The sequence below is a fragment of the Camarhynchus parvulus genome, chromosome 2, assembly GCF_901933205.1.
Source record: "Camarhynchus parvulus chromosome 2, STF_HiC, whole genome shotgun sequence".
Classification (NCBI taxonomy): domain Eukaryota; kingdom Metazoa; phylum Chordata; class Aves; order Passeriformes; family Thraupidae; genus Camarhynchus; species Camarhynchus parvulus.
In genome coordinates, this window is record NC_044572.1 from 15,975,141 (window position 1) to 16,097,036 (window position 121,896).

The 121,896-nt window shown below is 42.2% G+C and overlaps 3 protein-coding genes across 6 annotated transcripts; 1 reads left to right on the forward strand and 2 right to left on the reverse strand.

Annotated features, from left to right (window-relative positions):
• Positions 1-22,028: 22,028 nt before the first annotated feature.
• BAMBI (BMP and activin membrane bound inhibitor) lies at positions 22,029-26,841 on the reverse strand. The gene is made up of 3 exons (XM_030943749.1): positions 26,512-26,841; positions 23,286-23,576; positions 22,029-22,834 (listed from the first exon to the last, which is right to left on the reverse strand). Exons 1-3 carry the CDS (start codon positions 26,585-26,587, stop codon positions 22,416-22,418), a joined length of 786 nt encoding a protein of 261 aa, XP_030799609.1. The 5' UTR covers positions 26,588-26,841; the 3' UTR covers positions 22,029-22,415.
• Positions 26,842-55,284: 28,443 nt separating this feature from the next.
• WAC (WW domain containing adaptor with coiled-coil) lies at positions 55,285-111,673 on the reverse strand. 2 transcript variants are annotated; one of them, XM_030971135.1, is made up of 14 exons: positions 111,128-111,673; positions 110,966-111,002; positions 109,379-109,574; positions 91,379-91,485; positions 90,516-90,631; positions 89,836-89,948; positions 88,094-88,402; positions 73,064-73,309; positions 71,011-71,133; positions 69,915-70,063; positions 66,407-66,525; positions 62,027-62,210; positions 58,815-58,942; positions 55,285-56,517 (listed from the first exon to the last, which is right to left on the reverse strand). In XM_030971135.1, the coding sequence occupies exons 1-14, from the start codon at positions 111,166-111,168 to the stop codon at positions 56,448-56,450; spliced, it is 1,938 nt and encodes a 645-aa protein (XP_030826995.1). In that variant the 5' UTR covers positions 111,169-111,673; the 3' UTR covers positions 55,285-56,447. The 2 variants fall into 2 exon arrangements, with proteins under 2 accessions (XP_030826995.1, XP_030826994.1); XM_030971134.1 differs by having other exon boundaries at positions 62,027-62,213.
• LOC115917291 (Sjoegren syndrome nuclear autoantigen 1 homolog) lies at positions 111,369-119,790 on the forward strand. 3 transcript variants are annotated; one of them, XM_030971144.1, is made up of 2 exons: positions 111,369-111,816; positions 112,882-119,790. In XM_030971144.1, the coding sequence occupies exon 2, from the start codon at positions 112,923-112,925 to the stop codon at positions 113,265-113,267; it is 345 nt and encodes a 114-aa protein (XP_030827004.1). In that variant the 5' UTR covers positions 111,369-111,816; positions 112,882-112,922; the 3' UTR covers positions 113,268-119,790. The 3 variants fall into 3 exon arrangements, with proteins under 3 accessions (XP_030827004.1, XP_030827003.1, XP_030827002.1); XM_030971143.1 differs by having other exon boundaries at positions 111,373-111,942; XM_030971142.1 differs by having other exon boundaries at positions 111,376-111,946.
• The last annotated feature ends 2,106 nt before the right edge of the window (positions 119,791-121,896 follow it).

The window sequence follows — 121,896 nt, forward strand, 5'->3', positions numbered from 1 at the left end:
CCTAATTAACTATAATCTTGTTCAGACGGCATTTTCCTTCAAGATTCAAAGACTAGCAGGGGGCTGGGGCTAGGCAGAAAAGGAGATTATTAAAACTTTAATAACATGAGCCTTTGAACCTTTCAAATTCTTTACAATTTTCTCACATCTCTAACCCAGATGTCTGCATTTAAAAACTGTGCCAACAAACATGAACTTTTTGTTTATGCTTTTATATCTTTCAATGAACAGCCTCTATTAAAACGATAGGAAACATCATGCCTGCAGTTCACAAAGCTGGATGACAGGGCTGAAGATTAAAAAAAAAAAAAAAAAAAAAGAGAAAGAGGATTCCACAGGCACACAGGCACTGTTTCCAGTAGGTGAAGTTGTTCCAGGAGGCATAGGCAATGCCTCCACAGAGCTCCAGGCAGAGTTGGAACTGGGTTAGAAATGGTTTTCCTGTTCAGTAAACAATTCTAAGAGATCAAAAATGTTCTCATGGAGCATCAGAGCGTAGCTGAGAACTTGGGAATTTTTTTTAAGGGAAAAAACCAAACAAAAAAAAAACCACAACAACAACAACCCAGAAACCTGACTTCTACACATGCCTGTAAAAAAGATGCTCATAGAAATTGGCCCAGTGCTATGAGGACTGTGGTGATTGGGATATTTCTCCAGAGTCATGATAAGCTCTGAGATGTGATATGAGCAAGTTTCCTTTTCTGGAAGACTTCTATTGCATACCAAGGGAAGAAGAGCCTCAATAGCAGAGCCATGGAAAGGCACCTCCAGCAGCCCTGGCAAGAAGGACCAGGGCTGCAGTCCCCTGCCACCAGGAATCCATCAGAGCCATCCCATCAGCAGCATTTCTGCAGCATCACTTTAGGCATCCAAAAGTCTCTGATAAAAGGAATGAAAAGGCTCTTCTATCCAATATCCCCTTGACAGGCAAATGCTCCATTTGCAGGTCAAGGGAAGGACCAAAACCTCACCAGCTCTAAGGTCTTAAACCTGACTTAGCCCTGCAAGACCTCACCAAACCTTATAACAGGAGAATAAAAATGGCAGCTATCCTGACACACACTGCACTGCCAGCTTTTCCAGAAGCATAAGAGGGAAAAAATCCCTTTCCTTTCTACAATGATTGCCCTGGGATCCACTAGTCAACAGTTTCAAATCATCACAATTGCTCCAGCTTTGAAAACAAGTTGTTGTTCAAACACCGGTATTTGGTATGACTTGCTTCCTGGTCCCACAGTAAGAGCAAGGGAAGGAGCTGTTCACCAGCCAAAAGCTCCACTAAGCCTCTTAACCCTGCCAGAGCACTGCTGGTCTGGCTCCAGTGCCAGGGCCTGCAGAGGGCTTTGCTGAAAATGCAGCCAACAACCTCAGACCCAGAAACTGCCCTTTCTTTGGGCCAGGGATGGGAAATTCAAGCGAGAATCCTGAATCAGCCTCTTAGGACACATCAGGCCAGATGTAAATCCTTCCTGCTTTGCCAGGCCTGCAGCGGGAGGAGCACAGACAAGTGCCCTCCAAACTCCCTGCTGGTCACCATGCTGCTTCTGTCAGAAACATTTATTGCTTCACACTGGACTTCTGTTTCTTGTTGTTTAAGGAATAACGTTTTTGAAATTCAAATGGTCCCTAATAAAAGGGCTCCTTGGCAGAGCACATGTCCTGCAGTCACAGGGCACTTTGGAAACTGCCAGGGAGAGCTGGAAATGGCAAAACTCACCAATGTTGCCAAGAAAAAAATCTTCAAATAGGCTTCAAAAAGACCATGCCCACATCCAAACAAACTGTTTATGTGCCTCCAGTTTGATGGTATTTAATATTTCCTCCCTAATGATGATTTTCTAGTTGTCTCAAAGTTTAAAAAAAAACCATGAAAATTATTTATTTCTTTCAGAATATGATTGGTAAAATACATCAGCCAGTTATGTGAAAAAATACTCTTTTGTGGTTTCTGTGCAAATAAACCAAACATGCTCAGGTGAACCAATGAACATAAGCAGACTGAAATGAGAGGTAGAAGCTGAGGTGTGTGTTCTTTCAGATTTCCCTAAGCAAGTGCTCTTAAAGTGCACACATAGCAGCACCCAACACTTCAGCAAGGTTTGGAAAAAATATGTTGTGACATATCTCTGTGTTTGGAGTGTTCTGAGTCCAAATCCCAACGTGCAATGCAGTAACTCACAGGTGCTCCCTCCCTTTCCTTTTCACTCACTCTGCAGCTCCACTGAAGCCAAAGGAAGGAGAAAATTCTTTGCCTGGATCAGGGACTCCTGGTCCTGATGTCAACAAGAGAGGTGATGGGCTGGGAAAGTCACAGCAAGAGGATGTGACTGAGAGCAGGAGCAGAGTGATGCAGCAGCTCCTTGTGAAACCATCATAGCTGACCCAGCAGCCCAGGAACAGGGGAGCACCCTCCAGACCCTCATCCCACATGGCAGGAAAGACAGAACTGGGCAAAACCCTGCAGAGGAGTGAGAGCTTCTCATGCACCCATTCAGACTGCAGAAGCACTGAAAGGCCTTAAAGTATGTGGATTTTATTCTGGATTTACTGAAGACAAGCAACTGCCCAGAAAGCATTGATCAAAACATGTCACTTGGCTCCTCAGCCAGGTTCTTCAGACACAGGGTGGTCAAATGCTGGAACAGGCTTCCCAGGGAAGTGGTCACAGCAGCAAGCCTGACAGCATTCAAGAAGTCTTTGGATAGTGCTCTCAGGCACATGGGGTGACTCTTAGGGCTGTCCTGTGCCAGGCCACGAGCTGGGCTTGGTGGTCCTTGTGGGTCCTTTCCAACTCAGGATATTCATGGCTGATGGAGAAAGAAAAGTTGGGGTGTTTGGAGGTTTTTTGGGTTTTTTTAATATATCGCTATTGGATATTACATGTCTTGGTCTCGAACTCCTTACCTCGGGCTTTCACTCTCAGTGGCTCTTTCAGGCAACCTCCCAAAAAAAGGAAAGCTCATATCTCAGATAACATGCATGACACACTCACACCAGCCTACCCCATTTCATGCCATAACCCCCTTAGGGCAAGACATTAAGGCAGGGACAGGCAATCCAGTCAGAGATTTATTCTGCTCTAATCACCTCAGGCTTTGAGAATCTCCTGGTGGATTTGAGCCTGTGTTCAGTAGCTTTGACTGCTGTTTTAATACTGAAGCCTTTCCAACCCAGCTGCAGTAATTACCCCCACAGAGAATGAGGAATCTCAGTTATAAACTAGCTGGCAATCTTGCAAGAATATGTCTCCTAGAGGACTTCGGGATATTTCTCTCTGAAGTTAACCCTGTTAAATCATTCCTAAGCTGTCTTAAAGTAAAGAATGAACCCTCAGAATAACCCTTGCTTTGGTTTTAAATACTCTCTTTTCCCTTTGCAAGTCAGCTGATCTTCAGAGCCTTCAAATCTATCGAAGCTCTTTCAGTTAAATAATGCCTGTTTCTCCCGAAATGGTGCAAACATTCAACAGGAAAGCTTAGGAGAGACATTAAGAGCTGGTAGAGTCTAAGTCAAAGCTTAACACAGCTTGTGCAGAGAATGTGTCCAGTTATACTCAGCCAGACAGGATACTTTCACTCAGTTTATATCAGAGGAGTTTTTTGCAGAGCAAAGATTACATCAAAGCCTTGGCCAGCAGATCCAAATTCAGCTCTTGGCATTCATGTTCAGCTAAACTTTGTGCAGGTCTGAGTAGAAATGGCACTGAGCTGTGCTCAGTGGATTTATGCTTCACCTGCATAAATCCAGTCTGGCTCAGAAGTGGCTGTGACCCATTAGATGACAACCTCAAAGTAGCTATGGAGAAGTGTGATGCCTAAAGAACAAGCACCCCAGGGACTAAAGCCATGATAATGCTAAAACTAATACCCTTCTTGTCCCTCAGAGGGGAGGAGAGATGGGTGAGGAACACAAACCTGTGAGAAGCCAAGTGCTGCAGTCCTGGAGGCAGCTCTGTTCAGGTGAGCACTGCAACCTCCCTGGCTAGCAAGAGGTGATGCCACCCAAACCCCTGTTGTGGTTCCTCTGCAGAAGCAGAGCTCTTGGAGGCAGACACTGCTCAGAAATGTTCACCTGGCCAACTTGCTGAGGAGATGCAGGTCATAAAAGACATCTAATGCAGGCTTTCCTTCTGCAGTGATACATACTAATGACCTTACAAAGCCCTTTTTGCTTTGAACAAGTGACTGAAAGTTAAACAGTGTGTCACCTCATCCCCTTGCTGGGTCCTTGCATCTATAAACTTGACTAGGCTGGGAAAGAGCCCTGAGCACTCTGGGCAGCCTTCACCTGGAGACAATGGGGGCTCCAGAGATACCCAAGGACAGGGAGGCTGCACAGCAGAGGGTTTCACCACTACAGATCCCCATTAAGAAAGAGCTGGAGATAAAATGACTTCTTACTACTCAGGCTGCCTTTAAATCCAGTCATGGTGAGTTTGAACATTGATGTTTTCAGATTACCATACAAAGAAACAGAAGCAATTTTAAATTGCTCTTTTTGTATTTCTCTGAGTGAAAAAAAAAAAAGATCTTTCAAAACATATCATTTAGTCACTGCTAGGGTGAATTCTCTAATATTTAGGCCAAGTAATTTAACTGTGTAATGGGGAGGTAATGTTATTGTCTTTCCCAATACACTTCCTCAAGCTCAGTCCCACAGCAACCTACACAGCCTCCCTCTCTGAATTTGGGCACTCTTGTATAAACTTGTTTGTTTTTCCCACTGATGGACTCCATAGGGAGCCAAGGATGAGCAAGCAACTGGGGCATTAGCAGCACTTGTGGGGCAGCTGGGGGATGAGGGGCCTCAGGGCCACCCATGCTTCTCATAGACCCAATTCAGACCTGTCAGGAAGTCTGAAGACTTTTCCAAGGCAACAGAACTTATCAAACTGCAGAGAAGTGGTTGATAGAAAAACTTCCTGAAAGACAATTAAACTCTTGCTTTGTGGGGTGTCCAGCAGCAGTTATCAAAGCTCTGTAGCAGGCAGTGCTGCTGGGACTGAACTGGGGAGATAAGTCACCAAATCAGCCTCTGTTAATTATCTTGGCCCTGCAGTCATTCTTTGCTAAAGTCAGGAAGGTTTAATTCAACATGCCAAAAACCCCTTTCTATGTCAAACAGCATATATCCTGACCTGAAGGGATGGTGGGAAGGGAAAGAAATTTTTCAATTAAAAATAATAATAAAAAAGATTCATATACACAAAGCAAAACACCTTCTGTATGAATTTGAGCAGTTCCTAAGAGACATCTTGGAGCAGCAAAGGAGTTGGGCAAACTTTAATAAGGGAATTCTTCAGAGACTAGAGCTTTGCTTTAGTTGCTGGCTGCCTCCTGGGCAGAGAAAACACTACAGAAATGAAATATGACTTTGCATCCTTGTGGCAGAGCATTTCCCATGCCATGTGAGTAACCCTTCCTTGCGTAAGGATTGTATTTAATGGTTACCTGCACAGCAGTGCTTCACCAGAGGTGACATTGCTGCATTCTCTTACCTGGCACACACCACCTGGAAGCTCTAACCAAACTATTTATTTTTCCCCTAAGATTTGAAGGATGTAACTAACTTACAGCACTTGCTTATGGCATTAGAAATTTCCTGTAAGTCAGAGTTTTGAGACAAGGCTCTGCCCCCTGTCCCTGCTCACACGAGTGCTTTGCAGCCCCTCCTGCACAGCCTGTCCTCCCAGAGCCAGTATGCCTCTGGAGAAGGGTGTCACCCCAGCCAGCCCATGCCCGTGCAGAGTCCCCCATCAATGCAGCCTGTTCCTGCCTGTCCCCTGCCAGGGCAGAACTGGGACAAAGTACCCAGCCCCAAGGAACAGCTCAGTGTAGACAGAAATCCCCATCAGCCCATCTCCCCCAGCCTTCCTCTTGATAGAGTAACTTCCAGCAATCTGGCTTTTCTTTTTTTTTTTTTTTTTTTACGTATTTAATCATCTTGACTAAAATAATTAAAGGGGAAAAGCATTCCCCAAATAAAAATATCAACATCTGAGCTTCCCCACTTTAATCTGTGCTCCTCTGACAGCTGAAACCCTCCTATTAGCACCATGCCAGTGATTTCGTTCCCTGAGTAGAGTAGAGTAATTACAACCTTCCCTGGGCTGATGATTTTTTCTGTTTGTTTCGATTTCAACTTCCACAAATGGTGGGAAGTCCCTTTTGTGTTCCTGCCTTACTCTGCTGTGGTCTGTGTTTTCCCAATCCCGGATTCTTCCCCCGGTGAAGGGAGGGCTGGAAAACACTTCAGTGTAATTCCTGCCCCCATCACGTGTAATTTGGTACTGAATGAGTAAATGAGTGAGTAAATGTTCCTGTAATTTCAGAGAGCAGCTGTCTCCCGTCTGGATGGCGGCACCGTGGTGATACCGTTACCTGTTTGTGTCCTGGAGGGAGAAGCAGGGCTGGCAAGCCCCTGCCCATCGCTGTTTATGTGCAGGGAGTTAATACCCCAGCATTACAGTGCCCCTTGGTGAAACTGTAATTAGGCAACGGTTTTATTTTACTGCCTGTGAACACTCCCTGACAGCACAGCCACTGGGTGCTTTCCAAACTGCTGCAGTTTCAGGTCCCAACCTGAAATTCTCATTTAGAGGAGGACTTTTACTGCAGCTAATCCCTCAAGTACCTCACCAAGGCCCTAAATAGCACAGGGGTGCTGGGGCGTGGGGCTGGACTGGGCAGGGCTGGCAAAGGGCAGGGTGAGCCCCTGCTCTGTGCTGTGTGATGGCAGGGCAGAGCATGGAGGGACACAGTGATGCTGCTGGGCTGCAGGCAGGGCAGGGGCTGCAGTGCCCAGCAGCAGAGGTCTGGGCAGGCTGCTGGCCCTGGGAGCCAGAAGGCTGCTGAGTGCTGATATGGGCTGAGCAGGCTGCTGGCCCTGGGAGCCAGAAGGCTGCTGGTCAGTGTTGGATATGGGCTGAGCAGGCTGCTGGCCCTGGGAGCCAGAAGGCTGCTGAGTGCTGATATGGGCTGAGCAGGCTGCTGGCCCTCGGAGCAGAAGGCTGCTGGTCAGTGTTGGATATGGGCTGAGCAGGCTGCTGGCCCTGGGAGCCAGAAGGCTGCTGAGTGCTGATATGGGCTGAGCAGGCTGCTGGCCCTGGGAGCCAGAGGGCTGCTGGTCATTGCTGATATGGGCTGAGCAGGCTGCTGGCCCTGGGAGCCAGAGGGCTGCTGGTCAGTGTTGGATATGGGCTGAGCAGGCTGCTGGCCCTGGGAGCAGAAGGCTGCTGGTCAGTGTTGGATATGGGCTGAGCAGGCTGCTGGCCCTGGGAGCCAGAGGGCTGTTGGTCAGTGTTGGATATGGGCACGGCAGCTCCCCATCCAGCAGCACTGGTGCCCATGGGAGGAGAGAAGGAGCAGCTGAAGAGCAATGCTCTTTTTGTCAGGGGAGCTATTTTAAACCATCTGCTTTGTGGGTAGCCCTTTTGGCTCCCAGGTCTGTCTGAGGCAGAGGTGTAGAACATGTTGGAAGGCAGAACATCAGAGCAGCACTACAGGGGCACAAAGACAGTCTGTCTGCTGAGGCACAGGCTTGCACAGGACTGAGAGGCACACACACACTTGCTCATCTGGGACTAAGGGAACAAACATACCCAAGGCTTCTGCAGTTACCTGAGAGCTACTGTTATTAAGGCACTTATTTGGAGTTTTTCTTCTCCTTCCAACACCAAATACCCATCTTGTTCCACAATCTCCATGTAAACCATGGAAACATGCATGGCCCAGGAGGACATCATCTCACAAGGACCTAATAAAACAAAAACTTCTTCGAACCATTGCTTTTAGGACTACTCAGATGACAGGGAAAGGAGCAGAGTATAAGCAACTAGGGCAAAGATTTATTGGCAAGAAGAGTCACTAAATCTTTTGTCTACAGTGATAGGGAAGAGGAAAGCCAAGCACAAGGCAGGGACAGACCCTGGAATTGCAGGCAGCCCTGTGGTCACAAGGGTTGCCTAACCTTGTTGAAGCACTTCTGCCTCCTTAGTGGGACTCATGTCACCAGCTGGGCACCTATCAGCCCCTGGCCAGGGCCTGGAAGTCTCTCATGGCAGGGAACAAAGGGCTGGGAAGTTTGAGGGGAAAGGCAGAACTGAGTCCTTTGAGCGCTGGATGGCTGCCATGCCACAGAACTGCCCGAGGAGCCCAGGACCCCTGTCCCACGGGATGCCCACACTGTGGGACATATTTCTTTCCTTTGTGGGACATCTTTGCTTTCTCCTGGCACACTTGGCACTGCAAGCCCTGGCACACATGGCAGCGGGGCTGGAACTAGAAGATCCTTTAAGTCCCTTCCCAAACCATTCTACAGTTCTGCAGCCCAGCGGCAGCCCAGCTTCAGACACATTAAGCACTTAGAAAGTGTCCAAAGGAGGGCAACAAGGATGGTGAGGGGCCTTGAGGGGAGTTCCTGAGGAGTGCCTGAGGTCACTTGGTTTGTTCAGATTGGAGAAGACTGAGCAGGGACCTCATTGCAGTTACAATTTCTTTGCGAGGGGAAGAGGAGGGACAGGCTCTGATCTCTGGTGACCAGCAACAGGACATGAGGGAATGGCCTGAAGCTGTGTCAGGGAACGTTTAGGTTGGATATCTGGAAAATGTTCTTCACTCAGAGGGTGGCTGGGCACTGAAACAGGCTTTCCAGGGAAGTGGTCACAAGACCAAACCTGATAGAGTTTAAGAAGCTTTTGGACAATGTTCTCAGGCACAAAGTGTGACTCTTGGGGCTGTCCTATGCAGGGCCAGGAATTGGACTCAGTCATTGTGGGTCCCTTATAACTCAGCTTATTCTGTGATTCTGCGATTCTGCGACCTCCTGGCAAGCCAATTCCCAGCTTTCAAAAGCCTGTCAGATTGTATTTCCTTCACACATTCACTCAGCAGTGACTTACATTTCTGACATATGGACAGCATGCTTGGCTGTCCCAGTGAAGCCTTCCCATCTTCCGCAGAAACTGCAGGCATTTCCAGTGCACGGCAGAGCTGCAGCAACTTCTGCCTAAACTAACATTTCATTTCCTTGCTACAGCTCACTTCTATTGTCATCACTTTCATGCCTCGAATTAACTTGCATCTGTTTCGTGTTTGAAGTTTGTAACACTTGCCCACTTTGGCTACAGTAGTTTATAACCCAACACTAAACATATGTTTATGTTTACTGCACACTAGCTCTGAATCCTTTGACCTAGCATTGTATCAGTTCATTATACCACTAATGGAGAACCCTGAGACAGGGCTGAAGCTTCAGTGGCAATAAATTGGGGAATCATTTGGAGGTGGTTGAAGAGAGGTGGCCAGTGAAGACACGCCTGGCCTGACATCCAGAAATGCTGAGCTCTTGCCACCCACCCTGTAACCACTGGGATTTTTAGCACCTCCAAACATGAAACCACAACAGCTTTCAGCAAAACTGTCATCGATCTTAAAGAAAAGACTAAAATTTTTTCCATCTTTGTTCCAGAGGCCTTCGGTACATCCCACCTACCTGTAATCTAAGCCTCCATTGTCTGTGCAATAGGGCTAATGAGATCTTCAAAAGGCTTTCAGAAGGCCAGGAGGGAAAGGGGGCTGTATAATGTACTATATTACACATATAATGTACAGCATATTGCTAAGTGGTACTTAACACCTGCCCTAGCTGTTAGGTGACAGGTTGGTGTTCTGGCACCAAATGAGGTGAATTTTAAGGTCCAGTTGGCCATCCAGACCAGTTTTACACCCATTAGCATCAGTGAAGCTTTTTCTGTTTTCCACCAGACATGGTAATGACGCCAACATCTGGGTGAAGTAAGCACACTGCCTCCTCACAGCCAGAGCCATTAAGGTGGTGCCTAGACAAATGTGTTTATTTTTCATACAGATAACAGGATGCTCCTTAGAGTTATTAAGTATTTACTTTTTCTTGCATTGCTATTATCTCCCTCATTGAGAAGTGTAATTAACATCATCGATCATTTGTGTAGCTTGCCTTCTAATCTTTTTTTTTTTGTGCTATGGGGGACTGAAACTGCAATGTGCATTTGTGCATTATGTCAATACAGGAAAAATCATGTTTGATCTCTGCCTTTACACTGGCCTGATCTGCCTGGGAGCTGCACTGTTCCTGTGACACACCACAGTGTTTTACATGGTACCTCCAATTTAAAAGGGACGACCATATATTTTCCATCCAACAAAAGTATCCTTGCTCATAACACTATCACCAAACACTTGAATTAGTTGCTTCCACTTTGCTCATCGCTTCTTGATGGGGATAGACAGCCAGACTCTGAGATTCCTCTTGGAGCAAGTTTCTATTGCCAAACCATAGGGCACACGGCATGCAAATACTGCTGGAGACCCAGAGGTGAAAGGACCTTCCCCTCACCCTCTCTGCACAGGCACCATTCTCAACAGGTTGCTTCAGACAGGACAATTTCTGCAAGAATGTGATCCCCATCTGACAATCGAAAATGTCAAAAGTCTTCCTGTTGTTGCTTGCATACAGTGAGGATTAAATAAAGCCATGGGATGACAAGGACATGCTCTCTCATATAGCCTGAGATGCAGAAATTGATTCTGTCTTGATGGTCAATGCCACAAAGCTGGTTTGCAGCAGCAGATATCTGCCCAAGCATCTCCAGGGTTGCCGTTCTTCCTGTTCAGGAGAAAGTATCAGTTAACAGCCATCTATGGTCATTTGTTTTATTCAGAAGCAAGAGCTACACAAATAATAGATTAACAATAATAAAATTTGTGCAGTAAATTGGCCAGGAAAGCATAATCTTCTGCACAGCTTTTATATTTTTTTTCTGACTTCCAAATACTCACCTGTGAGCACACACTGAGAGGCACACTGTGAAGAACGTGTGCTTTCCAAAGAGCCTCTGATGAGAAAACCCATTCCAGTCATGAGAGCCATTGCAGGACCCCAATATCCTGGAATTGTGGCTGGAAGGGGTGTCAGCTCCCTCAACATCCCCCTGCAGACAGGGCCATCAGGAGAGTCCAGCCAAGGCAGTCACAGCATCTCCTAATGAAGGACAATCTGTCCCAAAGCCAGTAAGCTCTGCTTCCCCTCTGTGCCTGGCTGTATGTGCCTCACATGTGGACTGCTGGAAGAGAGTCACCCCAGTTTCTGTTACATCTACCTGCATTGCTTCCTAACCTATCAGAAATCTGGAATGGGAAAAACTCCTTATTTCTTTTGGTTTGCTTTTCTCTCATCTTGTTGGCTGAGTAATGCCCAGACTCTTCTCCAATTTGGCATAAATTCAAGGCACCTATTCTCAAACCTTCAGAACAGAGAAGAATCCATTAAGCTCATTTCCATTTGTTCTAGCAACAAATCAGTATATGGAGACATGAAGAAAATAATTTTGAACTACTTTTTCCATTATCTAGTTCTCACTTCCTGCCATTTCCCATTTGCCTAGCCTGGCTTCTTTATTCTCCTTGTGTCTAGCCCATAGCAATTATCTCAATATCTAGGAAAAAGCATTAGGTTTTAAGATCTCAGGCTCCCTTTTGACAAAGGCTTTGCAATCCGGAGACACTAAGAGGAGAGGATTAAACTTCCATCTGTTTGCCTTGAGGGGGCAAAGCAGAGAAATCAGAGAGAGGTTTTAAGAGATGCTTGTGTGATAACATTGCACACTCACTAGGCAGGGAAGTCTCAGGTAAGATGTGTTTGCTTGGGAGTCATCCCAGTCACCAACTGGAACAGATTCTTAAAAATTCACTTTATGCACAGCAGACTAGAAAGATTCCTTCAGGTCCCTTCCTCCAGAGTGCTGATTGCCTCTCCAGACCCGTGCCATCTGCAGCTGCAATTTTTCAGACAGCAGGGAGGAGGAAGTGGCTCGATCCTGCACTCTGCTGAAGCTGGAACAGAAACACCAGTGTGGCTGCACCGAGAGGGAGCAGAGAAATCCCACAGAGGAGCAATCCTGTCCCTTTGTAGGGCTGATCGTGCCTGGCACAGACAGAGCAGTGGGTGGTGGGACCAACACCTGCCCCTGCAGCACCGCAGTCCTGGGGTCACTGCCCAAGGACAGGGGATGCAGGAGCCATTGCAGTCTGGCTCCTCCACCCTGGGCTGGCTCTGGCCTTTCTGGGGACAAAGCTGAATGTGGCTGTGACTCAGCAGCCTCCTCTCCCTCACCAGTGGCTGGTGACTAATTGTATTTAGTCCCTTTCTTCATTCTTGTTTTGGGGAGAACAAGCATAAACAGACTCAGCAGTAATTGTTGCTATGTCTCTACTGTTTCCTCCTCTGGCCGAGTAGGGGCTTTCCCACACACTCATAATTTTAGAGCAGCATTTTAAGTACTTTTTCTTATTTTTAAGAAATAGTGTGAACATTTCTTGACTGGTTAGAAAAGAAGGAAGGAAACTTCAAAAAATAATTTCTGATTTTGTGCAGTCTCTGGGGGAAAAGTTTCTAACTTGTCTGCAGAAGAGGGCTGGTCTGCTGTGGGCAGAGCGTTTTGCCACAACACAAAGCAGATTGCTTACCAGCACCCTGGAGAAGTCCACATCAGTCCTGGAAAGATCAGTTCTAAGGATGACTTCTCCAAGGACATGGCCCAGAAACGTGGTGCCCCTGGAAACAGGTCTCCTGTTTGATGACCCCTCCTGAGAAGATCTCCATTGATCATCTCAAAGGCTGATCTGGAGAACAGTGGCTGCTGCCACCCATCCTGGCCTGGGAAGTACATACCTACAGACCTGGGGCTTCTCACACATGCTTGTGCACATACAGGTATCACTGCATATAGTCATCCTATATTTGGGATCCCATTCCCACACCCCATATTAGGTGGGAATCTGCAGCTCATATCTGGAATGGACCTGCAAAGTTCTTAGGAGTTTCTTCTTCCTAGCTGGAGAACATATAGATTGGGCAGAGAAAGCAGGGAGAAGAGCAAAGAATGAGTGTGTGCTCAGTTGGACAGGGCACTCCACTCAGGTTCTATTGGATATACTGCTAATTATACAAAAATATTTAACAATTATAAAATAATTTATTTACTACCAATATAAGAATTAATTACATAATCCTCATCCTCAGCCAGAAGACTATTTTATTTATAAATTTTATAAACATATATTTTTCTGTACTTTAGAATTTGTTAACCCAAAGACTCACCAAATCAGACATTTTCCTGAGAGACAGGAGACCTTTGGTCCAGCTTTCACTTATGCAATGCCCAGAGGACTGTTTAGTGGCAGCAATGACAGTGACAGTGCCCCTGCAAGGCAATGTGACCCAGGCTGGCCCCATGCACAGACTGCCCGCCTTTGCAGCCTGTAGTCAGGTGCTAAATTCAAGGTGTGGGGCTGTCTGTGCTCTCTCTGCAGGCTGGCCTGCTGAAGGAGCAGATCTCTTGCTCCAGGCACCTGCCTGTGCTGTGCACCCAGCAGCTCCCACCGCTGCTGGCTCTGGGGAGGATTTGGCCCCCTCTGGGAGTTGTGAGCTTTGGGAGTGGTGCCTGGTGCAGTGCCCATGAAACACAGCATCACGAGACCCAAACTCACCTGGAGCACATGCTGTGTAATACAGCATCAGCAAAGAGCTGTGTGCAATTGAGTCCAACCCCATACGCTTCCTCATGCTGGCTGCAGCCATCCCATCAAATCTTTGTCCAGTGCAGCCATCCACAGGCTGCAGCAAAAGCCTCCACATGCCATAGGAGCACTGAAAGCTAAAAGCCAGCTCATCCATGTTGTATTACAGTGCTGGGATAAGTTCATGTGTTGCTATTCTAATTTTGTATAGCACACATGGATATTTTCAGGGGAGAAAATAGATTTTTGCATGCTCTGATCTTCCCTTTGTGCCAAATTCTTCCACCTTGGTCCAGGCAAAAACTACCAGTGACTTTTGCTGTCTGTACTCCACTGTCCTGTTCTGAAACCCCATATTTCACTGTTGTTCAACTGTATCAGTCTTCTAGAAAGCTGTTTGCAAAACAGTAGCAAAAATCAAGGAAAAATGGATTTAGTATCTATGAATCCAGGTGGGCAACTGAGGAAAATGTCTGGCTGTGGAAGAAACCAGTGAGATACTCAAGTGAAGACTGGAAATTACCCCTGTATATTGTATTTCTGATTCATTTTCACTTAATAATACATGTAGCAGACCCCTGTAATCTTGCTGCTGGATGTTTTTATGCACTGTGACAAAAAACCACTGACAGCATCCCCAACTGTGACCAAGCAGATACCTGTCCATCTGTCCTGCAGCAGCACTTTCCTCAGGAAGACACAACTCACAAACCCCAATACTGGCAACTACATACTTACAAATTTCTCCTATGTAACGAAATACTCTGGAAACTATTTGTGAGCAAACAGTTCCCAGGATATTTCATTACTCATTACAAATTTGCAAATTGATCATATTGATCATATTGAATGATCAAATATTAATGAGTAGCTAGGGTGCAGCCCCAGAAGGGATGCACCGCTTTGATGAGGATTGGCCGTGCTCAGCAGGCACCGCTGCTGCTGCACTCGGGACTCCTGCAGACTCACCCATTGCCACTGTGAAACAGGGAATGTCACTGAATGCTGTGTATTGGAGATGGCTGGGGCACTATAACCTGCTTGCTCAGACACTCCTAGGGAAAGCGGAGCGCTCTCCACGTGTGCAGAGCTCTGTACAAAGGGCTGCTGGAGCCCTCGGGGCAGCGCTGCGCTGGCTCCAGCACGTGTGCAGCCCCGAGGTGGAGCAGACTGTTTTTCTGATACCATGTACATAACACTCCACCCAAGCCTCCCTGTGTAAATAAAAAATAAAGTCAAATCATGTCAGTAAAGAGTGGATTACACTGGTCACTGGGAGTGCTTGTGTATGTTCAGCCATAATCTATGATAAGGTGCTTGCCATAAAATTGCTCCTGGAGCCCGCAGCTCTGCTGGGAGCTGCAAGATGCCAGCAGAACCACCAGGGTTTTGTGTCACACAGTGGGAGCACCAAGGGGGGCACTGAAGAATGGCTCAGAGACCCAGAAGGCTGCACAAGTCCCTGGGGCCATGGGGGTTCCTCTCCCTTGCAGGAGAAAGGCAGGAGCGCCAATTGCCACCAGCAGATACAGGGAGACAAAGTTCAGTTCAAAGAGGTAAAGGGTGACAACCTTTCTACAGACAAAATTATCCTGCAGTCAGTAAAGCACAGCAGCAATCAGGACAGATAACAGAGCGAGTAATGAAGGCAGAGATTACAAAACTCCACAACCAGTCCATCCCATAGCAAAAAGCTGCAGTAAAGCAATTTGAACCCAGCCTATAAACACAATTAGAAACATTATGCTTTGGTACAAGATGTTTTTTAAAACAAAAACATATGGCAAGTTTCTTTTGCATTATGATAAATGAATGTCTGAGCAGGTCCTGAATTTGGTGCATTTTTTACAAACAACAACAAAAAAAATTATTTCTGTGTTTCCAGCTTCTGATAGAAATGCTTCACAAAAAAATCACAAGAGAATGTTTTGTAATTTTTATTTCTGAAGAGAAAGACCCCCAGGTTTGTGCCTGTCCCATCCTGAGAGCAGACTGCTGGTCAGTGGGGGCTGGCAGAGCCTGCCTCTGCCCACCCACCTGGGAATCCATCATGAGGGAGCCGCTCTGCTTCTCTGCTCTCCCACTACCAAACAGCCAGGTGGAATTGGGCTGGAAGAAACATAATTGTGGCTGTCCCCTAGAGTCCCCCAGGGAAAAAAAAAATCAAATAAGGGAAAGGTTATTGTGGACTGATAACAGCTAGGGAGGCTGGGAACTGAACCTGTTGCCAGGGAGAGTTTGCTCCAGCACAGGCAGGGCGCCCTGCACTCCAGCCCTGTCTGTGAACACAGCAGAGAAAGGCATCCAGGGGAGGGAGAGCCAGAGCAAGGACGTGAGATGAAGAGCTGCAGAGAGATTGCAGCCAGCCAGACAGGGACCCAGATGGTTGGGGGGGAGATTCAATAAGGAGGTTTTGTGAAAAAACCATTGCATGCAGCATTCATGTAATTAAAACCCTGACCATGACACACTGTGTGGGACAGAGGGTGGATGATGGCTGAGAGCACAGCTCTGGGCATTGGGTAGACTTAGAGAGTTGGTCTGCTGCAGGCTCAGTACTCGTGATTTCTTGTGTGCAAAAGCATAAAAGGTTTTGGGGGATGGAAACCTCCCTACACCACCTGCAGAAAGGGGCAGCTGCAGCCTAGGACAAGGCTCCAGAGCCAGGTGAGATGCTGCCCTGACAAACACACATCCACACTAATTTGGCCCCTGAATTGTGTCCAGCATGGGCTTTTGCTCCCCCATCACCAGCCACAGCCAGGCCAGCCGGGTCACGTCCACCAAACTCTGACTGAACGCTGGCATTAACACTCCATGTGGCTGTGACTGAACGCTGGCATTAACGCTCAATTCCCCTCCATGCTTTAGCCAAGCAAATGCCATGGCCAGGAGAGACTCCCCCTGAGCCTGCTGCAGCTTCTCAACAATGAGCCCACTGCCAGAGCAGGTACCCAGCCCAGAGCTCAACAAAACCCTGCCAGCAGCAGGGAAAAAACAGCCCCTGGGACCGGAATGAATTATGCACAACCTTAAGTATTTGCAGGATAGAGGCCTTAGCTCACTGGGTTAAAATACCAGAACAATATAAAACACCTCTACCTCTGGAACCCACTGCACTTCATAAAAATGCCTGGGATCCTGCTGGAGCTAAGCCATTGTCGATGGCCATAAAAATTTGGTTAATAAATCTTCTTCCACTGATGAAATAGCTACTTCACAGCCAGAACTCAACAAATTGAGCATTTCAAAGCAACCTGCTTGACACAAGACCTGATTTGCACACCAATACAAGCATCCCCAGCCTAGGCAGGACCCTGAGCCTGTTCTGTTCCTCCCTCCCTGTTGTCACAGCCAAGTGCCAGGAGGAGATTTAGTGCATCAATATTTTCCTCCCGAGCTATAAGAAGGGGATTTACATCTGCAACACGCAGGCCTTTGGAGTGAAAAAGTCCCAAAAGCAGAGACTGGCACTAAGCAGCCACACTGGCTACACCACTGCCATTGCCAGGGTGACAGTCCCCTGCCCCCCACAGCCTCTCCTAGACAGATGTTAGTTCATCATAGTGTCTACCTTTTTTTTCGCTTGGAAAATAGGTAAAAATTAATATTAAGAGGAAGGCAAGTGTTCATCACCTTGCTGGTCCACAGACACTGTCCTGAAATTTTAATCTAATAGATAAAAAAGCAATTACAGGAGAGGTTTCATTCTTAACACACTGTCACAACTCAGTATTTTTTAAACACAGCCTATAGCCAAGGGGAGTGAAACAATACATTTCACTGAAACAATACATTTCACTCAAATAATACATTTCACTCAAACAATACATTTTCCCAACTGCACAGCCGTTGATCTGTTTAAGTAGCATGATAACTAGAAAGAGGAAAATACTCTAACATTTCAGTTTTAATAAAAAACTTCTTTAAAAATTGAGTCACCCTACATTCATGCCAGTGTGGGTTTTTATGAAGTCAGGGCTGACTTGTTCTCTTCCTTTCTGCCTACAGGGAAAAGAGCAGGGCTCGGCTGGGAGGCAGGACCTGCTTCCAAGGCAGAAATATTTATTCAGTGAAAACTTGCATTTAAATATTGATGTTTCAACAGAATTTACTATTTGCTTAACCAAATGTCATATATTTGCCTAGACAATCACAATGGGGAATTTTTAGGCCCTTTTAGCAACACTGAATGATCTAGAAACAGTGATGAGCAAAACCTAAATTTTTCAAATCCATGTAATTTGTGGCTCAGATTTCATGATAAATTGTTAGGATTTGGGTTTGCAAGACAGGTGTTTGGCATTTCTAACTTCTGGCTCCCTTTAGGAGACATCAAACCAAGCATTAAACTCCTGCGGTCTTGAAAGTTCAAGTCAAGGTGGTTTTTGTTTTGCTTTTCCCCCTGAAGGTCAGCTCAGGATTGAATCCTTTTGTCAAGGTTGGCTGGAGAGCAGAAGGCTCTGTTAATCTGCAGGCACTGAGGCTCCCTCCTGGCTTCCTTCCCTTGCAGTTTGTTTTACTTCAGGATTCACCCCCTGGGATTGTAAAGGCTGCAGATGAGGGTTAGAGGTGAAACAAAGAAAATGAGGTTGGGTGTTTATTTAGAGGGAGACAGAATTCATAATGTTGGAGACACTGGGCCCCTCCCAAGAGATAATCGTGATTTACCAGCACCTCTCCACCACTTGTTTTTCCCCAGAAATAAAACACAGTGACAGATCCAAAATACTACTTCCCTAAGTAGCTCCTAGAACCAAAACAAGGAAGAGGTTTTTCTTCTGCACAGTGACCAGACACCGGAACAACACAAATATGCTTCCAGTGATCTCCACGTGGGAAAGTACCTGAAAAAAGAAATAAAGGCAACTTTGCCTCCTTCAGAGTCTTTATTTTTTTATCCACTCACTTTGTGCCTGATGTTTTTTTCTCGGTAGATTGCCTTCTTATCGCTCCTCCTTTTTCATGAGAAGGCCAAATTTGGCTTTCATTTATTCACTGTGGAACCCCACTGACTGGTAGCCAAGGCACATCCCATCTCACACAGGCTGCCTGGTGATATATTCTCCTTTCTTCATACCTTGTTTTAATTATCACAAGAGCAGCAAGAGAAGGTGCAGATGCATCCATTACACCTAAGAAAAAAATCTTGCTCTTTTCCCAGGCTTTTTTTGGTGTTTGGCCTCTAGGGCATCATCCATTTGCAATGAGATCCCGGGATTTACAACAGAGCAAGTGGTTGTACAACAAAAACTGGATTCCGGGGTCCTGATAAGAGAAGACAAGCGTCCTGCGAGCAGAGCCTGACCAGTCACCCCAGGGCTAATCTGGTTGAATCAGCTGACGTCAGGGGTTTTATGCTTAACACACACCGGGGTGAAAAATGCGAGTCGCGCTCAGCGCCGGCAGCGCAGCCCCGGCGCTCTGCTACCAGAAGTGGCTGCTTACTTTCAAGCTCTCCGCACAGCCTGTAATCACTCAATATTGAAACCAGATTTACAAGCTCTTTAGAGGAGAAGTTTGTGATTTCCAAAGCAGACGCATTTGGTATTTCAGAGAAAGGTCAAGCCCCCTGTGGAGTAAGGGGTTTTTAATAGAATCAGTTCAGCAGGAGTTAAGAGGAGACATACCAACCCAGCGGCTCGCAAAGCCAGGAGCGGCAGAGACACAAGAAAAGCTACAGCCATTACTGTTTTGAGGAAAGAATCAGAGAAAGAGAGAGGCACAGGGTATGCCAAACTAAATCTTGGACATTTGATTTCATTTATTCCAATCTGAGAGACTTTCTCAGCTGGAAATAGAGGGCTGTCCTTTCGCTCCCAGGCTTGCAGGGGTTTCAAAGAAAGGAGTGCTTGTTATTGTCTGCAAGGGAAACCTGAGAGTGCTTAGCACAATGGCAAATCCAGGCTCTTAATTCAGATGCATTTAAATGGATAGCCTTCGATTACTGTCTCACCTCTTCAGCCTCCAGTCCCTGGTCAGGCTCTTCAGCTATTAATACTTGTTGCCTGCCTCGCTTGTTGCGTGAAGTGGCTGTCTAGGACTGCTTTGCTTCAGGCTGGTACAGCACCCAACAGCCGGGAGGCCCAGGGAACATCACTAAGGACCGTCCTTGTCACAGGAGTTTCTAAATAGTGCTGGGGCCTGCAGGCTGTATTCGCAGGCATTGCAGAAATACCGGCGATGAAGCTGGCTACTGCTGGCTCCAGCGCCCTTTGGACTCTGCAGGCAGCGGTTTCAGTGAAAAGAGTTGGGGCTCTTTCCATAACTCACATAGCTGCTGCCAGACAGACACCAGAGCTCATAACACAACTTCCTGAGTATAAAGGCTTAAAAATAAACTGGAAATCCAGATTTCATACTGTCCTGGTTTTGGCTGGGATAGAGTTAATTTTCTTCTTAGAAGAAAGCTTAGAAGACTCACAGCCCAAAAAGTCCTAGGCCATATCAGCTACCACGTAAACTCTAAGTGCCACAGCAGGTAACAGAGCCCCAGGAGATGGCAGCTGCTAACCCCAGCCCCAGCACTCTGTGGCCCTGCTGCCATGACTGCAGGGGATGGCAAACAAGCTCTTCTTTAAAACATCTCCGCAGCAAGGGGCCAATTAGAGCATCCTGGTCTTACTAGCCTTTTAACGGCAAGCATAAATGGGCCCTTATGTATTCAAATCAGCAGCAAATGAGTAGTGAAGGTCACAGGATGCTTAAATGACTATACAACATGCTCCCTCTGATTGCTGGAGAAGGCACTTAAAAGGTTTAGCCATTAGATTTTCTAACTTGTCTAGTCACAGTAACTACTGGTGCAGCCACAGACGGTATTTCAAGTTAGTCTCTTTCAGCATCAAGTTCCCAGTCAGCCATTCCCAAAAAAAATACACTTGGCAGAGCAGACAACTGCCCTAGATTTTCAGATCAGTGCAGAGGAAGGGCAGAGCTCTTATAGGAAAGCAGCACTTTGAAAGGTCAGCCAGAAGACCACAGGCCAGATTCCAAGAGAAGTTGTGGCCACGTAATTTCTTAAACTTCAGCAGCACAAAGAGGTAGAAATCAGATGTAATTCTCTGCCTTAAAAGCAACTCTCCAGGCATGCTGAAGTAGGAAGAAGGGTCAGCAGCTTGAGGTGCACAGATGAAATTAATCCTTCTAAACTGCACTTTATTATTGCAAACATGGGCACAGTGGGACCCTGGCATTCTCAAGGCTCCCAATGCACTTGGCCCACTTGAGTGTTTAACTGTCGAGGTAAATTTGCAATTTCAGTACCTCTGTTTGCACAGCCAAGTGACCACCTTATCTCCAACAAGAACCCTACCACATCGTTTAAGTGTGCTTTCAGGAACATGAACCTGTGACTTAGAGGGGCAGTTTTCCTTGCTCACATCCCTTTGCATTTCAGCCTGCACATCCCAAAGCAATCTACCACAGCACAGGGATCACAGCATTGCTGCAAGGCTGATGTAACCCCGCATGTGCCATCCCCTTCTCACTGCTAGCAACAGGAGCACCTCAACCTTCACAGCCAGAACAGAAGGCAGAAGCATTTCCAGGGCTTCTTAAAACTAGACTGGTGCCAGGTTTTGTCTTCTGAAGCAGCATTTTGGATGCTTCTTTCACCATGATGTGGCTTTAGCCTTTTAAGCAAGTATACTTTAATTATTGCTAAGTCTAATATAGCAAGAAAAATAAATACAATAAATTCCTTGAATAATCCAGAGGTTGTTTGTTTTAAGCAACTAAGCATTGAATAAATGAAATTATAAAGTGCTGCCAACTAGCAGAAGGAGTAAGAAGCAACTAAGTGCACAAATATTGGCCAGGAAGAAAAGCCACCTATGCAAGAACAACACAAAGGAGGAGCCAAAGATTAAAGTACAATGTTTTCTTCAGTCCCACACAAAACTAGGAGCATATGAGACTTAGTTACATGATAGAAGAGCAAGGCAGATGCTTTCCACTGTGCCCAGAGGGGTTATAAACAGAAAAAAAACAAACCACCAAACCTAAGAGACAGTGCGGTTTTGGGGTTTCCCTCTCCTCCCCAAAGAAAAGTTTGGGTGCAAAAGGTACAAAAGGAGAACAGATCATAGAAACAAGAATTCCGAGACAAGGGAGGAAAATCAGATAAGAACAACTAGGAGTAACTTTCTCACACATTTTGCACAGAGGAAGTCTTTCTTCATTAACAGAGGAAGAAAGTTATCACACAAAGCCCTGAAAGAATTCACTGAGGTTATGAACAAAATGCAACAGCCAAGAACCAAGGATGTGGGTTCAGTGCTACTTAAAGTATAAAACAAAGCTGCCACCTTCGTTCTCAAATAACCACCTGAAGTCCTTTGCAGAGTAGGAAAAGAATCTGCTTTCAGAACCTAATTGTTATGCGTGACATTACCATGTGCACCTTGATTTGTTTTCTACTGTCATCCACCAGAAAACCCATTTTCCAAAACAGAAATCACAAGCAAGTTTCAGAGAAAATATATATATTTTAAAAAATCTTTACAATAAGTCAGGAAACATAGGAGCTTGCATACAGTTTGTTATAATAACTCAGTTCTCAGCTCCCTACAGTTCAGTTCAGATAACCCTGGTGACAGTGTTTACAACTTCAAACTTTTGCTTTCACAATTCTGAAGCAAACAATACATTTGAGTGTATTTTACTCTGTGCAAATAAGACAACTTTTGGAATCCTTCAGAAGAAATATCCAAGATTCTGTTTGCAGAGGTCCTTTGTTTCTCAAAGATGATTTATGAGAGTTTTTGTTTTAAGATAAAGTGCTCCTGTCCAGCAGAACCCAAAGGCCTTCAAGAGTTCAGAGAGTAAGTTTAGCTCAGATTAAAAAATAATTGGTCATACAAATTCCAGCTTCCCATGTCCGCTGTACATTCCCCAGTGGACGAGTGAAAGAATTTTATCATTGCTGAGGTCTGAATGTCTCATTTTATCACAGGTCATGCAGCAGTTCTCGTGACCAGTTACAGGCACCATGCATTCCAAGTCCAATTTTGCCACCTGCCCTTTTTTCGAATGATGTCCATGAAAACTGTAGTGCAAACGAGAGAGCATTTGCTGTCGCTGATCTTGCAGTCTCTTGTTTTCACTCCTGAGCATCCTCAAGGCCAGCATGATGAGAAGCACCAAGATGAGCCCACCAGCTATTGGAACAGCAATTACAGCTGCCCTGAACCATAACTCTTTTGAAGAAGTCAATTCTTGCACCTTGGTGATGAGATTCCTGCTGCTGTCGTGTTGGTATCTACTCCCTTGTCCTGCAAAGGGGAAAGATGTGAAGCTTATTTCAGGATTTATATACACAAAGATTTACATATAAGCACCTTCCTTAAATTCCACACTGACAAGTTTAAGGAGCAACTGCTACACACTGCAATATCTACAGAAAATACCCCTATAAAGAAAAAAATTAGTTTCTAAGTCTGCTTATAACATAGAATTCCTTACCCCAATAGCCAGTTTAACTAGGAACACCACTGCCACTGACTCTTAGACATCATGTCGAGACGGCAAGAGAAACTTCCAACATTAATGCAGACGAAAAAACCCAGTTGGCTGAGATGTTCTCCTGCATTGAGCCACCTGCTTCTCCCTCTGGTGCTTCTACTTACATTAACAACTAAATCAATAACAGCAGATGCACAAGGTTTTGACTGTAGCTGGCCTGATGGCCAGAAGAGGGGTTTCACTGAAGCTTTATTGTCCTACCTGAAGCATCGCCCCTGGAAGGAGACAAAACATCATGTAGTCCTCTGTAATTGCACATATCTTCATGACAGCATTCCAATGTGGACATGGTGGTGGTGCCAGAGTGGTTTTGTGCTTGTTTGGCTTGGCAGATCTCAGCTGTGCTTGCAATAGAGTCCAAGCAGCCATGAGTAAGTGGGGAATGTGTATTCTGAGGATCAAGCAGTCTGGAGAAGCAGGCACTAAGCTCAGATTTGCACATATAGCCAGTTGCAACACAGTGTGCAGCATCACAGTAGCATCTGATTTCACCTACAAAACAAAAATTGGGCAAGAAAGGTAAGAATTTGGTCCTCTAAGGATACCTCACCATATATCCTTATTAGCCACACACATCACACAAATTCAGTGCCAGTTTTGAGACACTTCTTTAGGCTGTAGATCCACAAGAGCTGGGGTTGTTCCCTTCCCATCACTGTACAGCGCTGAAACCTTAATCCTTGTAAACGCCTTGGGGCACTTGCTTTAATGACGAGTACTCTAGTCCTTTGAATTAAAGGGAGAGCATTTCACTAAAACAGGGACTGGGAGAGGGCTTGGGAGGGGGAAGGTCACTGTGGCTTTTTTTTCCAAGGTAAATAACTAACAAGACCATTTAATAGCTACTTCCACTCGCTGTCAGCAGTTGCCTTTAACCACATTTAAAGTGAAATACCAGCTCTAAAAGCAGCACACACTTTCAGTCCTAGAAGAAAGTCACATCTATGTTTTTAACTATTACTCCAGGAACAGCATTCTATTTTTATAAAAGTAACGTTTCTTTTGCACATAAGCACACAACAAAAATACCAGGCTTAAATATTTATGTGACAAATGAAAAAGAAAAACTCGGAACTGCTGAATTGTTTATTACCTCTCAATACTGCCCCAAAATTTAAAAGGTTTAACTAACACCTTATAAAGTTATTAGCTAGAACCATTACCATCTAAGTCTCTCTGTCAGGAAGGTCTTACTGTGTGAAACTGAGCAACTATTTCTCATTTCTACAGAAAGAGAAAATCTTTAACTAGTTCTTCATGCAAAAAGACTTTTTAATATTCTAGAACAAAAAAGTCCCAGTTTATAATTATTCTGCTCACCAGAGACAATGACTCTCAACTCAAATGTGAAGTTTTTTAATGGAGTGAAACTGCAAGGCTAAAGGCTCCCCGTTGCCTCTCCCCAGTTTCACATGCAATCCAATATGCAGTAGAAAAGAGGAAACACTTAAGACTGAAAATCCTCTACCGGCTCTACGAAAAATATCAGGAAACCTCAAAAATTTCTGAAGGAAGCGATAAAAAAAGTTCCCTTCATAAAATTCTTCATTTTGTGCTCTCCAAACTGCTCTGGTATGAATTAAACATGTCCTGTGCTGTAGCAAAAACTTACTCTTTCCAGGCAAGTTGCAACTCAAACATAATTCAATGTGCCATCGAGCCAAGGTTTAAGAGGAAGCCAGATTTTGGAGACATCCTTGGAAGAATGGACTTAAAACTACTTCTGGTGTGCCTACTGAACGTGCCACCACAGTAGCACCAAGGCTTTGAAAGCTGACTGAATAGTCCGACGTCTTCCTCCTACAGTCTGCGCTTCAAAAAAATCAATCTACAGGCTTTTCTGCTGTCACCCCTTCTTATGATGTTACCTACCACATATATCTAAAAAAAAACCCCACAACTGTTCTGCAAGACGTTAAAAAAATAATCCCAAACAAGTTACCTTCCCCTCGTCAGGCTACCTTAATAGTTTCCCCAAAATGCTACTGCAGGCTCCAGGCCTTGAAGTTCCCGCTGCTCTTTAATAACTCTGCTTAATAGAAGCCAAATGATGGAGTGTCTCACTGTCTCCAGTCCAATTCCCTTGGGGTTTCAGACCAACTAACCTAATTTTTCATGAATTCACACTCACTGTCATCCAGCATGTTACAGAAAAAAAGACTCAATCATTTTCTAAGCATTCTATATGAGGTCTCCCCCCTACCCCTCTGAAAAAAATAGTTTTTCATAATTTTTGCACTGTTAAATTTAAGATACAAACATGGCACAGTACCAGAGCTGACAGTTCTTTCATGAGTCTCAGCACGGTACGGGAATAAAGAGAAACAATACACATACTTTCATTTCAACTGCTTATACAATCACGTTCAAAAATCTATATTTTATTGCCTTAAGACAATCTTACAAACAAAATCTGACAGGCCAGTCATCAGGTTAATTCAACTGCTTTTTAATTAAAGCCACGTTTTCAGTGAAACAAAATGGACTTTGTATTACTGTATTTCTGTCAATTCATAAAGTTTCTTCCTGTGCTATGCAAAAGGCCAGAAAGGGTATTTAGTATTTTGAAACAGTGAACAATGCCCTTCTGTTCCCTCCTCTTTCTTGTTACTGTATGTAGCTATTAAAGAAAAATGTCTGCTTTTAGTCAAGATGGCTACAGGAGAGACTGCAGGCTTCTCTTAAAGCTTTTGAAGTCAACAGCAGCCAGAAGTCTGTGATCCCCTAATTGTATCATTATCAGGCACATAGTTTCAGTATCTGCGACTTCACATCACTCAGTCACTCCCTGTTCTGCCCGCTTTGATGGGGCCAGCAGGCTCCCCCCTGCACGCTGCAAGGCTGTTATTTAGGGTTAATTACAGCCTTCCTTCCAAAATAAATAAATAACGTCGCACATCACCACCACGCTAACTTATCCTTTACCCTCCTCCCCGGAGCACGACGATTACCGGCAGCCAGCGGGTCGCCTCTGCCCCCGAGGGCGCTCCCCGGGCAGCCAGACCACAGACCCCACAGAGCTCACAGTTCCCACAGACCCCACAGAGCCCCCAGAGCTCACAGTCCCCACAGAGCACAGAGCCCCCAGAGCTCACAGCCCCCACAGAGCACAGAGCCCCAAGATCCCCCCAGAGCTCACAGTCCCCACAGAGCCCACAGCCCTCATCTTCCCCCGGGCGGGGACAGCGCCGGGCGCGGCTGCCCCGCCGGGACACGGCGGGGCCGTGACTGCCCGGCACCGGCGGCCAGGTGGGAGGGGAGGGACACAGGGGCGGGAGGCACAGGCCGGGCGGCTCCGCCGCCAACACCGCTCGGCGCGGGGTCCCGAGACAGCGCCGGGCCCGGCGGCCCTCGGGCGGCAGCCCCCGGGCACCCGCTCCCTCCGGCACGGCCCCGCGGACTCCGGGTGCCCCTCCGCAGCCCTCACCTTTGGTGAGCAGGACGGCCATGGCGCACAGCTCCAGTTGCAGCCAGATGAAGATGTAGCTGGAATGGCGATCCATTTACCCGGCGCCGCTCGCCACAGCCCGCAGCACAGGCACGGCCGAGCCGCCGTCGCCCGCCCCTGCCCCGCCGGAGCGCCGAAGAGTCGCTCGCCCGCGGGCAGAGCCGTGGTGCGGCCACCGCTGCTGCGGCGGCGGGCCAGGGGGACGGCCGCGGCTCTCCGCCCTTCCTCGCAGCTCCGCCGCGGCCGCAGGAGCAGCAACAGGAGCGGCGGCGGCGGCGCGCTGGCGGAGCCGGGCGGGCGCTGTCTCACTGACACAGCGGCGGCGGCGGCACCCGCCCTGTAAATACGGCCGGCGCCGGGCGCCACTGGGCCCCGCCCCGCCTCCCCCATTGGCTGCGGCTGCCGGGACTGGGCGGGGACCCGCTCCGCCCCGCCGCCTCCGGCCCCACGGCGCGGCCCGATCCCGCCCGCGGCGCCCCCGGGCGGTGGCACCGGGCGGGCCGGGAGCGGACCGGGAGCGGGCCGGGCTCTGCGCTCGGCGATGGGCTCTGAGCGCCAGGAGCCCCGGAGACCTGCCGGGAGAGCGGCCGCTGGCGGCACCGAGCGCCCTAGCTCGCCGCCTTAGATTTGGGGCTCTCCGGGGGCCGGGGAACGGGCGCCGCCAGGTCCCCGAGATAATTCCCTACGGAGGCAGCAGTGCGGGGTTCCACTAAAAAACATCGTGATGTGACTGCGAGTTCGGCGGAGCCGCGATGGATGGATGGATGGATGGATGGATGGATGGATGGATGGATGGATGGATGGATGGATGGATGGATGGATGGATGGATGGATGGATGGATGGATGGATGGATGGATGGATGGATGGATGGATGGATGGGCTATCCTCAGCACAGTGACCGGCAGCGCCGGAGCGGAGCGAGGCGGTGTCCGAGCCCTCCCGCCCGCGGCCGCTGTCCCGGCGCTGCCGCCAGTCCTGCCCGTCCCGCAGGGCTGCAGAGAGTGCGGAGATGTTTCCCGAGCGGGAACAGCGGCAGTTCCACTGCAGCCGGGGCTTTTTTCCCAAGGTTATGGAAACCCTGCGCCCGGGCTTGGCGCAGCGCGGAGCCGGCAGCCGGCTGGAAGCGCGGTGCGGCCGGGCTGTCCGTCCCCGGTGTCCCGGCCTGGCGTCCACCCTGCGGCTCGGGGGCTCCTGCACCTCGCACTCAGCCCCGCAGGGTCTCTTTTACCCGCTGCTGTCACATCCGCGCAGCAAGGGCAGTGGTACAGAGCTGTTAGCGAATATACCCTGCAGTAACTCTTCTCCTTCCAGTGTTTCGTTTCCAAGAACAGCTGTTGGGGATGGAAGCACGACCTGAGCTCCTATACAGCTGCTGTGGGTTCTGTTTAGCTTGGACAGTTTTCCTTCACGTGTTGGTCCAGAAAAAAATGTGCCCCTTAATTAAAATTTCTTTGCTAACTTAGTTTTCTTCTTTCTTTGTTCATTACGTTTTATAAGCCTTGATTTCTACAGCACAGACTGTTTCCCATTTATGGGCAAAATGCTTTACATATTTGGGTCCACTAGTAGTATTAAAGCTGTTGGATAATGTGTAGATAATAATGAAAAAATTACTTGAGAATATTCGTTTGAAATTTTTTGTGAGTCTTTAAAGACATTTTCAACGGGGACATAATACCTCATGTCGGAGACATTCCTCCCTGAAAGAGAAAGGAGGAAATATGAAATCTGAGATTGAGATAACTCCAGTTTACTTTGGCAGAGGGGAACAGACTGGATCTCTGGCTAATTGCTGCTGATGCCATCACACGTTATAATGGTTTTACTGTGAGTCTTGTGATTTGCATATGTATTAGATAGATACACGTGTGCTGCACAGTCTTTACACTTATGTTAGACATATTTGCACTCCACCACAAACTAATTTGCTAATTCTTGTTTCTGTTTAGAAATTACAAATACAGCAAGAACAGCCAAGTCATATCTCCCAGTCTGGCACCGGCTATCAGACACTCATTTGCAAACATACGAAATATCATTCATTATAACCTAGAATCATTACAGCAACATGTGCAGTTCTGCTTCTCCTGCTCCTATCAACGGTGACAAGCACATTTAACAGATCTCATTTGTTACATGCAGTACCGACAGACTGGAAATGGCTTTTATTCATGGAGCCACATTACTGCTCTAAGTAACATGAGAGACTCCCTGAGTATTATAAACATCCTGGCCAAGGGAGCACAGACAGACTAACCAGAGGGCAATGTGCTTGAGATCAGTTTTGAACAGCAAATTTCATTGACAGCTGTCAAGTTTGAATTGTGAGGTACAATTTACTGTAAAAATTTTTCTAATTCTGTATGCTACAAGCGTGCATGAAGTACCAAAAGTGAGGGAGGGACAGCAGGGATCACTACCCAGCCTTAGTTCCCCCCAAAGCAACTAAAAACCCTTTTGTAAACCTGTGGATCGAGTCAGAGTGTCAGTGTTTTACCAATTTACTGTGTCTCTTCACTCTCTGGTACACTGCTCAGAGAGACATGCAAGGTTTGTGTGGGGTCCTCTGACAGACTATAACATAAACAAGATAATTCAGCTTCTGCAGTGCTAATTTGCTTTTGTTTTAGAGACAAGAGCTAACAGGGCCAGATTGGCCTGTAAAAAAGGGACAGGAGACAGACCCAGCACAAAGCAATAATAACAACATGTTCTGCAACCAGAAGGAATGTGGGATAATGACTACAAGGAACCATCAAGGAAAGCGTCAGGAGCCTGAGGCCGCATTACGTGTCTCCAGCAGCCATGGGAGAGCAGCCTGAAGCCTCCACTTGAACGGACTGCAGAGCCTGTAGTCAGAGCCTGCAGAGCACAGGGCTGCTCCCTCCCACCAGATACCGTGGAGGCCTTTGAAGCCAACATGAACAGAAGGACCTGGTTGCAAAATCAGCCTCTGGGCACCTCATGGAAAGGGACTGCTTTGGGCAGTATCTCACAGGAGCACGTTCTCTGCATCAGCTCAAAGCTCTGTCACAGATGCAGAATTTTGTCTTTAAGAAGAAGAAATTGCCAACTAAAACAAGAGATCCATCCAATGAGTCTTTGCAGGCCACACAAATCCTGATTTGATTCTTTTACAAGCCGATACTTGCAGTGCCAAGTTTCTGGTAGGAGAACTTTAGAACTGACAAGTCCTTCTAAAAGACCAATTCCTGGTCTAGTCCAGACCATGATTTCTGCTATCAGACAAGTAACAGGTCAGGACAGTACCTGCTCTCCTCTACAATCTCATTCCAGAACAGGCTCACTATTTCCCACCAGGAACATGTGAGCACTTGCAGCCATGCAAGAGTCTTCTTCCAAATGTCAGGGTGCAGTCCCTCCAGTGAAATGCCAAATCACATCCGTCACCTTCTCCAGAATTTCCGTGTGCCTGAGAGTCCCAGCACAGGCATGAGAGGATGGCTGCCATGAGGAGTTTAGGCCTTTCGTGCGTCAGGGAGGAAAAAAAACCAAGTCAAGACAGAGGTCAGCCTGGCAGCATTTTCTAAGTACAGAACTCTGAACAAGAGAAAAGCTCTTCTCTGGCTATGGGAAGCCAGCTTTAGAAAATTCAGCTTCCTCCCATTGTTTTGCTTCTTTCATATATTCTCTTTCTCTTTTTCACATGAATTGGCATTAGTGCCCGTCCCTGCTGCTACTGCCTACTGTTTATGTGCCACCACAGCAGCCTGTCTGCAAATAAAAGTTACAGCTTCAGCCTGCAGGTGCCCCTGATTTAGGTAACTCACCCCAGAAAACCAGTTTGGAATCAAAGATAATTCTTTCATCTCACAGCTTTGAACATTATCATGAATTCCTCACCCCTCTATAAACTTTGATGGCATGCTGGCAACTCACCACCATTTCCCCCAAATGATTGGATGCAACTCTTCTGTCCATTTCTAGCAAAAAACCCCCGTGTTCTCACAGTATTATTGTTTGTTTGTTATGTACTTGTTTGAACCTTTCAACAATGAATGCATCCCCCCCGCAAAAAAAAAAAATAGGCAAAAAAAAAAAATTTGTTAGAGCTGCAATTTGGAAATCCTTTCTACAATCACCTGTCTAGTCAAGGCATTGTGGCTGCAGCCCTGTCCTGGGGAGACCCACATTCCTCAGGGAGATGAGGATTTGCATTCTGCTGGATCTGCATGCCCACACCAGCAGCATTTGTCAGTACTGCCACATCAGTGGCTCCCTGCACCAGCAAGGAAAGGTTGGTACTGCTGCTTTGGAGTAATTTCAAATTGGTGTCAAAATCAACATTTGCACACCATATCCATTCCTTTTTGCACCTTGCAATTATGATTCAGCTGGGAATTTCTCATTTGGAAATGATGTGAAGTTAAAAGCATTGGGACTGTTTAAAGCATCTTTGGAGCAACATTAATCAGAGTAGTTTGGGGTTTTTTGTTAACTGCTTAACACTAGCCAACAAACAACCATTGTTTTTTGAGTTGCTTTGCTAGCATTTGGGATATGATACACAAAAGCTAATTCTACTGAATTACATTTATTTATGCTGATTACTGCCTTTAAAAAATAATTAAGGCTTAAACTAGCTTAGCTTGGCATAAAGGCCAGGAGGCAGGGAACATAATGTGACTGTGCAATTCTTTTGGCTTCCCAGTTCAGGGTCTGGCCATGGATTTCCTGAAGCAAGTAGCCATTTCAGGATCTAAGGCTATGCAGATCCCAAAGGCTGGCTCCTCCAGCCGCTCCCCTGTGACAAACAGGCTGCTGAGCAGGTTCCCTCAAGGTTAATAACTCCCAAGGAGCTTTATCCCTGTAACTGGGGCAGTTCAAGGAGGTGGGTAGAGCCTGCACATTAGTCCCTGCTCATTTTCAGCAGCAATTAGGGTGTCCCAGCGAAACCCAGTTACCTCCAAACTGGAGGAGGGGAGCTGCGTTCCAGAGATGATCAGTGATACACGTTCACCTAAAATAAGTCAGAAACCAGACTAGTGTCTGTGTCGCAGGATCCACCTCTCCATGCACGTGATATATTATCCAGATGGCACCAATCTGCATCCCCCTCAGACACAGGACATGATAAAGAGACACTACTTAAGAGGCCCAGAAAGTGAAGCATTTCCTGCCATGATCATCACTTTTTTTTTTTTATTTAAAACTAATCCTCCCTCCCCCAAGCGAGCTGCACTCCTACTCCTCCCAATCAATAGGGCGATTTGCATTTATCCTCCTGGAGGCATGGCTCCTAGAATCGGGGCCAGAGCGATCCAATCGATAGGAGAAAGCTGGAGCAAGACTGGAAAAGAAGCAGCAGAGAGATTTCCCCCAGGGAGAAATGTAAAACACTGGAGAGAGGCAACAATTATTGTAATTGAAGGTAATGAGGCCGAGGCGCCAGCTCCAGCCCTGCTTAACATCATTCAATACAAAGTGAGACACACATGAAGGAGACGGCCCAGCCCGGCCGGCCCCGGGCGGCCCAGCCCGGCCCCGCAGCAGCCCGGCCGGCTCCCGCTGCTCCCGGGACAGGCCTGTCTCCTGGGCTGCTGCTCTGGGACAGTCACTCCGGACATGCCTGCTGCCAGGGTCCCAGGGCCCCCTTTCCCTTGCCCCAGGAAACTCCCGTGTCCGTGAAGTTCTCGGGGTGTTTATCGTCGCTGTGCGGTGAAAGTCACGCCCTGAGCCCCAAATCCTCCGGCCAGGGCCAAACGCTGTCCTGTCCCGAGGCAGGACAGGCTCAGCCCCAGCCCCTTAACCTTCGATCTATCAACTATCTTACAACAGTTTCTAACCTATTTTTAATGCGCCCTTCCCTGCAGATTCCCTCTCTGCCACCTCAGCCTCCTCCGCGCAGCTCCCCGGTGTGGGGTGCGATTCCCGGCAGGAGAGAGGGGATGCTGGAGAGGAGCTCCTGCGGCTCTGCCGGGGCACGGTGCAGGTGATTCGGTGTCTCTGTCCCTGGGTCCGGCCGGCACGGTCGCTGATCTCGGGGCAGAGCTCACACCGGCTTTAGGCGAGGGGTCTGCACTGGATGCGCTCGGCTGCGCCTTCGCCTTGGATTCCTCGGGCACAGAGCCGGGGGGTCAGGGAGCCCCCACACCGGGGCAGGTTTATTGAACCCTTCTGGAGATGGAGGCAGCCGGGCCCGGCACGGGGTGAGAGCCGCAGAGGCGGCCGGAGCCCGGCGGGGCGGGCGGCGCTCCCGGCTCAGCGCGGGCACCTCTTGCCCTCTGCCGGCAGAGCCGGCCCTAGCAGGGACAGCCGGGACCTCTCCCCAGCGAGGAGCCTCTCCTCGGCCAGGACCGGGAGAAAGAGCGCCGGGTGGAGGTACAGGAGGATGCGGCTGCCTACAGGCGTGGAGATGAGTAATCCCATGGCCAGAAGAGCAGGAGCAGTGCGGGTACACCGGGGCTCACATCAGCATCTACCCCCAGGCACATCCTGCACACAGGAGTTAACATCCAGTATTCAGGCATCACCTTCTGAAACGTCCATGTAAAGGTGTTACATGTCAGGATTTATAAACTGTACCCAAAAAGTCAAGCACCACCTATCAGATCGGAGTTATCAGGTGTCTAGAGATAAGGAATGGCAAATATTAGGAATTTGCTTTAGATCCCAAGCGTGAGAAACCATTAGTTACGTCCTGTCACAGCATAATGTGTGTGTGGGGGAGGAGAGCTGACACAGGACGTGGCCATGCTAGAAATCGAGAATCATTGTAGCAGGACAGAACATACAATTCAAGTAACATTTCTTACAGAAAGCTATAGTTTAGATACAGGACATGGAGAGAAACAGTCATGTTTGCCAGTGAAACCAGAGCCTCTTTTGAATAAGAGCTTACTGCCTAAGCCAGAGTCTCAGGTTTATGTTTGTACATGCAAGACAGACTGTCCATGAGTCTGAACACAAACACCAGCTCCTTGGAGGACTTATCCTAACCCTTGGAAGACTTTCACCCAGCAGTCAAACCTTGTGTGCTCTGCAGGGCCATGTGAGACTGCTCTACACTCTTGCAAATCTATTGTCAGCAGCCCCTTCGCAACAGCAGCTCTAAAAGCTTTTGAGGCAGATAAAGAAACTCTCCAGAGATATATTACTTTGTATCAGTCAATATTTATTGCTCCAGTTCTGTTTTCTGAGTCGCATATTTCAGAGCCAAATGCCAGAGCCAAGGCAGTCAATTCGAGTCAGGAAAGCCTATACACATTGTAACAGACTGGAGTCTCAGCTATTTAAATAGGCAGCACTCTGGCAGATTACACCAAGCTCCAGGTCTGACAGGCATTTGTAAATACAGTAGAAAAAAATGAAGGCAGAGCTAGATCTCAGAGCAAGGACCAGCACTTTCAAGAAGATGGATATCTATCTTAACTGTATTTAATAAGATTTTAATAGTTCAGCCCCACAAAGCTGCTGTTTGAAAAGGAAGGCAGAAGGACATCTAATCATAGATGTGCAATTAAAACAAAACCTTAATTCCCATTTTATCATGAAAAGGAGAAGGAAAAAAAGTATTTGTGAGAGGGGACATGAAGAGTGAAGTCAGTAAAGGCTGTGGACCCACTTAAATTCTAGCAGCATGTGTGCTCCAAAGGGAGAGTGTGGACAATTCCCTGCCCTGGCTTTAGGGCAGGATCAGTGAGTACATCAGAGACAGCTTGTAATTCTGATAACTCTGAGCCAGAATAATTGTAAAAAGGACAAATAACAGGGCCAGGGGAGCTGCAGTGAGCTTTGGCAAATATGTAAGAAGCTGAAGGCATTCAATATCCAGGATGCCAGGCAGGGCAGCATCTGAAGACCCAAGCCCACCACCTCTGGTGTGTTTAACCGGGGAGGGTGAAGGTAGTGATACCCTCAGCTTTCTGCTAGCCCTCCTTGAGGGACTCCCACCCCTGTGACAGGGACTGCAGGTGGGATCACCCATCCCTATCACCTGCAGCCTGGCACAGAAACACCCAAGGAACAGGTTTGAGCACCCTCTGACTGAGAGGATAATCTCAGGCAGAGGAGGAGGATCCATAGCTTGCTGCCAGGAACACCTTAAGAAGCCACAAGGGTTCATCTGTAGGAGCACTGTGAGATCAAAGGCAGATCAGGCAGAGGAAGGGATGGGTGGAGAGAGAGCAGTGTTGGCAGAAAGCAATACCAAGTGCAACAGAAATTCAGATTCCTCACAGTCCAGGCCTCAGAGGCAGTGAGGAGGTAAGAGAGCTGAGAGTCCTGGGAGGGGGGAGAAGTGTGGCCCCAATGTTTTCATAACCACGAGTGCAAGACATTAAAGTTACACAGGACTAAAACAAAATTAAGAAGCCTCAGAGAGAGAAAGCAGCCCTGATTATTCTCAAAGCACCTTTTGTAACAAATAGTATTATATAGCAGAGTAGGATATCAAACCAAGGTGTTCTCCACAGGTTGCAAGGCAGCAGTGAAACGTGAGTTGAACACACCAGAGGTGGGGAGCAGGAGAGTGCTGCCCAGAGCCCCAGAGCCAGAGCTGCTGGGCAGTCACCCCCAAGCCTTGCCCCCATCCCCCAGATCCACATCTCTGCACTGCAGAACTGAACTGGTCCTGCCTCCACCAGGCTGCCATCCTCTTCTTCTGCCATACCTCCAACATGCTGCTCTTCTACTTTGGTGTGTTCAATACTGTTACATGTTTAGGGACAAATATTTTTCCTTCACTTTGACAGAAAGAAGTTTAAAAAGGAGGTAGTGAGTGTTGTCATCTGAGACTCAAAGGGAGCTTCAGAGATGGAGTTCCAATGTACCAAAAGTAATGGAGAGACTAAATTATGGCCCTCAGCAAATCACCAGGCTGCCACAGACTGTGGACAGGCTGGCCAACTGCTCTGTCTTTGTTGCCTTTGATGCTCATGGCAGCACCGTGCTGCCTGTGGCTGCTGCAGCCCTGTCTGGCACACCCCCCTCTCCCAGCAGCCCATCTATAACCACCTTCTCTTTTAATCAATTCAATAATAACTTAGTTTTCACTTTCATCTTCACTATCAAGTCCTAATGAAACAAAATTCTATCAATCTCTCTAAAGACACATTCAGACTGATATTGAGTGTGTCTCTTTAGGTCCCCATGGAGAGCCTGGCAAGGAAGGCTGATAAAGCACAGAATATCCTTTCCCCTCCTAAGGGCAGATTTTAAACTCATCTTGTTTTAACCGTGGGAGTAACATAAGGGCTGATATTAGGAGCCCAATTAAGGGAAACTGCTGCTGGGCACTTAGCAGCTGAATGGCTATTAGCATGATAGAAATCAGACACAACGATCTGCATTAATTAGTAGCCCTGTTGTTAACACTAGATACATGCATTTCTAAATAAATACATGTAATATTCATCTGAATTGCATTCCCGTGAGTAAAGCTGGACTCAAGCTCTATGCCAAAGGAAGGAGGACCCTGTGGATTGCTGTTTTCAGAGCAGAGCTGGCAGAGGGGGACAAAGGCAGCAACTCTGCCCCAGTGCTGTGTCCAGCCAGGACCATTTCATTTAACCAAACCTCTCTGCCTTTCCCAAAACCCTCAGGTTAAAACAGCATTGGCTAATTCATGACACAAATGCCAACTGAAACACATCTATTTCCAGTAGCAGGAGGTAACACTTGATTCAGCTCTGAGGAGGCTGTGCAGGGTTTCTCTGCCCGTCCAAATGGCAAGGAGCTGAGAATAACTCAGAGAATAACCCACCAGCTTTGCTGGGCTGCTGGGCACCCATGTACATCCCCGCTCTTCACGTGTGGTGAGAACCAAATCTGCTCAAGATCACGCCTACTGACATGCTCTTCAAGCCTCTCCCCAAAAAACCCTGAACTTCCCTTTACCCCTGTCGCTCACACTTTTTTTCTGTGTTTACACATGAAGCTAGAAAGTAGCAACAGCAAGAAGAACTGAGATATTGAAAAAAGTGGAGAGAAAACTGGCCACAATGGAGAGGAGTCCAAAAAGCTAGCAGGGAAGAAGGATGAGGAAGGAGCCACCCAAGTGAAAAGCAGTGAGCAGATCTGAGCACAAACCCCACAGTGAGAAAAGCTGGTCCTGGCACTCTGCTGAGGGAAGAAGGGGTGATGTGCCAGGAAAAAGAGATGTGGTAATGAAGGCTAAGGACAGAGTGACTGACAGGCACTGGCACTGCCAAACACCAACGTGTGAAAAATTGTCCTCACCATCCCCTCTACTGGTTTGCAGCTTGACAAACCTAGGAGCCCAGCTGGCACTGAGGAGGTGCCTGGAAGAACTGGGGACAAGGAAGAGGTACAGGGAGAGCACAAAGATGAGGTGCACCTGAAATGTGAGGAGCAGATACTTGGCAGGAGGACAGAAGCATTCAGGGACACTGTGTAGGACAGTGCTGTCAGGATCCCTCTCTCAGCTGAGAGGGCCCCTCTACATCCATCCTGGCAAATCTGCAACAGTGCTCATACTTTCATTCCTAAAATCTAGTACCATGCTCCAGAAACAGATCATTATTTCCAGCATGCCAAGCTCAGAACTTTTCACTGTGCCCAGAAAACAAGCCTCCCCATGGCCTACTCCCTGACAGTCCTGCAGGAACATTTGGGTGAGGAATATCTCACTGTGGCTGACTGAGTTTTTCCTTTCTGATTTCAGTGACATAATTAGGAAGGCACAAATGATGAGGCTTTTGAGAAGGCATGCTCCTTCTCTCTTTGCTGGCACATCTGTAGCAGTCCTTCTCACTACATTTGTGTCATAGATTTACTTCATTTTTGTTGAAAGGAGGGGTTGTCAGAAATATGAAAATGGAAACTGAGCCAGGGTCCTACCTTAATCCTTAAAACTACACAGCTGCCTCAGACTCCCTTGCTCAGATTGCTTAAAAATGTGGTGGTATGCAATGACTTACCATCACCAACCAGCAGGGAATGGCAGATAGTGCGTCAGGAGATACCTTCAGCTTATAAAGCATGTTTCTTCTAGAATGTCCCTAAAGCCCAGTATTAAAATCAGGCAGCAAAAATGATTAATTCTCATTAAATTTTATTTTAAAAAACTGCATTTTCTCAACTATGGTTCAGATGATGATCCTAAATAAAAATGCACATGCCAATTCTGAAGCAAGAGAAATAAGTGTTAATTGATTCTCTATAAATTGGAAACATGTAATTCTGTCACCAGCCCCCATGGCTCTTATCACAATATCAAACTTCACTGGACCATTACCAAAAACAATCCTACAGCTGATTCATAAAGAACAATAACTCATTCACAAGCTTCTTATTTCCTCCAGACACAGTGATAAGAGTGAGATCCTTCAGGGGAATTCAGTGGTGCTAAGTTCCCATTTGCCACAGAAACACTCATCCATTACCTCAGGGTGATGGGCACAAACCAGGGCTGAACGTGGTGGACACGGGAGCAGGGCAAGGAGTCAGCAAGAGCCGTGCAGCACCTACAGCCAGGATGAGCTGGTGAATTTGCACATTCAGCAGTAACACCCATTCAAGCATCCCCACTGGAAAACATCACATTTACCCCAACAGATGGTTTTCCCTCAGCAGAGGCAGTGTCCTGTGGGCAGTGCTCCACTGCAGGGCTCTGGCTGACCTCCATACAAAAGTCCTTCTCTTCACCTGGCTTTCCCTTCAACAGTGCCCCTACAGAAAACCTTTAGGAAATACTAGGCATATCCCTGCAGAAATCATCAGAGACTATCCTGCTTGACCCTTTAAGAATAGATGAAAGGAACAGAAATGAACCACATTTCTCAATCGTTCTTCAGAAATAATTCAATTTTTCAAAGTGCTGCCCTACCCCATGCTAGGCTCTTGCTCCAGTACATAAAATAATGTGTGAGACTTGTTCAGCATCCAAAGCTGAAGTCATCAAGTTCCACAGATGTAGAAAGTTCATCTACAGTCATCCAGAAATGACAAGGAAAGAGCTGCAGGCAGCTATAAAGTATCATGGCATCCATAATCACTTCAGGACCAAAGAAAAATAAAAGTAACAGTTGACTAAAAAAACCCCAACATAGTGCAGTCAGAGCTGCTTATTCCTTGTGCTACCTGCCAAGGACACAGAAAAACCTACGCTTCTTGCAACAATCCTCCATCTATTTGAAGATTTGAATATTGCATGTTCCCCTCTTTCAAAGGCTGCCCCAGGCTGTCCATGTTTTTTGAGCCCCCTCTGTCACGTCATGTTTTGGAGATCATTGTCCTTGTTCTCGTGCAGATTCTTTCCAAAGTGCAGTCTACAAATTCAGACCCCACTCTGCACCTCAGACCTTCCTTGCCTGAATCTGCAGACAGGAACATAGGATATACCTCTGAATTAGCTGCTTTCCTGTAACATCAACACACTGAGACATATGCTGAACTGATCTCCAAAAGGAAGAAGTTAATCTCCCCGTTGCAAATTTTAAGGCTATCTTGAGGAGTTGTCCAGCTAAGGCAGTCCAAATTTCAATGTAGGAGGTCATTGTTGGCTGGGAAGGGAGTCTGGGAAGGCTGGCATCAGGCAAGGTGTGTCTGACAGATGTACAGCCAGTGCCACATTCAGCTTGTGAGACACAGATGGGCTCTCAGACACCTTCCAAAGCTCTGCTTCCCAGCTGTGTTCCTGTGGTGAGCTCTCCTCTGTGCACAGCTGATCTTTTCACCAAGGAATTCATCCCATGTTTTTTCAGAAAAAATACTTTTCACTTATTGTACACCCCTACCTTGTGGAAGAAGAGATCAAATTGTAGCCAGTATCACTTCTTACTGTTTTTGCTTTCCTTGGTCCATGCTGGAACAACTTCTTTTGACATTCTTGGGACTCATATTTTAATTATTATTTAAAGGAATTGCCAGTTCTGCTAAACTCCTTTTTCCTTCAGACTTCCTCCCTGCAATTACTGACTAATTCTGATTTTACTCCAGACTTTTGTCTATAGTTTGCTCTTCTATCACTTTGTATTCCTGAACAGCAAATGCATTACCTTTTATCTTCGTAGTCAACCTGTTTTGTTTTACTGGTTAGACTCAAACCTAGAATTTACCTTTCTAAATTACTTTATATATATATACAAAGAAAGTGAAAAAATAATTTTCCATCTCATTCATACAGGTAGGAATAGGCCCATATATTTATGAAACACATTATGGCAACAAGTGCTGGAATTTCTCGCTAGTCTTCATCCCACTCATCCTTTCCCAGCAGCTGTGCAGATGATCACAGCCCTCCGTGACCACCTGCCACGCTCTGTGCTTCGGGTGACACAGAAAGGCAGCCTGGTCCACCTCATTTTCCTACTCCAGAAGCCTGCAGGAGCATGTGCAGCCACAGTGCTCCTTCTTCCCATGCCATCCTCCCTGCCAGAGCCAGTGTCTCCTGTGAAAGCCTTCACCTCCTCTTGGGTGAGCAGCCGCAGAGCACACAGACATCGAGGTGTGGGGTGTTTCCTTCTGCACTGATGCTACTGAAGGTGTTTTGTTCTTCATGGAGCCATTGAGGCTGAGGTGTTTCCTTCTGCACTGATGGGGTTCAGTCCCCACTTTGTGTTTGGGCAAGGATCTGGTCAATATTTCCTGCTAAGGTTCTGACTTCCCTTTGCAGCATTCCCTCTGTCATTAGCAATGCTGCTGCAAACCCTCAGCTTCCCAGCTTTTGCATTTTCAGCATCCACCCTGTCTGGGCCTATGGAGTGATGATCCTTTCTCTACCTGATTTTCCCCACCCAGCTCTTGCAGCCTGCTTCCCCAGAAGTTTCCCCATGACTATTCTCCACACTGGAGCATGCTGGTCTCCTCACCCTCTCCAGGAGAAAAACGTGGAGTTCAGTCCTTGGTAACCCAGCCCAGGATCCAGGCTGAAGCACAGCATGTTTGTGGCGACCACCTGGCCCTGAGAGAGTCAGGGCAAGGCAGGTCTGGGCTCCACAGCACTGTGCTCCACATTCTGCCTCTCAGGCTGTGTCCCAGCCCACCTGTCAGCCATGTGAAATTCTCTTTGTTACCCTATTCACTCACAGATGCTGGGGCTGGGGGTTCACAGGCTCTCTCCCAGCCCAGCTGCCTCCTGCTCTCTTATTAGGCAGCAAAAAGAGGGCAGAGATGCTACTTCTCATTAAACTGGTGTAGCTGGGGAAGCTGCAGCAGATGGCTCTGGCTGGAGGGATTATGGGGCTGTGCTGGGATTCCCCATAAATTCATCTCAGACAGAACCAGTTTTCTCATAATCTGAAAAGGATAAATGACAAAGTCTCTTAAAGCAGCTGAGGAGCAGGAGCAGCATTAGAGCCACAACAAATCCCCTTCATTAGTTTCTGAACAGGGGTATTTCTTCTGTCTGCCAGTGCAGCTTGTTTCACAACAGCAGAAATGGGGCTGGCTGCACCAATTCTAGACATCAGCTCTTTTCATTACAAGATTCCCTTGTCAGAAGGAGAGCCAAGATTCACCCAGGTGAGCTGGTGTCTCCTCTAAGTAGGCACTTGCATTGTGTAAGAGAAGCCCAGCATTTGAGAGACCTGTTTTTTGCTCAATGTGCACAGGTACCATTGGCTTTGTTAGCAGTTACTATCTGTGCCAGGCATTAAAACCCCTAATATTCAAAAGGAGTCAGGTAAAAGTTTTCAGCTGTGTTATTTTAGCTATTTTTCTCACCATTTACGTTCAATATCTCTGAAAACATTATGAGGTTGTCTCTTTCTGTGTTGAACATTATGAAAGAGATGGTAACTATGTCCCCCTACTTTTTTACAGTCTATTCTCCATACAGGTAAAGTTTGAACCTACTACAGGTCACCAAGTTTCTCCAGTCTCAGAAGGACTGGGGTAAGATCAAGGTTATATCTCCCTAGCCCAAATTTGGGCAGGTGGCTACTAAAACAGGGCCATTTCCAACTGTTTATGAGCCGATGCCTTAAATTCTTTTCCAAAGAATCAGAAATAAATAAGTCAAGTTTGTGTCTCTTCTCAATGTAGAAAGAATTTTTCCTATGTATTTAAGTCAAGAGATTTCTGCAAGCCTACATGTTTTTGACATCTCCAAAAACACTTAGGGGTTTGGATTTTTGGGGGTTTTTTAAAACTTGCAACATTTTGAAGTGGACATTTGCACCATGGTACCTCAACAACAGGACCTGGGAAAGGCTGAGCTCTCAGAGGCAGGGACTGCTGGGGAGTGGGGGTATGATAGGAAAGGGAAGCAAGATTGTAGAGCTGTCACTGATGGGTAACTCAGATAAAGCAGTATGGGGGAATAATCATGCCTAGGTTAGAAAATCTATTTCAAAATTCATTACTTAGATGCATGCAAGTGTTAGAGGGAATTTTAGACAAGCTAATTCACCTAATATACCAAATTGTTGCTGCTAGGAGTTTAAACTGATTAATAATCAAGCCAATATACCCAGTTTTCTCTTTCTTTTCTCAGTACTTTTAGCGGTTGTCATTGCATCTTGTTTTGAAACATACTGGCTGTGCAGTGTGAGGGTTATTTCCTAGTCTCTGAAATGCTCCAAATCCTTTTTGGGACTGAGAAGCAACTATTTCCTATCCTCAATTAAAATTATGAGGGCCTTTCCTGTCATTTCTCCCAAATCTAGGCAAGTTTTCACTCAGTCTGAGCTCTGTTGGCACAACCCACACCCACAGAAGGGTCACACTGTGACCCTTTCAGCTGCAGGACTACATTTGACCCATGAATGAGCAAGTAAGGGACAGGATCTCCACCCAGGTCACTCCCAGGGAAATATATTCATAATTTGAGATATGGGATTGTGGCACAGAGGAGGTATTTTGGCTGAGAAACCAGCCTGTGTCCAAGCATATTTGGGAAGTCAAATACACAGGAGCCAAGTCTCAGTTCTCACATTAACATCAATCAGTTAGGTTGCAACATTCTGTTTATGCTGCCAAGCTGGGATGGTCAACAGAATTTGTTTTGTCTCCAGTATACCCCAGGATGAGCATAAGAGGCTAGAAAATCCCACATCTTGTGGGAGCTGCCAGGGCCTCTGCCTTTGTGAAGACAGAAGGATGACAAATCAGGGCAGAGAGTAGAGCAAAGAGAATGGGCAGTCACAGCATTCCCAGTCTCTTATCCCAAATTGCAAAAGCCAGAAATAACAGGAAGTTATGCAGCCCTATAAGAAGCAAGGGACACTTAGGCAGAAATGCAGAGGAGAGCTGGTCTCGTGCAGCAACAAGTTGTGCTAAAAGAGGAGAGGCATCCAGGAAAACAAAGCTGACTGGCAAGGTCCAAGGGGATCTTCTGGCTTTGCACCAGTATGGATATTAATCAAAAGCACTTTCAAAAGCACATATTAATCTTCCTTCAAGAAATAAGGAATCCCCACATCCCTGCTCTCCTCCATGAATAGAAGCACCTTGTGAAAATGTCTCTGGGAGTCACAGCCTGCAGTCCCCCTCTGTCACCAGCTTTGCACTGGGAATGCACATCCTGCAAGTGCCAGCAGGAGCCTAGGGCTCCCCAGGAGAGGCTGAGCACTGCCACATTCTGCCTCCAAGTTCTAGCTTCTAAGCACCTCATAATCCAAGTTCTCAATGCACAGAATGTTTTTGACACAGGACTTTCATCAAGTCATACCCTTAGTAAATAGAACTTTGATCAAAAAACTATTCCTCAGTCTCTAGATACCCTCAGCCCCCTGGTATATTTTCTCATGGTCAGAAACTATTAGCTTCACATCACAGGTTTTTGGCATGGCACCTCTGTAAAGAAACAGGTTGCAGCTGTAGCCCAGCATTTGGCTTAGCTCAGCACAGCAGGAGATGCTGGAAGCAGGGGGTTAAACATGTTGGAGTAACCACAGCCCTCCAACTTCCCCTTGCAGCCAAACTCCGAACCTGCCAAGTGCTGCGTTCCAATAAAATGCAACTCACACAATCTGTAAGTGCAATAAAATAGCTGTTAACAATTCTGTAACTCTCCCTCTTTTCGCTTGTAAAAGCCTGAAGGTCAGCTGGAAGTCAAGCTGCATTTCTTTGGGAAGAGGGCAGGCCAATCCCGGGTGACCGGTTCCTGTCCTTTTGGCTCCTCCTCTGGGGTTTCTGTAGGGCAAGCACTGTGCCTGGAGGGGTCTTCTGCCTGATTCCCACCAAGGGGGAGCACACAGAGCACAAGGGAGCAGGAACCAAAGGACCTTGCCCATTCCAGGGCAGCTCAGCTCTGCCTTTCATCAACAGTGACACTGAGTGAACACCTCGGTTGATGTTTCCCCTTCTCTGGACTTGATACTGCAGATGCTCAGGACTGTGGAGTGAAAAGAGAAGCAATTTCAAACCCTGTCCCTCTAGGAATGAGCAAGCCCTAAAATCACCCGGTGACCTCCAGGTTGGCTGAGGTTTGGGGCTAGGTATGCCCACCCAAACACAGTGCTCCTGCAGTCATGCCATGTATGTTGAAATTTAGGGTCACCCATCAAGGGGCTGAAGCTCTGCCTCATATGACAGTGGGGAAATAGGATGGGTGCAGAGAGGAAGAACAAGGGTAACAGAGGCAGAAAAACTCATCACCACTCCCTCATCACAACACACTTCATTTCTAGTTTGGCAAATCAAGTGAATTTACTTGTCATCTCCAGGGTCAAAAGCCCCTCACATAATCATTGAGATTTGGAGGGACAGAATGTGCCAGCACTAAGAGTAAAAACAACCAGTATGAAAGTAATGTTTTCCCCAGTAATTTCCCAGTTGTGTTCCCAAGTAAAAAAAATTCTTGAAAGAAAGAACATGCAGACAGGCCAGACAGAGGGCTGAGCCACACCACTGGAGCAGCCCTGGTGAAAGCTGCAGTCGTTGCAAAATGGCATAATCCACTCCAGTTAATTACCAGTTGAGAGAGCAAAGCCTTCACGGCTGGATCCTTTTATTGCTTTAGTAAATGTTATGTTATTATATTTTACATTTAAACTCTGATTATTTCAGCTAAGAAAGGAGGGACTCAAAGGGGAAAAACAAAGAAGTGCACTGACCTGCAAAACCAGTTCAAACACAGGCTTTGAAATCAATGCTTTGAAATCAAGCATTTTTTCCAGGATGACATAGGAATACTCAAAACCTTGCTCTTCCTAACAGGCTTTTGCTCACCATTACCTTATTGTAGTTTAGGCCAGGGCCTTCAGGGGCAGATTTGGACGAGCACTGTGAGGAGGAGGAAAGGTGAGGCTGAACGCCATCATCAGGCTGAGTATTGCCCTCTCCTCTGGTGCTGCAAGCCCATGTGAACAGAGGAGATCCTGAGGTTTAGACAAATCTGCAACACTCACACAGATCAAGTGCCAACCTTTTAATTTTATAAATTTTTTTTAAGAAGTGCCCTTTAGAAATTCCATTTGCCATAGCACCATTGGCAGAAGGATACAATGGCAGCTTAGGTAACAGCAAGATGCACCAAAATAATGACGAAACACGTTCAGTTTTTCACCCAGCCTTGTGTCTTCAGTCCATCTATAATCAGGGAAAAATCTGGGTCCCTTGGGGGTTTGATTACAGGAAACCAACTGTAGTGCTGGGAGAAGACAGAGCCTTTCCAGAGGGAGCTGGTGGGGTTTGTGCCTCATGATTCCTACAAAAGTTCAAACTGGCCTCAAATCGAGCTCTGTTCTGCACCCTTTCCAGGGAAACACTGTGGAGATATGGTTAAGATGTGGGTGGTCAAGAGCTGGGGAAACAGCACATGAATACAGAAAACAGCCCTGGGATGTGTCACACAAGGCTGGCATCCCGTCACCTTCATCTGCCAGTGCGAGCCTCCCCTCTGCGTTGCTGCTGCCCCAGTTTTGGGGAAAACCGCTGGATGAGGTGAATTTTGTCCTGTGCCTGGAGAGATCCCCGCAGCCTTATCTCACTGTGCTGGGGCAGCTGGGGGCGGAGGGAGGTGGTGGTGGTGGGAGCGATGGAGGTGATGGGTGTGGTGGAAGGTGATGGAGGCAGAGGGAAGTGATGGATGTGATGGATACAGTGGATGAAGTGGATGCGATGAATGTGGTGGATGAGGTGGATGTGGTGAATGAGGTGGATACAATGGATGCAGAGGATGCAGTGGATGCAATGGATGAGGTAAATGCAGTGGAGGCAGAGGGAAGGGATGGATACAGTGGATGAGGTGGATGTGATGAATGTGGTGGATGTGATGGATGAGGTGGATGTGGTGAATGAGGTGGATACAATGGATGCAGTGGATGCAGTGGATGCAATGGATGAGGTAAATGCGGTGGAGGCAGAGGGAAGGGATGGATACGATGGATACAATGGATGCGGTGGATACGATGGATACAATGGATGCGGTGGATGCGGTAGATGCTGTGGAGGCAGAGGGAAGTGATGGATACGATGGATACGATGGATACGACGGACACAATGGATGCGGTGGATGCAGCGGAGCCGGCGCTGCCCCGAGCGGGCGCGGACAGAGCCCGCGCGCACAGCGCCACCTAGCGGCGGCCGGCGGCGGCTCCCGCCTGACGAGGGCGTCCCGGCGCGAGCGGGAGCAGGAGCGGGATCGGGAGCGGGATCGGGATCGGGATCGGGATCGGGATCGGGGTCGGGGTCGGGGTCGGGATCGGGAGCGCTCCTGGGACACCGACTCACATCAGCAATAAAAGGAGCTCCACGACCTCCGCTGTGTGCGGGGCGAAACACAAGGGATGAGGAAAAGGCTGAGGTACTTAACGCCCTACTGGCATAGGTTTCCCCAGAGCAGTTGCTCTCTGGGTACTCAGCCCCTAAGGTGGAAGAGGAGGATGGGGAGTGGAATGAAACCCTCATAATCCAATGGAAATGGCCAGTGACCTGTTCCACTATTTGGCCAAGAAGGCCAATAGCATTTTGGCTTGTACCAGCAAGAGTGTGGCCAGCAGGGCCAGGGCAGTGATTGTCCCCTGGCACTGAGCACCAGTTGCACCTCGAGTACTGGGCTCAGTTTTGGGCTCCTCAGCACAACAACAACAGGGCTGGAACATGTCCAGAGAAGAACAATGAAACTAGGGAAGGGTCCAGAGCCCAAGCCTGATGAGAAATGGCTGAAGGAGCTGGGGTTGTTCAGCCTGGACTAAAGTAGGCTCAGGGGAGACCTTACCACTCTCTACAACTGCCTGACTGGAGGCTGTAGCAAGGTAGAGGTCAGTCTCTTCTCATACATAGGGAGTGACAGGATAAGAGGAAATCATCTCAAGATGCACCGGGAGAGGTTTAGACTGGATATTAGGAAAAATTTCTTCATGAAAAAGGTGGTCAAGCGCTGGAACAGACTGCCTAGTGAAATCACCTTTCTGAAAGTGTTCAGAGATTGTGTAGATGGGGCACTTGGGGACATGGTTTAGTGGTGAATATGGCAGTGCCGAGTTAACAGCTGGATGCAGTGATCTTGGAGGTCCTTTCCCTTATGATTCTGTATTTCTGCATGGGCTGTGCACTGAAAACTCTGTGGGAGAGATAAGGGAATTGCCCTATTGCCCTTTTACAGCAGAAGGAGACTGACAAGAGGAGGTAGAGAGCAGCAGGAAGACAAAACTAGGCAAAGGAAGATGAGATTATGATAGTCAAAACTTCAGCACCAAGATCATAAAAATGCAATGGAGGATAAAATCCTACCTAGAAAAAGAGAACTTTCATGGCTGAAATATCCCAGCAAGACACGTTGGCACCAAAGTGAAGAGGCACAATGAAGAGGGGACACAATCCCTGGCCAAAGATTAAGATGACTGACAGGATGTAACAAGCAGTTTAAGAGACATAGAAGTGTGCTGAGAAGAAAAATAAGGCTCAAATAATTAAAAGGAAGAGTAACATTTCAAATTAAATGGCCCCAATAGCTCAAAATTGAAAAAATAATCAGGTTGATTTCTTAGTTCAGTGAAGTCTCTAAAGCCACTATAGCCTACTTCTGTATTGATTAAAATGCATTAATAATCTCTGAGTTTTAGATTAATATTGAAAAGCAGATTCAGTTAAAAGTATTTCCCATAGTTCATGAAAGTCCTGTCACTCATCCCAGGAAATTCCACAAAATGTAAAAGCACACAGAAAAGACAGCATTAAATGATATTGAATACAACTTCACTCCAAAATTTCCAATTTGTGCAGAACTCAAGTGTGTAACAAAATGAACAGGCGAATCTGATATAACTTTCACATTTTTCCTCCCCTCAGCAAAGTACTAGACTCCCACAGCTTTTTTTGAATTCAGGGGTTTTAGGATGCACTGTTTCTGACAACACTTCTCATTTATGTACAATTTGCTTGGAAAAAAAAAATACGAAGGTATTAAAAAGGCACATTAAAAAAATCAGAACTGTGCTAGATTCCCAGGTAGAAATTCTGTCTCTTGAATAACTCTGTGTAAGTGAATTAATTATTCCAGCTCTAAAAAGAAAATCTTATAAACTCTACTATGAAGATGTACAAAATATAAGGTTATTTCAATATTTCTACTTATCAGCCTGGGATGCCATTGCTGAAAAAATGTGATTAAGAAAATTTCCTTGTGAAAAAATTCTTGCAATAATACAAATCCCACTGAAGTTGAACAAGGCAGCAAAAAGAACAGAACATCATAAGTTATATGAGAATATTTTTCTAAACAACAATGTAAAAGTTAGCAGCAGGTTTCTTTTAGGGGGGCCCCGTCTAAAACTATATATCCCCACAAAAGCCTGAGGCATATCAATGTTTTCACACCAGATCTTACAAAATCTTGTGCCCATGTGTCAGCACACAGGATGTGAGCAGAAGTTAATCTTGTGATATGAGTAGCTTACCTAAAAATAGTAGCAGCTTTTTGGGTCAATGCATAATAATGAAAATTCATTTTCAGACTACTAAATGCTGAATAATCAATCAATCCATAGCATGCCTGAAGTAAAGTCCCTTACTAAATACTATCCAGGGATGATGTGTGCCACTCCCAACTGCAAAAAGCACATTCTTGTGAAACTCAGACCACCATTACATTTTACCAATGCCATGAAGGGCAGTCATATGAAACTACAAAATCATGGAACAAACTCCCATGAACCACCTATCAAGATGTTGTCTTCTGATCAATAAACTATTCTAAATTGAACCTTTAATCTCAAGTAGCTTGAAACAATTGCTGACATTTCGGATTAAAATCAGTCAGTCACAAAACTACATCTAACATATAAACTCCACTTAATCTTACACTGATCAAGGACCATCAGGACTGACTCTGGGTACTAGAGAATGTAAACAAATTCAAATATATTAACAATTAGGAGAGAAAGCCACAAATGTTGTCTAGGAAACAAATATAGAGATTTAGGGCTTATACCAAAGATTATTCTAGGTGGGGTATCAGAGCCCCAAAATTGGTAACATTGCAAAGGAAGGAAATTTCCAGAGGAACAGGGGTCTGGCCTAGCATTACCAAAATTAGTTCTGAGTTGGCCATAATAGCAGTGCTCAATGCAGCTCAGGCGAGTGCTGACCCTGATGTGGTTTTCTGAACCCTCATTTTGGTGGTTCTCTTGCTCTGACGCTCCAGAGCTGGATGCCTTGCATGTGCCAGAGAGATTCCTGCACTTTGGAGCTTCCTCAGTTACTACTGTACTAAAAACTGCAACTGGGTAAAGAAGCAGCAGCTGAAACAGAGGCTTTTTATCAGGCCATGCACTTGGTCTGTCTGTGCTGAGCCAGGGGCAGCACTGGATCAGCTCAGACACCACGTTCTGCACACCCCCTCCCACCCCAATCTGGCACCAAACAGTTTCAGCTTTCACAGAAGTGAGGCAGATTGTCTGGAGAGGGAGAGAAAACACGTGCAGAGCCAGAGCCAGCGTCTCTCTGTACCAGCACGAGGGCAGAGCTCTGCTGAGCACCCGAGCTGGCCTGGGAGCTGTGGCAGATCCCCAGCCTGGCTGGCTGCTCAGGACCTGCAGCCAGGACACGTGCTTGCTCACAAGGCTCCCACAGGGGACTCTGCAAGATCCTCACACAACAACTAAGGAGTGCAGGAAATGCTCCAAACTCATCAGATGGCAGATGAGGACAGCCAAGCAGATTTTCTCTCTCTTGAGAGAGGTTTGGTATCTGATGAGAAAATCCAGGGCAAGAATAGCAGTTCAGTGTTAGTTTAACAAGAAGTAATAGTTGAAGAGGAATAGCATTTCCTTGGAGACACTGCTTCCTTTATATACCACACCTATCAAAGACGCAGAATTTATTTTGGGATGGGTGCTTTGTTAAAAATATATTAAGAACATGCTTGATATTTAGACTTTGATGTATGTTTACCTGAAAGCTCATTGTTAATAGAGCAGTTTGATTGTGGGAATTTTGTTCAGATGCACAGCAGGTACAAATTGAGAGATGAAATTTTCAGATGAAAGCATACGTGCATCCAAACCTCAGAAAAACATACTTGAAAATGGAGCAGTCTCCATGCCCCAAGTCCCTGCTCTCTGCCTATGTAGCTCAGAGTTTTAAGAGCGTTTGCCATTTGAGCTTACAGCTAACCCAGGTGTTACTCTGACCTGCCCTTCAATGTCAGAAGGTGTCAGCCCTGCCCTTGCTTGGCTCCTTGGTGTGAACCTGTCAGCCTCTGAAGTCATATTTACCAGGCAGCTTTCTGCTGGGGCTTTACTCCCTGGAACACTTCAGGGCTGGCAAAAAGGCCTCAGCATAAGCACATCACCAGGAGTAGGGAAAGCAATAAGCAAGGGTCTGTTCTGTCTGCCGGGAGCTGGGTGTCAGATAAGCTGAGTGAAGCCTCACCCTCACTGAGCAATTCTATCAGTGAGGCAAACCAGAGTCCTGAAAGATCTTTTCCTCTCAATGTGATACATTTATTCCACTCTACACCCACCCACACCCCCGTCGCTAATTGTTCAGGTGAGGAGGTGCCAGGGGATGTAAGAATAAAATACACAACAAATTAATCCTCTTCTTTAAATTAAATGAAATTCAGATAGCATGCTAGGTCAAAGTGAACTCTGGGAGTCTAAAACCAGAGCAGTATGGAGAGGTTCAGTTATCCGTGCTACTGGCAATGTTATTGCAAGCAGAAAGGCAGTTTTATTTAGCAACTGAAGACAGGGACATGCTGTCCATGGTTTAATAGCTTTTCCACTTAAAAAAAGACAGAAGACTTACTGTGAAATTGAATCTCAAACATGAACAAGAAGTTTAATAAACCTTCCAAAATGTGGAAGAAAGGAAAAGCCTTTACTCTGAGGATGCAGAGCAGCAGCTAAAGAAACCTGTGTGGAACTGATGGACATCAGAGCTCCTTGGCACCATCACACAGTCCAGACTTGCTGACAACACATTCACCTTCTGTAGCACCATCTGCCATGGGCTTTGGTGATTTTACCAAATAACTCTTCCCAGGGTAAGTTTTCTGCTACTAATGAGGATGCATCCAGCAGAACAGGAACCCCAGTCAAATTCTGACAGTATCCCAATTAGACTGAAAAAAGATCCAGCCACAGATTTTTGCCCAGAGAAGTATGTAAGACCTTGAAGGCAAATCTGCCTGGCCAGGCAATAGAACTGTCCAGGCTGTTCACAATTCAGAGGCAACACACTAACTGACCTCCATGGGCCAACTTTAGATTTGGGAGAATGAGAATAAATTTGTGACTTGCACTTAAATTCTAGCTGCCAATACAGAGGACTGTGACAGTATTTTCCATGAGTGATTTTCTTGTAATATATACAGTGAAAAGGAAGATGAGCCTAAATTAACATTCTGAGCACCACTGTATCAACACACTTTAACACAGCCCAGATTCTGAGATGTCAAACTTGAGCATAGGGATTTGAGCATAGCACTGCATGCAGGAGTAGGCAGCATCCCTTTGCAAATGCTCTCTGGCATGTGTGACTAACAGAGGGTGACAAAAATACTGTCACACATACTGAGTAACTGCTGGAAAGATCAGCTGTGTTTGCAAACCTGCTGTGCTAACTCTGCTAAGTGGAGCTGTGTAGTACAGCTGCCCACAGCCCATCAGGTCCAGGTAGGACTGTCCAGGATGCAACAAAACTTCCTAGGATGTTCCTAGTTCCCATAGGAGACAAAACCTGACAATTCATTCTCTATAAAGTCCTAGTTCAGGTGGGTTAGTGCCTTTCTTAGGGAGGAGAAAAGTGCTTTGTGACTTTCAGATTCTCAGCTACTTGGAGCCCTGAGTGCTAGAGAGTCTGCATCAGTCCTTTCCCTCAGACAGGCTCCCCAAACAAAAAAGCCACAGTTGGAAAATACAGAAATCTGTATCAAGGAGCATCTAGGAAACAGTTCCAGATGGGTTAGCACAGCAGCAACAACACAGCCATCCATGGAGGTTAGGAGGATAAAGCTGATGCCTACAGCTATGAAAGACTGAGTATTTTCGAGCATCTGTTGTAGACCAGAGACAGAAGATAAACTTAACAGATATCTAAAAAGAGCGATGTGTAACTGGAATCCAAAACTAACAATGCGGAAAATATTTTTTTGCAGAAGTCAACATCTCTATGGATCTCAGTTGCAAAAGAAAGCTTTTGCTTGACTGACTACAGGAAAACAACTGTCAAAAAAAGGGATTTTTTCCTTTTGCTAGGCAACAAAACAGATTCCTCCCACATCAAAAGCTCCAATTCTTAAGAAATAATATAAAACAAATAAGAAAACCAAAACAGAAGAAGTCTCCAGGTATCATTAATCAATGATGGGCAGAAGAGTAGTGCTGACATCAATGTGATGGCACTTTAGCTCAGAACATTCTTCTGCTGCAAACTTTCAAAAGTCAAGGCATTATTTTTAAAACATCCAGATTTGCTTCATTATCATCTCATATCTGTAAATGAGATTGATTTGGTGAGGACAAATTATTCCAGGATCAGCAGTAAGGATGACATATTCACAGAGACATCCAGCTAATTTCAAGAATTAATTTAACTATCTACAGAACACCTGTGTGTTGATACAGAGTTTAAGTGCTTGCCCCTTACACACAGTGGACTCACGAGTCCCTGAGGCACCATGGCAGTGATGCTCAGGGTACATCACTCCTTCCTTCCTTCCTTCCTTGCAGCAGAATATACAGCACTGGCCATGGCAGCCAAACTCACAGCAACAAAGGACTCTGCTAAGTCCTCAGGTTGTCACCACAGGCAAGGTGACACTGGAATAAAAGGGTGACAGTAAGACACAGCCTTCTTTGACCCACTGACTTAGGAAGCATGGCACAACTACCCAGTATTTTCTCATTTATCTCAGGGGATAGTCCTGCATTGAGGCTGCTCCAGAAAAGAATGGATATTCTACAAATTCTTTCTGGCCTCAATTATACACTCATTCTGAACATATTTTTAATTGCAACAGTAAAGACAACACCAGTATGCACCCAAAAGATAAGATGTTCCTGCCAAAAGAGATGCAATTAATGAAATAAGTCTGAAAAGAAAACTGCATTGGTACAGAAGATCAGTGGACAGGGAAATTTGATGCAAATTGAGCAGTTGACCACAGCACCTTCAGATCAGTGACAGTGAGAAAAATGCATTCACCTGCAGAAGAATTAGAGTGCCTTAACAGTAAAGTAAAAATAGGAATTCCTTGGATCAGTCACGTCATTTTATAATCATATTAAGCTGCTCCTGCTGTAGTCCTTGAGCATGCCACAACACCTGATAAAGCACTAGCCCAATGGCACTGCTTGCAGTATGACTGTACCAGCTCAGACAACCTCCTCAGTCATTCTGAAGGCTGTTTTTCTATTCTACTAAATAGGTGCTTAGCAAATGAATAACAAGAAAATCAAGAGCAACATATGCAACAACAGTTCTTTCCCCAGTTTCTCATCACTTTTCCTTGACCACCTCTATGAAGTAATTAATACAGAAAACACATCCCACAGCTCCAATCAACACCACCTGAACACCTGCCTAGGAATAATACAAGGTTTGATCCAGGGGAATTTCACTTGATTGGACTTAAGGTGCAGAGCAATTCAATAAAGCCCCTTTAATTAACCAATGTGAGGGACAGCATCAGCTTCAGAATGGATAATTAATGAAAAGCTGGTAATCTAGTAATAGGTTTCAGCACACCTGCTCATTTTTGTCCAGCTTCAGATACAAGATTTGTTAAGGAGGAGAAAAATCCATGTTTTTTCCCCAAGGAGTTTACAGAATGTTGGCTTTGGCACACTACAGAAGCCAGAGGGTCTCCAGATCACACAGTAAGGCCAGGATTGTATTTGCATCTTACCGAAGCCATTTTGAAGACCTTAACCTAACCTCTTCGATTAGTGCTGACTTCAAAGCAGTGCCTGCAACCCTCTTCCCTAACTTGTCTAATACTAGCCAAAGTCTAGCAGGCTGTCCCTCCTCAGCTAACAACAGCTCCAGGTGTTGGAAGAGTGTGGAGGATGGGGAGGAAAGCTATTGCATGGGGAGCAAATGCAGAAGCCAACCAGGTGTGGACATGCCATCAGATGGTGACAAAGCAGCCACCTTTACTGCAGAGTTAGGGAGGACATCACCTGAAGAAAGAGTATGCCTCTGTGTGATGGGTATTTATGCAGGTGGTTTGAGGGGGTTAAAGTGGCACATTACTCCTTGTGACTCCCAAATTATCTGTGACCATTTGTACTTTATGAAAGTTTTCAAGTGATAAACAGACTAGCATTTTTTAGGCTGGAAAGGACACTCTTCTGCAAAACTGCAAGATCAACAGGCAGTAGTTAAACATAAGAAAGTTAATTCAAAACAGAGATTTAAAAAAATTTATCCAAAGTAATTTTCTAAAATTAACTTCTGAGGCTTATTGATACAGGATATCTATTAAGATAGAAACCACCTTTGTCTCAGGAAGTAACAAAACAGTAAAATACCTAAATTAAGGACAGCCACCAGTGAGAGATCCCTTGCACACCCCTATGCAATTCACATGCTCTCGCCCTACACTTGAGCAACTTCCAAAAATAGGATGCAAGGCAAATATGAAAGCCTCAGGAAGAATTTTGTCACTCAGCCTTGGGTCTCTACAAACGCAGAAACAATGTATGTTCCAATTCATTCCAGATTACTCCCATCTTCTGAGAAAAATCAAACATTTACATGTTTGAACACAACAGAACATACTGGGTTAAAAAGTGAGGAAAAATTACAAGTTCATCTGTCCCCACTTCCCATTGTTGTTGTTAGTTAGGTATTTCAACTTGCTCCATTTGCAATGTTTTGTTAAATCAGAGCATTCAGCTTCTACTGATGAAAATCTGATTTTAAAAATCAGTCCAAGCTCACTCAACACAAAAATCAAGTACCATTTCTGGTGCTGAAATTATTTTTTAGGAACAAAACACAAAATATCACACATTCACATGTCAACATCTGTATCATTAAATTCTTTCTTTTTTTAATCCATCTCCTACTATCTTTCCTACTTAACAGACTGCTGTGACATATACCCTCTACAAATATTAAACTACTACGGCCATCACCATTTCTGTCGTTTTTAAGCAAAGAAAAAGTCATGTTTATTTTGTAGTAGCAATAGTTTCTTTTTTATTTTTAATATACTTTAGGAAACAATATACAAAGCTGAGCTTTTCCACCATTTTCAAACGGTGAGTTGCTCCAATTACACAAATTCAGCGTTTTGTGATGGTTAAGAACAGCAGTCAGCACCAGACTTAAACAGTTAGCTACAACACAAACATCCTTCGAAATGAAATGTCATAATATCAAGACAGGTAAACCAGGAGTTAACATATGACAACTGTTGGGGAGGTGTCTTAAATCATCCTTGTTGAATTTTATATTTCCTTAAATATTTTATACATATTTTTCTGTTTACAAGTTTTAAACAAAACCTCCCTTGAGGAATTATTTAAGTACAAAAATGTTCAACAAGAACAGTTCTAACAAAGAATCCCCAAAAAGACCAAATTTTAATATGTTGTCCAAAGGAAATGAAAACCAGTGTTTCTTTGCTTTAACATGTTTATTACAACAGATACAATTCACATCTGACTAGCTTTTTTTTTCCTCTTTCCCCTCCCACAACCATGTTAACATGTTCATTGGGCTATTTCCTTATATTTGAGCAAGTAATGTACTTTCAGCACACATGCCCAGCAGTACTCTAAGTCCATTCTTACAGGGTGCAAATGGAAATACGTTTCAATAATTTATACAAACAAGTGGGTTATGCTCAATCACTGCAATTTTAAGCTACTGTACACAGGAATGAAAAGATTATAGAAAAAGTGCCATAGCAACAGTGCCTTAAGAAAAGAGAAAATTAGAAGCATTAAAAAGCTGATAAAATCAGATTTAGGATTTCACGGGGAAATGGAACACAGAAGATGAAAAACATTTCTCTGTAAAACAGAAATGGAGAAGCACTGCTCTCGACTCGGTGCAAGTGTGGAAACAGTTGTTTCGTGGTATTTTGTACATTGCCCAAACTGTTGCAGCCTTAGACACAAATCGCCTGGCGCTTGCATTGAATTTTAGGAAATGAAAAATTTCTGAATGATAAATTAACTAAAAAAAAAAAAAAAAAAAAAAAAAAAAAAAAAAAAAAAAAAAAAAGAAAGCTAATTTTGCAGACAGGTTTACATGTAAGAGGCTAGGTATTTAGCCACCTCAGCATTGATTAGTTTTGGATGTCTAAGCTCTGATACACATGGCTTCCCATGGCTTCACTCTACAAAATATATTTACAACGTGAAGAATACATCTACAAGAAATCTACATTTCAAGGGTTTTACAAATCATTCTTGTATCTTTCCCCTGAATTTGACTCCCTCCTGTCCCCTTCCCCATGTCAACTTTTTTTTTCTGCCCAGCTCAACGGTCCAAAGTCTACTCAAATGCAGCTCAAAAGTGTTAAGACTGGGCATCAGTTTAATAGTTCCTGTACTCAAAACCATGTGCAATTGTTTACAATTTTTCACACCATGAAGGAATTCTGATTCTTTAGCTTTTCAAGTTCTTTAATTTGTTGCCTCAAAAATAGTATCCTGCAAGAGAAAAGAAATTAATTAGTATAAACATTTCCACTATACAGATGTATTAAATAAGCATCTACACAAGTACTTCTACAATTTCAGTAAAAGTAACCAACTTCCTTAGCCCCATTAAAAAATTCAGATATCAATTCCCAATCTGTCCAGTAACCTACAGCCATATGCAGATACACTAAGGCTTGGTGCATTTGACACTTTAGTTCAAAAAACTAAGTTGCTGCATTTTTATTATGACTGATACACAGTTGTGTTTAGGTCTGCTCTTCACTTGAATGTAGCTCTCAGAAAAAGCAGGCAAGTAAGCCAAGTAACTGAATAATCTGGAGAACAGCATATACCTCTGTCATGCAGTTTTCCAGACTGTAAAACAACCTAAACTGCTCCTTTTTTTTAAAAAAAGGAAATCTTCTTCTCACTTGCTTTTTTAAAAGTATTTGGCTCTGTGGCTAATGGTAGTCTCTACTTATGGTAAGCTCCAATCTCAAAAACATTTGAAGCATTAATAAAGGGCATCTCACATAAAAAGTTATAACTACACTTTGCTTAAAAATAAATTATATTGCTCACAACTTCTTATACCTTTTTTTCTCTTCTTCTGAACTGACATAAGCAATTACCATGACTAACAAACATCTGGTTCACAGGAATTTTTAATGAATATTTTGAACCCCTTTTCATGATGCTGAAGTGTAATGCAAACATGTCAGTGAAGTAAGAAAATACTCAGGGAGAATTCAGGTTTTATATAAATATTCTATGAAGGCTGAAGCAACTTTAATAAATGCAGAAAAAGGAACAATTCAGCACTTTTGTGGAACACTTTACAAATATGTGCCCACTTCATTAAAAATGAATTTTATACTGAAAAGTAGGTGGAAAATTATATACTAATATATAGAGACACTGAAAAGATAACGTTTAGCTTCAAGGCATGGGCATATAAAATATATATCAGACAATGAAAAGTGCCTTTTTACATGCTGTCAGTTATGATTCAAACAATGTATTTGCTTTATCTAGAGATGAAGTTCCTTCTTGGAAGATATTTTAGTAGCATCCTTCTGTGCAGAAGTACACAAATAGTATCATCATTTAAATGTATTGAGTTTGATAATCCCATCTTTTGCCAAAGCCTTCCCCATCAATTTGGTTACTTATGCCTTGTATTCCACATCTTTGGGATTGCAGCAAAAATAAAAGATACATGTTACTATAGGCTCAAAGTCATAATAATAATAATTATCCATTGACAGTTTAAGGATACAAATTGTACAAGCTATTTAATGAGCTGAACAATGACATTTGACATGTTATTTCAGATCAAAAGTGCAGAGACAAATGACACCTTAGGAAATTAAAACTGTAAGAAACCAAGCCATTCATTAAATATACTACAGAAGTCATAATTCATATGTAGTGAAGTTATGAAATAAAGCTTCAGAAAAAATTGGTGTTTTCAATTATCAGGAAAGGTTTACAAATAGATTATAGCCTGATTCTAATGGATTGTTTCAGTATCTGCCAAAATGCAAGAGCTTCTAGAATAAATGCAGCTATTTTAGCAGCATGCAACACAATTAAGGTGGCTTCAAACAAAGTCATAAGCACTGTATTCAAACTGTAGTGTGACTTAACAGTTGGGATATCATTGAAAGAGGAAACTGAGTATGAAAACAGATACAAAATCATGACTACTGGTGAATATTTTGAGCATGTATTTATGATTACAGTTTCCAATCTTGCATGAAAGTATTCAGAAGCCTGGCTGTGTATCACTGAAGTGATACACAAGACACCTGCTATCATTGACTTATAGCACATCTACTTTGCTATAAGCAAACATTTATTTCTCCTTCACTTGTGATGTAAATTACACCTGCTCAAACTTGCTCTGGCTTTAGATCTATTGCATTTCTCATATAAACTGTAGTGTTTCAGATCAGGATAACTGCGCAGACAGACGTGTACCTATGCAATCTATGCATTATGTATGGGCTGATACTCTAGAAGCATGCTGAAATACTGTGAGTTCATCAGTTCTTCATAATGCACTAAGGTTTCTGCAAAGAGATTTCTTTTCTATCCAAGTAAAAGCAGATACAGAAACTGCATATCTGGTTCTGTTTAGTGGACAGTAACAGGCAGAATGTACACAGGGAAGACAGCTTGCAAACACAGCAAGTACTGGTGTACTTACAGTCATCAGTAAATAGAACTCATGCAAAATAATGCAAGAATGGAAGTTCTAATAACACCCTAAAAACTGAGACATGCCCAGAGCACACACTTACCTTTGCTCACGCAAAGTTGCTTGAATTTCACATACTCGAACTAAAGACCTTAAATTCTTTAATTCAGTACAAATTTCTGACATATGCACACTTCCCATGTTATGGGCTTCCTCACGTAATCTTGATGCCTGCAGGGGTTAAACAAAGGTTAGAATTTTGAATCATGCATTGGAAACAACTGGCAGCAGCCAGAGAATTGCTGGATCGGTGTCTCTTGAAACAGCAAAGCACTCTAATTTCAAAAGGCAGTATTAAATCAGAAGAACATTACGTTGTTTACAAAAGCCCATTTTGAATCACAAATAAACAACACCGCTACCCAGAAACTGTCTAACCTACGCCTATGCTAAGACAGGGCTAGTTTAGACCTTCTTGATCCTAAATGTTTACTCAACCATCTTGAAAGACAGTATGTGACAGGGCTTGGAGTTTCTAAAATAATTTTTTCAAGCAGTTCAAAGTCTGCAACCATTATTCCTATGGCAGACTTAAATTTCCTATCTAATTAAGCCTTAGCGACAATAAAAACTAAATGCCATCATCTTTCCAGCTACCTTCTACCTGACAGAAAAAAACTCTGCAACCCTCTTCAGGAGTTCTCTAACAGACCAACTCCATTACTTTAATATTCCCACTTAGCTGGAGATAAGCAAAAGTGTAAATTTAAAAAGCACCACCTATCCAATTCCCAATTTGTGCATTTCTTCAAGTGTCATCACTGTACTGGATATGACTCCAGAGAACTCCTCAACAGCACCAAGGAGACCAGTATAATTATCTGAAGCCCTGTGTATTACACTGCAATAGGGAACAGGACTTCTTTCAAGTGGCACATGGAGAAATTGTTTCAAAATACAGCCTTCCCCTGCAGCACTGCTGTTTAGCAATGTTATCCTCTGCTACACTGGCTCTGGCTGGGATGGAATTCTCTTCACAGAGAAGAGAATGGCGCCACGTGGTGCCATGTTCTGAAGCTGTGACCAAGCCAGTGCTGACAACATAGTAAAGTTTTCGCTGTTTCTAAGCAGATCCTACACAGCATCAAGGGTTTCTCTCTTCCTCTCTCTGATCTGCTCTCCACCCAGCAAACACACTGTGGGGGGACAACAGGCAGGGAGGGAACAAAACTGGGACAGCTGATGCAAACTGACCTCAGGGATATTCCACACCATACATGTGCCAGGCTCAGCAATAAAACTGGGGGACAGTGTTCCAGGGTTGCCATGGCTCAGGGACTGGCAGTGCACTGGCTGGCTGGTAGTGACTGCTTCTGCATCACTTTCCCCCACCCTCTTTTACTCTTTGACCTGCTTTTACCTTAGCTACCGAGTTTTCTCACTTTTGCCTAATTGCTTCCCCTATCCAACTGGGGCAGAGTGAGCAAGTGGCTGTGTGGTGCTTAGCTGCCTATTGGGATTCATCCACATCTGCTTAGGTACTTGTACACTTAATTTTCCTTCCCAAAAATAATGTTATTTAGCACAGGTCTTCATCAACTTTTGGCATTTCTCCACTTCAAAGCAGCATTTTGTATTCTAATTCCCTACATTAAAAGTTTTCATTTCTGGAGTTCATTAACATCCAGGAGTACCCCGGTGTCCAGTAGGATATAACTGCCCATGTCTTCTCTGCACAACTCCAGTTACTGAATTGTTTTTCAGTTTCCCATGTTAAGTGCTTTTTATGAGTTCTGTGAGGTAACTGCTGTAATTCAAGAATGTTTTAGCTATTAACTACTGCACAGCACATTTCTTCAAGTCCAACTGCTTTAGCACATACCTGTCCTGACTCTTCTAATTTATTTACTTATTTATTTTTCAGTTTACTCTGGCATGTGTTCTTCTGCCTTAAATTCAAATTACACTACATATCTGGCAGCTATCTGAAGAAACCAGGGCACTGGATTTTAGTCTCTCCACTTAGATCTATCTTATCTTCTTCACTATGTACAGCACCTATACTTCGTTCACTTTTATATCAAATATCTCACTTAAATGCCTCAAGTGCTACTATTCAAAACTGGCCTATAAACAACACCACCACATGAAATCACCTGAAATAGCAGACAGGACAATACAGCACATAGCACAAATGCAGAAGTACCCAACTGAGTACATGACTGCCTAGCATTAGCTGAGTTTTTTGATCTCTTTATTAACAAGGGAAAAAGACTCCAAAACCTAGGCACTGCATACATCTGCTTTCTATATTAAGATACTTGTGAATTCAGTACACCATAAAAATAATACTTTCAAAACTACAGACCAAGGCCATAGGTGAGTGCCTGCGCTACACCATTTCCTTCAAGACACTCCACAGCAATGCCTCAGTGTTTGACTCAGTACAGGTTGGTAATTTCTTAAAACCAACTTTAACAAATCAGTGAAAAGAAGCAGGAATCCTAACAGGGTCTCAGTTTAGGCTGTGCTTGAGAGAGTCATCTCACAAGTTAATACCCAAAAGTCTCCAGTGTAGAATTGTGCCAGCATGCATCACCTCTCTAAAATACCAAAGTAAACTGGGCTAGGTAAGACTATTACCCCAAAGAGACTGCATCAGATATGGCTGCCTATGGACATAACTAGATTCGATAACCAATATGGTTCCTTTGAGTAATACATTCCAAGCAGCTGACATGCATCCAGTTTCCTTGTATTACTACAACAGAACAGGCTTCATGTAATTAGCTATAATATATGGATGGCAGTTTGACTGGATTTCCCATTATGTAAAAATAGCCCAAATTCAGTCTGAGTACTCTACAACAATTCACAAACAGGGCAGTTTCTTTTACACTGTGTAGAACTAACATGTCAGTAACTAAAATGGTGGGGTATTCTCAAATAGTTTAACTCTGTACCTAATTTATAACATTTTCCACATAACCAAAATATCATTATGAAAAAATATGTTGAACTCTATGTTCTCTGTAAATTTCAACAGAACTTTAGCAGTAAGAAAACAGTTATGAGGACAGTTATTCATCTGAGGCAATTTCAAAAGCACTGACACTTCAAGTGAGACTGAAAATACCCAATCACTGAAAGGCAAACACATGTAAAACGGGCTGGTCTGGCCTAATCTGTCTTTCCTCTCTTCTGGTTGAGGACAAGAATAAGGATTTTAATACTTTTAATTCCTAGAAAAAGCAACCCAAATTTTAAGCTACATATTATGCACTCTCCCAGGTAACAAGGCAAAGGAGCACTCACCTGCTTTTCTGCGTGATCTGCAGGCCAGCCCTGAACATGCTTTATAAGGTTCTCATTGAAGTGTGCTGCTAGCGTAGGTGTTAATGAACATGTGGGTCGTACAGATGTATTCTGTGGTGCAGGTGTTGAGTTTGATGCACTACTGCTAGAGGTATGATTTGGACCTGGTGATGGACTTCTTTGACTACTAGAAGAAAGCATTAAAAAAAGCAAGTGAGCATTTAAAAACATATGTGAACCTACAGAGAAATGAATACTGAAAATTCATTGCTTCCAGGCACAAAATACATAAAGTGTTCAAACCACAAGTAAATACTTCTGGTAGACCAAACCTGCGCCACCTTTCTACAAACCTCTAAATTTAATTGGACTTGAGTGCTACAATGTAACAGGAGGATTCTGTTGTTTGGTAGGGCTTTGTGTTTGTCTGGTTTTTAACTCTGAGAGCTGTTCAAGAGATGTCAGCTGTGCCTAAATGGTGCTAGATAGAAAATATACATATATTTACGGTCTTCCTTCCAACAGCTGCAAACCTAGGATTTTCAGTAATGATGTATCAGATGGGAGGCAAACACATTTATTCAAAAGAGGTTTGGCAGAATAATCATTAAGAACAATGTCTAATGTCCAGATCTGAAAATACAGCCATATGGGATTTGAGGAGTTTACTATTCATGTCAAAACACAATCTATATGGTTTTGTGACATTGCACATCTTTACTGAATGCACTCAGGAGAACAGAAGTATCACAGAAGCAGTGTGTTTGTAGCCACCAAACCTGACTACTTTACTGGAATATAGCATAACAGTGATGGGTACCTCACAGTTTAATGTTCTTTGGCACTACATGTTCTGAGAAATAGTTGCACTAATTGTCTAAATGCTTCTCCCATTGGCAGAAGCTTTTCAACCCAGGCCATAATTTCTTAAAACTTTGTATCACTTGCAGGCAAGAAGAAAGTATTATGAAGGAGAACCAAATTTTAAAGGACCTCTGATTCATCACCTAACCTGTTGGTCCCTTTGAAGACTGAAAACATCCTTATATAATGCAAATATCTCTATCTAGTCCAATGCCCAGACACTTACCCTAATGAACTCACACTTGCATATAACTACAGCATTAAGAATTACAGCCAACAAATTGGATGTCTGACTGGACCTGCTGGAACAAAGCCAGAGAGTCACCAAGCCGACAAGAGGGATGAAGCACTTCTCCTATAAAAAAGGCAATTCCTCCCCTCTTTTCAGAGCTTATAAGATTCACAGTATCTGGAGCACTGAGTAGTGGGAAGCCTAAAACCAGACAAGAATTAGACTGCTATAGCAAAGGAATGTGACAAGTGACTAAGGGGCTGAAGCACATGCTGTATCAGAAGAAGCTTAAAGTTTATTCAGTCTGGAAAACACAAGACTGAGGGGAAGGGGATTGAGGGATCTTTTTGCAGATTTTTACTACTTTTGAGGAGAACAGACTCTTTTCAGAGATGCATAGTGACAGCACAAGAGGCAGAGACAAGCTGCAACAAGGGAAATTCTAATTAGACATGAGAAAAAAAGAACCACCATAAGGGCAGTCAAACATCAGAAGAAAATATTCTGAGATATTAAAAAAAGTCACCTAATGCGCTTAGCAATTCAAACTTGTCAGCGCAACTCTAAGTTGGGACCAAAGTAGATTGCAGCTAGAATTCCATTCCAAAGTAAATTATTCTAAGTTTCAGTGTATTCATTCAGCATCAGCATAGGGATGGTGCAGAGGCAGGCTATTTTTATTAATTAAGTAGAATTCAGGCATAACCTTATTTACTCCTTAGTTCTACTAGAATTAAATTCCCCACTATGATTTGCTTGCTCTTCCTTTATCAGCCTGTCTTCTCCTACTCCTACTTCATCAGCAAAAATCATTCGAACGCATCAGAAATGTTTTAAGAAAATAATAAAATCTGTGGGCTTCTCAAAAATGAAGCTGTAGCTTAATTATGACAAAAACATACTGTCACAAAATATCCCAGGCACTGCTGTGTTAGCAGCAGGGGGAGCTATGAATGCAGCAATGACTGTTTTAAACTACCACAGTATTTTTAAATGCTTCACTGAAGGGAAATACTTGCCTTAGCTGAGTTAAAGACTGACTATGCCACAAGTAACAGAATGCCTCCAGAGAGGCAAAAATATCTGTATCAAGGGTATTAAAACATGATGGTTCTGAAATATACTACTACAAACATGAGAGTTTTACAACCTACAAAAAATGCAATTAAATACCTCCCTTCACAGCACTTTTCCAAGGTAAAGGAAAATTTTTCTCAGTCTTTTCTGAAAACAGAGACAAACTACCAGCCTGATGAAGCTATTAGTTATGGAAGCACTAATTTAGTTTCATATTTAAAGCAGCCATAACTGACTTTGGAATAATGTGTGTCTTTGGAATAATTTCTAACAGACAGACCCACTGTATGCCTGTACTGTGTTAATTTCCCAATTTGAATGGCCGAAATGTTCCCTTCTTGAAAGTTAACAATAGCTACTCAGGTTTTCTCACACTGTGTTTCCACCCAACAAGTCAAAAATAATTTTACCTCCATTTATTTAAAACTTTTAATGAGCCAAGGAAATGCAGCTGTGATGAACTTCTGCTCAATTAATCAGTATTTAAGCTGGAGAAAAATGCAACCTTAATTCACAGAGCAAAAAGATTTTGGGCCATCTGTCCACAGTTCAGTTTGCTAAATTGTTGTTCACTTCTATAAAAGCAAAAACTGCTCCCAAGAGCAATTCTCAATCCAATCAACTACTTTCACCTACAAAGGAATCATCTGTTCCATATCAATTCAGACATACTGCCTGGACACAGCAAGTCTTTTGCAGGTAAGTAAATCAGTATCTGAACTGGTCCACTTTCATTCAACTCCACTGCACTCAACAGAAGAAAACACCAGTCACACAGGTTTTTCCAGGTCACCTATTCCTTAATCTTTCACTTGTTGCAAACAAGACACTACCAAAGCAAACTGAAATCGCATGAACTCACGATGCACAATACAGCAGAGTCACAAACATGTATTCATTTCAGAGACACAGGACACTGAACAATACTAACGCTGTCTCAGTATCTTTCACCCTGCCCTGCACACTGCCTCCTGCCCTCAGCCACGGAGTGTGCTACCTGCACAATGCCCCTGGCTTCAGCAGGGCTGGGGCAAACTCAGCTTCCTCCAGCAAAACGCTGATGCCAAATGGAGCAATGGTTTGCAGAGGGACAGCAGATCCCTAAACTCACAGTAGGTAAGGGCCATGCTGGAGTACAAAGCCATGTAACCCAAAGGAAGGGTGAGGCATGGACTAGCAGGCCAAATGCCCACCAGTATCAACCCACACAGACTCTAAGCCATGGTAAAGGTTTCCAAGAACAAGAGCATCTTTCTTAAGATGATTTCCTGTGCAGAGAGGGTGATGAGCAAAGAATATAAAGGGTCTGTGACTGAGAGCTGTCCCCCAAAACCTCACCACTCCTCATAAAAAAGCTCAGCTTGCTGCAAAGTGTAACTTTATCTTTAGTACTGTAATTCAGAAAGATTTAAATAGCACCATTCATAATTACTAGGGACTGGAGCTGGACACTTTGCCTTTATTTTCCTAAAAGAGATAAATGAGTTATAGGCTTGTAATCCCACAAAGCTTAGAATCAAGTGTCTGTAAAATAGCCTACACTAAAAACTCAAAACTTCTGACTTGCTTGTGTCTGTACCCTCAAACTGGTCAATACTCCAGGGTCTCCAGTAAAGCCAGCTTCTGGGACAGGACTGCCAAGCATACAACAGATAACCCAGTCCCCCAAAAAACCTCAAAACACACATCTCTTCTGCCCACAAAAACAGCCAAAACCAACAAAAAACGAAAAAAAAAAAAACCCAAACCAAAACAAACAAAAAAACCCCCACAACGTCCCACCAAAAAAAAAACCAACAGCAACAAAAAAAAACCCAACCAGCCAAAAAAAAAAAAAAAAAACAAAAAAAAAAAAAAAAAAAAAAAAAAAAAAAAAAAAAACCAAAACCAAACAAAAACCCAAACAACAAAAACAAACAAAAACAAACAAACAAACCAACCCCACCACCACCAAACAGAAGTCCCTTTTCTTATTAGTCCCAGAAGGGCAGATAAAAGGATCTCACTATTTTATTATCTGGAAAGCACCACCATGTGCAGCTTCAGGTATGCTGACAATGCAAGAGTATTGGGTTTTGGTTTTCTGTTTGTTTTTTTAATACCACACCACACCATACACCTTATTCAATCCACTAACTGCAACATATACAACACACACTGAATGCAGATAAAAACTAATGACAGAAGAGAGAAGCATTTCAATATACCTTGAACGCTGAAGACTTCGTGGAGAGGCAGGTTCATGACCTGCCTGCTTGTCAGCTATTACTGGCTGCTGAGGTGCTGCCTGGGAAGCTGGTCCTTGTTTAACACCTGGAGTAGCAACCTGGAAAGTTCAAAACTTCATTAGAATTCCTCCACAGTAAAGAGCAAGTGTAAGAAACAGAGAAAACGAAGGAAATTACAGCTTCAACACCTGTAGGGTTTTTTCCATACAAGGCCTCTTGCTGACACAATTTCTATTATCTTCACAAGGTGTTATTTAAATAAAAAATCCAGTTCCACAGCTGTGACATAAAGTTTTTTTTTTACTAAGAAGGGGTTATTAATAGACATAACAGAAGCAAATTTAGACCCATGTGACTTGTCAAAATATTGCGAGCTTATGAGGCAAAACAGTTTCAACTCAGTATTGTTTTTGATTGTATCTTACATCTGAGAACTGAGCTCATTTTCAACCTCGGAAGAGGCGTTCATTACCCAAATAAAATCTTCATGTACAAATTTAAGAGTTCCCTACTTGAAAATACATTACAAGAACATAATTACATCACAAGCATATTAAAAACATCTCTATCAAAAATAGAAAAGAAAATCTAAATCATATTTATCAGTTTGCTGCTCCCTTTTCTCTAAGTTCTAAACCCATGGGTGACTAAAAAAATAGTCATCAGTACCTTCTTGCTTTTCCTTTGTAGTTCACATTCAATGTAAGGTATTAAGATACCAGCAGAAAGATACAGTCTTTTCTGTGAATTTCTGAACTACATCAGGATGAGAAGTTTGGGAGTCTAGTAATGTCTAATTTACAGCAAATGAAGTCCAAGATACTGCATCTTGCCCAATGCTTTGCATACATCATACTTCAATTTTAACTACGTACAAGAGAGGTTGAGCTTCAAAATTTATCCTCCACTCTGCAAAATCAAGCTAACAATATTGAGAGAAAAGGGAGAGAGCAAAGAAAAAATGGGGATCCATAAAGACAAAAAACCAAATTGTCCAGCCTCTCTGGCATTTGCTGACCTCACATTAGTGTAGATTACTAACTAGTGGTCTCCTGAACCTCCAGAAATCCTCTGCTTCAGAAACAGACTTCTATGAAGCAAACCACAGATGGTACAGTAAACTCAAGACATAACTTGATTCATTTAAATATTCGGGGGGGGGTCTTAATGCAAATTCAAACTCCTAAATGTCTAAGAGGAAAAGTCACCTTTTAAAATTATCATCAAAATGAAAATGTGTTCTTTCTGGTTTTTAGACTAATAGGCATATACTAAAGAAGTCTATGTAGCACATGAGAAGTCCATGGTAGTAAAAGGGAAACGCAAGATAATTTTAAGATCAATCTGCTATTGAAATAAACAGAACTATATAGTTCAGGAGGGTGAAACAGTGCCAGATCATAAACTGATTTATGATAAAAGACTACACAAGCACCTTTATGAAATGTATGACATGAAGAACTTTGCTATTAATGCCTGCATTTTGCTCAGTGTGTGAGCAAACATTAAACCATCAAGGCTATTCAAACAGAACAATTTCAAAAGGGAAGTCCATCAGCAATAAAGGAGTCATGCAGCAGATCCAAACTGGTAAAGTAACCTTGGCTCGTAAAAATAAAAAGGACTATAAAGAAAAAGTGGGATTTGTAAAATAAATGAACCACAAAATCTTTCAATTACTTCATTATTTTCCAAGTGTGTCAAAGACTGTAAATACATATATCAGAAACAGAAAAATAGAAAGGGCTAAATAAATTCAAAATACCAAACAAACCAACCAACCAACCAAAAGCAACATTCTCACTGAGCTTGACAAGTCTGTGTAAAGTGCTTTACACAACTACTTTGCAGAAATTCAGAACAGTTTCTGATCATACAATACAGGCACAGCTAAAAGGCAAAAGGTGACCCCCAGGCTCCTGTAGTCTGTGCCCCCTGAGCTGCCACAGCAGCCACAGCAGCTTCAGTCTGAAAGCAGCACTGACATCTTCAAGCAGTCCTACGCAACAGCACTGCGCCAACGGCCCTACTATAGTCCCACAGCCAGCTCAAATCCCTGTGCATCTGGCACTGGGCTCTTCTTGCACAGGGCCACTTCAGCTCTGTCTGCTCTAAGCCCATGTGCCTAAAAACCAAGTGTGTCCTGGCACAGCACCACATCTTGATTAGGCATAATTCACCTCAAACTGGACAACTGGACAAGCTAGCCTGACTCATGCATCCGATGGGCTGCTAAAGCAGACGTGCTCACACCAGAGCTATCACCACCTAAGCTCCCATCTCATGGAACTGAGTTACACAAATACAAAAACTATCAAGACAGTTCTTTTTTTATTGAACTGGCAAAGTATCTGCTGTGGAACAAAAATTTGTTACTTCTGGGACTAACAATCAATCTCCGGGTTGTAGAGACCAGAAAAGATCTACTTCCAGTTATTGACAGTACATAACTTAAGAAGACTCTTTTTCATATCTCAGGATTTGGAAGTATCAAATATCTCAACCCTGGTATTTGATAATTTCATTACTTGCCACCCAGCTATGGGATGTGAACACAGATTGAGGATGCAACCCAGGGTCAGAAACCAAGGTAACAACCAGTATTGGACACAAATGAAGTTTTGCAATTCACTGTATCACTGTCAATCAAAAGAAACTGGGAGAATCACTTGGTTTTCTCTGTACCCATGAAAAAAATCTGATTGAAGAAAATAAGGCATTTTGAATATAATGAGGAATGCAATGTGTTCTCCTGAAAAGTATTCCTCAAAGGCATCCAAGACATTAGAGGTTCGCTTGTGAGCAGAAAATTGAGAAAATGACACCTCAGCTAAGCAGGAGTGGTGATAGAGAAGACAGATTTTAGGAACGTGGGGGTGTCTCACCCCAAAGTCTACAGTTATGCTTCTCAGGAAGAACCTCAGGAGCTTGTATGTTAGCTTCAATTTACATTTCCTAGTCACTGATCCAATGAAGGAATTCTGAATGAACAGAGGTGAGGGGGCAGGAAGGGAAAGGACATTATGTAATTGATCTGTAAACACCTGGAACATTTCTAAACAAAACCTGAGACTCCTTCAAGTTAATTTCCCCAAGAAGTTCTCTCCCATTCTAAACATCTTTTATTGGCTAAGTCTAAATAATTGCATCAGTTGTTGCCACTGAGGTGTGCTTTTGCTGCTATTTAAATATGCTAGAATACCAATGCCTTGGTAAAATCTCCAGACAGCATCTGAAGCCAGCATTAAGAATTTCCTCAAGAAAAGTAAACTAGATTTCCTCAAGAAAAGTAAACTAGCTGGAGCTGCACTGCCAAAATACAGTCAAGTACTTGCTTCCAGTTGTTTGCTTCTATTGGGAAAGACAATATACATATTTTATTATCCTACACACAACTGTTAAGCACATGGATATATATAGGAACAATATTTAATATTATGCATAATGGTTTCTTACTACAATATGGCATAAGCCAAAAGGAGCTTACCTTCTGCTGGGATGATACTGGTGGCGTAGTCATCAAAGGTTTCAGTGGAACAGTGTTAGTCTGTGGCGTGCTTATCCTTGGAGACACATATGATCTTGGTGATGAGGCATCAGATGTTAAAGACATTGGAGACTGATTAGATGGCTGAGCTGTAAAGGAAAAAAAATGCTTTTAATAAAACCATGTCCTATCATAAATGCAAATTAGATCTTCTTTGGGTACTCTGGAGTATGCTATATTAGATGATATACAAACATGCTCACTGTGAACAACTAGAACAATCTAATGCTCAACAACAATCCTAGCTAAGGAACTGTATTTCCCCCAAATTCTCCACTTCTAAAATTTCAGGGGAGGGGAAAGAGAAGAAGCTATTAGGAAATGCTTTTTACAGATAAAGAGACTAAATCATATGCAACTCCTATTTTAGAGTGCTCAACTTGTTTTAACCAAAAGAAAGAATGAACAGTTTACATAGAAACCCATTAATCCATTCTAGGCATATACCAACAGCTCCCCATCCAAGGTTAAAAATTACCATTAGCACTGCTTACCTACTCAGTAAGACGACTGCATTTATTGTTTTGGTTTAAGTTTCTAAACTTAAGTTTTAAAGTTCTTTATTAAGTTACAAGCCAGAACACATTGGAAATACCTGAAAGAGTATCTTGCCCAGAAGATGAAAAAAAACAGTTCCCAGCAGACAGAGGAAACTTTCTTTTAAGAATTTAAAGCCTCCCTCAAGAGTCACAGTTCCACAGTACTACAAGATGGGTGTTGAAGTAAGGAAGAGTTGTCTTTTATACTGTTAAGTAACATATAATTCCAGAAGTTTCACATTACTCATGTAGAATTTCTTAACATACAAAGAAAATCCCAAAAGGTGAGACAGAGAAGCATGTTTACTTAGTAGTGTGTCAGGTTCCTGCCCCTCAATAACAATTTTTTATCCTATCATTGGAAAAAGAAGTCATTTCACATTCTCCACATCGTGTGGCCAAAGATATAACATGAGACAGATTCCACAACTGTATCAGCCTTTTTAAAACATTGTGTAACAAATTTACATAAGCAAAAAAAAAAAACCTCGGAATACCTTGTGTAGACAGTTGTGCAGCTTGAGAAATTAGGGAGGTGATATTGAAAGCAGATGGTCCAGCAGTAAGAATTTTATGGAGTATAGACTGCAGAGAGGCTTGTGTCACAGCTGCTGTTAGAACTGAAAACAAACATTCTGTTTTACTGACAATTCTAGAACACCACTTTAAACTGCTGAAATTGGCTAATTACATTTAAGGTATGTTTTCTTTCAGATTTATTTCCCGTATCTACCATGACCAAAATCCACCTGAACTGTTCTTAAGTTACCTGATTTCAAGTTGACTTGGAATGTCTAGCAAGTCCTTTCTTTAGTAGTTTTAAGACATACATTTAACAAGAATTCTTTAAAAAAATAACGTCAAGTCTTCCAGTTGACCGTAAGGATTAGTAATAATTCTTGTAAACAGCTAGAGAAAATTTGTTCAATTTGCTACTGTAGTAAGCAGAACGTGTGTGAAGATTTTTTTATACTACAATAATTTTTTAAAAAAGCAAAAAGCAGAATCACTTCAACTCACTGAAAGAGATGGGGGCCAGACTTCATGTTCAAGAGGAAGACAGACCTCTTTCAGGTTAAAAATCCATGTTTCTTCTTACTAATAAAAACCCCTTATCTCTTCTGGGTTTAGCTGTCCCATGTCATCCCCCCACCAGTAAAAAAAAAATCACTTTAAACCATTTTAAAACTGCACAATACAGGAAAGCATCTTGCAATATGAGATGACAAAACCCTGAACTCTGAGCTTCTGAACTAACCTTTCCAAAAAGGTCTACAGGCTCTGTGGGACACTTCCTGGACATACCTTCCAGCACACTCCTGCAAAAACTGACTCACCAGCAAAGCACAGAGTAACTCTGAATCATGTGCACAGTAAGGGCAGCCCTGCTATGCAAGGTGAAGTCATTCTGCCCACGTGAACACAGCCAGGCCCTCATGCCATCAGAACAATTCTGAACACTCTTGTTCCAAGACATACAGAGCTGCTGCTCATATGGCAAGAGAAAATTACTAGAAATTTCACTGGGTAGCTTTCTAATAAAATACAACTGGAGCTGAGTGGACCCTTCATTTCTCAACAAAGCCATAACACTTCTTTTTTTAGTCCAACCTAGTGGATTACAGTTTTAAAGACTTTCCCTGCACAGGAAAAAGAAACCAGTGACCTACTCACTTATTAGTACTGAATAAAGACAGAATATTTGCTGATTAAAAGGAAGCAACTGATCACTTTTTCTGATGAATAATTGCAAGGTATAGAATATTTTGTAAGCATTTTCCCTTACCTGATTTGCGCTTTCAGAAAGTTAAAGACAATTAACTCTCAGCACTCCATGCAAATGTTTTACTTCCTATTTAAATCAATCATCCTTGCACGAGAAGCAAACAAAAAATCCTATACCACTTTATCAGTAACCTCTCACATGCAGACACATTAGAAAAAAACTGTATTCAAAATGCATCAACTCCACCTGCTCTTGCAGCAAAAGGCACTACAGGTAAGTGATAAACTGACTTCTAACAACCTAAGCCAATGTAACAAAAATCTAAAGGACACACTGATTAAATGTACAAAATTTCACTGGCTAGCAAAGTTACTGATACGCTACCTGTATTCAGAGAGGCTTTCTTTGTTATGCTAAAGAAAAAAGTTGTTAGGCAACAAGATTTAAGAACCCCTAGAAGTTTCACTATTTGCAACACACGTTAACAGAACAGCAGCAGAAACTACAGAAAACAAAGAACAGTGCACGAAACAAAAGAACAAAGAGCTCTAACAAAATTTTGCGCAACAGAAAAATGCCGATATAGTGATTAAGTCACCGGTTTCAATTACATTGCTCATGTACATCAACATTTATTAATTTGAAAACCTTAAATGTTGAGAAGGTTTAACAGAAAAAAAAAACCACAAAAAACTCCACTTTACCTAGGGATTCATTTATTTACTTTTCAATTAAAATAAGGCTTTCATTTACTACAGCCTGGTATGCAATAATACACTAATGTATGTAAATGAGAGATTACATGAACTTTAAAGAATCCTTACCTTCATTGATTTTGGATATATCTACGCTAGAATTATTAAGCTGCAAGGTGGCTTGCAGAGCAGGCAGCAGCTGTCGAAGGAGATTTGGGTCCTGAAGTAATGGAGGAATTGGTGATTGTGGGATAGGTGAAACAGGAACTGTAGGAGCAGATGAAGCAGGCGCAGAAGTTGGATTCAGTCCAGAAGCAGAAGATGTAGAAGGAGTTGTGCAAGAATGGGATACAGACTTGTCCACAGATGCAGACTCTGAACAGAAGACAGACAGTATTTTTCATTTTCCTCAATACAACCTGACAACTCACTAGTACAATACTCAAATTCAGAAGAGCAAATGCCTAACTACCATTTTAAGAAAAAAACTCACAACATTAATAGAACAAAAATTGAAGATAGCTGATTTCTAATGCAGTTTACGCTACTAAACCTAATTTATTATGAGCACACAAATGCAACTTTTCCACTTCAAGATACTGGATGAAAAGCAGTCAGTATTAAAAATAGGACATTTTTTTCCTTAACTTTTATGGCAAATGTGGGCCAAAAATTCCTTACTGATCACCTACACTCATACCCTACACTTTTTCTTATAATCTCAACCCTTCTTTGGAAAATATACTATGAACAAAAACCTCATAGCCCATGGATTTTGCATATAGCCTACTGTGTCAAATTTGACAGGAGGGTGTAAGCCATGCTTCATTTATGAAGAGACCAGTGCAAGAAGCCACAAATGTAAGTCTATTGTACAAAATCCAGCTACATTGCTAAGGATTTAGAAAAGATAATGAGCTGCACTAGAAATGTAAAACAGTGCTGTTAACATCTCCACAGCAGAGTGGAAAAATATCTAAAATGTGTCTGCCCATAATTAATTTTAAACTTGTCAGCTTCTTCTGAAGCATTAAGACCTATATCCTTTATTTTATTAACACTATTTTAGGAAATATTACTACTTTTTCTCCAGAGAAACACAGAGTACTTAAATACAATTATACTATATGGCAATTTGTTCTGATTAATATGAGTTAATTAATTTTAAATATGACTTCCACTTAACAGAAAGTTGCTCCTCCATTCCAATACGGTGAGAAATCTCTGCAATGGAAGTATTTCAACTTACTATAGGTGTACCATCAGTCACTTCAAATATCCTTCCTTTAAGAAACCTGGACCACCATGTTTCAATCTGTGCTCCTTCTTCTCTCATCCTCATTAAACTCTCAGAGACCCCTGCCCACAAATTCAGTCAAGACTAATATATCTATAGCACCAAAGAAGTTGGATGCAGAGCATAAAGCCATGGATCCAAGATCTCATGCAGGATGTTTGCCCACAGTAATGAAGATCCAGATTTTAAACCCACCTCAAACCGGGCAGAGAAGGTCAACCTCAAATAGTCTACATTTCAGGCAAAAGTCTAGAAGTTCTTCCCAAAAGTAGGGAAAAACTGGCTGGGAAGTTCTTTTACTTTAAGGGTGTGCTTGGTTTTTTTATTTGGAGAAATGGTCAAAGTAAGATGATGCTGACTTTATTAGTAAAGAAGTGATATAGTCTGCTTTGTTTTACTACAGAACAATAAAATGTCACAGAATTTCTAACAGCTTTTGTATTCCAATAACCTTAACTGCAACTTCCAAGACTAATTTGGAGAAGAACCCTAAAAAAAAACCAAAAAATTACGGAAGTAACGATGTGTAAATCTTTTCACTAAGATTTCTAATCTCACTGGGAAGAGGATTTCTGCTTCTAGGCTGTTATAGTATAAATAACTTATAAAGGGCCACAAATACTCCAGAAAACTTTTCCAGAGAAGTAGCTGAGAAATCTGAATCAGAAAAAAAAAACCTTCTGAAGAATTTGAAAGCTTGCAAGGATGCAACAGCCAGGACACAGAGACATATTTTGGAGTTTAAGGCGAACTTCTGGAAAAAATGTGCCCCTATCTAGTTACAATCTCCTCAGGGTTGGTAGCAATGTATCTGTGAAGGGACCTGGTCATTTGGCCAGGAGCTTTGGTAAGAACAACTTAAAAAGGGACAAAGGGGTTACAAAGATTGAAGATGAGGAAAAAAAGAAAAACTTGTTACAAAGCTTCTGTAGGGTTTTCAGTAACATGTGAACTAGGACAGCTGATTAGGTATTAGTTACCATGAAACACTAAGTCATTAGTAACAGTTTTTGTTATAAACTATTGCATCCTATGTTATAGCGTTCAAAGTAAACATTAAGACAACTTCAGGTCAAGACATATCCAACAAACAAGAATCTTATCATACTAAACAAAAACATGTGAAGTTCAAATTGAACTTGGATCTATCACAGTCCAAATAAGATCAAGATACACTGGCAGACAAAAGCAAGGGAAATAAGCACAATGGACCACATTAGTACTTACATGTACAAGCCTGCTACCTACAGTTTTGAAAACCTTACCAGAAGAATAACCATTAAAAACCCCAAAACACCTTCATTTCAAAATGAAAAAATACTGCAACTGCCAGCACTAATTTTAAAACATATTTAATGTATTTAGGCTTGCCTTCACAGTTAAATATTAAGTTATTTTAAGTAAAGAATCAACTTACTACTGTATTATTTATTCATGTAAATAAATACCTGATCCTCAAACCACACCACCATACCAAACAGCTGGAAGTGGTTTTTACCCATGCTGCAGTTTGAACAGAAAATACACTAAATCAAAGGCAAACTCAAGCTAACAATGCAGTTAAAATAAACCTTATACCAACCCAGTCCTGGGTATTCGCTTATTTCTTGAATAACAGAACTCAAAACATGTCACTCAAACCACTGAATTCCATGAGGTCTGTAAAACTACTTTAGTTTGAGTTTTTAAGCTCTAAAAATGCACACTGAATTGCATCAACACAATACAGTCAAGTTATTTCTTTCAGACAATATGGAGACATTATTCACATAGCTGTATTACTGCAGGTATTTTAAGTATAAGTTAAAATGTATCTGTGAATGGTATTTTTGTACAATCATCCTATCAAAACTAGAGAAAGGATACAAAGCAAGGACAACACCTAATGCTAACCTTCCAATATTCTGAGATGTTTAGCAACTCAAAATCAAACCACTAAATGTTATAAAAGAACGCATCTCTGTGATTATGACTACCTACATGTACACCACATTAGAACTGCTACTTAACATCACAGAGGATGCAGAATAAAATGACTGTTCAGAGCATCACTGTATTACACAAATTAATTTATTATTAATGAAATTTAAGCTATAAACCTGTTTCTGCCAAAAAAAACCACCCCAAAACAAACATGTAAAAATATCAGTAGAAATTCAAGTATTTCTTGTCTGTATTAAGTAGCTGTGCTGATTCCGGCCAGGACAAGGCTAATTTTTGGAGTTGCCAGAGGGGTTGGGTTATTCTATACCACTTCACTTCACTACCAGGGGCAGGGGTAAGGGAGTTTTTCCAGTCAGTGTAGTGTGAATTGTCTCTCTTTTATATCCTTTTATTAATATTGTTGCTGTTAGTGTTCATTTCTTATTGCTGATTCCAGTAAATTTTTCCTATCTCAACCTGCAATCTTTTCCTTTTGCGCCTCCAATTCTCCTCTCTAGCCTGTCACAGGGGAGCTGGAGGAAGCAGTGAATGAGCAGTGCATGGGGAATACCACTCATAAACCTCAACAGCTTTATTTGGCACCCAAAGGGTTGAGATAATCAGATCTGACCAGAGCGGTTTGAAACAAATTTGATTTAAGCATTTGTTGTACTGGGCAGGGAGTCAACAGCCACAATGTTGTTTGGTCTGTTCACATGGTTGTGGCACACAACCCTGTATATATGCCTGTATACACCCTGTGTGCCCACCACGCTATCTTTTCATAGCAGGGAGAGAGAGGGATCAGGATTGCTGTGTTGCTGTATTGTGGGAGACCAGTTTAAGGCTTGTGGGGGGCAATGGGGGTCATTTGGGATGTGTGCTCAGTAATGCTCTTTCATCCTTCCTCTGGGGCCTACCTCTGGGAGTCCATTAAATTGTACAGAGTCTGTGGGGGAACTGGGGCAGGTAATTTTCCCCAGCTTTTTATGCCCTTTGTGACTTTCAGGCCGATTAAACCAGCTTTTGAGAATTTTGGATTTCCTATGGTTACTAAGAAAAGTGTGGTCTTGTTGCTATGTCTCTTGAGTAGAGCCTATACCACATTTAGAGTCAGTGTGGCCCACACCACGTTTAGAATCCACAGAGAGATTTCTAAGGAGGTCTGCTCTGTGGCTGGATCATCATGAGTGGCACGGAATGTTGGAGAAAATGGGCCAGTTTTGGGGGAAGTTCTCTGCTTCAATGGTTTGGAAGTTCATCCCTGAACAACTACTGGATCCTGACAAAGCAACAGTATATTTTCAAGGAGGATGGTGTGACATCTCCAGAGGGGAGGAAATCATTGCAGTTGGGCACTGCCCATTCTTTACCAGACATAGTTCAATACTAGACAGTCCCTCAGGGAGATCAGGAGGAAAATAAACAGGCACTGAGACCACTCAAACAGCAGCTGAACCATAGGATGGATCTGTGCCACCAGCAGTTGCCCTACACATAAGAAAAAATCCAAGACCAAATCAGTTCAGTTAGTGAGGGATGAAGAGGAAGGGCCAAAGATAATTACCCAATCCCTGTCCCTGAGTGAGTTGTGATATATGCAGGAAGATTCCAGATGCCAGTCAAATGAAGTCCTGGTGATCTAGCTGCTCCAATGCTGGGGTATCACGGCCCATGATATGAAATTAGATGGTAGTGGAGCCAAGCAACTGGGATCTCTGTCATGGGACATGGGCATTAAATAGGGAACTGGGAAGAAGACAAACCCTCAGCCTTTGGAGGTGACTCCTGTCATGCAGGAGGGAAGGTATCATCTCAAGGACAATCTAGTAGTGCACCCCAGCAGGTAGAATGCCATGGAAAAAAGGTATCCAGTACGTGAATCAGATGTGATGGAGGTAATGTACAGAGATTTAAATAACAAGGAGTCTCCTGTAGATTCAAGATCAGGTCCAGTGCACACAATCCACATGGCAGAAGTTTGTACAGAGCATGCCACTGTCATACACCAACTCACTGGCATTCATGTCCAGAGAAGGAGAAAGAAACAGTACTTCATGTGACCACCCAACATCAGCAATATAAAGATCATCTTGACCCACACCTCGGCTGCTGAGACTGTCCAAGACTTTGGACAGACTTGAAAATGTCAGTGAGGAAATGTCCCATGCCCTGCCAGTACAGACCAAAGTCTCTGCTACTGGGAGCAAGCACTCCCCTGCTCGAGAGAGAAGACACAGACAAGGTTTTTATTGTGAGCAAAACAGAGGACACGAGGAAGTGGGATAGAAAATCTACCTCTGCCCTAGCAGTATAGGTATGTGAGCTGAATGTTTGGAAGAACAACCACAACAGGAAATTCTTCACAGACAAATGCCACTCCAGTTTTCAGTGGGCAAGTCCTCAGAGAGAAGAGGTGATGTTACTTCTGACTCTCTAGAAGGGACCTCCCGTTCATATTTACAAGGAGTGAACAATGAGAACTACGACCAGGACTAAAGAGGCCCTGCCCCCAGCCAGATGGGGGAAAGGGGCAATCAGATCTATTGGCCCAATGGATCCTATAACTGGATCCAATAGCCTGGCACATCAGACCCCCAAGACTACAAGGCTTTAGTTGACACCAGCACACAATGTACCCTGATGCCACTGAGATATGGAGAGACAGAATCCATCTGGATTTCTGAGGTGACAGGAGCATCCCAACAGCTGACTGTACTGGAAGCTAAGTGACTCTGACTGGGAATGAATGGCAAAACTACCTCACTGTGCTGTGGGCTTTTGGAGAATGCATATTCCAGATTACAGACAGGTAGTCAGGCCTCTCTGTCATGTGACATGAAGAACGATTTCAAGCTGGGTCCTGAACAACAAACTTTAAAACAAAACAGGATCCTGCAGCAGCCCTTGGGCCAGTCAAGACAGAAGATGTGAAAAATGCTCTACACTGCAGTCAGGGAGAATGGTCCTTCCTGGAGTGTCTGGTAAAAGCATCTGGGGAGACACAAGGACAACCCCTGGAGTTCTGGAGTTGGGATACAAAAGATTTGAGGCCTGCTAGGTCCCAGCTGAAAAAAAGATACTGGCAATTTATGAAGGGGTTCAAGCTGCTTCAGGAGTGATTGGCTCCAAAGTACAGCTACTCCTGGCATCCTGACTGCCACTGCTGGGCTGGGTGTGCAAGGGAGAAATCCCTTCCACACCTGATGCCACTGATGCTATGCGGAGCAATTGGGTCATGCTGGTTACACAGCAAACTCAATCAGGAAACCCCAATCACCCTTGGATCTTGGAAGTCGTCACTAACTGGACCAAAGATGAAAATTCTGAACTATCATCATCATCAGAGGAGGAAGAGGAGAAGGTGCCATGTGCTGAGGGAGACCATACCATATAATCAGCTATAACCAAAAGAAAAGTGATAGTCTCTTCACTGATGGCTCCTGTTGTATTGTAGGGACACACAAAGAAAGCTGCCAGACTCCTATGAGGCAAGCCACAGAAGCTATTGAGGGACAAGGTGGATCAAATCAAGTTGTACAGCTGAAAGCCATCCAGCTGGCTTTAGATATCACTGAATGAGACAAAATGGCCAACACTCTACCTCTACAATGAGTCATGGACAGCTGCAAATGCTCTGTGGGGGTGGTTGGACTGATGGAAAAAGACCAATTGGCACTGGAGAGGAAAAACCATCTGGGCTGCTGTACAGTGGCAAGACATAATTGCTTGGCTACGGAAGTTGACTGTAAAAGCCTGTCATGCAGATGCTCTCTGTACCTGAGAGTTGGGCTACTGAAGAACACCACAACAACAGAGGGGTGGACCAAGGTGCCAAGTTTAAAGTGTCTCAGATGCATCTGGACTGGCAACATAAGGGTGAATTATTTATTTCTGGCTCAGTGGGCTCATGGCACCTCACACCATCAGGAAAGAGATGCTACACACTGACAGGCTCGCAACTGAGGGCTGGATTTAACCATGGACAGTATGTCACAGGTTATCCACAACTGCAAACCATACACCGCAATCAAGCAGACCAAGTGGGTAAAGCCCTTGTTGTACAATGGACGATGGTGAGAAGTACAGGGAAGCCTGGCAGATGGATTATATCACACTTCCACAAATCCACCACGGCAAGCTCTACATGCTTATAATGATAGGAACAATCACTGGATGGCTGGAGACACACCCTGTGCCTCAGGCCATTGTCGGGAACACCACCTCAGGCCTTGAAAAGCAAGTCCTGCAGCAGCATGGTACCCTGAAAGAACTGAATCAGCCAATGGGATTCATTTTGAATACAGCCTCAGAGACACCTGGGCCACAGTACTGAGTGGGTATATAATACTCCCTATCAGGCACCAGCCTCTGGGAAAACTGATCTGTACAACGGACTGTTAAAAATCACATTGAAAGCAGTAAGTGGTAGGGCCTTCAAACACTGGGAGATAAATCTAGCCAAGGCCGCCTAGTTAGTTAACACCAGAAGCTCCACTAAGCAAGAAAACCCTGTCCAAACAAAACTTTCATGCACCACAGAAAGGGATTAAGTCCCTGTGATGCACATGAAGAATGTGTTAGGGAAGGCAGTCTGGATTAGTCCTTCCTCAAGCAAAGGCAAAATCCATACACAGGGCAGGCAAACCCATCCATGTTTTTGCTCAAGAACCTGGGTGCACTTGGTGGGTAATGCAGAGGGATAAGGAAACACTATGTGTACCTCAAGGGGATTTGATTATAATGTGAGAACAGTCTGTAATGTTGAATTTTAAAACACTGGCTGCTGAATGACACTGTCACTGTATGCTATAACTACCATGGACAGTGAATATGGACTGCTTCAGATATACCAATCAGGAGATTCTGATACATCTTGCAATTAGCCAGGAGCACACCAGTTGGAAGGTGTAGGATCTGGGCATGATGTAGGTGGTACAGAATAAGGGATGGATAACGTCCTGGATCCGGCCAGCACAGGGTTAATTCCTGCAGCAGCCAGGAAGGGCAGTTATTTTGTACCACCTCACTTCACTGCCAGGGCTGGGGAAGGGAGCATTTCTCCAGTCCAAGAAGGTGGCAGCAGCTCCCATATTGCGGCTCTCCCGTGGTGAGCTTTTGTTCACATGTGAATTCTTCACCTCTCTCATACACCCTTCTAATAATACTGTTGCTTTCACTGTTCATTTCTTATTTCATTGCTGTTTCCAGTAAATTGTTCTCATCTCAACCTGTGATCTTTACCTCTTCTTCACAAAGAGAAACCCCTCTGTGATGGAAACTCACATGTTAAAAATACAGACTACAAATTAGTTGTATACAATCACGACTTTCTTTAGTTTAATTTAAACCCATCTATCTTACTTCACAGCTCAGACAGGATACTAAATCCTAGAATTGCTGCCAACAAAACAAAGCCTCCAAATATTTTCACATCTATTTCTGATTAATGTAACTACAAAGTTTAAAACCTGATTTAATTTATGATGCTGTACAGAGCCTGCAAGTTTTACCTTTTGAAGTTAATTTAGCTAGTCAGAACTCCTCAAGATGAAGCATTTGTCTGACAAAACCCCTCAGATATCACTCACTGGGGTGTACGGATTTCCCCTGCTTTTTCCACAAATAGAAGTAGAAACTCCTCACTCCCTTTCTTTTCTTCCCTAATTCCCTTTTCCTGAGAGACTATTTCATTGTTTATTTTGCCACAGAATTAAGTTTACTTTCCAACATCTAAACACTGCTTTTCAGTTTACTAGAGTTTTTTAAAATGCCTATTAATAATACAATCCTGTGGTTCTTAAGTGCACTTGAAGCCCTCAAACACCATGAAACACAGTCAAGATGAACATAGCATGCTGAGAAAAGTTAAACATCTCCACAGATTTAAATCCTGTAGTTTTACAATTCTGATACACTGGTCCCTACACCTGTGTCAACATCAATTCATGGTCCTCGAAAAGCGATCTACACTATTATTGCAGAATAAGGATTTGGATTACATGGGAGTCATTCATAAACCTAACCTGAACCATTAAGCATCAAACTAATTTTGAAATACAACTGGAATTCTACCAACACAAAATGCAAATTAATCCACGTCTTATAAAATTTTTTTGTAACAATTTAAGACTTTTTCAGGATTTACAGTACAGACTATGGTTGAAGAAATGGAACAGGGCAAGGCTGCAGCCTCTTCATTGTCAACATCAATTTCAAAACAAATGCTGTGCAAAGGACTGTAACCCAACCTAAAACTTCAGCTTTTACCATAGAAATCCCAAGGAAAGCTTTTAAAATAAAAAAATGAAATAAAAACTAAAACTAGAACATTGCATACTGCAATCTCTTCAAGTTGTAAGAACTTCATTAAATAGAATTTGTTTTATCTCTTCCTCTGAATAACTAAAGGGAAAAAAAAGAAAATTAAATAATTTTTAAAATTACTTCTTGTGATTTTAAAAATATGACTTTGCACCAATTTTTCCATTATAAGCTATGCACAATAAAGTCTCAATATCTGGAGCTTTAAAAAAAACTTTTAAAATCCATTACCTTTGTGACAATAATGTGAAAATACAGTTTGCTATCTGACAATTATGCAAGTAAATTTATTAGACACAGCCTACATACAGACCTGTATTATAGAACTAAACAACTTTCTGGACCATCAATTTCATTCACGTGGAAAACAAAAATGACCAAAAATAAAGCCATCCAAAACCAAAAAAAAACACGGAGGAAAACAAAGTAAGTGGATGGCAAAAAGAAACACCATTAGATTTGGAGATTAACTTAATAGGAAGAACTATTAATTCGTTTAACATTAAAATGGAGCAGGAAAAGAACTTTTTATAATACAAATTATTTTTGAAAACCATGATGATTAGGGAAGAGGTTTCTATTCATAACCCTCTCTACTGGGAGTGTGACCCACAATCACATCTTTTGGACAAAAAAGAGAGAAATCCAAGTTATCAGTCAGAATTTCGTATGACGAGAACCCATATGACACAAGATGCAGTTTAAGTTTTGTGAAGAGGTCTGCCAAAGTTTTTGCTGAAGTAGAAACACCAGTTCAAGTCAGAATGGGAATATTCTAGTGTGATGCTTCCAAACAGTGGGAACTTTTTAATAACCCATAATGGGTTATTAAATAATGGCCAAATAAATGGTTATTAAATGGTTATTAAATAATGACCAAATGATCCTTTCAGAAAAAAACCCAAAAAACAGATCGTTTTCAGCAGTTGTGCCAAAATGATCCTCAGTTTTTCTTCTAAGCACCCTCAGCTTCTCAGTCTGAGTCAGTACATAAACACGCTGAGAATCTTGCCATCACCAATCTCTGCCCGTTATGACAAGAATTTTTGCACCTAAGCAAACAGCTGATGTGCCAGGACTGAAACGCTGAAAGGCAACCCTGAGCCTACAAGCTTGAATGCAAGGGGGTGGAAATCGAAGCCTTCTGACTGTTCAGCTACTCTGCTTCAATGCAGAGGTTTGACACTGACAGTCCCACACCTCTGCTGTGCAGCTGCCACCCTGCTGTGTCTGCTGGAGGCCTGTGAGCACCTGGAACTTGCTTACTCTCCCTCCTGAGCAGGGTGTGCCGAGCTCATCAGGCACATGAGTGTGACACAGAAGTGGATGGGGAAAAAAGAAAAAAACTGGGAAATGCCTTTTTTGTGAAGAAAGGACTTTACTTCACAGCCCTCTTTCTGACAGCTAACATACTTGTACTCCCTGCATGACTAGCTTTAAATTAATGCTATATATTAGCTTGTTCTTACTCTGATTTATAGCAACAAAGACTTACTTTTAATGACATGGAAATTACTGACTACTGTTGACTAGGTGATTCCTAAATTATTAAAATGACCCTTTGAGTGTTCCTATAGCTTTTACTACTGATGTAATTTTTATCCCATTTAAAACAAAACAAATGCATCTGAAGTCCTTTGGAGTCAACACTAAAACATGACCTTGCTCTCTTGTGAGCTTGAGCTGTTATCTTCGCACTGCTAGCAACTACTAAGCACTAGTGCTCTCACAGTATGCTCTCTGTGGGAGAAAAACTACATTACAAAATTTTCAGAAATTTGTATCCTGTCGCCCTATAAACCTCATCTCTGCTTCACTGATTAAAAAACTACTACCCAGAACAGCTAACAGAATTGCTTCATTTTCTGCTCATGATTAAGAATTATAACACATTTTTCTGTGCTGAAGCATCTGGAGTGTACAGTCCACCAACTAAGCTCTCTGAGCACTGACAGTCACATTTATCTGTTTTACAGTTCAGTTCTGATCTACTAAAGACTGTAAGCCACAACAAAAATACATAAATATTTAAAAGCAAAGCATTCTGTAAACACATTTGGCCAAATGATACTATAGTAACAATAGCAACCAGATTCTCAAAAATACTCAAATTATCTAAAATACAAAAAAAAATTCCCTATTTCTCACACTTGGATTACTCCAGTCTTAGAACTGTTTTTTTTTTGTATTTTATCTCTGCTGTCAAAATAAATGTAACAGCAATGTTCAGCAAACAAGTATAAAGTATTGGAAGAAACTAATATTCTCACATGTAACTTTTTCTAACCGACATATGAATTGAGTAATGTACTTGGAACTGCAAAACTCAGCCAGAGAAGATGCAACAATACCAGAAGCATTGTTAATAACTGACCACTAGAGCTAGCAAGTGTTACAAGAAAACCACAAGGGTGAGAAAAGGAAAAGAAGCACCGGAGTCACAGCCCACCCAGCATTGCTGGTCAGCTTGCTGTGTTCTCATGAAAGTTTTAGAGTACTGCTGCACTAGAAACAGAAGTGCTGCCTTGATGGGACTCGGAGGAAAGGTGTGAGAAGCAGTATCCTACAGACAGACACACTGTTAAGATATGGACAATACAACATTTCATTCTGAATTAGAAATAGGAAAATGTGATGTGCCCTAGAGATAAGCAGCCAAAAAGTAGGAAAAGCAACCCCACACTTTACCTGCATAAAGCACTCACAGTGAGCACAAACAGAAGCAGCAGATTCTGACTGGAACATTCAAACCAAAGGGTAGAGGTCAAATAGTTCCCCAGGAACTCTCCACTACTGCCAGCCATTGAGGGCAGAGGACTACTGCTAACAGCTGAGCTATAGTTCAGCCAGGGATTTTATTCAATCTCCTTGTGGGACTACAACATACCCCTGCAGCAAAAGAGATTGAGCTGAAAAAAGCATTTTCTTTGGGTTTTGTGTTTTTCTGTTGTTCTGCTGTTCAAAACTATCATTGCTTAAAAAAACACACACTGAAATCAGAACTATTAAAATAGTGGTACATATATGCTGGCATAAGGCAGCCAGTAACACATTCAAAAGAAGCAAGAATTCATTTAAGGAAAGACTACTGCATATATTTTTCAGTCATTTGGACCAACCTATTTTTTTAGGCAAAAAAAATAGTTTTACCTCTTTTTAGAAATAGAGAGGGATGGCACAGTCAGCGAACAGAAAAACAAGACGAAAGGCTATTTGCTTTACTACTGTAAACATAAACATCTCAAACTATTTTTCAGTTCTGCAAAGACTTTTAGAAGATTGTTTGAACCAAGTGTCTCAGGACAATTACTGTATTTTCAATTTGTGAAACAGCTACAAAAAATATTTTATAAGCTGCATACTTCTAGCACTGCAGGTTCACAGTCACACCTGAGAGAATGAGTAACAGTAAATCATCCAAAGCACTGCTTCTTCCCTTTTTTAAAATTTAGATATGTAAAATGCTACAGAAAATTTACTGGTTTAATTTCTTAAAAAGACAGTCCAACACACATCAGAAAAAGGAAAGTCAACTGAATGTACTGTTTGATGAGCTTTTATCATGACAGCACCCGCACTGAAGTCTTCTGTTTCAGTACAAGAGGTAAAGCAACATGTAAAACCCCACATTTTCTACAGTAAGAACTTCAAGCCCAACATTTACCTATTCTAATTCTTCAATGATTTTCTAACTTTCTGTAATTGACCATTTTCTGAAGCTCAGTACAGTATTTGCTCACAATCAGGTGCCATGAAACAGATCAATGAGGCATGATTATTACAGAGAATCTATTCATTTAACCCACATAAAATTTTAAAAAATACCTATCTAAGAATACAATAATTCAGTAAATTATTTAATATGGAACCATCCATGGATTCTAACACCTAGATTTACAAGACTGCCCTGTGTGATTGTTTTCAATATTATTCCCAGCTGTATGTCCTCAAATTAACGCTGTATGTAGGAAATATTGGTACTTTCTGGCAACATCTGTAGCAGTTGTCAGGATGGGAAGTTCCTTCAATTTCTGTAAGAGTCATCTCTTCAATTAATGAAGATGTGCAGTAAAGCAGCAAAAGAATACCCAGTATGAAATCTAATCACACACCAAATGGGAATCAAGAACATGCCAGAATTGAGTAATAAGAAGAGGGGGTTTAAGTGTATTTTAAACATAGAAATGGAAATGGAGTAGATATATTAAAGGGAAGAACACGTGACACGGATGTTCTGCACTGTAATGTGTACGAGTGCATCAAACCGCAGTCAGAAAAAGTGAGGCTTAACTGAGGCAGGTAACTACTGCACTCAGTACAAGAACCATGCTTGAACTAGTACACCTTCTCTGTCCTTTACTGTGTTGAATAGGAAAAGGCTTGCTGAAAATAATCTGTTCCTCTGTAGTTTACAGCCAGTATTAATGACCCAGGTATGTAAAATTTGCACAATGTAAAAAATTCACAAAGTGTCAAGAAAAAACATAAGAAAATTTCTTTACATGCACACTTATCTTAGAGTATTTGTCAGTGTATGCTATTGTTCGAATATTTTGTGTGGCCAGCTGTTTTTAGTCAGTGTAGATGTTGGACCTCTTTAATAAACAAAAGTGGAAGAGTCGAAAACAAACACAGAGCACAAGACTATTATCAGACCAGAGTCTGTTTTGGTCTTCTTTTTAAAACTATTTAACTAGGCCAACTTGCAAGTATGGACAGGACAACAAGCCATCTTTCAAAAAAAGAATTCAATTACACATTAAGTATACAATATTTTAAATTAAAACACAACATGATTATCAAAAATCATTTTCTCCCTCCCAAAGCCCTCAAAATAGAATTTTCTTACACAGTACCACTCTGAAAACTCAACTACACCAAAGTAACACACTAGCATTAATGACACACATCTCATTCCCACAATTTTCTTGAGCTCTTCATCCCTAATAATGAAGTAAATCTAACAAAAAGACAGAGGTCTGAGAGGTCATAAACAATGCACAGTGGAGTCCTGATCTTCGCTCTACTGTAAACTGGATCTACCAGGTATTTTCAGGTAACAGAAACACATATTATCAGATTTAGAATTGAAGATCCAATATTTCTCAAGATACAGATCAAAACAGATCAGCTCTTACAAAAATGTAGAAAACCCTCACTTTCTGTAAGAACTGTGCTTGTGTTGATTGAAAGGTTTGACACTGGCATTCCAAACAAAAACAGCAGCTCATAAAACATAATGGTCCAAAATGACTTTCAAATTGTGTAACTACATGACAAGTCAAATAAATGGCAAAGATCCAAAACAACAAGAGAGAAAACAAGAATTAAAATCTGTTCTACAAAAATACATCCTTCAAATTATCATTTGAAACGTTAATTTGCAGAATAAGGCCATAAATAGTAAATATCACAGTGTCAATTTGAAGTTGTGTAAGACACAGCAAATTGGGTTTGGGGGTAAGTAAACACATCAAAACAGCAATCAGGTTCTATAAAAGCACACACAGTCAAAAAGGAAAAAGATCTTTAAATTCTAGTACTAACATACTTTGAACAAGCAATGTAATGCAATGCATCATCTGGAATACTACAGGGAATTTCACTAGACATACCTTTTCTCTCTGTTTTCTGTGCAGGGATGGAAGATGCGGATGTAGACAGTTTTGATAAAGTAGATGCTCCATTAGCATCAAAGGATTTCTTTGGCTGGTGATCAGATTGTAGAGAAAATGGACTAGGAGGAACAGTGCTTGGGGTAGCAGTTGGATGAACCACTGTTTTGATGGGATGCTGTACTGGAGTAGAACTACTGTGAGTCTCTGCTCTTGGCAGTCTGTAGTCTCTGTCATTGTGCCTGCTCGTTTGAGATAAAATATTCTGTGGGAGCATACTGCTGGTGTCACTGGAATGCTTTTCTTCCACTTTTTTTCAGGATTCCCCAAGTAACATTGCAATAAAACAAGAAAAAAAGAAAGATTAAATTAGAAACAAGTCTAAGATTGCAGTAACTGATTAATACAGCTGCACACCAACAACTAGAGCTGACTGAACTTATGATTAAGAAAAGCTTCAAGTAGATCAACATCAAAAAAGGCAAAATTTAATTCTACTCACTGACAAAATGCATTTTCTCTGACCCTTGCTTGATTTAGAGCTCCAGCTAAGCACTGTATTTTGATGAAAGGCTGCTTTATAACGAGTGTTACAGTCAAGTTAACTTTTGGAGTCTCCTAAAAAGATCTAAATCAAGATCTATAATTTCCATCTTGTATTTATTGTGAAGAAATAATTTATGCCATTTTTCTTTTGTTCATCAAAATCCCTGAACATCAAGTATCATTTAATAGTTTCACATTCTAGCCTTCAAAGAATTCCTCTCCATGTCACTTGAGTACTACTACAACAAGCTTACTTACAGTTAATTCAAGGCATTTATATATATTAAATGAATGACTCATCTGCACTGGTCACATGATCAGACTAAAATATGCTACTCAGAGAACATACCAAGTAAACAGAGAGTAATTCTTTCATAGATTCTTACATTTTCACCTGTCACAAAACAAATGCTCACTGCATTATGCATGACTGCTATCTTTTTGCAGCATCCAGTATATTTTAGCACACACAGTAAGTTTCAGTGTACACAGAAAAATACCCCTTTACACATCACCTTATCAAATCCCAAGAGCGTGGGTGAAGAATAATGCTTTGGCTTCTGCTTTTGAACTACCCTGAGACCTACGCTACAAATTTATGCAAACTGCATCAGGATACAGACAGAATCTCACAGTACAACTATTTTTCAGAAGAAAACTGACAAAGATTAAAGCTAGCTATCAGGATAAAAATCCCCAAGTTACAGAAATTTACAGTCTAGGGAAGATTTTGCTAACAGTATTGGTGAGGTAAAAATATGCTCTCAATAACACACACAAGTCTCTGAAAACCCTGATATCAAAATCCATTGAATTAGGTTATTATTTTTAGATGTGGAATCTTTATTTTTAAGGTCAGAATATGACATTAGCAGGTCTCAATGATCACAACAGTCCAACTAAATTACAGATGATGCAAGTTGTTTAAGTAACTACCCATGAAGATAATTAAACTCGACAGTAAAAGCCACAGAAAGGAGGAAAACCATGAAAAGCATTAAGCAAATGTTGCACTAGTAAAGTTATTTAAAGAAACCACATTTGGGAGAGTTAACTGTGCTACCCATTTGGCTTTCATATATGAAAAGGCAAGAAAAAGAGCTAAGGAAAGTGATTTTTTATAGTTTTTGAAGTTTGGAAAAGAAAACAGTAATGCAAACAAGGCAAGAATATATTACTGTAAAAAAACCACATACTTCCACTGGCAAACCCACTGGCAGCTGTCGCCTGCATCACCTCTCTTCTGTAATCCCTATCTTTTGGAAAACTGTTAACTGACATTTTGCTTGCTTCTTTTTGTCTCTGCTCTCTGAGGAAAAGAAAACAAAAGTTAGGTAAAAACGCACATTATCTAATAATAAAACAGTTTCTATAAGTTACATGAGATGAATTAAACTGTTAAGCGCTTCCTGCTGCAGGTGGGGTTAGCAAACTCCAGCCGCTGCTTCCTTACATGCATGCTTGTTGAAGCTCATAATATACCAGTTCAGCTCACTAATCTTGTCCAAAATAAAAAACCACCCAAAAAACCCACCCTGAAACAAAACATTAAACACAACACTCACCCAGAAAACTAAAACAAAAATCCAACGAAAACAAACAAATAAACCCCAGAACAAAACAAAAACCAAACCAACCAACCAAACAACAAAACTCCCCCAACAAATCATCTCCACACAAACCAACCATACTTCCCTCTCAGGCTCTGGATTGTCAAGGGATAAAAGAGGGGCCAGAGGTCATGGTAAGGGTAGGAACACAGCAGACTTAGAGCACAATCTTTTATGGTAGTAATCTATTAGATAAGCTCAAGTGCTCTGAAATGTGCTTAAGAATATTTGTTCTTTATACAATTAACACAAATACAAACATATACCTTTCCAGCCACTCTTTTGGTTTTTCCCACTGTGAAACTTCTGTTCGGCAGTTGTAGTAGTATTTTTTGCCTGAAGAGCTGATGTGTTCAGACCAATCATCCGCAGAATCATAAGCCTTTAAAACAAAACAGTGTTGGACAAAAGTCTACTTGAGAGTTTGGATATACAAATTTAATAGCTTTCATTGTTTTTAAAAGTACATGGCACCTTTTATGTACCCATATCACTGCTTTCCACCACCTCTAAATAACAGCTTGAACACATGACCAGTATGCGCCTGCTGCATTCTGAAATAGTTTCCTCTGGTTTATTCCCATCAAACCCCTTAACAAAATCTAGTAGTACATTCAGTGGGATACAGTAAGGTCAATACTGGTAACATTAGTTTCCTTCACCTTACAACATCCTCAGAATTATTATCTTTCCAAAATTTTTCCACTGATCACAAATTTAGCAATTTTGGTTTTGGGCAACTTTTTAAAACCACCACTACAACTACTAAAATTTTGATACTGAGGTGACTAAAATTCACAATACGTAATGCATTTCAAATAAGTAAAATCACACTGTCTACTCTAGATTTACCACAAAGTTCATGGAAAATATTTGTTTCTATGTCATTTAAACAATCTAATATTTTAGAATGAATGGCAGGTAAATCAAAGCTCTAATGATTACCAATCAGAGTAGTTTTAAAACGTATAACAACTGCACGTTGAATTTACAGAATGTTTATAAAATAAAGACTGATGTTGGAAAACTCAAGCACAGTGTATATGCTGCCTGTCTTAGACAAAATTATGAAAATATGGTGTGTATGAACAGGGCAACACACTGATAAAAATCAATCACAAATACTCACTGCATCAGAAGTTTTGCTTGGATTATTGCTGGGATTAGAAGAATGGGAATTTGAACTATGAAGAGCACTGTGGTTGTGTGAATTTTCTTGTGGAGAGTAACTGGTCCCTGAAAGAAAAGAGAAAGACTATTCACCATGTATGATTTCACAGTAATCAACCATCTGCATTCTAAGGAGGTGGAAGGGCAAAGAAGTGGGAAAGGGAGAAGGAAAGCTGTCCAAAACCTGGATCACAGCCAGGTGAAATATAGTTCAGATGCAGAAGTATTTCAAGAGATCACATGCACATTTCTTTTTCACATAGCATAAAACTCACTTTGATTTTATAATTAGAGTAACGCAGTATGTCCCTTCACTGGTCTAACTCTCAAACTTTATTTCATTACTAGCAAACAAATAGCCTTTATAATTTTGATGCTTTTAAGAGTCCTACCATACCAATTCAGAAATTAACAGACATTTTCTCCTCAACATTAGATCAGAAAATTTAAATAGGCTTATCAACAGCCTACATGCTTAGATGCATAAAATCAGGTTTTAAGCTCACTGAAGCAATGCTGTTTTCTTAAAACTGTTGTTTTCTTTTGAGACTACTTGTTATTAGTTCTAGGTTACTATTTCTGTTTATGCATACTGAGCAGACTAAATTTTCCAGCACCTGTCTCTGCAATAAAGGTACTGACATCTAGAACACCAAAAGCAGCACTTCCCAAATGGCCACCTGCTTCTGGTCTCCCTACCAACTACTCTTCAAGGCAACTTGGTTTTCTTCAATGTGAAAACCCTTGAACAGCTGAAACGAGAAAGGAGATAATTCTCAGTATCTTTTAGATCTGTATTTGTGCCTAAGCTCAAGTCACCTGAACAGTTCCATCTACAATTAAACAAGAATACCCATTCCACACTGCAATCTTCTTTTAAATTTCCTGCTCTTAAGGCTTCCCATTTATCTAAGATTTCTAAGCAAGAAAAAACTCTTCCATTATTCTTGATGGGATTTTTTTAGAGTTCCAAATGTTCACATAAATCACACCAAACTAAGTAATTTTCTTACACATTTCAGGGAAAAACCAAGATATTGCAAATGTAACACTCTCCCAGCTTTTACTTTCCCTTTCCCTACTGAGAAGTTTCTCAATACCCAGGGGTACTACATGAAGTACCACCAGCTTCACAAGTTGTATAGCAATCTAGTATTCATAGTAAATAAGAAGTCAAAGTGATTTGAAAATGGCAAAGACTTTATCTTATGGGCAATTACAGTAAAGAACAGTAAAGGACTGATAGGTAGGAGTGAATGGAGTCATAAAAAAATAATTGTTTCAAAGTCTTCCGAGAGCTACAGACACAGAACACAACTAAATGACACAGTATGGTGCAAAATGAGAGCCATTATAATGCAAATTCTGTCCTCCTAGCCTTCTAACTACACATGCAGTGACAAAACTGCTATCTCAAACTTCTTTCTCCCCACCTTTAACCCTGCAGGCTAGAAAGACAGTCCATCACAAAAGCAAAAAGAGGTACACCACCACCAAACTGTTTAGTACCCCACAAAGATTAAAGGTCAATTTGCACAAACATGAGTGCAACCTGAACCAGCACAACCTCAAAATCTTTCCCTACACTATGTTGGCTAAAGCTGTATGTTATTCTCTGTAAAGATGTAAGGGGAAAAAAGTAAAGATAACAGAGTAAGTCTCATACTCAAATACAGTTTTTTTCAAAAGCTAGACCATAATCCTGCACCAGAAGTATCTTGCATGCTCAGAGCCAGGCAGAATGACTTAGCATGGGGGCAAGTTAGGCTTGTCAGAGCAATACTTACAACCATGACACACTTGTGATGCACAAGCCTAACAACAACAACAAAACCCAATGCGGAGATGCATTTGATTCCCCTCCAAGATATAAGTAGTATGTCATAATTACGAGGCTGTGCTCCAGTTACACCAACACTTGTAATTTTTTAGATACTGATCATGTAGAGAAATAGCTGTTTAATATTTTTGTATTAGCCATTCTTTTAGTATTTATTTACTATATCATTCTACTGAGGTAAAAATAATTAAAATTTTTAAATGTATTTTTGCAGGTTGTTCAACACAGACATATTTTAATTAATTTCTGCTAAGAGGTAAAATCATCTCCCTTTTTCAAGGAAAAAAATTAGATGGAAATTTACCAGATGGCTTTGTTTGAACGTTCCCTTCAAAACATCAGAAAGCACCAATGCATTTAATCTACCCATAAATTAATTAACTAATCCTGTACCACAGCTGCAGTATCACTACATTTTGTTCAGCATGCTCAAGACATACATGGTGATTTTTAAATACTGTAGTGGCCTAAATACACCGCCAGGTGCACTGACACCTAAATCTAACAGGCATTTCCCAAACATGAGAAAGAGCCAATAACATACCTATTATATCAATAAAATATTGTGAAGCCAATTCTATCCAGTCCATAAACAAACCCCTCAAATTCACTGTGCAGACTTTCAAACCCCACATGTATCAGCTCAGCAGCATGCCCCCATTTCACGCTGTGCTCAGCCCCAGTACTGAGTCACCAAGGGCGCTGCACGAGTATCAGAGCAGCTGCAGCAAGTCACACCCATCTCCAGCTGGCCCCGATAGGCAAACACTACCAGGCAGCAGTTCCTTCAAAAGGGGCCCCTGGGCCTCTCTGAGCTGCAGCCCTCCCAGACTGTCCACCCATATGCTCCCTCCATCAGGAACCCTGTCCTACCTCAGCTGGCCTCAGGTGCATGAGAACTCATCATGGCTGCTCCAGCAATGGCAACTGCCTCATGTCACCAGGACAAGCTACATGGGCTTTACAGAGCTGGCCATAAATGCATGCTGATGGTGCAGGGGAATTACAGGCGTGGGTTCACCACCCAGACCTCCATTCTGTTTTACACATAACACCATTTTATGTTTGGATCTGTACCCAAACTTCAGGAATGAGCATACAAAAGGACTGCTGAACTGCTGTTTGCTGTTGAAAAGCTTACAAGACCAAAGCAGATGATACTCTGGGGAACAAGAATTTTAGGCACTTCAAACAAGTCAACGGCTTAAACACTGTATGTACATATGACAACCATGTTACCAAATTATCTTTTCATACTGAGGCAGCAAGGTTTTAGTACATGGTTAAACCCATGCACAGCTGTCACCAAGGAATCTGACAATCCAGCCAAGCAAGCAGTGCCAACTCAAGTTGTCTGGGAAAGTTGTTGAGGATGTTTAAAAGGCCAGAAAGCAATCCACAAGCAGAGGTCTACCTCTAAAAACAGGGGGGGTTCCCCTCACTTGAATGATAATCTGCAAAGCCTAACCCCAAGCAATTCCAAGGTGGCTGTGACTTGCCACCAGCTCTGCATCTCCTAGCTGCACACCTGGCAAAGCAGATCCTGAGAACAAGATTGCCAAGACTAGTCCAGACCCCAGAAACAGGCCTGATAAAGGAGAGAGCATACTACTGTCCCTTGAGACAGCTCCTCATGGCAACTTTTCACCTTCTCCTCTTACAGTTAGACCTTCCTTACTAGCTACACTTTCCTCAGGAAAGAGGAACGAAGACTTGGTTTTGCACTCCTTATTAGCATATTTTCAGATTTAGGAATTGCTGATATATATCTTTGATGCACCATAAGGAAATTCATATTGTGTTATAAATACTCCAGTTGGGTTTCAGAACTCCCCATGGAAATGTTTACTGCACAATCACAGTGAGCTTTCCTCAGTTTAATCATTATTTTGAAAGCAGTTGAAGCTGGAAAGAGCTACTCCTAACTGGAAAATAGCCAATAAGGGCATCAGCCCTACAGTTATATAAAACTGTAGTGGTGCAACCATGTGAGCAAGTCTTCCCTAGTGATTAACAAGTCACAGGGCAGGGCACAGTCAAGGTTAAAATATCACATCTATCTCCTAACCTTTCCAACAAAAATCACATCTTCCTTACTAATGCGTGAAAATCACCAGAAAGCACAAAGAGCAAGGGTCTGGGAACCAATTCAAAATTGACTTAATGCCTACTACAGATTTGAGATTCTGTTACACTAGGACTCATTTAAATGTTTTTGTAAGTTGTTTCCATATCCCAACTGCTGAATCCAAGACACTTTGAACTGCAACAAAGGCTAAAAACTGTCCTGGACTTGAAAAACAGATTTAACATAGGCTGAAATAAGAATATTCCATTTTCCATTACAGTCAACTTTCTCTACCAATTATCACAGTTAATTAGCATCTCCATTAACATCACTTCAATTCAGAAAGTATAAGAAGTTCAAAATTTGAGTTAACTAAAGATTAGACTGCTCTAAAGCACCTGGTTTCCCTCCCTTCTCACCTGCCATCTTCAAGACCCAAAACTCCTTCCTTTCCAAACCCTGTACACCTACACTGGCAATTACAACATCCACCTGAAACCACCTAAAATGAATTTTCTTGCCATTTGTTTAGAATTATCTAATACATGACTGTGCATTACCCACCATCCTCTGGCATCCAAGTATCTAAGCCTAATTAACTCTTTTTTGGTTCATAACATCGTACAGTATCAGAATCATAAAATCTTCTACTGAAATGCACAAATGGGAACAGAGACATCAGAGTTGCAGCAGACATACTGTTGTACCACATGACAGTTAACTTTACACAGTTCACTGCTGATAGAGCATTTATGTTTTCTTTTTAGCCACAAAAATACCTTGTTAATATCCTAACTCTCATTTTGTCCATACTGAAAAGTATCAGTGTAGATATTAAATAAAGGAAGTTTACAAGTGCTCACCAGCTGGAACTCAGAGATGGTCTGCTCCTCCAGTCCCTCTAGAGGGAACTGGGAATCAGGAAGGGCTTTAGCAGTCACTGTTTCTGTGCCCACATACTGGGCATGTGGAAAGAAACACTAGGCAGCAGAAAAGGAAGGTCAAGTAAGGCCATTACCTTTGTGACAACTCCATCCATACTTTCTATGACTCCATGTTCCACCTCTCAGCTAACATGCAATCAAATTCACTAAACTACAGACAATATCAGAATCCGAACTTCCTCAAAAGAACAAATACTACTAAGTGACAGATACCAATTAGTTGTTCACAGAGAAAACTTAACAGCAAGATTAGTTTATGGTGGTGATATTATATGGGGATAACTAATTAAGAAGACTTCTTCAAACGGTAAAAATCATAGAAATTTATCAGGATAAGTCTAAACTAAAATGTCTAAAGTGTATTTTAACTGGCTTTGTTACTTCAATGCAAATCTTTGTGCAGAACACTTTCTAAAGTACTGCATATGGGAGGAAATAAAGCAACACAATAGGAACACAATACCCAACATGCCAGCAGTAACAGAACAGCCTATCATGGTCATTTTGATTTGCCAAATGTAAAAGTAATAAGACAAAACAATTTTTCTTCACTGCATTTTTATGTGGCCCAGTGTATTGAAATAAACATGGCTGCCTTCCACACGCAACCAAAAGCATAAAAACTTGCAATTTTCCTAGCAGAGTAGTGGCCTCAGAGAATACACCAACTGTGCAGTAACATTTTCCAGAAATTCATAACCTACTAAGTTGAATGCGCAATGCTTTGCCAAAGACAGAAAATCTAGCCTGATCATGGTACTGCCCAACTACATACTCATTATATAAATGTTTTATACCAGTCAAGAAGTAGCTCTATTGAGCAAAAAAACTTACGAAGCCTTATTTCATTCCTTACCCTTCTCTCCTGCCACACTGCCAATCCAGCACAGCAAAGTCTGTACTGTTTTGCAATATCCGACTCACAGGGTAAGCATCCCAATGTAAAGAAGTTCCCTTTTTCTCCAAGTTACCATTCACACAGAATTTCACAGACATCAGCCAAAATCATTGCTTTAAACAGACCAGGAGTCAGACATACATGGAGTGGCACAAATGACCAAATGTGGATGAAAGTGATATTGTAAACATACAGTTTTATTCATAATAGAATTTTTCTTCTAAAATGGTAGTAAGAAAGTGACACCTTGAAAAGGGAAAGTGAGGAGCAGTAAACTAATGAAAGTCAAGGAGTGATTTTACTAATGCAACACTCAGCAAATGCAAAGGCATTACTGATTATTAAAATGAAAAAGATAAAGTTAAATCTTACATATTGCATAACGTACAGTAAATTTTATTTTGCTATTTGCTGCTTACTTTTCTATTTTTAATTAGCTATACTCAATTTATTTCAGAAATTGAAGCTTAATTTTAGGGCAAACAGACCAAACTGCTCTAGAAAGAACACCAAGTTATGCCTGCCCACCCAAAAGTAAAGCAAAAGTTAATAAATGCCTTAAACTAAATTCAAACTTTCAGTTTTCAAATAACAATTCAGGGATTTACTACTCTAGCAGCTAACTGCATTCCTAGGGTTGTACTTCAGCCTAAATGAGTAACACAGCTTGGGTTCTCCTCACTGATAGAGCAGATAAACTTTTTTGTCCAACCATCCTATAATTTGCTCCTTTCCTTGCTACAGCTACAGCTTAATAATGAAATAATTTTGGGGTTGTTTTCCTTCTCCCCTCAGTCCATCCACCTTCCAGTAGCAATGAGAAATCACTTTTCAACTTAAGACACAACTTTGAAAATTATCAGGTTCACTAATAAGGTCCACTGAATGCAGTGAGTTTCTGTATGATCCAATACTCAAACGTTACAAATTATAGAGCTGAAAAAAGCCCAAGGGATGAAAAATGGATTTTCAGCACACTCCAGACATAATTGCTACTGATTTTCATCTTCAAAGAAAATCAGTACACATCAGTTTCCTTCATATCTCAACTACTGAAATAACAATAAACAAAGACTGGACAAATAATTTTATCATCACCCGTAAAGATGTTTATTCTTTACTTTGAAGTGGGGTAAACAGTATCATTTGAAAGAATTTGCCTGTTTCCTCAATAATTAAGGCAAATTCCAACCAGCTTCTAAACATTTCTGGTAAGACTCAAATGTTACTAAAATGATAATGTACAAAGTGCATTTATGTGGAATTAAAAACTATGGGTAGACAAGTTCTTCAGATTAACGTTTGTGATTTCCTCACTATAGGGAACTTTAGATTCAGGTCTCCTAATAAAATAAAAAATGCTAGCAGCATCCTCAACACTGCTGAAGATCTACTAAGACACTCACTTCATTTGAGATTAATTGACTTGAAAAAAGCAGCTTAAGCAGCTTCACCCATGGAAAATATGAGTGAGTACCATGAATTTCAGCAACAGTCATATTCCTAACTCTCTGGCTCATGACACCAGAAGATTTCAGTATGTTTAATAAAAAACCAAAATCCTTGTTCAATATCACTAATGTCAGTTTGAAGTTTGAATTGCAACACTAATTAACATGACTGTATTTGTACAAGGAGTGGGACATTGCTCTAAAAAGAAAGGAGGCAGGTTGAGAATAAAGCCAAACTCTGCCTTCTTTCTGGACTGTGGCTCCCAAAATATTTACATCTCTAATACAGTGTCAGAGACTGCCCAAGAGAGGTTCTTCCAACCTCAACCAACAGCTTCATATAGAGATTTTTTAATTATTATGACATGCAAAACCAGATGTGTTAAACTGACAGCTAGGATCCTTAGCACAACTAATAACCTTGTTATCTGAAGTCCATATGGATCAGCTCAGCAAATGAACAATGGACTGAACTTCCCCATTCAAAGAGCTCCTCAGCAACACCACAAAACCCAAATGAGCCTCCCATGAACACACTGTAATACAGCACTGAGAGTCAAGCTCAGTGATGGAAGTCTAACAGCACCACAACACACTCTCCTACCTCCAGCAACATTTCCACAAAACTCATCAACTAAAATTAAGCAGAAGACTGAGACTCTATTTCTGATGCACATTAATTGTCAGTATATAGTTCCAAATTTAGAAGTTTTTTCCCCTCAAAAGCCAAGAAAAACTAGACAAGACATTTAAAAAAAATACATTAGTCATCTGGGGCAACAGGCACATACTCAAATGCTTCATGAAAATTAGGCTCAAGGGACACTGAAGTGAATAACAATTCCTTTAACATTGCAGGAGGGGGAGGGGGGCAAGCATCATAAATTTTACTTTTCATTCAAGGAGCTTCCTAAAGAACATAAAACATTGGAAGAACCGCTGATATTTATCAACACACACCTCAGATGGGAGTTACTCAAATGCAGACGCTTCATAAAAACTGTGTATTTCAGTATTTTTAGATTACAAACAGCAGAGCAGGACTGTGAAAGACTGACACACCATAACCCAGTCATCATGAACTTGTAGTTTGATTAAAATCAGGGGTCATGCAAAACAATTTCTGCTTATAAAGGAAAAAAAAAGCAGTTGCCCAAACACAGCTCTGAGACTATTTCTCCTTTTTCTCTGTGTCTCCAGCACCAAATTAACACACCCACTCAGAAGCTCCAAACAATTAACTAAGATATGACAACTTAATCTCCCTAACAAAATCCCCTGAGCAAAAATAAGGTTAACTAAGAACAAGGCCAGGTTGTTTAGCAACTGTCAAATTTCTTTTGATGTTTTGAGGATAGCGTCTTGAGGACAAGAAAGTTTAAACAGAAGACCTTGTGAATGCAATATTACTTACAAATGAACTTGCACTGAATGTTTCCATTACTAGGCTTAGAATAAGGAAGGTGAAGCCAGAAGTTTTTATACATATAGGTAGTGCCACACAATGACAAATACTTGTGAACTTCACCCCATCTGAAGTTTCCTCCATCTCAACTGAGCATACACTATTGACAGCAATTCAATAAGTACATGGTGTTGTAGAAGTACTAAAAAAAGGGAGTCTCTGTTACAAAACATTACTGCAATCCTGCAAAAAGGATTGTCACACATAGCACACTTATATATCCTTAGTCAGAAAGCTGTGGCAGAAACAATCTCTAATCACATTAAAATAAGGCAAGGAAAAAAGGCACCATATATTGACCTTCTTAAATGTGTCTTAAAAATACTAACTATAGGTCAGATTATCTCAAATTCTTAAGATACATCAAACAAAATAGAAGAACCAACGTCCACTTCAATAGTTCAATTCCTTGAGTGCTACTAATATTTGCTATTTGAAGAAAACTTTCTTTTCTTCTAAGACTATAGCAATGTCCATGTGTCAATAAAACAGAGAAAGCCTTATTTCATCTAAAATTTACATACTGACTGATCTGCCTGTAAAGAATGGTGGAATACTTCTGTTTTCAGAAAGATTACTCTTTTTTTCCTGGTCACGTTATTTCTTCACCACAAATGAGAAACCTAACTTGAAAATATTTAGTATTAAAAGCAGCAATTGGTCACTACACTTTTATATAACTTGAGAAATTATTAGGTTTAGAAAAAAATACATTTGCTGTTCTGGACATACTATGCCATGTGTATTTATTAGGGTACAGATATGCAACCAGCATAATTTTAATTTCATGCCTATTCAATTTTCAGCTGAGAATTGTTTTTGAGAGATGCTAGTAATACTAAAAAAAATAAAAAAAGCAAGTCAAATTACTTTATTACTTTCTGTCCCACAGAAATTCTTCACTAATAAAGGAATGCTGGCCCAGAGCTCTGGGAGGAAGCAAAGATGTCAAGCAAGGATTGACCTAAGAATTAATATATATAGTGGTGTGGTTTTAAAAAAAACAGATTCACAGCTTTATTTTAGGCTGGCCCAGCTCTGCTTAGCAAAGCTTAGCTCAGCTTAACAAAGGTATTGTGCAACAGGGCTTTCAAGCATCTACAGCACAATAGGTGACAAGACAATTCATCCCTCTTCCCATTAAGTAATTCTTAAATACATCAAATTCAACTGGTCTTTCCTGGAACTACCTTACTATAAAAAATAATCCTCTTCAAAAAAGCTGTAGTTATGTTTACAAACTCAAAATCTATTTTACAGTTGTTTGATTGCCTAAGTATCTAATTTTATTTCTCTAGTTAAGTAAACACTCTCAAAAGGACTAGACAAAAACTGCAATCATTATTATTGACAATGTCTAGCCAGTATGAGGTGAACTTTATACTACTTGAATTTGAAGAGGATCATATTATTTCTTGTATTAAAGTAAGCAGAAACAGCATTCTTTTGAATGAACAGTTTTTAAAATGAAGTCTATGTTAATCTGTCAGCAGCAGGTGTCTGAATGAGGAATCTACTCAAACAACTTAACTAGATGAGCTCAAAACTCCTCCCTATGTTACTCAAGGGGCACAGCTGGCATGAACACACCACCATCCAGAAGAACATAATTATGGGAAATAAACACAGCAGGAAAAAAAATAGGTAGAGCACATTACCTAACTTGTATTGTGGCATTTATGCACAAATGTGAATTACTTATTATATACCTTAATAAAAAACATTCTTTGTGGGTTTTTCTACATTTGGGAGTGAATAGGTATGTTTGAAACATAAAAATGAGATGAGCAGGACAGAACATAATTTCCTTTCCCTGTTTTTGCTACTGACAGACATTGATAATTGCTAATTCTGCTGCTCCAGCAAACTCAGAAACACCTAGAAAAACACTGAGGAAGAATGTTGCTTTGGAAAACATAAAAAAGTACAATATTTAAGAAATCTGGGAAACCACTGCAGAGGAACTACTCTGTGTAGCTGGGACTGAACTATAGATCTGCGTTGTAAAAGTATTTTCAGAAAGCCTGACATTGGTAAATACACATAGCAGGTTACAGAAATTATATTGACAGGTATCAGAGAAGTAATGGTCAAAGTTTAGACCAAAAGAAGACCTTTTGAAGATTCCTGCTGCCCCTCAAAGACAAGGAATTTAGCTCATTTAGCACACTGTTTGTATTTCTGGCTGCCTTTTTCCTTGTCATGAAGCACTTGAAAGCTGTTTTACATCTCTTTTTTTGAGTGATGACAAAAGGAGGGTATTATAATTTTTTACCATACCTCTGCTGTAGAAACAAACCAAGTTATGTTTTAACATTGCAACGGAAACTTTGACAGACTGTTCCTCTGCAACTCTCCTTTGTAACAACAGTCACCTTAAGGAACAGGTGATTATTCCAAAGTACTACAGGGCCTAATCATAGGTCTCTAGGCCTTATTTTTCACTAATTTCAAACACAATGTACCATTGCTGGTAAGGTACATGGAAAGGTAAGTCAAGGCCACAAAAGCTTAACAGACATCTCTTAAGGCACCTGGTTAAAAGAGTCAGTCATCTGCTCAAAAATTTATCTCCCCAGCGACCTGAAGGACAGACTTTCCAACTGGACATACCAAGGGGGACCCTCATCACTGTCTACAAGTATCTGAACAGAGGGTGTCAGAGGATGGATCTCACCTCTTCTCAGCAGTGTCAAAACAACAGGTCAAGAAGCAATGGGCACAAACTGTGGTGAAGGAAGTTCCACCTGAATATAAGGAAGGGCTTCTTTAATGCTGAGTGACTGAGCACTGGAGACAGTTGCCCAGAGCAGTTGTGGAGTCTCCATCACTGGAGAGATTCAAGAACCACCTGGACACAATCCTGTGCCATGTGCTCTAGGATGACCCTGCTCGAGCAGGAAGTTTGGACCCCTGTGGCGCCTTCCAATCTGACCCACTCTGTCATTATTCTTCAACAGTATTCTATCAGTCTACTTCCAGTTAGCAGGCAGTACAATTTGTGCCTTAGAACACACGTCTCGCTTCGCAAGCTTGAAAGTAGGGAGAAAAAGGGAAAGAATCCTTACTGAAGAGCTACATAGGGAATAATCTCTCTGTATAGCAAGAGGTTTTTGCCTGAAAATGCCCATGAAATTGAATAAAAGCCTGACTTTGTAAACAAATGCAGTTACCATTGCAAGTTGGGTGCCATTAAATTAGTATTATTCACAGAGAAGTTATTACAGCATCACCTCCCCTCTCAGCCAAAACAGAGGCAGAGCACTCTCTTCCAAGTTCTGCACAGCTTCAGTGATACTTGCCTTACTGGACACTTCACACTGAATAGGTAGATTGGCCAGGAAAACAAATGTAAACTGTCAATAAACAGTGTTTCTCTTAAAAAGCAGCCATGTCCCAAAACATGGTTAAGGAATAATTCTAATCAGGGGCCATTGGGGAATGCAGAGTAAAATGCTACATAATTTACAAAATGGTATCTGGACTACGGCCTAGTAGCAGGCAGCTCATCAGAAATGAAAAGTTTTCATTACTTCTTTTCATCTACAGAAAAGCAAGAGTTTAGTAAACTGTATATTCCATTTCTGTAAAGTCAGAGGCAAGAAGAGTATGTTAAAGCATGATGCTAAGTAAAAATCATTCCCTTCTGATTAGCTCACATACCAAAACCAACCAAATTCACCAAATCTTGTATCTTGTCAGTCATCTTCTTTTTCCAAACCATAAAATCTGCTCATGTACAAAGGCTTATCAGGTCTAGCAGGCAGATTGACTTGAACATAATACATTTACAATCCAATTAATTCTTAAAACTACGAGATATATTTGCTTAAACAAGTGGAAACCTTCAGAGGAGCTATTTACACATCTGAATTCTATACTCTCACATATAAAAGAATGTAAAAACAGTAAGTGAAAACTCCCAAAGTCCTAATAGCAACAGAGGTTGGGAAGCAGCTGCATCAACAGGTAACAGACAAATAGCTCTGCTTATTAACATTTGATGTAGCCTCCATTTCAGATCAGGTCTCACACTAATACATCTTTACTCTAGCAACCTACACCAGATACTTGAACTTCATTAAGAGAAACAGAGGACTCCATCCACCCACATGAATAAAGACTTAGCATTTAATACCACCATATTAATATCACAATTTTTACCTAACATCAATCATATAAAATTAGGGGGTTTTATCTTCCATTCTGTGCTAGTTAAAATTAAGCTTTGCAGGTACTTTTCAAAAGCAATTTTCAATATTAACATTCTAAACCTCTGAATTTAAAAGTATAAATACAAGTCAGATCTTTTACTGTGATTCTGCGAGCACATATTTTTCAATTTCTTTTCTACTAGAGATCCTCACAACAGAGTAACACATCTGTTGTTTATACAACTGATCCCACAAAAACTCACCTCAGAAATATTGTCAAATACAGTGAGTAAATGGAAAACTACTTTCTATCTACAAGTTCTAAATTTAAAAGCAAATTTAAAATTAAAACCCTGTCTGAAGGCAGCAGAACTAATAAAACTCAAAAGAAAGCTTTTACAAACATCAGGAAATAGAAACTTATTCTTTCAATTTTTTTTTAATCTAAACTTCTGAAAGGTGAATGATGCTGGAAGCAATTCTATTTTTCTTAAAAAACAAACCAGCCAACCCATACCTTCTTTAAAGCCATCCAAACAGCCAACATTCAAGGAACAGTGAAGTGAATCACTAAATCTACACTTGACTGTTAGGAGATATTCAAAGCATGATTCATGGAGAGCTCACTCTCCTTTGAGATCAGACTTTTCTCATCCCAGCTTTGACCATACAGTTACAGTGAGGAAATGGTTTTCATAGTAATGAATAACTACTTAAACATTAACAGCAGTTAATAGTAACTACATAGATGGAATCCACTCCAGCTTCCCCCTCAACCCTTCACCATGTTCCATTTCTCTCAGACTTGCCTCTTTCCACCTACCCTGCAATTTCCTCTCTACAAAGCCCATTGCCAAGCATCTTCCTCACTGGCCAATGATCACACTAATTTAATCAGCAGTTCCCCTTTGCTGCCAGGGCTGCCAACACAGGAACCTAACACAGTTCTCAGTTCAGGGCTGTTCGCTATCCCTCTGCTATGAGGACTCTGAACTCCTTCAGGAACCAGTGGAAACAAAGCAAGTCAACAAAGAATGACAGAAGCTCCCACCACCACTTCGATAAAAATAGGAACTCATTATTTAAAATATTTCATTCAGCTTCTAATAGCAGTAAGATTTTTAATCTTAGAACTGTATTAGTCAGTAACAGTGCTCACTGACAAATGATCTTAATTGCCAATTAGAAAAAAAACCAACTCACGTGCAAAAGAAACAGTCACAATGCTGCAATTATACTTTGGAATTTAAATACCACAAGTTATAGTCGAATTTCATTAAGAGCCTGCACTGCACAACAGCACACAATTCAGCAGAAGATTTTATGCTATGTACATTTACACTCTCCAGTTGTTATTTTAAGCAATTCAGTAAGACCATGGAATGAAGCAAAGTTTCAAAATCTCTTAAATACAAATGTGGTGAAACACGCAGTATTTACTAATTATTTACTTGTTATTTACTTCACAGTAAAAAACAATTGAGTAGAGGTGGCTTAAGCAAACAAACCTTGTTTGCATAAAGTTCTACTGCGTATCTTACTGTGGGTCACTCTGCTCCATACAGTTAAGCAGAAACACCCTCTGCTCTTTTTATAACAACGGTTGCATCTAGCATTTTTACTTTTAAATTACATACATATTCATAGCTATATATCTCCCTCTTATTATTCCCAAAGCTACCTTACTTATCTGACCTCTTTATTTTCTTTCCTGGACACCAGTATCTCATCATTCATGCATTTTAAAAGACCTACAACAGCCTTCCATCCTCAAGCATGAGAGTCCTCAATCTTTGTATTTCCCCTCTTCTTTAATGGAAACATTTTTCCACATCTACAAGGCCCTTCATAGTTCTATTCCCCATAAACAATGCTGGCTTTAAGGCCCTATTTGTTACTGTAAAGAAACTTCACACTTGAGCTGGTCTCATAAGACCCCCTAATCTCTTCAAACCCCACACTTGCCTATAGCAGCTGACCTATAAATAAGAGATGCACTGAGGGGGGGAAGTTGTTCATTATGTTTTGAACACTTGCATACAGAGACAATGCCCCCATGCCACAGGGACCTGAAAGCAAGAACAAAGTTAAGGCAGTTTTTTGATATGCTGCATGTACAAGTGCTCTTAGGAAACCAGGAATGTGACAAAAACTTGCAATTACTCCACAGTGTTTAGTCTAAGGTAAACTTGGAAGTCTCTCTCCAGAGAACGACTATCTCTGTACACAGTCTCTTTCCACAGAAACCATGCAGTAAGCAATTCTGAAAAATGCTTTGTTTGCACTGTATCAGTATGGAGGGCTTACCCATAACATGTTTTAAAACCTTAATTGAATTTCTCCCCATGGATTACAACTCTACAGAAGATTCTGCCATGAATATTACAAAAATAATCTGTTACAAAAAATACCTTTATACACATACTAAGGATATTAATAGGAGGTGGTTCTACCATTTTTGACTAATTAATTTTCAGTCAATCCTGCTTATATTTTAAATGCGTACACTTAAATCTTGAAATGACATTTAAATGACATTCTGCATTTACCACAAAAACATGAACCAGTCATGACTGAATCAGTTGCTACACCACTGAATCTTCCTGTTTCTCTTCAGAGCTAAAATTACTAAGAGATGTATAGGAGTTCTTTCCAAACATTGAGTTGAGAGGGAGAGATCAAGTTAAATTGGCTTTATGTTCAGCAGTAATACTCTAAATTTATATCCTATTTTGTTTTCTAAGGTATGAGAGAAGAAGATATTGTTTGTTTGGGACTTTAATTCAGTTTAGGACAATAAATACTAGAGATGTTTCAATGAGATTTGCTTTGTTAAGTTCAGCTAGATCACAGGAAGGCAGTAACACCTGTAGTAGTTTCAAACTGAGCAGCACCAATTTTAAAATAATGCACAATTACAAAAATTAAAAACCACTCAGCTTCTTTCCTCCTCTATGAAGAATGCAGAAAGAAAACAAGACAGGCATTTATAGTAGTATCATAGCAAATTAGTAGTTCTCAGTCCTATAAAGGCTTAGATGAAAAATGTTAGCACTTTTGTAATGTTTTTCTTTTTCCCACTGTATTGCAAAACTAAGGGAATACTATAGCAATAGCAGCCCTTCGGAGTAATTCAATACAGAAAATGGAAAATATTTTATTATGTCTTTTGCCTATTAGCAATACACAAATGCTCATTATACTACAGCATTTCACCTATATCTTAACACCTACCTTCAATTTATACTGACAGGAATATTCAATATATCAAAGAAAAATTAATACCCTTCTGCCCACATCTGCTCAGCTTTGGTTTACTACATACAGTACACAGGATTTAACATAATTTTGGTTGTTTTGACTACATTTTACAGAGGTGAAACTGCAGCCAAATTAACCTTATTAATAACACACAAAAAAAACCCACTTATTTATACTAAACAGTACCCTGTTAAACTTTTAAAAATAGTAATTTCCCTTAGACTGTTGAAGACTACTTCCTTCTTCCAGTCTGTTAACACATGATGTGAAAACACCTACTTTCAGGTCAGAATAAATGAAACTTTCCACTGTCTTAACAACTAGGAGAAGGTACAGTGGGATGGTGTTCCTTTCATTCACAAAACTACAAATAATTCATTTTCCTTCATGCTGACTGCATGCATACATGCTTCAGACCATTCCCCAGCTATTAAATCCATCTGGACCTTGAAAGGACTTCAGAGTATCTCTCCTATCTTACAACACTTCCAACACACAAATAAGCAGAAGCATTCGCCATATAGAGCCTCATCCTCCAGATGTTTTCATATATGCAAGATTCCACTAAATGCAGCTCTGTTCAAGCAGAAAAAATTATCGACTGTAGCAAAACTAAGTAGAATTGCAAGAGAATGTGGGACTAATTTTTGGACAGGTGAACAGAAAATTAAAGAGGACACCTCTGTATCCTGAAAAGTAGCACAGAATAGCAGCATATGGGCATCGCACATGCATTTAATTCTGAGATTACTACACTTTCAATTATTATCAGATACAATGAAAATCAGTGTACTAACAAAAGAGCCATGTTCTTCTAATGCATCTACACACTTCTATGACATTAACAGTGGTCTACAGAGCCTCAGCATTAACTCAAAGAAGGAAAAACAAAGAGGATTTATAAGAATAATTGGGTACCCATGAACACAATTGTATGGTTAAACTAGTATGTCCTAAAAAGGTACTTGAAAGATACTTCCTTTATTTTATTCTAACTATTACATCAAGTAAAAGTAGTGCAGCAATAAATGTGTATGTACATTAGAATTTGTTAGCTTTATACAGAACAAAGAAGCACTGATTTAAAGCTCCAAATTCTCTATTTAAATACTTCACCTTGTACCTTGACACAAAGGCCAATCAACAAAACAAAAGAATTTTTCCAAATTCAGACAGCAACTGCAATTTTCTAAACTCTGGCTGTTTGCTACCTAACACTGTTTATTACCTGGAAAATCCTACTCTTTTCCTAGGAAACAGGGATACAAAATAAGATCAGTTAAAAAACACTGGGGATATTACTACTGTTTATAAACCTGTAAAAACACAGGAGGCTGACTTGACTGTGAACACAGTTCTTCAAGCTCCTGTCAAGAAAGGCTCTAGTATGTGCTACCTTTGATCATCTATTAAGAGGTCTACATAGCAGCTACATACAAAGAAGCTTTTTTCATTTCTGGTGGGGTTTAGTCCATGGAGCATGTATCTACACAGTACAGCAACACAATACAAAAAGTTATTAAAAAGAATGCAAACCAGCAAATATTTATTCCTAATGAAAAAAACAGAAAACTACTTCATGTTATCAAATGATGCAGTATGTCTAAATAAAGGGACATACTAATTAAAATAATAAAAAAGGGTTTATTTAATCTTTGGGGTTGTAAGGAAAACTACCATACCTGTAAAAACCAGAAAAGTAATAGGTGTTACAATGCCTCAATGATTGCTTCCAATTAAATTCCCATTTTGGGTTCACTGCAGCCACCCTGGCTGAGTACAAGGCACATTTAGTTTAAGACACCACCTGAGTGATACTGGCTAATTTTAATGAGAAATTAGTGATTGCTTAAGTAAAAGTTTGTTAAAATAACTTACCACCATCCCTCTCTCTAACTCTGTGAGTATGCACACTTTTTGCTTTACTGTGCCCTGTGTTGTCACCGTATTTGTTTTCAGGGCTGTCAGAGCGCCGCAGCATTTTATTTGGTGGTGAGGGATCTGTGGTGTCTCGCATCTTGTCATGACGGTGATCACCACCACTGGGGTGACTCTTGGATGAGTACTTAAGAGCCTGAAACACATCACAAGAAAACAGGCATCAACATTAGATATGAAATTTTGGGATTTTTTCTTCTCTTCCAAAAGTACTTTTAAAAGTTAATTAATTTCCATTTCCTATTAAAAAAAAATCAGCATTACTCTTCCTAGTTTTAATTACCTACATTAAAGCAACAAGTTCTGTAATTAGAACTTAAACCAATTTCTCCCACTATTACATCCAATGCAACACTTGCTGTTAAGAAGAACCTAGTTTCTCTATCTTTTCACTGATGGACTACACACTTTCAGCAGTAAATGGGCCACAGTTCTTCCACACTTTTGGGAGAAGAACTAGTCTCCACTTGTTATTAGGAAAACAAACTTACAGTTACACTGAATCAGTGTAAACTTCGAATACGTCCTCCATACTCTAGTCAAGACCACTCCGTTTCACCATTACCTTGAATTTCTGTGACCTTTTTTTCAGTACTAACATCCCTGTAACACGTGTAATTAAAAAAAATAATTCTAGGGGGCCAAAACATGTAATGTAATAACTCATTCTAAAGTCTTTACCAAGAATTACATGCTCTGCCTCACTCTAACCTGCTTGGTTCTGTGAACTCCTGAGCGGCAAATGTTTACATTTACGTGAACTGTCACTGACAGCTACCTTGGACTGCCGTACTGCACTCCAGTGATTGAAATACACAGAAATGCGTTAAAACAGTTCAATTCAGGGCCAACAGAGATCAATATCACAACATACGGTTTTCCACAGACTCAAACCTCGACAACTGGGTTTTTTCAGTAGACACAGCAAAGAAGTGCAGTGTCCACCTTACAAGAATTAAGGCTATTGTCGGTAAGTCAAGGATTTGATGGTTTCTGAACATGCCCAGCATGGCAACTGCAGAAATTAAGCCTCACTTGCAACCCCAAGCTGGTCAGGGTCTAAACCCGTGCCCTGCTCAGATTACAGCCCCCAGCAGCAGTTTTGGGGAGAAGAAAGGGCTTTGGGGAGGGGTTGGGGGAGGGGGCTGGGGGAGGGGGTGGAAGAGTAAGACTCCTATTGTTTTTAGAAGAAAAACATTCACCTCTCCTGGATCTCCACTCCCCGTAGGAGACCCCGGCTCCCTCTCCCGCCCCTCGCACCCTCCCCGACTCCCAGGCCCGAGGCCCGCACGGGTCAGACTAGGCCGCTCCGGCTCGCCCCGACTCCGTAGGCCTCGGCCGAGCACCGGGGCCCCGTTCCCTGCGCCAGGGCCGCCGCCGCCTCTCCGCCCCGCGGCCCCGGGCCCAGAGCGCCGCCAGGGGCCGGACCGGGGCGGCCGCGGCACCGCGGCCTGCAGCGGCCGCCGGAGCCTCTGCTGAAGTAGCACCCCCCCGCCTCCCCTGCTCCTCCTCCCGGCCCGGCGGTACCTGGTAGGGCTGCGAGTCCCCCCTGCGGTCGTGACAGCTGAGGAGAGAGCGAGAGAAAGACAGAGAGGCGTTAGCGAGCGCCCGTTACCGGCCCCGCGGCCGGGCCGAACATGGCGGAGGGGTTGGGGGGGGCGGCCCCACGGGGCCGGGGGGTGAATTTACCCATCACTGAGTCTCTGCTGTTTCCTCGCATACATTACCATCAATGCCCGGCCTGTGTGTGTGAGGGTGAGGGGACCAGGAGGGCACGGCCGCGGCCGGGCCACAGGCGCCGAGGGGGGAGGCGGGGGCGGCAGCGCTCCGGGGGCAGGGGCGGGGGAAGGGGGCGGCTCGGGCAGCTCGGCTGGAGCGGCGCTCACGGGCCCATCGCCTCGAGAGGGGAGACGCTGGCAGCTCGGCCCCGCGCGCGCTGAGACACACCGGGAGCACCGACTCGGCCACCGCCTCCCCCCGCCGCGCCCGCCGCCGCCGCTCCAACTACATCCGGGGAACTCGGGCGACGCCGCGCTCGGTCAACGTCGGCTCTTTCCGGCTCTTTCCGACGCGCTCCGTCCCCTCTGTCCCCTTTGCTCTCGGGCGACTCTGCCTTCGGTAAACATCGGCTGCGTCCGCCGAGCCTGACGCCCCTCAGTCCCTCCCTTCGGCAAACATCGGCTGCCTCCGCCAAGCAGGACGACCTTCAGTCCCTCCCTTCGGCAAACATCGGCTCCTTCCGTAACGATCGGCCCTCCCTGCCCCTCCCGCCTCGGCCCGCTCTTGCGAGCTCTACCTGTCTTCGGAAAACATCGCGTTTTTCCGGAGAGACGTTTCCGCGCGGCCGTCAGGGCGGCGCCGCGTTCGGAAGCGCTCGGGTATTTCCGTGACCCCTCACGGGCCGGCGCGGTCGTTGGCGGGCGCACGGGGCCGGTTAGCCGAGGGCAGCGCGCCCTCGCTGGCAGAGCCGCTCCCTCGGTGGGGAAGAATCGCGATCCTGCCAGGCAGGTGGGGGCAACAGGGGGAATTGCGGGGGGGAGCTAGGAATGGGATGGTCCCCCCTTACCTACCCCCTCCTCCCCTTCCGCCCGGGCTCTCGATGTGGAGACAGGAGCCATTTTGTGCGCGGCTCGTGTTCCGCGGGGCCGCGCTCTGCGGTGAGGAGGGTGCTAAAATGTCCCTGGGACGGCGGCCGCGCGGGTCGGGCCTTGGCCCCGTTGTGTCCGTGAGGGTGTGAGTGGCGGCACCCGCCCGTGGGCCCGGCACCCGCGATTCGCGTCACCGCGGTGTTTGGAAGCTCCAGGCGCTCCCTGTGTCGGGAAGATTCCCTGGTGTTGTCAGTGCCCGCTGAGCCCTTCGGGGTGGTGCCCGTTGACAGTATGAGGAGCGATGGCCATAAACTAAAACACAAGAAGTTTCACCTCGCAGTGAGAAGGGACTTCTCGTGTTGGATTAGGCTGCCTGGGAAAGGCCTGGAGTCCCCCTCTGCAGAGACATTCAAAACCCACTTGGATGCTCCAGGTGACCCTGTCTTGCCAGGGAATTGGCCTGGATGATCTCCAGAAGGCCCTTCCAACCCTAACCATTCTGTGATTCTGTAATTTTTGCTTATTTTTGACCAGGTCCTCGAAGTTTGTGGTACAAAGCATCCTATATTCAGGATTGTATAAAGGTGTTATAAAAAATATCATAAATACTTTGATGCCATTGCCATGACGGTGTCATAGGGACCAGCAGCTTTCAGTAAAGGTTTAAGAGTATTTGCCAAATTTTCTTCTGTCCCCCTCTTGAAAAGATGTGGCACGTCTGAGAATGGGCATGTTAACCTTAAATAGAGAACCTTGTCTGGTGGCTCCATGTATTCTAGGGAAGCATTATTCAGGGCAACATCTTACAGATTTTTTTTCTGTTTCTTTGTTTGTTTTCCTTTGATTTGAGTGCAGGAGGCCGTTGCTGAAAGGGGACTTCAGGGAGTGAGTGCAGGATGACTCAGCAGGGAGCTGTTCTTCAGGGTTACAATAATGAACTAGTGAAATGCATTGAAGATTTATGTATGCAGAAAGAAGAACTGAACAAACAAATCCAGCAAGCAGAAGAGGAAAGGAATAAACTCCAGCATGAAATCCAAGTCCTCAGTGAACAGCTGGAGTGTGTATGTGAAAACCTGGCCCAAAAAGTGGCTTCACGAAATGAGCTTGATAAAATACTTGCTGAAACTGAAGCTGCTTACATGAAGATTTTGGATAGCTCTAGAACTTTACTTAATGTCCTGAAGAAGGAAGTGGGAAGCTTAAAGCATTCATCAGATCTGAAAACCAATGTAACGTGAAACAGTCAAATGTTTGGACTCTGCAGTGCTAAAATTCCACTAGGTGAGAAGTGTGGTGAGCCACAGAACCTTACAGCCACAGTGTAAGCAGAGAGGGATTTTCTTCCAGTCTTTCTGTATGTTTTGTTATTTTCAAATGCACTAGAAAATAGATTAAATAAAGTTGCTGTTTTGCTTTAAAAAAATTACTTAATTGAACACTAAAAATATAGCAGATAGGTAGTTGAGGCAGATGGGAGACTGTTAGTTTTGACATCATTGTGCTTCACGGCTTAGAAAAAAGGCATGTTTTATTGGTTGACTTCAGATGGCTCCCAGTAAATGATTTTTTGAAAACTAGTGGATGCAAGTCCATCAGATGCTACTTCTTTTCACTTTACAAATGCTTAGGCTTTACTGTTGGGACCAAGTAGAAACGAGCTATTTAGCTTGCTCTAGGGGCTTGGAGTTCTGTCTGGTGCATGCACAAAGACGGCCCCTTTTACAGTGATTGCCTACTTCAATAATAGAGGAATAAGGTGAGAAATTAGGAGTAATGCAGGGCATGGAGGCTTAAAATTTAGCACTGTTTGTGGTTCATGCATCTTCTGAGGCTGTTCTTCAAAGCCTTGTTTAGAAAAGAGGTGTGCTGCAGTGCAAGTCAGGTTTGGTGCAAGTGCAAAGACAGCTATACCATGAAGGCTTGGACCAGTAACTCACTTGGGGGTAAAAAAACCGTGTCAGTAGCAACTAAAAGTCCTGGAAAACCACTGGGGTCCATTTAAAAATACAGAGGTAAATAGAAGACCAAAGAAGATAATCCTGGCTAAAAGCCAGTAATAGAATGTCTGGAAGCCTTTTTTAGCTCCATACTGATCTGTTAAATAATTGTAGTAAGATTGTGGAGTATAATGAACACCCTGAAATTATGTGAAAGAAGTACAAATGAAAGGTGAAAGAAGAAAATGAGAAGTGGTTTACAGCTATCACCCCTTCTTACAGAGGACACTAAAATAGAAATTAGTTTAGAGATCAGGGATGACATAACAGCGTGGCATAAATTTCAATTTAATGCTGTTTTTTGTTGCTGCTGAACCTCTCTGTTCTGCAGAAATCTCAGCAGTACATGCACATACACGTGCATTTTGTCCCACTTATTTGTGTGCTATAGCAATAACTTTTTAAACTGTGTCTTGTCAAATCTTCATTCAATACCAATTAATTAAATTGAAAGAAGTGCCGTTGAAATCTCCTGACTCAGTAGTGCTGTGTCTGTCAGGTGCACATACAGAGGGAATGGAGATGTGAATAATTTTGGTAATAGCTCTTCATCAATAATAGGGAGCAAATTTTATGTTCTTCTGGTTGCCAAGCGACATCAGGGGTGAGTGTGACTGAGCTAATCACAGTTTACTTGTGACTTTCAGGGGCTTCCCTCTGGGGGATTCCCAGTGGGCAATACAGAGGTGATAAAAGTACATTATCTCAGGGGCTTTGCTGTTGTGGTACTGCAGCAGTCAGGACCACCTTGTTTATGTTGGAGGGAAACATGAAAATTTTGCTATTTTTAGTGGCAAAAAAGTGGTTTATTTGACTGGACATTTTATGACATTCTGTCTGCCCTTAGACTCGTAGTAGTAACTGATTTATAAGAAATAGGAAGATTCAGGAAAAGTACTAACTAAAGAGCAAGAACTTTGAGTTGCAAATGTAAGCTGCTGGTTCTTACTAGCTGCACTGGAACTCAAAATTGTGAAAAACAATTTGTGTCATAGAAGGCTCATTTATAGAGAACATTACAGTTAATTTCTAGTATTGGTCTCACACAATAATTACAGGTTTGTTTGCCTTAGAGTAATCATAAATTACAAGGCTTCTTGTTCTACTGAAGCTGATAAAACTGAAGAAGCATTGAGAGAAGCCTTAAAAGACTTTAAAGAAATCTACTTCACAGCCATTATTATGTCTAGTTGTAGCTATTATGGTGTCAAAACTAAATAATTGGAGTTGCTTGATTTTTTTTTTTAACTAACAAAACTAAGGGAAAAATGTAACTGTTGACTAGTACTTATGCACATGCAGGGGCCTCCCAACCTTCAAATAAAAAGTTGAAATGTTGCTAGAATTCCATTCAGTGATCCCAATCCAGACTTTCCATTTAAATTCACATTTTAAAGTGGAGAGAAATAATAGATCTCTAGGGCCTGCTTATTTTTAGAATAACTCCCTAGTGTGGCAGTCATCCTGCACCTGTAGAGTTGCTACTCAGAAATAGTGTTTAGCATTATATTCTGTATTTACCCAAACGAACCCCTTTATTGAAGTGGTAACCTTTTTCACTGCTTTTTCAGACACTATAAATCTTTACATGAATAGCATTTGTTAAACAACTTCACTTTTGTTCTGAAGACATGCAGACTAAGTTGGTCCAAAGTATTGCTGGAAGAGAAGTGATAATTTGCGGATGGCAGCAGCTCTTCAGGGATAGCCTGAAACTGAAAGTTTGCCTGGAATAAGGCAGGTCCTAAGTTTAAAGTAGCATACTTACTCCTAACTTAATTTTTGTATTGAATTTTTATGACACACTTTCGACCTGATGCTTTACTGGAGTGCTTGCAGTCTAGGAGCCTTACTGACAAAAGCTGGGTTCCTAACTGAAGTGTGTTGGGTGTTCTGTATCTTATTTAGTATGTGAGGAGACAGTTTTTGAAACTCCTATCTGTGTCTGATTCAGAGGTTTAGTGAAATGCATCTGGATCAGTTGTGTAAAGTTCTGAATTTATGTAAAGGCAGCTTTACCTGGCTTCCAAATAACAGAACATAACTGGAAGAGATCTGATGATTCCCTGCTTTTATAGCAGTACTTCTTGAAAATGTGCCTAGCACTTAAAACACTAATGATCAACAGTTTTTTCAAAACATTTGACTGTTGACTCCTTGCAAGTGAGCTGAAGAGATTTTGGCAGTTACCAAAGAAACTGCTTGTGGGGTGGTATGTTGAAGTAGAAGTAATTTTCTGTATGGAAGTGATTATAGGAACCACTGGGTGAAGTGCTTATGCCAGCAGCTATTCACACCCCATGACTGTCTCTTTTCAAAGGTGCTTACCTTGCATTTCAGGTGCCTCTGACGTGCAGTTTCTCTTAATCACCTTACAGAAATGGAGGTGAGTGGACTGGGAGTTCACCCTGATTTTAAGGGTAGGGAATAAAGAGAAGGTACGGATCTGAAATCCTGGTTAGGGAAGACGCATGAGGGGGTAGGATAGAGAGGTGGAGTTTCTCCTTATTTCTGTCTGCTCTAAGTGTACTTGTACTGAGCTACTGCCTATAGTTCTTGCTACCCAATAAATCAAATTCTAGAAATCATCTGAGCTTGATCTGAACTCTGGACATTCTCCCCATTTCTTTAAGCCCACGGATGGTCAGCAAAAGAGGCAATCTGCTGTGTTTTCTCTTTCTGTCTTTTTGTTCCAGCAGGAGGCTGTGGAATCTGAGCCTCCTGTTTGCTAGGTAAGTGTGCTGCCAGGCTCACACAGGATGTTGTTTCCTGTCCTGGATGCTCTCCTATGAACAGTCCTCAGGGAATTGCTTGAGTTTTATAAAGAACCTCCAGTTCTGTGTGTACTTGATGTAGTCTGTATGTCAGATTGACCTTGGAGGGTTTAGGCAGAGGATTGGCAGGGTTTTGGCTTTTGGTGAATACAAGAGATTTGTTTCCTTGGACTAGGAATTCTTCAGACTAGGAAGACTAGGCATTTTCAAATACCCAAAGAATTGTACATTTAAACAATGAAGCAAGCTGTAGGTTAAACCCAGGTGCCTGGACCTTGGATTGCTGTTTCAGAATTGAGAATCATTTCCATCTAGGTCTTGGGGTACAAGTGTGTTCCACTCCAAATCAAGTAAGTGGATTAAGCTGAACTGGTAATTCTGTAACAAGAACATTGAGAAGATTGTTAGCCAAAGGATTAAATGTCTACAGTTAGTTCATCATACAGATGAGTCTTGTCCAGAAGACCAATATCTATTACTCCTTAGATGATTTTGCTGGTTAGGAGAGGTTTGAGCGATAAGGTGTAGCTTGTGGCTGTTGCCTTAACTTTGAGCAGATCCTAGATTCTTGGGGTTTTATGCAAGAAGTAGACAAAACAGTTACTTTTTTTATAATTTATTTTCGTTTTTAATTTCTTCCTTTTCAGGAATGAGCAAAGAATTATTAATAAATAGTTTAGTGTTCATTTATTTGTGTGTGTGTTGGTGGTTTTCTTAACAGATGAATAGGCAAATTTTCCTAAAATCAGAGTGCTCTTCTAGCTTTAATGTATGTTTGTGTTTTTATATATAGATGTAAATATTTTCTTTTTTGGGTGAAGGACAGACTAGCCTTTGATAAATTTGTGCACCAATTGCTTTGTCAGTGTCTTTTGTTTTACTGGGGCGGAGTCAGGCACAATGGCCACTTCTTGGGTGTCTTCTTTTAAACTTGGGATGGGTTTTTTTGTTCTTTGCCCTTTAACTACTTACAAATCTGTCAGGGATTTTATTAGATGCCCCAGAGTAGTCCTTGATGGTCATCTGCCTCAGTTGCTTTCTGATGAAGTTTGGTTCACTGTCCAGCTGTAAAACCCAGCTACTTGCATGTTAGGCGTTGATGAAACGTGGCGAGGTTCACGCTTACAGAGCAGGGAGCTATATGGTCATTCTAGCTCTAGCTTGTGGGGTTTGTGTGAAAAGTAGTGCAGCATTGTAGTGTGTATTGACTAAAATAAAGTGCTAGTAGAATTGGGGCTAATAGAACACTTCCATTTTGTAGTGGTTTTGAAAAGTAGTTTTACAAGATCTTATGGGGTAGAACACTTTGCAGGGTTTTTTGCCTATTTATGCAAGACTATGGATATGCTGCAGGAACTAGTACAGAAAATTTGTAAATTTTAATACAAGCTTGGGTATCTTATTTAGCAGCACAATGCAAAATAATAGTGTAAAAAAACATGCATTTTGATCATAGCACATTGTTTGATCAAACCCATTGTTTGTGACCCCATGCAAAGCTGATAATATTTGTAAGTATGCTTTATTTGAATAAATAAAATGGGGAAAATGTTACTTTTAGAAAAGGATTCATCCATATTAGAGGAAAGCAAGCATGTGTTGACAGAGATCATGTTCAGGAAAAGGCATTTGAATAAAGTCCTGGCGGTCATGCTCTGGAGGTGGGGTTGATTGCAATTCCACTGATCGTGGAGGGAGCTTGTTTCTCTCACACCTCAGTTCAGGGCCTGTGAAATTTCATGGAGTGGCTTCTCCTCTCAGCCTTAGCAGCACTCAGGTACAGAGTGTGTGTACTTGGTCCTTAAGGATTTAGAACAGTGTTGAGTGTTCTTGTTTGCTATCTTGTGTGAAGTAGGCATGCAGCTTCCTGGCCAGCCTAAATCAAGACCGCAGGAGTGTTAGAGACTATAAAACAAAAGAGGCTGAACAATTTTTAACACCTACTTTGAAATATGTTTAAAATTATGAAACCTGATAGACTGGTCACAGAGCATTTTAAAGTTACATCTTCACAGGTGTCATTTTTTGAGCTTCATATGCCTAGGTTCTCTTGCTTCAGTCAGAGCTGCCATAATTGGCTTGAGGTTTTCCATTGATATGGGTTATATGGGAACACTTCCAGAAAATTATTTACACCATAGTCCATGACAGATTTGTAATTTACATTTTTTTAAAAACCATATAGTTGATTTAGTTGAACATAGTAAAAAGTATCATATTTCTTTCCTAAAGGCTTTCAAATCTCTCTGTCTGTATTCAGAATTAGATCAAAGTACTATTTGTTGTTGTTGTTATATGATTATTAAAAAGTTGTTACAACTTGGATACTGGTTCTGATCAGGCATGTCTGTCAGTTCCTGACACAAAATCCTCTTCATATTCTGCAAGCTTATACTTTCTTAAAACCTCTTTCTCCTTACACAATAAGAGCACTTTAAGTTGAATTTCAGCATGAGAGAGTTTATTATTTGAATGTTTTTTCAATGTAGTTAATATTCAGGGATGAATCATACTCTGTCAGGTGTTTAAACTGACAGTAATTCTTAAATGGTTGTGCAGTTGTTCAGTAGCAGAAATTCTGCTAGACATTTGTGCTGTTCACTGCCTTGTAGTGAGTGAGATTAATTGCTGTAAGTCATGAATCCAAGGTACTTTTTGTTAAATACTGAGTCTTCCTCAAGTGTTGTTTGCTAGTGTGAGTGGAATGGATACGCCATTCCAGGGAACATGAAGTGGAAGACGAGCTGCCTTTTTAGTAGAGACCACCATCTGGAAAGAGAGGAGCATCCTTGTTAGCCTTGTTGTAAGGTCCACTGAAGCAAGCTGAAAAAAAGAAAACCCAGTCCATGCTGACAGTCACAGGGAATGTGATACCCAATTGCAGCCAGGTTATCTTTAAAGGCAGGAGCTCAGGTACAGCTGGAAGCAGTGTAGCTGCTGCAGAACTGGGCTCAGTGAGGGTTGTTTTGTCCTGCCAAGAAGCAGTTGGCCCTGTGGACACATTTAGGAAATCTACACTCTGGAGTCGCTGGACTTGTTAGAAAAGTGTGACCTGTTCTTGAAACTCAGGGAATTCTGCATCTTAGTGATATGTGACTTAGTGACATGACTCCATGAGAAGGATATTTATTTAAAATCTTGTACATTTTATTGTTTTTTCTAAGAAGCCTAAAGTTTTCTTGCTTTAGATTCAGATTGTTCAAGTTCAAACACCTGTGACCAAAAATACAGATGTCCACGTTCCACTGAAGCCCACAAGCCCGTAAGTTGCTGGTACTCACTGTGTAGTACACCAAGTTCTTGGTCAAATGTAGGATTGACGGGGGTTGCCTGGTCGGGATGGACGGAGACGAGAGATCTCTGCAGCCAGGTCGTGGAACTTGCGGTTTATTGCGAAGGGCGTGGGTGCAGGGCCCTGCTGGGAGCTGCCAGCCGCAGCTTGGAGCAGGCTTGAGAGAAGGGAGGGGTAGAGAGGATGAGAGGGTAAGAGAGTGAAAGCATAAGAGAGTAAAAAGGGTAAGAGCTAAGAGACAAGAGGTAAGAGTGAGAGGTAAGACCTAAGAGCATAGAAAAGTAAGTGAGCGAACTTCCCGTTAAAATACAATAAATCATCTTCTGTGTTGAATATTCTGATTCTCACTAACCAATCTACTACAAGATATAAATCCTATAGCATTTCCATACAACCTATAAGAATCACTACATTACCATACTGTGCTACATTTTAAACCCTAAAATCTACTCTTTGGACCCCTTCTGCCAAGCTGGCGGGGTCTGCTCGGACCCTTGGACCTGCCTGCTTGCAGAGGGTCTTGTTTCATCAAAAGGGGATTACCTTCAGCCGGCCACACCATTGCTTTCCCATTTTTCAGTAACTAAGGTATCTCAAAGCTTGCTTTCATTTCAATCTCGCTTATAGTTTCTATATTCTCAAAATCTTTTGCCAGGCAATCATATTTATAAGGCTTTCCTGTTTCATCTTCCCCAACAGTCAAATGCATTCTTAATCCTTCAGTCAAGTTGCAAACTTAGTGGCTCCTCTTAGTTTAAATGATTTGCATGAAGTGTTGCTTGCTCAGTTTGGAATGTGCTTTTGGTTTTCTGTTTGTTTGTTTTTTAATGAAGTATTCCATTGAGGCTTCCCGTGGCGCTCTGCCATACACATTCATGGTGTGCATGTGAGAATGTTTTCTTTGAGAATGTCAGAAGGAAACTACCTGTACAGCAGCCATTTAACTGAAACAAAATTTGGTTTTATGCCATGCTGGTTTTGTTTTTAAAAGTGTTTAGAAATGACGCATCTATAAATACATATATTTATATAGGATATATAAACAAATGCTTCCAATGAACTGATCACATAGTACCTCACAGAGAATGTTAATATCTTTATCCCTTTGGTTGACAGTGACACTCAGTAGTAATCTGCCCCAGATAAGGGACAGATCTGGGAATAGAGGCTTTGCTTTTTCAGCCTTAATTGAATGCTCTGACTTGGACTGGTTCCCAGGGATTCATGTCCTGTTTGGTGTTTTGACATAAATGGACAGGATTATTCATTCTCAACCTGTGTATTAGGGGTAGGGATAGATATAACTGATTAGAGGCACACTTTTTTGCTGTTGCTTCCTCCACCTTGCACGCAGCTTGATGATGATGTTTAAATGTATTACTCCTTTCTCCATAGATAGACCCTGCATGACAAGGCATCCCAGCTCCTGAACAGCCACTTTCACTTTCCAGACCTGCTCTTTTCAAACCCCTGCTTTGGGACCTGTAGGAGGTGGGGCAGAGAAACAGAAAGAACTTCTAATGATACTTGCTAATTAATTACCTTTCAAAGCCTAACCTTTTTCAGGGACCTTGTCTTTATAGACCCTATTGTTTTATCAGGTTGCTTATTACCTTATACTAGTCCCTGTAGGACCACCAGGTTCTTTAGGCATGGAGGCTCCTTGATGCTTAAAGGTAGTGGGAGGTCTGAATTCTAGTCCATCTATAACAGCATACAGAGCACATATAACAGCAGCAGGCTGTGAGGCAACCATATTCCACCACAGCTTGTTTTGGATTAATGGATTGAAGTAGTATGGCAA

What these genes read in the sequence shown, in the direction of transcription:
- LOC115917291 (XM_030971144.1), top strand. Translation starts at nt 112,923, where the DNA reads ATGACTCAGCAGGGAGCTGTTCTTCAGGGTTACAATAATGAACTAGTG.
- WAC (XM_030971134.1), bottom strand. Translation starts at nt 111,168, where the DNA reads ATGGTAATGTATGCGAGGAAACAGCAGAGACTCAGTGATGG. An exon ending in AGTTAGAGAGAGGGATGGTG is followed by an intron (nt 91,486 to 109,378) that starts GTAAGTTATTTT and finishes CTTTTCTTTCAG; the next exon opens with GGACCAGTTACTCTCCACAA. An exon ending in CAAGCAAAACTTCTGATGCA is followed by an intron (nt 90,632 to 91,378) that starts GTGAGTATTTGT and finishes TTTGTTTTAAAG; the next exon opens with GCTTATGATTCTGCGGATGA.
- BAMBI (XM_030943749.1), bottom strand. Translation starts at nt 26,587, where the DNA reads ATGGATCGCCATTCCAGCTACATCTTCATCTGGCTGCAACTGGAGCTG. An exon ending in GGCCGTCCTGCTCACCAAAG is followed by an intron (nt 23,577 to 26,511) that starts GTGAGGGCTGCG and finishes TTTGTTTTGTAG; the next exon opens with GTGAAATCAGATGCTACTGT. An exon ending in TTCCAGGGGCGATGCTTCAG is followed by an intron (nt 22,835 to 23,285) that starts GTAGGACAATAA and finishes TCCCCTTTGCAG; the next exon opens with GACAAGGGAGTAGATACCAA.